A 144,179-nucleotide genomic window follows, 5' to 3' on the forward strand; every position below is an offset into this window, starting at 1 on the left:
GTGTGCGCGTGCGTATCTGTGTTTGTGTGTCTGTGTGTGCATGTATGTGTGCGCGTGTGTGCGCATGTGAGTGTGCATATGTGTGTCTGTGTGTATGTGTGTGTGTCTGTGTGTGCATGTGAGTGCGTGTGTGTGTCTGTGTCTATGTGTGCGTGTGTGTGCGTGTGAGTGTGCGTGTGAGTTCATGTGCATGTGTGTGTGCGTGAGTGCGTTTCTGTGTATGTGTGTGTGTGTGTGAGTGCGTGTGTGTGTCTGTGTGTGTCTTTGTGTGTGTCTGTGTCTGTGTGTGTATGTGTGTCTATGTGTGTGTGTGTGCATGTGCGTATGTATGTGTGTGTTTCTGTGTGTGCGCGTGTGTGTGAGTGCGTGTGTGTGTCTGTTCATGTGCATGTGTGTGAGTGCGTGTGTTTCTGTGTCTGTGACTGTGTGTGTGTCTGTGTCTGTGTGTGTGCGTGTGAGAGCGCAAGTGTGTGTGTGTCTGTGCCTGTGTGTGTCTGTGTCTGTGTGTGTATGTGTGTATGTGTCTGTGTGTGTGCGTGTGAGTGTGCATGTGTGTGTGTGTGTGTGTGTGTGTGTGTGTGTGTGTGTGTGTCTGTGTCTGTGTCTGTGTGTGTGTGAGTGCGTGTGTGTGTGTGTGTGTTTTTATGTGTGTGTGTGTTCGGGTGCATGCATGAGTGCATGTGTGTGTCTGTGTCTGTGTGTGCATGTGTGTGTGTGCATGTAAGTGCGTGTGTATGTGTGTGTGTCTGTGTGTGTGTCTGTGTATGTTTTGTCTGTGTGTGGGTACGTGTGAGTGTGTGTGTGATTGTGTGTGTGTGTGTTTGTGTGTGTGTATGTTTTGAGTCTATTTAGAGGGTTAAACATTTATGCTACTACATTACTGGCTATAGTAATTATTGCATCTTCATTGAATAATTCTTGTTTTGACAACAAATCAATAATTGTGTTTATTAAGAAAGCTATTTAATATATTTTTGAAGTTTAAAAGTTGATATAGATAAGGTAATAATTTGCTGTTTTGATAACCATCATTGTTCAGGCCTTTGAGTTTCGGAGTTGGGATGTCATATTAAGGCCTCTTCTGGAATACTGTGTCCCGTTCTGGTCTCCCTGTTGTAGGAAGGATATGATTAAGCTGGAGAGGGTTCAGAAGAGATTTACCAGGATGGTGCCAGGAAGGGAGAGTCTGAGATATAAAAATAGACTGGAAAGGCTGGGACCTTTTTTCACTGGAGCATAGGAGGTTGAGGGGTGACCTTATTGAGACTTATAGACTTATGAGCAGCACGGTGGCACAGTGGTTAGCATTGCTGCCTCACAGTGCCAGAGACCTGGGTTCAATTCCTGCCTCAGGTGACTGTCTGTATGGAGTTTGCACATTCTCCCTGTGTCTGTGTGCTTTGGTTTCCTCCCACAGTCACAAAGGTTATGGTGGATTGGCCATGCTAAATTGCCTGTAGGGGAATGGGTCTGGGTGGGTTGCTCTTCGGAGGGTCAGTGTGGAATTGTTGGGCTGAAGGGCCTGTTTCCATACTGTAAAAAATCTACTTCATAGATAAGGTGAATGGCAAGGATCATTTTCCAAGGGTGGGTTATTTTAAGACGGGGGGGGGGGGGGGGGGGGCATATATTTAAGGTGAGAGGAGAAGGTTTTAAAAAAAGAGAAGGGGGAAATGTTTTTACCCAGAGAGTGGTTCTTGTGTGGAATGAACATCCAGAGGATGTGGTGGATGCAGGTACAATTACAATGTTTAAAAGACATTTGGATACAAACATGACTCGGAAAGGTTTGGAGGGATAGGGGCCAGGAGCAGGCAGGTGGGACTAGTTCAGTTTGGGATTATGTTCAGCATGGATTGGTTGGACCAAAGGGTCTGTTTCTAAGATGGCTGACTCCATAACTAGGAAAGATTTTGTTTTCTGTTGTAGTACAAACCATTCCCTGGGTGAGATTCCCAACTTGCTATAGTTCCAGACAGGATACATCACACCATTAGATACCAGGTGAGAAAAGATGAATTGCTTCTCCTTACTTTTTCACCTGCCTCATGGATGGTCACAGCAAGTTTAAGTTTAGAAGGATTCCCTTCCCACTGTTGGGCAACACGGTGGCTCAGTGGTTAGCACTGCTGCCTCACAGTGCCAAGGACCCAGGTTCGATTCCACCCTTGGGTAACTGTCTGTGTGGAGTTTACACGTCCTCCCTGTGTCTATGTGGGTTTCCTCCCACAGTCCAAACCTGTGCAGGTTAGGGTGGATCGGTCATGAGAAATGTGGAGTTACAGGGATGGGTGGGATGCTCTTCAAAGGGTTAGTATGGGCTGAATGGCCTGTTTCCTCTCTCCCAGCCCTAAGTGAGTTTCTGTTCTTCCTTTTTGGTAAAGCCACTTGGCTGAGGTTTTCTTGAATTAACAAAAAGACTGAGTTTATTTTATTACTAAAACCAAAAAGAAATAGTCACTCAGCACAAAGCTTACAAACAGTAGGTGAGTCCAAAAAGAATGAAAGATATATGGTCAATCTCTGAATTGTTTGCAAAGAGCAGTTAGTCAAACAATATGGCCATTGTAGTGGATGTTACCGAAAGGATTGATGGTGGTAAATAATGTAAATTTTGCAATTCTTACCTTTGTAGGTTGATTGAAACTCTTTCCTCCCCATTCCTTTTGGCAGTCACAGCACTTAGAGCAAGCAAGCTATCCCATTGGATTGACCTGTAGTGCATGGCTGTTTAAATGGCTTATCACAGAGATATAATGTTATAGCACCTTGGTCCAGGGTGTTCGGCACTAAAGGACATTGACCAGGGTTAAACCCCTGTCCTGGTGTACTCTTGAAATGGGGGATATAGACATGTTTATCACTCAGTCTTCTATAATTTTTTACCATCATGTTCACAGTTTAAATACTCCCAAAAAATTACTAATTCAGCTTGTCCCCTTTGTAGCTTCTTTGGCACTTTATCAGGTGTGATATTCCAGGACCTCTTTCTTCAGGCAGACACTGAAGTTAGATATGCATCAACTTTTAGATGTATGACCTTTTACTAAACTAAACACATTACAGATGAACACAAAACAGAAATTGCTGGAAAAGCTCAGCAGGTCTATGGAGAGAAATCAGAGTTAATGTCACTCAACCCAAAACTTTAACTGTGGGTTTTCTTCACAGATGCTGCCAGACCTGCTGAGTTTTTCCAGCAATTTCTGTTTTTGCTTCTGATTTACAGCATCCACAGTTCTTTCAGTTTTTACATTGTAGATGAAGTTTGATATGTGCATTGGGGAGCTGGTGTTAGGATCAGGGATCAGGATAGTTGTGACCCGTGGAGCAGTGGGAGGAAAGTGACAGCATTGGTTGTATCAGTGTGTAACATTTACGTTTTTGTGAACACTTCCCACTGACCTGACATAGCCACGTGGAAACATGCAGTTCATCCCTTCATCTCTTGATTTTGACTCGACTGACTTGGCTGTTCTCGCACATCCTGAACACAGTAAAGCTGAGGTCATCCAAAACTCTATCGCCTGTGCCGTAATTCACAGCAAGTCCTGTTCACACATTACTGTGTTCGCTGAAACCTACACTGGCTCCCGGTCAAGAAACATCCAGATTTTTTAAATTCTCATGCTTGTTTTCAAACCTCCCCACATCCTCACTCAGTCCTGCCTATCTCTGTCATCTCCTCTAGGCAACTAACACTTTCAGATATTGGAACTATTTTCAATTAGACCTCTTGTGTTTCCTCCAGTTGTAATCTCTCTCCCATTGGTGGCTGAGTCTTAGGTTCAAGCTCTGAGCCACCTTCCCGAAGAAAATCTCTTCTTCTGTATCTCCTGTTTCTCCTTTAAAACAATTCTTAAAATCTCCTTTTGGACCAACTCTTCGTTTTCTAACAAATTACCTCCTATCGTACCTCAGCATCATATTAATGCTCCTGTAGAACCTGAGAATGTATTATTATATTACAAATGAAATATATATGCATATATACTATTTGGAACAGATCTGTCCAGTTTGCTGTTCTCTCTCTTTAGAATTATAATTAGAATTAGGGTTGATTGTCACATCCAGATTCTGGATTAGTGTGGTGCTGGAAAAGCACAGCAGTTCAGGCAGCATCCGAGGAGCAGGAAAAATCAACGTTTCAGGCAAATACCCTTCATTCCTGATTTTCCTGCTCCTCGGATGCTGCTTGAACTGCTGTGCTTTTCCAGCACCACTCTAATCCCTTTATCGTCACGTGTACTCAAGTACAAAAGTACAGGTGTAAAGTTCGCGATGTCACCACTCATGCACCATCTTAGATACAAACGGACCTAATTACAAATCCTCGTTACTAAAATAGACTAGGTACAAAACTAGAGAAATGATGAAAAGAGCTAAAGTTCTACCCTTTCCTAAAACTAGGATCTAGGTTTTGCATTCTTTTCTTTCCACATTAAACTACATTAATCTTCCAAACCCACAACCGCTTCCATCTAGAAGGACAAGGGCAGCAGATACAAGGGAACACCACAAGTTCCCCTCCAAGCCCCTCACCATCCTGACTTGGAAATATATCGCTGTTCCTTCATTGTCGCTAGGTCAAAATCTGGGAATTCCCTCCCCCAGGGCATTGAGGGTCAACCCACAGCAGGTGGACTGCAGCGGTTCAAGAAGGCAGTTCACCCCCCACCTTCTCAAGGGGCAACTAGGGACGGGCAATAAATGATGGGCCCAGCCCACATCCCACAATATGAATTTGAAAAAAACTCAATAATTGCTCAGGTCTTCTGTTAGGGAGACAGTCCTTGCAGTTACATGTACTGGAGAGGCACATCTTACTTGATAAACGTACCTCCCATTAAGCTGATCACTATATTAGTCTCATTGCTCAGGGGGATAGTGGACACAGATGGTGTGAAAAGTGTATGGAAGGACCAGAACAAAATTTGGAAAGGTGTTCCGTTTTAGGACTTGTTAGCTTGGTTGCACGTTCTTTATTGCATTCTGTACTTTCCTTTGTTTCCAACTTATTTGCAATTAACTTTTATTTGCCAAGGTCTTGCCAAGGTGCAGTAACTGGTCCATTCCAGATCGAGCAATTCAGCTCCAGGCTGAAAACAAAGCTGTCCTGTAAGCAGGACGGAGCTAACAACTGGTTTAAATCATGTTTTAACGGAGATTATTTGTTCATGCTCCCTCATTAAAACACTGCTGTAAGCTAGTCAAATTGCCATTGATACAGCCCTGGGACAGGAGCCAGGTAGAACAACTTACTGAAGTGGAAAACAGGCAGCTTCGATTTAATGACAACCTGCTTTTTTTTTGGTCTATTTCGGAAACCCAGTCCCGGAATAGAAATGCAGGCTGGGTGAGAGAGATCATCACAGCAACAAGAGTAACTAATTAAATCGCCTCCTCAGAAGAAAATAACCATTTAATTCCACGTTTCCCACTCTCTCCCTGCCAAAGAAGTCTGACCACAATGACAGAAAACTGTGTGGCTGGATACGGTAAATAATTGGCTTTAATTCATTATTTATGGCACAGTGCAGGTATGTTCTTTGCAAGAGTTTCCTTCCTGTTGTGCAGACCTTTCAGAGATAGAGAGGGATGAGGACATGCAGATATGTGAAGGGGCAGATGAGAATTTTAAACTCAAAGTGTTTCTGAACTGGGCACTAGTGTAGATGCACCAGCACTAACACTCAGTCCCTCCCTTTCATCCAGCCCAGAATGAAATGGCTCGGGCTCAGGACCAATATGGGTGGTGGGCTTTCCAATGTTCAGCTTCTCACTCCCTTCAAAGAGAGGATCCTGACTCTGACCACCCCGAGCAGCTGTACCTAAACCCCTGGAGGTTACCCTCCACTGACTGAAGTGGGTCTGCCATTAGACTCGGAGACATGGCCATTTGGTGAAAGTACACTCAGTGAGTTAGCTGGTATGTGGTGTAGGTGTACCATTGACATAACATCACTGCTATACAACAACACGCCCACCCCTTTGACTGGTCACTGCTGACAGCTGTGTCGGGATCCCTGAGCTTTGAGCTCACACTAAAAGTCAAGTGAAGGTACAAGGACTGAGCTCCTGTTAGCTGTGGTTGAGTTTGTAAAGTCCTAAATGTTTAGGGCAGTGATGGTGTAGAGATCCCAGTGGTTGGTGACTGAGCGCCCTGAGATGGAACTTGGTCCATTCCATCAGCTGGTCTCCTGACCTTAGGCTCATAGTTGTCTTGCGTCAGCATTGTGACCCCGAGAGGGGGCTGGGGAGCTCCGAGTTACAACATTGATGTACAGACGTGTACCATACAGACATCAGTGATGTGCCATGATGGCAGCATACAGGCTGGCATGTGCTGGACACCATCAGCTGTGGACACGTGCCATTGCCCTGAACACCCCCTGAGATGTTGGTGCCCAAGATGGAGGTCTGGACGGGCTGGAGTTACCAGGAAACCACGCTCCGACTTCCACGTTGAGGATTCCCAGGACCTAGTTTCTATCCTGTGTGTGGAAGAGCAGGAGCTGGGAAATGAATGTGTTGAGCTTATGGAGTATCAAGGATGCTAACGAGTGGCAGTCCTCATTAGGAATTAATGATCAACGTCTAGTTAAGCAGCAGGGAGGGGGAATGGTTCAAGTTTGTACATCAAACACAACACAATGTGACTTCAAACCAGCTCTGATCATGGTCACACCTGACATTCGATGTAACTGTGATCATTTGTATACTACATCACTCCATCCTTCACAACTGCTGCCTCAGGCACGGTTTTTGATTTGATTTATTGTAGTCACATGCACCTAAGTACAGTGAAAAGTTTTGTGCTGCGAGCAGTACAGAGAGATCATAGCAAACAAGGACAAGCAGATTTTTGGGGTCTCAGATAGAGTGAGGCACACAGGGTTACACTGCACAGGAGGGGTGCAAAGCAAGATCAAGATTATTTGAAGTTAGCAATTTTTGAGAAGATTTGTAGCTCAGGTTGATGATAAGTCTGTAAGTTAGCTCACTGAGCTGGAAAGTTTGTTTTCAAACGTTTCGTCAGCATACTGGGTAACATCATCAGTGAGAGTCTCCGGTGAAGTGTTGGTGGTATGTCCTGCCTCTCTGTTTATAGGGCTTGGTGTCTTAAGGTGGATGATGTAATTTCCTGTTCTTTTTTCATAAGGGATGGTAGAGAGGATCTAAATCGATGTCTATATTGATGGAGTTCTGGTTAGAATGCCATGCCTCTAGGAATTCCTGTGTGTGTCTTTGTTTCGCCTGTACTAGGATGTGGGTGTTGTCCCAGTCAAAGTGATGTCGTTCTTTGCCTGTATATATAGAAACTAGTGAGAGTGGGCCGTGTCTTTTGATGGCCAGTGTATTCTGGTGGCAAGTTTCTTGCTAGTTTGTCCGATGTAGTGTTTGTTTTTAACAGTTCTTGGATGATATTTTGTACATGATGTTAGTTTTGCTGGTAGTATCAAATGGATTCTTTAGGTTTATTAGTCGCTGTTTTAGTGTGTTGGTGGGTTTGTGGGCTACCATGATGCCAAGGGGTCTGAGTAGTCTGGAAGTCATTTCTGATATTTCTTTGATGTAAGGTAATGTGGTTGCGTTGTGTCTGCTTGTTTGGGTTTGTTTCTGAGGAATCGGCGGATTATGTTCATTTTGATTAGATTAGATTAGATTCCCTACAGTGTGGAAACAGACCCTTTGGCCCAGCAAGTCCACACCGACGCTCCGAAGAGTAACCCATCCAGACCCACTTTCCCTCTGATTAATGCACCTAATACTACGGACAATTTAGCATGACCAATTCACCCTGACCTGCACATCTTTGGACTGTGGGAGGAAACCGGAGCATCCAGAGGAAACCCACACAGACACGGGGAGAATGTACAAACTCCACACAGACAGTCAACCGAGGCTGGAATCGAATCCAGGTCCCTAGTGCTGTGAGGCAGCAGTGGTAACCACTAAGCCCTAATGTGTTTATTGGTACCCATTTTTCTTGTAAACGTTGTGTAGATATTTTTCTTCTGCTTTTTGTTGTTCTTGGGTGCAGCAGTGAAGTTAGAGAGGTCCGTTCAGCAGTCTAATAACAGCGGGGAAGAAGCCGTTCCTGAACCTTTTGGTGTGTGTTCAGGCTCCTGTATCTTCTGCCTGGCCGAGGAGGTTGGAGGAGAACATTACTGAGTTGGGAGGGGAGTGGGATGATGTTGGCAGCTTTGAGAAGTGTAATAGGAGTCTATGGAAGGGAGGTTGGATTCCGTGATGGCCTGAGCTCTGACTGCACTATCCTCCCTCGACACTGCCACTCCATTTCCCAGCTGGGTGGGACTAAACTGGAGGACTGGGACAGTACTGAGTGATATTACAGAGGTAGAGGTAGTCAGTTTTGATAATGGAGAGGATGTGGGGTTGTAACCTAAATGGGGAGTCATGTAGGGCATTGACATTGTTTCATACGCAAACGAAATAGTTGGAAATCTTCGTAATAAAAATTGAACTTCACTTAATCAAACTGATGAGCCAGGTTACCCATTTACGGCCAGCTCAGCATTTTAATTATTGGTTTGTCATAATTAGTGAGGTTTCTTTTTGTGCTGAATCAGCTCCTTTGAAGCAATTGGACAGCTTTTCTGAGATTTGGACATTGACGTGTTTGGACAGTGCTCATTCCTGGCAGAGTGCAGTCTGTATGAGACCCAGTGTGACCTCTTTAATAAGTCGGTGGTGGTGCTAAACTTGATCCCAACACCTTTCGAAGATTGGATCCAGGGGGATCACTTTGAACTGAAAGAGCGATAAACCTCAAACTGAGAGCATGGGGGGAAAAGAAAATAAACCTCAGATTGCAGATGAGAAAATAAAAACCTTTTATTTTTAAAACGCTGCTTTCAATAATTTTTTTCTCTGAGATCATTTTGTACTGAAGTAAATTTTATTACTTCTCTTTGCAGTTAGCATGTTGGCTCATTCACAAGGTGACCTATCTACCTCCAGGAGACAATTTCTTTTGTTGTAAATCATTTGATTTTAGTGGAGTTTAAAAATAAGTGGTAACATATTGATTTCAATATGGAAAAAGAATGAGGACTCTCTTTGTTCAAGGTACCTAGTTCCTTGTTGTATAACTACATTCACTTTGGAATTTTAAAGCAATCCTTTAGTTTCCTGACTTGGAAAACAGAAACCCATCTGCTGGAGACTTTTACCTGGCAACAGACAGAAAAATGGGGAAAGGTGTTTCCCTTTTTGAATTTTTGCTATGTGTTCAGGGGCCGTGGATGTCACTGGAAAGGTCAGCATTTATTGCCCGTCCCTAATTGCCCTTGAGAAGGTGGTGGTGAACCGCAGCACTCCATGAGTTATTGGAGCAGCCACCATGCTACTCAAACAGGGAATTCCAGGATTCTGACCCAGCGACAGTGAAGGACATTTCCAAGTCAGGATGGTGTGTGACTTGGTTTGGGACCTTGCAGGTGATTCCATCATTTACTGCCCTGCTCTATCTGAGTGCTAGTGGTCACAGTGTCAGAGGATCTTTGGTGAATTTCAGCAGTGTGTTTTGTCGATGCCATACACTGTTGCTACTGAGGGTCGTTGTTGGAGGGAGTGAATATTGAAGGCAATTGAAGGCAATTCAAGTGGTCTGCTTTGTCCTGGACAGTGTCGAGCCTCTTGAGTGTTGCTGGAGTTGCCCCCATCCAGGGCAAGTGGGGAGTATTCCACCACACTCCTGACTTGTGTCTTGTAGGTGGTGCTGGATTAGTGGTGCTGGAAGAGCACAGCAGTTCAGGCAGCATCCAATGAGCAGCGAAATCGATGTTTCGGGCAAAAGCCCTTCATCAGGATTGATTCCTGATGAAGGGCTTTTGCCCGAAACGTTGATTTCACTGCTCGTTGGATGCTGCCTGAACTGCTGTGCTCTTCCAGCACCACTAATCCAGTATTTGGTTTCCAGCATCTGCAGTTATTGTTTTTACCTCGTTTTTATCTTGTAGGTGGTGGACAGGCTTTGGGGAGTCAGGAGGGGAGTTCCTTGCTACAGGATTCCTAGCTTTTGACTTGCCCTTGCAGCCATTGTATTTAATTAGCAAATCCATTTCAGTTTCTGGTCGACAGTAACACCAAAAAAACTGATAGTGAAGGATTCATTCATGATTCTGCCACTGAATATCAAAGACCAATGGTTAGATTCTCTCTTGTTGGAGGCAGTTATCGCATTTGTGTGATGGGAATGTGACTTGCCACTTAGACTCCTTACAGCACAGATGGAGTTTGCACTGATCCTCCAAAGAGCATCAAACCCTGTCCCCATAAACCCACATTTACCATGGTTAATCCATCTAGCCTGCACACTACGGGCAATTTCCCATGGACAATCCACCTTAATCTGGACATCTTTGGACTGTGGGATGAAATCCAAGCAGACAGGGGGCTGGGGGAGAGGTAGCTGAGAGTGCAATAGGTGGATGAAAGTGGGGGTAATGGTGATAGGTCGGAGAAGAGGGTGGAATGGGGATAGGTGGGAAGGGAGATTGGCCGGTAGGACAGGTCATGAAGGGGGTACTGAGCTGGAAGGTTGGAACTGGGGTGAGGTGGGGGAAAGGGAAATGAGGAAATTGGTGAAGTCCACATTGATGCCCTGGGGTTGAAGTGTTCTGAGGCGGAAGATGAGGCGTTCTTCCTCCAGGTGTCGGGTGGTGAGGGAGCGGCGGTGAAGGAGGCCCAGGACCTCCATGTGCTCGGCAGAGTGGGAGGGGGAGTTGAAATGTTGGGCCACGGGACGGTGTGGTTGATTGGTGCGGGTGTCCCGGAGATGTTCCCTAAAGCGGTCTGCTAGGAGGCGCCCAGTCTCCCCAATGTAGAGGAGACTGCATCGGGAGCAACGGATACAATAAATGACATTGGTGGATGTGCAAGTAAAACCTTGATGGATGTGGAAGGCTTCTTTGGGGCCTTGGATGGAGGTGAGGGAGGAGGTGTGGGCTCAGGTTTTACAGTTCCTGGGTGGCAGGGGAGGGTGCCAGGAAGGGAGGGTGGGTTGGTGGCGGTCGTGGACCTGACGAGGGAGTCGTGGAGGGAATGGTCTTAGCGGAAAGTGGATGGGGTGGGGAGGGAAATCTATCCCTGGTGGTGGGGTCTGTTTGTAGGTGGTGGAAATGTCAGCGGATGATGCAATGTATACAGAGGTTGGTGGGGTGGAAGGTGAGGACGGGGGGGGGGGGGGTTTCTATCCTTGCTGCAATTGGAAGGGTGGGGTTCGAGGGCAGAGGTGCGGGAAGTGGATGAAAGGGCATTGCTGACCACGTAGGAGGAGAAATCGTGGTCTTTGAAGAAGGAGGCCATCTGGTGTGTTCTGTGGTGGAACTCGTCCTCCTGGGAGCAGATGTGGCGGAGGCGGAGGAATTAAGAATAAGAGAGTGCGTTTTCCCCTGATTTACATTGACTTCAGTTTTGCCAGGGCTCTTTGATGCCTGACGTTGGTCAATTGTGGCTGGACGTCAAGGGCAGTCACTCTCACCTCACCTCTGGAATTCAGTTATTTTCTGCATGTTAGGGCCAAGACTGGGTGGAATAAGGTCAGGAGCTCAGTGACCCTGACAGAATCCAAACTGAGCATCAGTGAGCAGGTTACTCCTTTGCAAGTACTGCTTGACAGCACCATTGATTACCCCTTCCATCACCATTTACCAATCAGGAAGTAATTAACTGGGTTGGTTTCAACCTGCGCTTTATGTACAGGACAAGGCAGGGCAATTCTCTATATTGATGGTTAAATACCAGAGCTGTACTGGAAAAGTTTGGCCAGGGGTCCATACTAACATCGTCAATATCATCACCGGCATATTGTTGGAGCCAATAGGACATGATATGTTTGCAGACTTTAAATATGATCTGTTGGTTATGGAACTGCTTAGTCTACCCATTCCAAGCTCTGTCCACTGTTTGGCATGAAGTCACCTTGTGTTGTAACTTCATCAGGTCAACTCTGTGTTTTGAGATATTCCTGGTGCTGACCGTCTTTGATATCACCGCTGATATTAAGGAAGTGGATGTGCAGGAAATTCTGGGATGCATCAAGATTGGTAAGTCCCCAGGGCCAGACCAGATATATCTCATGTTACTACGGAAAGCGAGGACTGAGATTGCTGCGCCTCTGGTGATGACCTTTGCATCCTCACTGTCCACGGGAGCAGTACCGGATGATTGGAGGGAGGGTGACTGTTGTTACTCTGCTCAGAAAGGGAATTGAGAAATCCCTGGGAATTACAGACCAGTCAGTATTATGTCTGTGGTAAGCAAGGTACTGGAAAGGATTCTGAGAAGCAGGCTTTATGACTATTTGGAAAAACATAGTTTGATTAAAGATAGTCAGCATGGCCTTGTGAGGGGCAGGTCATACCTCACAAGCCTTACTGAGTTCTTTGAGGATGTGATGAGACAAGTTGATGAAGGTTGAGCAGTGGACGCGGTGTATATGGATTTCAGTAAGGCATTTGATAAGATTCCCGACAGTAGGCTCTTTCAGAAAGTGAGGAGGTGTGGGATACAGGGAAAGTTGGCTGTCTGGATACAGAATTGGCTGGCCGAAAGACAACAGCGAGTGGTAGTGGATGGAAAGTATTCCGCCTGGAGATTGGTGACCAGTGGTGTCCCGCAGGGATCTGTTCTTGGGTCTCTGGTCTTCGTAGATTTTATAAATGACTTGGATTAAGAAGTGGAAGGGTGGGTTAGTAGGTTTGTCGATGACACAAAGGTCAGTGGGGTTGGAGATGGTATTGAGGGTTGTTACAGATGACAACATGTCATTGACAGGATGTAGAGCTGAGCTGAGAAGTGGCAGATGAAATTCAACCTGGTTAAATGCAAAGTGATTCATCTTGGAAGGTCGAATTTGAATGCTGCAGACAGGGTTAAAGGCAGGATTCTTGGCACTGTGAAGGAACAGAGGGATCTTGGGGTCCACGGACATAGATCCCTCAAAGTTGCCACCCAAGTTGATAGGGTTGTTAAGAAGACATTTGGCGTTTTAACTTTCATTAACGGGTGAATTGAGTTTAAGAGCCGTGAGGTTATGCTGCAGCTCTATAAAACCCTGGTTAGACCACACTTGGAATATTGTGTCCAGTTCTGGTCGCCTCATTACAGGAGGATGTAGATGCTTTAGAGAAGGTGCAGGGGAGATTTACCAGGATGCTGCCTGGATTGGAGGGCTTGTCTTATGAAGGGACGTTGAGGGAGCTCTGGCTTTTCACACTGGAGAGAAGAAGGTAGAGAGGTGACTTGATAGAGATGTACAAGGTAATGAGAGGCAGAGTTAGAGTAGATAACCAGAGACTTTTCCCCAGGGCAGAAATGGCTGTCACGAGGGGTTATAATTTTAAGATGATTGGAGGAAGGTTTAGGGGAGATGTCAGGGGTAGGAGAGTGGTGAGTGTGTGGAATGCACTGCCAGTGGTGGTAGTAGAGGCAGAGACATTAGGGACATTTGAGCAACTGCTGGACAAGCACGTGGACAGCAGTAAATTGAGAGGTGTGTAGGTTGGGTTGATCTTAGATTACGATAAATGCTCGGCACAACATCGTGGGCCGAAGAGCCTGTACTGTGCTGTACTGTTCTATGTTCTAATAGCAGTGACGGAGTTAAGGTTTGGATGCAGATAATAAAAGTCCCTCTACCTTGGTGTGAGCTTTTCCTGACTTTGCAAATCGGTAACTCACTAAATATGAACCTTCAAGCACTTCAATATGTCATCAGCAGAGAGTAAAACAATTTGGCTCCCTGAATGTGACGGAAACTTTCTGATGGTCTTTGCAGTTTCAAAAGTGTTTGTGTCACATAGGTGGGTATTAGGCTGTTATCCAAAAGCAACCGTAACAAGGACATAATCCCCCTTCACCTTCCACCCTACCAACCTCCACATAAACCGCATCATCCGCCAACATTTCCACCACCTCCAAACAGACCCCACCACCAGGGATATATTTCCCTTCCCACCCCATCCACTTTCCGCAAAGACCATTCCCTCCATGACTCCCTCGTCAGGTCCACGCCCCCCCCCACCAACTCACCCTCCTCTCCCAGAACCCTCCCCTGCCACCACAGGAATTGCAAAACCTGTGCCCACACCTCCTCCCTCACCTCCATTCAAGGCCCCAAAGGAGCCTTCCACATCCATCAAAGTTTTACCTGCACATCCATCAATGTCATTTATTGTATCCGTTGCTCCCAATGTGGTCTCCTCTACATTGGGGAGACTGGATGCCTCCTAGCAGAGCGCTTTAGGGAACATCTCTGGGACACCCGCACCAATCAACCACACCGCCCTGTGGCCCAACATTTCAACTCCCCCTCCCACTCTGTCGAGGACATGGAGGTCCTGGGCCTCCTTCACCACCGCTCCCTCACCACCAGATGCCTGGAGGAAGAACGCCTCATCTTCCGCCTCGGAACACTTCAACCCCAGGGCATCAATGTGGACTTCAACAGTTTCCTCATTTCCCTTCCCCCACCTCACCCCAGTTCCAAACTTACAGCTCAGCACTGTCCCCATGACCTGTCCTACCTGCCTATCTTCCTTCCCACCTATCCACTCCACCCTCCTCTCTGACCTATCACCTTCATCCCCACCTCCATTGCACTCTCAGATACCTTCCCCCCCAGCCCCACCTCCCTCCCATTTATCTCTCCACCCCGGAGGCTCCCTTCCTTCATTCCTGATGAAGGGCTTTCGCCCGAAATATCGATTTTCCTGCTCCTCGGATGCTGCCTGACCTGCTGTGCTTTTCCAGCACCACTCTAATCTTGACTCTGATCTGCAGTCCTCACGTTCGCCCTGTTATTCAAAAGGAGTTTGCCACTTCGTACACACTGTGGTGGAAGGTATTCAACAAGTCTAGTCATAACTGTGTCCCAGTGTATGTTTTTAATCACATTTACATCTCTCTATTTGGTGCATACACCAAGGTATCACTTCATGGGCTGACACTGTCGTGTTGAGTGAGCACCTGCCAGTAAGCTGGTACTGACAAGATGGGTTTAATTCCTTCACATTTTATTATTTTGGTGAACACAACCTCTCTTTATAGTGAAAGATGCGGTGGCTTTAAGAGGTTTATTTTGTCCTGGTTTCTTTTAAGAGAGAGACTGAATGAGAGGCACCGAGCCGGCTCCTAAACAGTTTGGGAAGCGTTGGGTTTTGTTTAACAGCCTGAATGGGTGAGGCCAGCTCTCACAGATCAGGATCTCTGGGTTTTGGTTTCTCTGTAACATCAGAAGCTATTGGGGTCTCGATAGAGTTAGAAGCTTCAGTGAATGTCTCCTGGCTGCTACTATCTCTGAATTTTCTCTTGATATTTTTTCCTCCCAGATTGGAGAACTGCATGTGAGAATTTGTGTCTGAATGTGCCTTTTTGCCAAAGGGTGTGTCCATGGGATATTACTATATTGGAACAGTTAATTAGTAATAGGCACTATATCTGTTATTCGGTTAAGTTTTCCAATAGAGTTGTTATTCTAAATTCATCTTTCTTTGTTTCTATTTTAACTACAGTTTTGAAATAAATTATGTTCTGCTTAATGTCAAGTAGTTAAGCCCTATTGCATCAGGAACACAGATTTCATATCTACCTTTAAAATAAGGAAAAGTTAGGGTCTAGACCACCTTCTTAAAATATTTTGAGGGGGTCCTGTCTGGACCATTAGTCCATTGCCCACTATCATGTTCTGACAGAGATAATGAAATTGCGCAACTCTTGCCATGAATAAAACAAGCCAGCACTACAAAAAACCCCACCAACTATTCAAATGTTCCTGAATCCAACAGAGAAGACAGGCAGGAGGCTGGAAGACCACAGCAATCCAGGCAGCACCAGGAGGGGGAGAAGTCAACATTTCTTCAGGACATGGGGATGGGGGTAAAGGGGGCTGCACATAAAGAGGATGGGGAGTCAGGGGATGGGAAGTCAAAGCAATAGGGGTAATTCTCCCTCACACAGTTGCTAAATGCTTCATTTTTGTCACAAATATATCAATTTGGGTTCCTCAAATATAGGATATCCGAGAGCCTCACATCATGGAAACAGACCCTTCGGTCCAACCCGTCCATACCGACAGATATCCAAACCTAATCTAGCCCCATTTGCCAGCATTTGGCCCATATGCCTCTAAACCCTTCCTATTCATATACCCATCCCGATGCCCTTTAAATGTTGCAATTGTACCAGCCTCCACCACTTCCTCTGGCAGCTCATTCCATACACGTACCACCCTCTGCATGAAAATGTTACCCCTTAGGTCCTTTTTATATTTTCCCATCTCACCTTAAACCTATGACCCTCTAGTTCTGGACTCCCTGACGCCAGGGAAAAGACTTTTTCTATTTATCCTATCCATGCCCTTAAAATAATTTTGTAAACCTCTATAAGGTCACTCCTCAGCCTCCGATGCTCCAGGGAAAACAGCCCCAGCCTGTTCAGCCTCTCCCTATAGCTCAAACCCTCTAACCCTGGCAACATCCTTGTAAATCTTTTCTGAACCCTTTCAAGTTTCACAACATCTTTCCGATAGGAAGGAGACCAGAATTAAACACAGTATTCCAAAAGTGGCCTAACCAAAGTCCTGTACAGCTGCAACATGACCTCCCAACTCCTGTACTTAATACTCTGACCAATAAAGGCAATATGGTGGCATGGTGGCTCAGTGGCTAGCACTGCTGCCTCACAGCACTAGGGACCCGGATTCAATTCCAGTCTTGGGCTGTTGCCTGTGTGGAGTTTGCATGTTCTCCCTGTGTCTGTGTGGGTTTCCTCACACAATCCAAAGATGCGCAGGTTAGCGTGGATTGGCCATGAGAAATTGCCTGTAGTGTTAGGTGCATTAGTCAGGGGGAAATGGGTCAGGGTGGGCTACTCTTCAGAGGGTCAGTGTGGACTTGTTGGGCCAAATGGCCTGTTTCCACACTGTATGGAATCAAATCTAATCAAAAAGATTCATTAAAAATTACAGAATTAGTATTGTTGGACATGGATTCCAGTAAATGATCCAAATTGTCTTTGAAAGGAGCAATAATTGTTATAATAAAGTTTTAGCATGAGCAGCTGAGAATAGCAATAGCCTTTTTCACAAATTCTTTTGCATGAAGCTTAATATTACGGACCTGTCTATTGCCAAAAGTAGTGTTAACGAGAGTTTCTGTTTACAGCAACAGATTGAGGTTCTAAAACAACCAGCATATGGTCATGATTTGGCAATTCAGTGAAGGCCGCCCTGGATCTTTACAATAACTTTTAAAAAGGCAACTTTGAAACAGCGAATAGAGGAACTTGCTATCTTGGGCACGTGGACTATGCACACACATTCACTCAACCCAACCCAATTCTGTGGGCACCTAACCTCACCCCTCAGATCAACAGTGGAATTACCTAAGCGAGTTTGGGTCATGCACTTTGCAAAAACATTCAGCAATGAATGATTTTATTTTAAGTCGTACAGATTCGATGTAGATTTGGATATTTTGGAAGAACACAAGATTGCATGTCTAAAACACACAGGTTAAAGGCTAAAACCAGAGAAGCCAACCATCAGAGGGCACTTGCCGAGTGGTAAGTGAAGGTACCATGAGTCCTTTAAGAAGCCATTTCATATAGGTGTGGTGGAACATTGCCAAGCTGTGTGGGTCAACTAAGGTCACGTGGTGATGTGGCACAAATCTCTGGCAGCTTGTTTGATTGCCTTATGGAGTGAGAGAGGACGTTTCTCGAGTTCCCCTTAAGTTCCCCTGGGTCAGTTACTGTGTTGCTAGCTTTTCAGCATCTATTAACATTTTGAGCGTTCGCACCATCAAGTGGGACCCGAGACTTTATTGAGCTTGCTTTTTTTTACATTGGTGTACAAATTCATGCTCAAGTTTTCAGACTGGAAAAAAGGAAGTTGATGGGATGGAGAAAGGGCTCCTTTACAATAGGACAGTACAATGCCTCAGCGGTTAGCACCGCTACCTCACAGTGCTAGGGGCCCGGGTTCAATTCCACCCTCAGGTGACAGTCTATGTGGAGTTTTCATGTTCTCCCTGTATCTGTGTGGGTTTCCTCCCACAGTCCAAAGATGTACAGGATTAGCCAAGGGAAATGCAGAGTTACAGGGATAGGGTAGGGGAGTGGGTCTGGGTGGGATGCTCTTCGGAGGGCCGGTGTAGACTCAATGGGCCAAATGGTCTGCTTCCACAGTGTAGGGATTCTATGATGTTAGCTGGTAAACAGATGTTAGGGAGTCAGGAAGTAAGGGAGATGGTTGTTACAGGACACATGCACATCATGTTTGGCAGTCAAAGCTTAAATGTTGCTCAGTTCTTGCTACACATGGGTATGGAGTGCTTCAGCATCTGAGAATGGGGCAGAAGAGTGCATTCAGCAACAGATGGCCCCACTCATATTGGAGGAAAGGCCATTGATGTCACAGCTCTAGTTATTTGGGCTGGGATCACCCTAAGATACTTGGTGGTGTCCACACCTCTGAGCCAGAAGGCCCGTGTTTAAGTGCCGTCCCCCTTGCCCAGAGCTGTGTAATAGCCTCTCTCAGTAGGTTGATTAAAAATTACAGAGAGTACTTGTGGTGATGCCCCCTACTGAAGAGGGGCATAACTACTGAATGCCTCCATGATGTCCTGGGGCTGAGATGATTAACCTCTAATAGTCATAGAGATGTACAGCATGGAAACAGACCCTTCAGTCCAACCTGTCCATGCCGACCAGGTATCCCAACCCAATCTAGTCCCACCTGACAGCACCCGGCCCATATCCCTCCAAACCCTTCCTATTCATATACCCATCCAAATGCCTCTTAAATGTTGCAATTGTATCAGCCTCCACCACTTCCTCTGGCAGCCCATTCCATACACGTACCACCCTCTGTGTGAAAAAGTTGCCCCTTAGGTCTCTTTTATATCTTTCCCCTCTCACCCTAAACCTATGCCCTCTAGTTCTGGACTCCCCGACCCCAGGGAAAAGACCTTGTCTACTTATCCTATCCAATGCCCCTCATGATTTTGTAAACCTCTATAAGGTCACCCCTCAGCTGCAGACACTCCAGGGAAAACAGCCCCAGCCTGGTCAGCCTCTCCCTGTAGCTCAAACCCTCCAACCCTGGCAACATCCTCGTAAATCTTTTCTGAACCCTTTCAAGTTTCACAACATCTTTCTGATAGGATCAGCTGGCTTCTTTGTGCGATGGATGACTCCGAACAGTGACGAGGTTTCCTGATTCACGCTGGCTTTGTTTTTGCCGGGATATTTTGACACCACAGTCACTCGTGTTGAAATCAGAGGCAGGGGACTCCCATCTCACCTTCGGAATGTAGCTCTTGCAGCCACATTTAGACACAGAATTTATGAGGCCCAGGGTCACGTGATTCTTTTCCTTTGTTAATGATCAACAGCAGACTGACGGGAAGCTGATTGCCACCAAATGGATTTGTCCTGTTTTTGTGGATAAAGTGTGGAGCTTGAAAGAGCACAGAAGGTCAAGCAGCATTGGAGGAGCTGGGGAATGGAGGTTTCAGGTCAGAACCTTTCATTAGTCCTGCTGTGTGTTTTTCCAGCTCCACTCTGCCTCTGCAGTCCTCACTGTCTTCCCTTTTTTTTTGTGGATACAACCTTCCGATTAATTTTTCATGGTTAGCCCATTTAAAAAAAAAATTCACTGCGAGGACTTGAGCTTCCGTAGCTGGACCAGCATTTAACACCCGTCCCCCAGTTGCCCTTCAGATGGTGATGAGCTACCTTTTGAAACATGTTCTGTAGATACACCCACAATGCTGCCGAGGAGGGAGTTACAGGATTTTGACCCACTGACACTGAAGGAGTTTCCAAGTCAGGATTGTGATGGTCTTGAATGGTGGCTCAGTGGTTAGCATTGCTGCCTCACAGCGCCAGGGACCCGGGTTCGATTCCAGCCTGGACGACTGTCCGTATGGAGTTTGCACATTCTCCCTGTGTCTGTGGCTCCAGTTTCCTCCCACAGTCTGAAGATGGGCAGGACAGGTGAATTGACTATGCTAAATTGCCGACAGCATTTGTAGGTTAGGTGCATTAGTCAGGGGTAAATGTAGGGGGGTGGGTTACTCTTCAGAGGGCCGGTGTGGACTTGTTGGGCTGAATGGCCTGTTTCCACACTGTAGGGAATCTATGACATTACTTGTGACAGCAGTGTTCCCATGTATCACTTGCCCCTCAGTGGGTTCAGAAAGTGCTAAGCTTTGATGAGTTTTTACAGTACATCTTATAGATGCCACCTCAGTGCTGCTATTGACTGTCAGAGATTGAGGAAGCGGGTGTGGTGCCAAGCTTTGGGAGTATTGTTGGAGGTGCACTCAACCTGGCAAACGGACAACGTTCCTTCCCCACTTTCAACTTGTCTCCAGAAGGCAAGTTAATCACAAGAAGATCAAAAAACCGAAGCTCAGCAGGTCCGGCACCATCTGTGGAGAGAAATCAGAGTTAACGTGTCGGGTCCAGTGACCCTTCCTCAGAACGCAAGACTGCGCAGATGCAATCCTCAGACTTGCACCTGAAACATTAACTTGGATTTTTCTCCACACCTAATGCTGAGTTTTCCCACCAAATTTCTGCTTTTATTTACAGCCTCTTTCAGGTTTTTTGTCCCCAGTCACCGCAGCATTCCTGATCTCCGACCTGTTTTTGAAACTGCAGTATCGGTGTCCAGCCCAGTTAAGTTTCTAATCAAGGGAGTTTTACTGGAACAGTTTGGCTAGGGACCCCATTTAGCTCAGGACCCAAGACTGTAGAGGAGACACCCTCACGGGTATTACCTTTGCCGCGCTTTCTGCTGTTTGACAGTGCCACGTGGAGTGAATCAAACCAACTGAAACATGGCATAATGCTGCTGAGGCTGTGGTTTGATCAAGGGACACGCCTCATCCAGACCACAACGAAGATTACCACGAGCTTCACACAATGAAACAGACAGTAACCGCTTGGAAGGTTGGCTCCAGGTTTGTCTTTTTGCTGTTGGTTTTATTAAAATATTTCATACCAATGATTACAGCCACAAACATGATTGTTTCTAACAAAAAAGGAAACTGATCAAGGAGCAGAGGGATGTGAGTGAAAAGAGAAAGCATAAAACCATCTTCAGCCATCAGATACTGGCACTCAGTACTGATGGCCGTAACAACGCAAGAGAGGGATTCGGGAGATTGAATTCCTAATCTGGGATCTACTTCACATTACAACTGACATTATAAACGCTCATTCTAAAACAGAAGAAAAAGAAATAACCTTGGTTTTATGTTTCTTAATCCTTTAATGTTAAAAAGGTGTTCCGTGAAAATCCACGCTGTGAAGATAGTACGGTCATTTCAAGCCCCTTCAGGTACACCCTGATGCAAAGTTCCATTGCTACTTTAGGATTGCTTCCACACAGATTCAGAATACAGCATTTCAACAAACTGTTCTTTTTCCTAAACTGAGGGATAAAGCAGACAAAAATAAAATCCAACCTCTCATTTCCAATCCCCTAATCCCCACACAGTGCTCCATGCAATAGGCCAAACAGAAGCTCACGTGATGGTTATTAAATGAAACCCATTTCTCATCCAGAGTCATTGCGTTTTTTTGGGGGGGGGGAGGCAGGGAGTGGGGGAGAGGGAGAGAGATGGGGAGGAATGGCAAGGTGTAAGTAAATTGGCAGAATTGATTTAATGGGGGTGGGGGTGGAATCAGACTGCGCAGCTGTCCTCATCTTCATCACAGCAAGCACAGGGAGATGCCGACCTTGTCCAAGTGAGTCGAGTTGAACTATGAACATACCGAGAAGCATTATACACAGCTGGGGGTTTGCTCTCTTGGGGGGGGGGGGGGGGTGGTTGGACAATGGAGGGGGCAGTGGGAGGGAGAAAGGTTGGAAAGAAGACCAGGGTCTGTCGATGCACTGCAGTTTTCACGGAGTTTTGTAACTGGGAGAACTCTCGTTAGCCCAGTGGGTCTCCCTCAACCGCTAACAGCCGTTGTGAACACAGACACTGAAGGGACTTGGCAAATCACCAAGAGAACTAAGACAATAAAATCATGACGTTATTAGTTTTCGCCTGAGAATCTTGTGCACTGACAAAGCATCTCTGAATGCAAAAGTAGGAAGTCCTGTATATTTTCACTTTTTTTTTAAAAAGTATATTCACAGCTAAACAAATTTGTGGTTTCTACAAAACTGTACACGGACAGAGTACATTCATGGCTGACTTGAGGTACTACAAGGTTTCGTTTTTTTCCTTTTCATACAAAGTCACAGAATTACATATGTCAATTGGAAATGTGGTAAAGCCTCCACACTTTCTGTTTAACTGCACAAACTACACTTTGCAGTCCCAGTTTTTTTTTTGCTGTGAACTTCAGGGCAACTTCCTGGCGGAAGGTTAAAGGTCAAAAGGTGAGGAATGCCATTTCTTTTCTTCTTGAGAGCTGCTATTGGTCAGCTGGGATATCTCTGTCAGGTTCTGATTTGGATGTCTGGCTGGGGGATGGTGTGTGTGAAGGGTGGGCTACTGAAGGTATCCCGTGCTGCATTGGGATGGCGCCTGTGACGAGTCCTTCGACGGCAGCAGCCGAGATGCCTGTTGCTGTTACCCCGACCACTCCACTCGGAAATCTGTAACCAGACAAAGAGCTGTCAGCAATCCGTCCCAAGCACAGGGGAGCTAAGCTCAGCAACAAAACCATGGTACTCAAATGCAAAGTTCCTTGACACCGGAGACGCAGGTAGACAGGGAGGTGAACACACAGGGTTTGGCATCCTTGTCATCATCGGTCAGAGTGCAGGAGTTAGGATGCCACGTTGTATAGCACATTGGTGAGGCCATTTTGGAAATACTGCATTCGATTCTGGTCACACTGCTCTAAGTAGGATGCGATTAAACTGGAAAGAGGGCAGCAAAGATTTACAAGGATGCCACTGAGACTGGAGGGCTTGAGTTATAAGGAGAGGCAGGATAGGCTGGGACTTCTGACCCTGGAACACAGGAGACTGAGGGGTGACCTTATAGAGGTTTATAAAATCATGAGCAGTTTGGATAGGGTGAATAGACAAGGTCTTTTCCCTCAGGGTAGGGGAGTCCAAAATTACAGCGCATATGTTTAAGGTGAGAGGGGAAAGATTTAGAAGGGACTTTAGGGGCAACTTTTTCACATAGAGGGTGGTACATGTATGGAACGAAGTTAGTGAGAAGATTTGTAGCTCGGGTGCCCCTTGTTGTGGTTGTGTTCGCCGAGCTGGGAATTTGTGATGCAGACTTTTCGCCCCCTGTCTCGGTGTCCAGGCTCCCAAACACTGAGGATGTCACCGAGACAAGGGGACGAAACGTCTGCAACACACATTCCCAGCTCGGCGAACAGAAATGGAATGAACTGTCAGAGGAAGTGGTGGAGGCTGGTACAATTATGACATGAGGACAGATGCATGAACAGAAAGGGTTTAGAGGGATATGCGCCAAACGCAGGCCAACGGGACAAGGTGTGTTTGCCTAGCTTTTTCTTAAACTGCATCTCAAATCTCAGTCTTGAGTTAAATTTAATAATTGACACAGTGTGAGAGATTGTCATAATCAAAGCAGCCATCTTGTCACATATTAGAAGCCTGGAATCTATTTTAATTTTCATATTAGTTAGTGTCTGCTTGTACATTCCCAGGCTCAGTGAGGAGGCTGACTTTATAGCTGTATGAGCATCTGATAGTGAACTCTTCCCCAGAATGGGAATGTTCTTCTTTTACAAGAATCTGTTGTTATACTGACAATTACTTATCAACTAGTAACCAGCACTGGCCCAGATGCCACATGACTAGGGCTAATGACTGAGCGGAGTGCCCACTTGCTCATTATACTCCAATTAACAGTTTGCTAATTGTTAAATGATTGTAACGTATGTAACCAGACAACTCGGTGTCCCGTCGGAGTGACTTGTGATCATTAGGTCGACTTGTCTCTCCCTGTGAGCTCACGAGTAAAAAGTCAATAACTTGAGGTTTTGTGGGGGGTCATTTTCCTCAATTTGGGTCGATACAAGTGAGTCTTCAATTACACCTTTCTTTCCTATCCCCAAACACAGTGTTCACTGCAAGAGCACCCATTACAATCCTCCCCACAGAATACCTCCTGAACATACGCAGCCTCAAGTTAGAGGCACCACAATTGTTTGCAAGTAATTAATTACCTCAGTGATTTAAAGTTTCCCAGCCCTTAGCTGAGTTCCTTTACTGATAAATTTGAAATAGTTTTCTGCAGCAGGACTGGCGAGTGTGGAAACCAGGGGGATGTCGGGTAGGTAAATTCTCCATTTAAAAATGGAACAGAGTGCAGAGGCTTCTGGGACATCTTTTCCCTCGACAAGTTGGACCTAAAGAAAGAACTAAGAAGAGCCAGGAGGGGACATGAGAAGTCCTTGGCAGGTAGGGTCAAGGAAAACCCTAAAGCTTTCTATAGGTTTGTCAGGAATAAAAGAATGGCTGGGATAAGATTAGTCAAGGACAGTAGTGGGAAGTTGTGCATGGAGTCTGAGGAGATAGGCGAGGTGCTAAATGAATATTTTTCGTCAGTATTCATACAGGAAAAAGACAATGTTGTCAAGGAGAATACAGAGATACAGACAATTAGATGGGATTGAGGTTCATAAGGAGGAGGTAGTGAGTTTTGAGAAGATTTGTAGCTCAGGTTGAGGTTCTGGATGTAGATTTGCTCGCTGAGTTGGAAGCTGTAGCTGTTAGCAATTCTGGGAAGTGTGAAAATAGATAAGTCCCCTGGGCTGGATGGGATTTACCCTAGGATTCTCTGGGAAACCAGGGAGGAGATTGCAGAGCCTTTGGCTTTGATCTTTATGCCATCATTGTCTACAGGAACAGTGCCAGAAGACTGGAGGATAGCAAATGTTGTCCCTTTGTTCAAGGAGAGTAGAGACAACCCTGGAAATTACACAGCAGTGAGCCTTACTTTAGTTGTGAGCAAAGTTTTAGAAAGGATTATAAGAGATAGGATTTATAATCATCTAGAAAGAAATAATCTGATTAGGGTTAGTCAACATGGTTTTGTGAAGGGTAGGTCGTGCCTCACAAACCTTATTGAGTTCTTTGAGGTGGTGACCAAACAGATGGATGAGGGTAAAGTGGATGATGTAGTGTATATGGATTTCAATAAGGTGTTTGATAAGGTTCCCCATGGTAGGCTATTACAGAAAATAAGGAGGCATGGGATTGAGGGTGATTTAGCGGTTTGGGTCAGAAATTGGCTAGTTGAAAGAAGACAGAGGGTGGTGGTTAATGGGAAATATCCATCCTGGAGTTCAGTTACTAGCGGGGTCCCGCAAGGATCTGTTTTGGGTCCACTGTTGTTTGTCATTTTTATAAATGACCTGGATGAGGGCGTAGAAGGATGGGTTAGTAAATTTACAGATGACACTAAGGTCGGTGCAGTTGTGGACAGTGCAGAAGGATGTTGCAGGTTACAGAGGGACATAGATCAGCTGCAGGGCTGGGCTGAGAGGTGGCAAATGGAGTTTAATGCGGAAAAGTGTGAGACGAATCACTTTGGAAGGAGTAACAGGAATGCAGAGTACTGGGCTAATGGTAAGATTCTTGTTAGTGTGGATGAATAGAGATCTTGGAGTCTATGTACATAGATCCCTGAAAGTTGCCACCCAGGTTGACAGTGTTGTTAAGAAGGCATACGGTACGTTAGCTTTTATTGGTCGAGGGATTGAGTTTTGGAGCTACGAGGTCATGTTGCAACTGTACAAAACTCTGGTGTGGCCACATGTGGAATACTGTGTACAGTTCTGGTCACTGCATTGTAGGAAGGATGTGGAAGCTTTGGAAAGGGTTCAGAGGAGATTTACCAGGATGTTGCCTGGTATGGAGGGAAGGTCTTGTGAGGAAAGGCTGAGGGACTTGAGGCTGTTTTCATTAGAGAGAAGGTTGAGAGGTGACTTAATAGAGGCGCACAAGATAATCGAGGAGAAAGTGAGGACTGCAGATGCTGGAGATCAGAGCTGAAAATGTGTTGCTGGAAAAGCGCAGCAGGTCAGGCAGCATCCAAGGAACAGGAGAATCGACGTTTCGGGCATGAGCCCTTCTTCAGGAATGAGGAAGGTGTGTCCAGCAGGCTAAGATAAAAGGTAGGGAGGAGGGACTTGGGGGAGGGGTGTTGGGAATGCGATAGGTGGAGGGAGGTCAAGGTGAGGGTGATAGGCCGAAGTGGGGGTGGGGGGGCGGAGAGGTCAGGAAGAAGATTGCAGGTTAGGAAGGTGGTGCTGAGTTCGATCACTCAGCACCACCTTCCTAACCTGCAATCTTCTTCCTGACCTCTCAGCCCCCCCACCCCCACTCCGGCCTATCACCCTCACCTTGACCTACCTATCGCATTCCCAACACCCCTCCCCCAAGTCCCTCCTCCCTACCTTTTATCTTAGCCTGCTTGGCACACCCTCCTCATTCCTGAAGATGGGCTCATGCCCGAAACGTCGATTCTCCTGCTCCTTGGATGCTGCCTGACCTGCTGCGCTTTTCCAGCAAAACATTTTCAGCACACAAGATAATCAGAGGGTTAGGTAGGGTGGACAGTTAGAGCCTTTTCCCTCAGATGATGATGGCTAGCATGAGGGGACATAGCTTTAAATTGAGGGGTGATAGATATCGGACAGATGTCAGAGGTAGTTTCTTTACTCAGAGTAGTAGGGGTGTGGAATGCCCTGCTGTGACAGCAGTGGACTCACCAACATTAAGAGCATTTAAATGGTCATTGGATAAACATATAAATGAGAATGGAATAGTGTAGGACAGATGGGCTTCAGATTGGTTTCACAGGTCGGTGTAACATTGAGGGCTGAAGGGCCTGTACTGTGCTGGAATGTTCTATGTTCTAGTTCTCTGTGGCCTCTTACTCTCCCCTCCTCCTGTGCAGTCCGTCTTGAGCACCAACCTATGCCTCCTCACTTCCATGGACACTCACCTTCAAACTCTCCTCTCACTCCCAGCCTCCCCCTCCCACTGGTCATTCCAATGGGTACCTCCCTTCCCCATCCTTGCAGCTTCCCTCTGCACACAGCATCTCCCAAGGCAGAGAAAAAAAGCAGCTCTCCATTTCCCATCACTCAGACTTGGCTGTTAGTGCAGAGACAATGCACCCCCTCCCCCTCCCCCCCACCCCCCACACCAATCCTCCACCTCCAGACCCTCGGCTGAAGGACTGGACCTTGACACCCCCAGCTCCTGCACTCGGACTCTCTCACAGAACGTACATCTTGGAGATGGCACACTGTAAATTGACCAGAATGATCGCTGGATTCTAAGGGTTAAATGACAAGGGGAGATTGTACAGATTCTAGTTGAACTCAGAAGGGGTTAAGTCGCGACCTAGTCAAAGTTTGAGACATAACAGAGAACAGACATGGTAAATAGAGATAACTGATTCAGGAGTCCAGGATGGAGGGTACAGTAGCCAGGCATTTCAGTAGCAAAAGCAGAAAACACTTCTACACACCAGGGGTTAGACAGAAACTCAGCAGCATGGTTCCACATCAACTGTTCATTCAGAGATCAACTAATTCCAGTTACGCAAAAGATATTCTGGGATATGGGCCAAAGGCAGATGAATAGATCGACCACCAACTCACCAAATGGTGGATCAGAAGCGAGGATTATTCCTTCTCCTGTGTAACTCAGCGTTGGGGTCAACAGACTGATCCAGAAATAAATCTTTAACACTGTCAGTATAACAATATTGCAAGGAAACGCTAAACTGAGGTTCATATGTCACTGCTTTTATTTCTCAGTTTTCATGACATTTAGCACAAATGTCCTGGGATAAACACAGCCCCTTTCCTAATACCCAAGGTGAAGGGCTGCACCACTGTACAATGTGCAAAATGGGAGAGTAGAGCAGGACTTGCTCCCTAAATCCTCGTTTAATAAATCATTCAGCCAACTCTTTGCCATTGATAGAGGGACATGGATAGGGTAAACGGACAAGGTCTTTTCCCTGGGGTGGGGGAGTCCAGAGCTAGAGGGCACAAGCTTAGGGTGAGGGGGGGGAAAGATACAAAACAGATACAAGGGACAGCTTTTTCACACAGAGGGTGGTGTGTGTGTGGAATGAGCTGCCAGAGGAAGTGGTGGAGGCTGATACAATTGCAACATTTAAAAGGCATCTGGATGGGTTTATGAATAGGAAGGGTTTGGAGGGATATGGACTGGGTGCTGACAAATGGGACTAGATTGGGTTGGGATATCTGGTCGGCATGGACGGGTTGGACCGAAGGGTCTGTGTCCGTGCTGTACATCTCTATGATTAATTGCATGGATGACCGATGTGGATTACTCAGGCTGCATGCTGTGGTCATTGTGGACTCAGATGAAGACACAGCAGATCAGGTCTGCACTTCAGAGCAGTGAGCACATGTGACTCACGGTCTCATCACGAATCCACGGCGAGTTTCTATTCTACCTGTAAGCAGCCCCATTCAGCTCGGGATGTACAGCCACCGGGTCGATGCTAGTCCACTGAGCAGCTGCTGCCAAATACTCTTTGTTCACACAGTTTTTTAAGGTGTCCGGAATGCGGCCTGTAGAAGCAAAGGGACATAGTGAAGGTCACAGGAGCAGCTAAGCTGAGCATCACACTTCAGCCCATCAACAGTCCAAGGCACTGTCAGTCCCCTCCACCCCTAACCCCTTGCTTGATCCACCCGAACCTGCACATCTTTGGACTGCGGGAGGAAACCGGAGCATCCGAAGGGAACCCACACAGACACGGGGAGAATGTGCAAACTCCACACAGACAGTTGCCTGAGGCTGGAATCGAACCCAGGTCCCTGGTGCTGTGAGGCAGCGGTGCTAACCACTGAGCCACCGTGCCACCCCAAACCTCCAAATTTACACGGCTAACTGATCTGTACTTTGACACGTTTCAAAGGGCCAGAGGAATTTCATTTCGAATTGTTAACTACTAAATGCAGCAGGTTTTGATTTAAAGACGGCTAACGAAACAGATCGCTTCAAAACAGCAAACTAGCAGGAAAGGGAAGATCATCACTGTCCTCCAATGCTGCCTGGAAGAGTGGACTTCCAGCAAAACTAGAGCTGCATCTCTATTTCGATCTCAGGATGGCTTTAATTACAATTTCCAAACAGATAAGAAAAGCGCAACACTCCCCTCTTGTGGCAGGAGAAGCACATTGTTGGAAAACAGCAGAGGAACAGCTCAACATAATTCTCTACACCGAGAGTAATTAATCGTACCGCGTTCTCAACAGTGCTCAAAGATTGATCATTTAAATAGTCTTGTAGTTCATATTGAGGCTGTACAGGAGATTGGTTCGGCCACTTTTGGAATACTGCTTTCAGTTCTGGTCTCCCTGCTATAGGAAAGATGTTGTTAAACTTGAAAGGGTTCAGAAAGCTGTTGCTGGAGTCAGAGGGTTGGAGCTACAGGGAGAGGCTGAACAGGCTGGGGCTGTTCTCCCTGGAGTGTCGGAGGCTGAGGGGTGACCTTATAGAGATTCATATAATCATGAGGTGCATAAGGTAAATAGACAAGGTCTTTTCCCCGGGGTGGGGGAGTCCAGAACTAGAGGGCATTGGTTTAGGGTGAGAGGGGAAGATACACAAGGGACCAAAGGGACAACTTTTTCACGCAGAGGGTGGTGCGTGTGTGGAATGAGCTGCCAGAGGATGTGGTGGAGGCTGGTACAATTGCAACATTTAAGAGGCATTTGGATGGGTATATGAATAGGAAGGGTTTGGAGGGATATGGGCCGGGTGCTGGCAGGTGGGACTAGATGAATTTGGGATATCTGGTCGGCATGGACGGGTTGGACCATGTTTCCATGTTGTACAGCTCTACTACCAGTTCACAGTCCTACCTCTCCTCCCGTGTCCCATTCAACCCTCCTTTATGCTTTCTGATGGCATTAGTAGATTCGTTCATTCGACATTCTGAGGCTTTGAAGTCGGGTACCTGTGATAGCTCTGCGGATCTCTCGAGCTGCCTCCTCCCGCACTTCAATGGAAGCCTGTTCACTGTACCAGGCTGTGTGTGGGGTGCAGATAAGGTTTGGTGCATCCTTCAGGGGTCCCTGACTAAAACTAAAAGCAAGAACACAACATTTAAAAACACGGGAAAAACTAACTCCGAAAAGGGACGGAGAAATTAAAAAGGCGGTGTTTTTCAGGTACAGACAGCAACACCGTTCTTCTCCCCCCCAGCAATGCATAGACTTGCTTTTGATTTCCAAAACTTCCCCCTTCAATTCAACCATGCCACAATTTCACACCGCAGACATGTACACAGCTTTAGCGCAGAAGAACATGGTTAACACAGGCTTGTGATCTGCTCTCTCAGTGATGGCTGTGGTTAATACATTGTTAATTTCAAAGATACATTTCTGGTCTTAACAAGTATCTAAACCCGGACAAAATTTCCTTCCCTCCCTTTCGGGATTGCAGCACTGGAGGAAGCTAGCCAATCGTTAGCATCTGTGCCAATCCTCTCTGAGGGTAATTCTCTGAGTCCCATTCCACTAGCTTTTCCCAGAAGCCGTACTCATTTTCTCTTTCTCGATAATTCTTCAACCCCCACTCGGATCTGCCTCACGGGCACTGTACTGCAGACTCTAATCACTTGCTGCATTAAAAAAACTTTATCCAATATTGCCATTGGTTCTTCACCCTCATTCAGGAAGCTCTGGTTCACTCTCTAGTTTCTAAGACTTTGAACAGTTCTATGGAATCTCCTCACTTTCGTACTGCCGCTCCTATTTAGAAAGCACTGGAGCTCCTAGGGCATTTAACCATTTTCACAACCTGCCCTATCATCTCCCACAAATCATGCACAAATACCCCCATGTCCCTCTGCACCTGCACTCTTTATGGATCTGTATCTTTATTTTCCTATTGCCTTTCCTTTACTTTCCAAGGTGCATCACTTCACAGTTCCTTGGATGGAGTCTCACCTCTCACACACCCACCTATTTCAACAAAGTTTCTTTGGACGACCATCAATATTCTCCCGTCAGTTGACAGTACTTCCAAGGTTAGCACCCTCTGTATATTTAGACACTGTCTCCTGCACAACCAAGTCTGTCATGAAAACAGATCAAGCAATGGTGGGCTCCTAGCGCCAAACCGGACTGTGTACTTGTTCCAGACTGATAAGACAACCCATTCTCCACAACTTGTTCCTGACCCTCAACCAATCTTGTAATCATGGTGCCACTTTCCATTCCATTCACAGGCTTTGAGTTTCCTAATTAACCCTTCCACGTTCAGCACGTCAACGACATTACCCCCATCAGCCCTCCTACCCCCAGCAAAAAGACTCCACCCAGTTAATTAAGCCTTGAACAAGTCTTTACTGGCTTTCCTCAATTCACACATTTATCCGAGTAACTATTTAATTGCTTTTCAGATTAGTGCTCATAAATGTTTTCCTACCAGTAACTGGCTTACAGATGGTTTGAACAAGGATGCAGAGTTTGCAATTCTCCAGTCCTTACTCGAGAAAGACTGAAAGATTATTTTTAGAGCTTTCTCAACATTGCTCAGTATTGTCAAACACACCCCATTCCAGCAGCTGGGTCCAAACCTCCCTCATTAATAGCCTCCTCTTTTACTATAATTCAGGTAGCAGCTTCTTCCTTGACAGAGAGAGATGCATAAATTCTCTTCAGGTCCCTAATTAGCTCCCTTCCTCCTTTCACTATTTACACACCTACAGGAGACTTCTGAATTCCTTTGCAGGAAGTCTACCATTTTTTCCTTTCCTCCCCAGATCCTATAAATGTTGTCCGTTCAGCCTGGTTCGAGTGTGTACTGTCAACCTGACATTGCTCACAGAAACGAGAAAGTGGGGACTGGAGATCAGAGTCCAGAGTGTGGCACTGAGAAAGCACAGCAGGTCAGACAGGATCCGAGGAGCAGGAGAGTATAATGAGGCTTGTGATACCCGATTCCTCATTCCTGATGAAGGGCTGTTGCCCAAAGCGTCGACTCTCCTGCTCCTCGGATGTTGCCTGACCAGCTGTGCTTTTCCAGCACCAAACTCTCGACAATGCTCACAGTAACCTTCTCTCTGCTTCATTTTCCTCTCCAGCACTTTTTGGTCATCCAGGAATCCTGGGCTTTGACTATCCTACCTTCCCCCAACATCATGGGAATGTACCTCAACTCCACCTGAATTTATCTTCTCTTTAAAGGCAGCTTATTGTTCCATCATGTCTTGTGGACAAACGTTTGGTCAAATCGCTTCAGACCTGGCCTTCCCCTAATTAACTATTTGTACCCTGGACTCCTCTTTGTCCTGTTCCACAGTAAACCTGAATCTCATTCTCTCATTGTCCAGAAACACTCCTGTACTACTCTGACGCTATCTGTATCTCACCTTCTTTTATGCAGTATTTCCCCTTGCTGATGTTTGGTCTCTCCTGAAGGTGCAGACAAATGCTTATTAGCCATGTGTACGCTCAGGGCATTCAGAGAACTGGAATTTATTATTAAGCAGAATTCGCATGTGGAATCCCAGCAGGGATTACTGACCACAACACACGCCCAGAGTGTTTCTCATGGTCTCCAAACCACTGCGGCTCCAAGGCTATCGACAAAGATGCAACACTGATGAGGAACCAAGTCCTGGCATCTTCACTGATTCAACCATTCACCCATTCATTGGCGAGGGGAGGGGCCGAGGTGCAGTACAGGAAGATATCGTGAGAAAGAAAATAGATCTTGCTCCTCTCTGAACCACCAATCCCCACCACACACAAAATAAAAATTCCCACCCACAAACAAAACTTGACGTGAAGGAAACCAAGCTGCCTTGACCGACCCATGCCCAAAACCATCCCCGTGTGTGGTGACCCCCCGCCCACCTGAAAGGTTCAGATTCATGGACATCCAGAGCTGCCCCTCGTATCCGTCCGTCCTTCAGTGCCTGGCCCAGTGCTTTCTCATCCACCAGCCCCCCTCGTGCTGTGTTCACCAGGAACGCCCCCTGACGCATCTGTGAATTGGATTCACAATCATTACAACAGGACAACACAGGCAGACAGCAGTGAAATAGTCCCATCAACCAAGTTAACACAAAACAGAGCAACTCATTGCACAGTGAATGGGGGCACGCTGGAAAACGTACTGCACTATAAAAAGGCAGCAAGATTCTCTGACGTACAGGTTACTGCTAAGTAAATCAAATAACATGATAAACGTCTGCAATGACACAGAACAGTTACCACCTGAGATGGCAGAAGGAGCCACCCAAACAGTATTGATTTCACTCAAGAATGAGATAGCAGTTAATTCGTTTACACACACAAACAGCAGAGTGTGATGTTCGTGTCATCTAGAACAATTAGGCAATTTTATAAACTATCCCGCTTTTAATTGGGGATTTGGCAAATAATTAAGTATTCAACTAGCTCATTTCAACAATCTACAGAGTCGCAATAAAATATAACAATTCACAGTCTTAATAGATAAATACGATGGAGATGAACTGAACTGAACTGAACAGAATTAGCTTTGTTGTCACATGTATTCACCATGAGTAGAGTGGAATGTTAACAAGTCACCAGTACAGTGCCATCTTAGGTAACTAGGTACAGATACTTCAGCACGAATGCTTAAGAAAAAAAAATTAGAAAAATAAAGATATAAAAGGGCCAGCATTGCAGATGGTAAGAATAAGTTAGAAAAGAGAGAGATAAAAAGTTCAGAACAACAGCCCTTCCAACCCAGTCCACACAGACACCTAGCCTCCAGTCTGCAGCACACCTTGACTCCTGCAAAGGGCTTCACTTTGAGGCAGAGAGACTGCTCCAAAATCACCTCAAGGCCCGAGGTCACCGCTGAGGCCAGGCCGGGCCAAAGGATTGCCACGCGGGCTGGGAATCCAAGTCCGGCGCTGAGGCTGGGAGTTCAGGATGTCACCGAGAAGAAAGAGGAGAGAAAACAAAACCAAAAAAACACAAAGGAGAAATAAAAAGACAGTGGATGAGCTCCGGCTGACGCAGCCTACTCCGCCACCATCTTGGAAAAGTAAGATGGCGCTGACAGTCTATGATGCATATGGACGGCAAGAGGAAGAGCTGGGAGCAAGATAATCATGGCCATCTGACATCACCCAGGTGAAGTAACTCAGTGCTGATATGGGATAGAACCTGGAATCTTCTGCCTGCGGTGACTGAGCCACAGGAAAGCAGCAGATTTTTTTTTGGTTTTCGATTAAATGATACTTTGTCACATGCTCATTGAAGAGCTGCACTGGATGGAAATAGGAGTACAATGGTTATATATTGCTAGAATAATTCTCAACATAGTTGAACTGCCGTGATGGGATTTGAACTATGTTGAATACAAGAAATGGAAATCAGCACCAGAACGTGATTACAGAGCTGTTGGATTGTTGTAAAAAACCATTTGGCTCAGTGATGCCCATGAGGGAAGGAAAACTGCCTTCCATACCGGGCTTGACTCTAGTCACGCACCAACACAGTCAACCCTTAATGGGAAGTATGGCGGCGAGAGCTTCCAAGGTGTTGCACACATTTGAATGGAGTGTTTTTGTGGGTGACGTGCCAACACAGTAATACGCTGGACCCTGTCCCCTCTCTACCTGTTTAATGGTGAAGTCATTGATGAGGTGGTGATTGTGCTCATTCAGGCTGCAGTGCAGGGTCACACAGTCACTGTGAACCAGCAGGTCCTGTAAGGTGCTTATTCTCTGGAGCCCAAGCGACTTCTCCACACCATCCGGCAGGTACGGGTCGTAGAAAATCACATTAAATCCAAACGTTTTTGCCCGCAAAGCCACTGCCTGACCAACACGGCCTGCAACAGGAAAGGGTCACACTTAATGCTTTTTCCATCTCTCATACGTGAGAAATAAATTAGCAACTGGAGAGTAATGGGTGTGGGGGATGGGATTGTGGGGTGTGTGAGGGATGAGGTAGGGGGGGATGGGATGGCAGTGTGGGGGATGGGGGGGGTAAAGTGCAGCGTGGGGAAACGGCTTTGTGGGGGAAGGGAGTATGTGGGGTATGTGGGAATGGTAGGTGTGGGACGGGTGGGATATTTGTACAAAACCAGTGGCGCCAGCTTTGAGTTAAGCTGTGCAGCGTTTGCTGAGCTCAGACTAGGCTTTAATGTTTTGTGTGGACACTATTCCTACTACTGACTACCATCCAGTAGGAAGTAGCTATGAGTAGGACAGGTCCAAATCCAGGTGCAGGGTTGGCAATACAGTCTGATTCCTCCTAGCTACCTATTTCTTCAAGGTCAGAAGTCACGTGACACCAGGATATCGAAGCACTGCCCCTCACTTCACCCAACGTTCCCAAAGCTTGTGATTTCAAATAAACCTGTTGGACGATATCCTGGTGTGTCATGTGACTTTGTCAACCCAGTCCAACACCTGCACCTCCCCAACATGGCTGCTACTTCCAAAAGGCTTTGGCAACATGTTCTGCTTAGCAAACTATTCACATTTGCTCTTTCCTCAATCCTTTAAATTATTGAAAATTACGCATTTTACACATCTTTCATGTATGCCTTAGTATTTTTCTTTCTAATCTGACACAAACCTTTAAATTATTTCCTTCCCTTTTGCAAGCTTGACTCATTCAGGACAGAGGGAAGGGAGGGATGGGCAAAGTGGTCTTCTCAATTTCAATGCTGCTTGTGATAACTTTCAGTTCTGACAGAAAATAATTTCTCAAAGCAACAGCTTTTCCATCCCCTCAACAGATGCTGCCCTGTCCTGCAGAATGCCTCTGTGTTTTCTAGTTTGGAGAACTGATTGCCTTTGCAAAAAGAGAAGGAAAAGCAACTGCTGAGGTAAAGGGGTGGATACTCATGCAACACCACAGTGTCCGTCCATCGTACCCAGGCCAATGATGCCCAGAGTCTCCCCGCGGATCCGAGCCGCTCCTGCAGCAACCTCTCTGATCTGCTCGACGCTCGACACCCTCGTCCCCTCTCGCAAAGTCTGGTGCAGCCATGTCGACCGTCTGTAAAGGTTTAAAATGTGACACAGTGTGGAGTCTGCTGTCTCTTCCACCGATGACGAGGGAATGTTGCACACGGCAATCCCTGTAACACAAAGGGTCACAACATTTAGCATTATCACCACACGCCTGTCAAATGACCACACTTACTGGCAAACCCGATGAAGGGCTCCTGCCCGAAACGCCGACTTTCCTGCTCCTCGGACGCTGCCTGACCTGCTGTGCTTTATCTGCAGTCCTCATTTTCACCTTACTATCAAACCTATCAATCAACTTTGCCAGCAGTATTAACTGAGCTGCAAACAATAAAACAATACTAAACTAAGTTTAAAGAAAGAGATGTTGACAACATCCCGCACAGCTACGCTGCAAGGTCAGGCTTGAAGGGCTGAAGGGCCTGCTCCTGTGCTGCACAGTCAGTCCTTGTGCAACCCTGCAGCCAGAGAGCGGTGAATTGACGCAATTCACTGCCACAGAACGCTGTGGAGGCCAGGTCATTGAGTATATTTAAGACAGAGACAGATCGGTACTTGAGTGTCAAGGGGGGGTCAACGGTTATGGACAGAGAGAAGGAGAATGGGGCTGAGAAACTTACCAGCCATGATTGAAGGGCGGGGCGGACTGGATGGGCTGAATGGCCTAATTTCTGCTCCTAAGTCTAATGGAGTAGTGAGACAGTGAACAGTGCGGGCAGTAACAGGTTTAGCAAACTGATATTTCCAGTCAGTCCATCAAAAGCTTCCACAAAGCAACAGGGTTGGTAGCGGACTTCCCTCAAAGTGCCATAAAGAATAGTTTACACGTACATTCAAAACTTTATCTTCCCTCAATGCCCATTCAGCCACTCTTTGAAAAGTGGGACAAGATCTGGAACTCACCAATCTGTTCAGGATGGGCAGCTAAAATATTTGAACAAGTGACAGAAAGCTCCCATGTACTCCCTACAGTGTGGAAGCAGGCCATTCGGCCCATTGAGTCCACAGTGACTGCCCAAAGAGCATCCCATCCAGACCCAAACCCATACCCCATCCCTGTGACTCTACATTTCCTGTGGCTCCCCACCTAGCCTGCATATCCCTGGAAACTATGGGGCAATTTAGCATGGCCAATCCACCCTAACCTGCGTATCTTTGGACTATGGGAGGAAACCGGAGCACCCGGAGGAAACCCACCCAGAGACGGGGAGAATGTGCAAACTCCACACAGACAGTCACCTGAGGCTGGAATCGAACCAGGGTCCCTGGCTCTGTGAGTCAGCAGTGCTAACCACTAAGCCGTTGTGCTGCCTCGAAAGGGACAGTGTTTTAGGGGAAAGCAATACAGGGGACAAAAGGGAACTAAGCTTGATGGCCTGAATTATTCAATGCTTCTCAGCCAAATCAATAAACAGCTAATACAAACAACAGGTTGGGACAACCTGCAATTTTCAAGCATCTAAAAGAGCACAAATCAGTCTGCACTGTGTGCTAACAAAGTCTCCATCAGCCACTGGACAAGTGCAATGTAGCCAGTAGGACAGCACAGCTCAGTTATTGATTGGCAATCAGCTCGATCCCGCCCCGTCACTCAGCTCGAGCCCGCCCCGTCACTCAGCTCGAGCCCGCCCCGTCACTCAGCTCGAGCCCGCCCCGTCACTCAGCTCGAGCCCGCCCCGTCACTCAGCTCGAGCCCGCCCCGTCACTCAGCTCGAGCCCGCCCCGTCACTCAGCTCGAGCCCGCCCCGTCACTCAGCTCGATCCCGCCCCGTCACTCAGCTCGAGCCCGCCCCGTCACTCAGCTCGAGCCCGCCCCGTCACTCAGCTCGAGCCCGCCCCGTCACTCAGCTCGAGCCCGCCCCGTCACTCAGCTTCTCTGAGTAGGCCACCTTACCTAAGTCTGCAGCTGATTTGATGTCGACATTGTCATAGCCACTGCCAATCCTGACGATAATTCGAAGTGCTTTGAATTTCTCTAGGTCCTCTCGTGTTAATGTAATGGTGTGGTACATCAGGGCACCCACTGCTTCATTTAGTACCTGCAGACAGAGAGAAAAGAAACAAATCCAATCAATTTGGCTTGTTTACCATGCACAGTCAGGTGGACACAGTGTGGGGGCAGTCACACGTCTCCCTCTACCTCGACGTTTGTACAGCTCACCTTTCTGAAAAGTATCTTAATTATCCAATAGCACAAATAAGAAAGAGGCAGGTTTTCCATTGTACAGTGCGAACAAGAAATCTGTCAAAGCAAAGTTAGAAATGCCAAGTTGAAGAACACAAAATACTCTGCATTCTGCAAGGTCTGTTGTGTTGGGGAATAACAGAAGGCTATAGTAAAACGGTTTACCACACTTTCCATTAAATACTCAGCTTACAAAATGGATAATTTAATAACAAAGTTCTCCAAAAGCTCCCCACCGGTCCATCCGGATCAGGTTCCACTCCGTTCCCAATAGTTGGAGTGACTAGAAAACCGCGGATTCGTACCCGGTGCAGCTCAACAAGGTCAGGGTACTCTTCAGTAATGAGACCGAACAGGTACACGCACGCACACAATCCAGAAACTGCAACACCACATTCTGAACTCATCCTTTCTGCCATCCAGCTCCAGTAAAAACTTGCATAAATCTCCATCACCTCCAACGGACGCTCTCCGAACGAATGACAGCGGAAAAAGCAAGAGTGCAGAAATTGGAGGCTTCAGATATATGGTGGCACGGTGGCTCAATGGTTAGCACACCTCACAGCGCCAGAGACCCGGGTTCGATTCCAGCCTCGGGTGACTGTCTGTGTGGAGTTTGCACATTCTCCCCGTGTCTGCGTGGGTTTCCTCCGGCTGCTCCGGTTTCCTCCCACAGTCCAAAAATGTACAGGTTAGGGTGGATTGGCCATGCTAAACTGTCCCCAAAGCGTCCATGGGAAACATGGATAGGGCAGGGGGATGGGAAGCTCTTCAGAGGGTCAGTGTGGACTCGAGGGGCCGAATGGCCTGCTTCCATGCTGTAGGGATTCTATGATTCATATGCACATACGCACAGTGTAGGAGTATTCAGGGAGTTGGCAGCATAAACTGGCTGGGACTGGATGGGCAGAATGGCCTCCTCCCACACTGTGGCAATTCTATGAATATCTTCCATCAGCAGAACATGAATTTAGTGGTAATTGGCAACAGTTAACAATGGTGACATGGAGGGAATGCTTCTTTACACTGAGAGCAGTCAAAATGTAGTGGTGTTAAGATACAGACCCTCCAGAAGGCAGCAGGATAATCAGCTGAGAGAGAGAGAGAGAGAGAGAGAGAGAGAGAGAGAGAGAGAGAGAGAGAGAGAAAGAAAGAAAGAAAGAGAGAGAAAGAGAGAGAATTAGCGGTTGACAGGGCCAATGAGACTCGAGGAGTTGCTCCTCCAGGGACCTGTCACAGGTTACACAGGATCCCCTTGTGCTACAATCATTCCAGGAAAATATCCAAACCCAGGAGTGTTCAACCTGATAGCAAAGTGACCCAGATCATGCCCACAAAGCACATGTATCGTGGTAGCTTATCCAGCTGCTGAAAGTTCCATGCATTACACTTCAATGAAATCCTAATGATAACGCAGAACATACGTTTAAAAATACTGGACACTGGTGAGGCCTCTTCTGGAGTACTGTGTTCAGTTCTGGTCACCCTGTTGTAGGAAAGACATAATCCAAGTGGAGAGGGATCAGAAGAGATTTACCGGGATGTTGCCAGGTAAGGAAGGTTTGAGTTATAAAGAGAGGCTGGATAGGCTGGGACTTTTTCCACTGGAGGGGAGGGGGGGTGATCTTATAGAAGTTTATAGAATCATAGATGGTTACAGACAGGATTAATGGTAGGTGTCTTTTACCTAGAATAGGGATTTCAACACTTCGGGGCACATTTTTAAGGTGAGAGGTTTAAAAAAAAGACCTGAGGAGCTAATTTTCTTTCCACAGAGGGTGGATTGCATGTGGAATGTACTTCCTGAGGAAGTGGTGGGTTGGGTAAAATTACAACATTTAAATGACATTTGGATAAGTACACGAACAGGAAAGGTTTGGAGGGATATGGGCCAGGAGCAGGCAGGTGGGACTAGATTAGTTTGGAATTATGGACTGCTCGAACAGAAGGTCTGATTCCGTGCTGTAATGACTCTGTATTTGCTCTGAATCACCTTGCTTTCTTACAGGCCGTAAGACTGCCAACACTGACCTCACTGAAGGATGGACAAAGAAAATGCCACTGTCCATTTTCTCTCTCAGGGCCAGAGGCTGGTAACATAAGCACAAGACGCAGCCACATTCAGCAATGCTGTTCTGGCATGGCACTCCAATTGAAGGAAACTATCTCAGTGTGGCTGAAGCAAATACAAAACGATGCCAACTTTGCAAGGTGCTCAAGCACGTGGCAAATAATGCTCTTAACCACAGGCTGGTGGCATCAAATAGGAAACAGTCTGACTAGAAAACGTTTCGCAAAGTGTGCAAGTTTTAAAACCACAAAGTCAAGGCACAGAAAAGGTCACTCTACCTCCTGTCAAAGAGACAGCACACAATACTGGTCATACAGTCATCCAGCACAGAACCAGACCCTTCGGCCCAATCAGTCCATGCTGACCATAATCTCAAACCAAACTAGTCCCACTTTTCCTACTCACTTACCTATCCAAATGCCTTTTAAACGTTGTAATTGTACCTGCATGCACCACTTCCTCTGGATGTTCATTCCACACACAAACCACTCTAAAACCTTTGCCTCTCATGTCTGTTTTACATCTTTCTCCTCTCACCTTAAAAATATGCCCCATAGGTTTGAAATTCCCAACCCTAGGGAAAAGATCCTTGCCGTTCACCTTATATACACCCCACATGATTTTATAAACCTCTATAAGGTCACCTCTAACCTCCTACACTCCAGTGAAAATTATCCCAGCCTTTCCAGATTCTCCTTATAACTTAAACTCTCCATTCCCGGCAAGATCCTGGTTAATTTTTTTCTGAACCCTCTCCAGTTTAATAATATCCTTTCTATAACTAGGCGACCAGAACTGGGTGCAGTATTCCAGAACGGGCCTCACCAATGTCCTGTACAACCTCAATGTGACTTCCCAACTCCTATGCTCAGAGGTCTGAGCAATGAAGGCAAGTGTGCTATTCGCTTTCTTAACCACCTGTAATTTCAAAGAATTATATACCTGGACCCCAGGCCTCCCTGTCCTTACACCTCTCTGTAAATTCCTCACAAAGTTATTGTTCCACACTTTTTCACACAGAGAGTGGCTCGCGTGTGGAAATGAAATACCAGAGGAAATGGCATATGCAGGTACAGTTACAACATTTAAAAGATGTTTGGACAGGTACACAAATCGATGGGATTTGGAGGGATATGAGCCAGGAGCAGGTAGGTGGGGACTAGTTTAATTTGGGAAACATGGTTTCTGGTCGACATGAACAAGTTGGATGGAAGGGTCTGTTTCCATGATGGATAGCTCCATGACACTAACTGGTGGCCTGTCCAGAGTGATGTAAGTGCACCTTTTGTGTAATAGATCCTGTTTGTGACTACCCTGGAGCATCCTTCCTCTAGCAGCGCAGAGCTCTTTGTAATCAAGACCACGACCCTCTGCCCTTTGTTTCTTGAAGACCTTGTGCTCAGGCACACAATACACAGTCCTGCTCTTTTTTGAGTCAGATCTCTGTCACTGCTACAACATCATACTCGTGTCTGCAACTCAATCTTATTGACCACTTTCTGCAGATTGATGTACAGGCATCACAGCCCTATTTTAAACATTATTCCTTGCCCTCCCAGTGCTGAACTTACCAAATACTTCACATTCTAGTGTTACGTGTCTCTCCCAATGTCTGCCACACCTTGCTATCCCTGTTTATTACCAGCTCTCAGTTCCCACTCTCCTGCCAAAGTACTTTAAACCATTCCGAATGGCACCAGCGAGTGAGAATGTTCTTACCTTCTCATGTATCTCCTGAGTAGACTGTGCATCACAGAATGCCACTGTTGCAACGTCTTTCAGGACTGGCATCTCCACAGTGCAATCCCGGCCATCCAACAGCGCCACCAAAGGACGCGGGTGCATTGGGCCATTTAAGATCGGAGGACGAATACCTGGGAAGCGAAAAGCACAAGGATAAATGACTGCATCCCCCCGGAAGAAAAGTCAGTTCCTTTCTCGGTGATTCCACAGACGGCCCTGAATCTCTTGCTCTACCACTTTCACCATCCGCTTTCCTGACTGACTCAATTTTAACATTCACGCATCCAAGTGAAAAGCCCCACGGCTGGGAGATGTTGTACACAATCGAGGCTTATACTCCAGTGCAGAAGCAAAGGAGTGCTGCACTGTCAGCGGGCACTTTTGACGAAGCCATTAAATCCATGTTGTATCTTCCCTCCTCGGTGTATTTTAAAATAAACACTCTCCTAACAGCAGGTCACCAGAAAACTCAAAAACAGAAATTTTCCCAAAATAGTGAAAGAAAACGCAACATCTTTACAGTTGGAATAAACTACACTTATTCTGTAATCTGGTGACTTGCAGTTATTATACCACGTTAAAATTTGTATTGTTCTGGTGAGAGACTTTCATTTTCCCTCAAACTGATTCACCACCAACATCACCAGTGACTGACCAGTAACCACCAGAACATTGTTCTCATGTTAAGAGAATATAGGAGGCTGGTTCCTGACATTAGCAAAGTTTGGAAGGACAGAGCATGTACAGCTTGGAAATTGGATTTTGGAAATCAAGTGGAAACTTCAAAAACTTTATTTGCCCTGTGTAACGTTTGAAAAGACTCAGTGACAGTGCTGACCTCTCTGTTGCTCCCGAAGACACTGAGTCTGGAGGAACGAATTCAGGTTGTCTGCTATTTTTATGTCCAGGTGGTAAGTAGGCCTGCACTGCAAGAAGCAATGGTTTGGTCTCAGACCATCCGCCCTATTTTATAGTGGAAACACTTCGGAAATGCTATTAGAGTCATATTACAGCATGGAAACAGACCCTTTGGTCCATGCCGACCAGATATCCCAACCCAATCTAGTCCCAATCTGGCTTTACCCTGATAGTTTCCACTAAATATGGAAGGCACGGGGGCTCAGTGGTTAGCATTGCTGCCTCACAGAACCAGGGACCTGGGTTCAATTCCAGCCTCAGGTGACTGTCTGTGTGGAGTTTGCACAATCTCCTAGTGTCTGAGTGGGTTTGCTCCAGGTGCTCCAGTTTTCTTCCATATTCCAAAGATGTGCGGGTTAGGGTGGATTGGCCATGGGAAATTTCCCCACAGTGTCCAGGGATGTGGAGGCTAGGTGGGGTAGCCATGGGAAATACAGAAATGGGGGGGGGGGGGGGGGGGATGTTCTTTGGAGGGTCAGTGCAGACTTGAAGGGCTGAATGGCCTCTATCTGCACCAAAGGGATTCTCTGAAATTTTATATTTATTCTGACAAAACTGGTAAAATTAGCTGTTAGAATATAAAGCACTGCTCCAACCATGGATACTGCCAGGGTGTCCCTTTCACTCCATCACCCAGGCAGGGCACTCTAACATTATTTCAGAGATGACACCAGCGCCAAAAGCATAACAGCTTCACCGATACACTCTTAAAATCACGTATGTGAGCACTAAACAAGCAACAGCAAGTCGAATACTAAAAGACCAAAGAACATAAGAACATGAGAAATAGGAGCAGGAGTAGGCCATTTGGCCCATCAAGGAGACAGTGAGGACTGCAAATATTAGAGATCAGAGTACTGAAAAAGCACAGCAGGTCAGACAGCATCTGAGAAGCAGGAGAATCGACGTTTTGGGCCAGAGACCTTCATCAGGAATGAGCTGGCCCCTGAAGCCTGGTCCCCCATTCAATACGGTCGTGGCCGATCTTCTCGTGGACTCAGCTCCACGTCCCTGCCCTCTCACAGTAATCCTTAATTTCTTTACTGTTCAAAAATCTAAAATTTGCCTCAAAAACATTCAACGAGGAAGCCTCAACTGTTTCACTGGGCGGAGAATTCACAGATTCACAACCCTTTGGGTGAAGAAGTTCCTCCTCAAGTCCGTCCGAAATCTGCTCCCCGTTATTTGAAGGCCTTGCCCCCTAGTTCCAGTTTCACCCACCAGTCTCTCTCCCTTAGGTCTCCAAGCAGATTGGGTATCTACTACTTTCACTATGAAGAGTGTAGGTCATTGCGAATCACAACTGAATCTGAAGTTGGTAGTTTAGTCACATTTAAGCACTGATGGTTCCTGCAGTCCAAAAACAGACGCTCATCACTCCAGCAGCAGGCAATAAGGTTCAATACACTGCCTATGGCAACGATTCAAATCACAGAGAAACAGAGGCTGGGTAATGAACCAGTTAGAGGGCTACACCACATTTACCCAAGCTGGTCAAACAATCAATGTACTGAACTACTCAAACACTGGAGTCTTCCAAAACTGAAAATGTGGCATCGTTGTAGCAAGAATAAATTGCACTTATTCTTTAGTGAAACAGACCGAGGTACTACACGGTAACTTTCAACAAAATTGACCATCAGGCCAGAAAAAGAAGAAAAACACAGCAAAGGGATTGGGTTTTTAAAACCATCAGCCCTCAGGATAGAGATGGTCATTCACCCATTCAGTCTGCTCAGCCAGTCAATGAGATCACCGTTAATCCGACATCTCCAGCTCCACTTTCCTGCCTTTTCCCAATAATCCATGGTTCCCTTTCCGATTTAAAATCTATCTCAGCCTCGAAATGCTTAAAGACCTAGTATCCACAGCCTCGAGGGTAAATTAGAGCGGAAATTCTCCTTATCTGTTTTAAATGTGCAATCCCTTATTCTGAGGTAATGCCCCCTGGCCCTCGACTCTCCCACAAGGGGTAGCAACATTGCTGCCCCTACTCTGTCAAGTTCTCTCACAACCATGAATGCTTCATTAGATTGGGTCTCCTTCCCTGAAATTCCAACGAGTACACGCCCAACCTACTCAACCCCTCCTCCCAAAATGATCCCTTGATACCAGAATTGAATAGAATTAGCTTCACTGTCACATGTCTTCACCATGAGTACAGGGAAAAGGTTAGGAGTCATCACCTACTGCACCATCTTAAGCCCAAAGGTACCTAGGCACAGCTTCTTCACTAAATATCAGACGACAGAGGAATAAGGAATCCAGCATTTGAGATCGTAGGAAGAAATTCGAAAATAGAGAAAGCTCAGAATAAATATTCTTTCAACCCAGCCCACGCCTGCACCCAAGCTCCAGTCCACGACTCCAGATCGCGACGGGCTTCACCTCTCAGTTCTCGAGCAGGGAGACCGCTCGGGAATCACCTTGAGGCTGGACACCCATGGTGAAGCCACACCGGGCCAAGAGCCCACCATGCCAGGTCAGGAGGACACACCGGGATTAGCCGACATGATTCCAACACAAGTAAACGTTTCTTTTGATAGCAGGCCCAGAATTGTTCACACAATCTGAATAGTGAGTGTTTGTATAGTGTTAGTAAAACAGCCCTACTTCTGTACTCTTCTCCCTTTGAAATAAAGACCATTTTGTTTGCCTTCCCTATTATCTGCAGAACGTGGACGCTAGCTTCGAGAGATTCATGGACAACGAAGCCCAAATCCATCCGTTCTGTAGCTTTCAGCAGTCCTTTTCCAGTCAAATAATACTCAGCTCCTCTATTCTTGCTGTCAAAGTGCATGACCTCATATTTATCCATTTGCAAAGGTCTTGCCCACTCGCTTAACCTGTCGATGTCCCTCAGCAGACTATCTGTGTCATCCTCACCACTTAGCTTCCCACCATACCGATAGGACCAAAGGGCATAGGTCTCATGTTCTATTACTGTGTTATCTGCAAATGTGACTGTGGTACATCCACTTCCCTCACCTGGGTCATTAACGTGTAATGTAAATCATTATAGCGCCAGCACTGCTCCCTGTAACAATCTACTTGCTGAAAATGCCCCCTCTTAACACTATTGTATCAGTCAGCCAATCTATGCCTGCTGATATACAATTTCCAAGACTATGACCATGGTAATTTATCAAATGCCTTCTGAAAATCCAACTATGTTACATCCACTGCTTTCCCATTATCTACCCTGCTTGTTGTCCGCACTCGATAAGTTTGACTAACTTTATCAGACATGAGTTCCCTTCGTGACTCCATGTCGACTCAGAGAGATCATATTATGTATTTCTAAATGCTCGGGCTATTATATCCTTTACAATAGAGTTTAATATTTTAAGGTTTAATGTGAGGTGGACAGGCTAGTTGAGACTATGGGGTGCATGTTGACATTTCACACTTGGATGTAGTGCTGAACACCAATACAGTCACCAACAAAAGTCTCTGACAAGAGCCTTGAGTCCTTAAAATGAAGCTAAGGACTGTTACCCTAGTATCATTCTGCTCAATTGCTTCCACACCCTCTTCACATATTGCTCCTGATGTGTAGTTCCAGAGTTGGACAGTATTGAGGTTTTAGTAGTGATTTAAAAGTTCAACATAATTGCTGCAGTATGACATGTCTCTTCTCGTTAACCTGTATGTTCTTTTTAACCACAACATCAACGGCTTTTACCACCTTCAAAGATGTGAAGCCGCACCAACCTCTGCTTTGGAACCATACCAAGACCTGCACGTCAATGTCACAAACAGAGAGCTGCAGGCTACAGAGACACAAGCAACGCCAAGGGCAGGGCAGATGGTTGGTGGATGGGAAGGAAGACAGGGAAAGTCAAATCAAAGCAGCACAGAATCATAGAATCCTTGCAGTGTGGAAACAGGCCCTTCAGCCCAACAAGTCCACACCGACCTTCTGAAAGGTATCCCACCCAGACCCATTCGCCTATTACTCTACATTTCCCCCTGATTAATGCAGCTAACCTACACATCCCTGAACACTATGTGCAAACCCCACACAGACAGTCGCCTGAGGCTGGTATTGAACCTGGGCTGCGAGGCAGCAGTGCTAACCACTGAGCCACAGTGCCGTGCTGGAAGAGAAAACTGTTTTAATGGGCAAAGTTGAGCTGTAAGAACAGGACAGTGTGCACAGCAGGTACAGGAAAGTCCTGGGCAAATGAAAGAAATAGTTGCTGCCAAGTTTTGTACCAACAGTTCCTATCATATGGCAACAGCTGTGGTCTGAGGGAGACAGTAACAGTGAGGAACGCAATTGCCAAACTGAAGCATTGCTCTACTTGCAAGGAGGGAGGTTTGATTGAGGTTTACAAGATTATGACAGCTTTAGATAAAGTCAGCAAACAAAGCTTTTGCCAGTTTCTGAAGGTTCACAAACTAAGTACATGAGTAGGAAGTGTTTGGAGGGATATGGGCCAGGTGCAGGCAGGCCGGACTAGTTCAGTTTGGGATTACGGTTGCACCAAAGGGTCTGTTTCCATGCTGAATGACTCTACAACTAAGGACGAGTCAAGAAACGTGGCCTGAAAAAAGCACAGCAGGTGAGGCAGCATCCGAGGAGCAGCAGCATCAATGCTTTAGGCATAAGCCCTTCATGAGGAACATTCCTGATGATTTTCCTGATGAAGGGCTTATGCCTGAAACGTCAACTCTCCTGCTCCTCGGATGCTGCCTGACCTGCTGTGCCTTTCCAGCAACACACTTTTCAACTCTGACTCTGCAGCATCTGCAGTGCTCACTTTCTCCTCTATAACTAAGGGACACAGACTTCACACTTCAGGCAAGAGGTTGGGGGTTGGAGGTGTGAGGGGAGGCGCGAGGGGACACGTTTTTTGACATACGTGGAAATGAACTGGTGGACGCAGAAACTAATCAAAGATTTCAAAAGGAAACTGGATGAGCACTTGAGGGAAGAAAACGTGCAGACCTGTGGGAGTTCAGTGGGACAATGGAGCAGACTGGAATGCCCGGAGAGATGGCAGAGACTATATTAACACATGCATTTATACTTCACAACAGTAGATGTTGTGAAGTTTCAAATCACAGCTCCCACATTAGAGGGATCATTGCTGAAATAAAATTGGGATTCAAAAAGCAAACTGAATGAATCTTTTGGTTTCTTTCTTCTATTTGGCTAGTTTTATTTTGAAAGCAAGTAAAGGCGATTGCCCAGATTACACCATCCTTTCCTCCAGCACCTATTAAAATACACATGTCCTCGAACTGAGAGCACAGGAATAGAATCATTAAAAAAAAACATTTCTCGAAACCGTTTGTGAAGCAACTTCTAACACAGGAGTAAATGAGGTCTCTTGCTTCCCACAACAGTGTGGTGCTAACGAAAGCCTCGTTAGCTGTCTGGCTGAGCCTCTGGAGTGCCATATTTCACCTGAAGCAAACAAATGAATCATTACCAGCTGTGGCACTTGCTCCTCGCAAAACAGAACGGAAAGGAATTTGATGCGATTCATGGAAACACGTGGAAACAATACCCAGTATAAAAATCTCAATTAGTCATCATTGCATAACAACACTGCTCGCTCTCCCTGAAACAGCTGTGCGCTTTAACCAGGAAAAAAACCTGCAAGGCCTCTTCCACCACTCAAGTGAAAGGAAATTTTCCTCAATCATTCCATCGTAGGAGGTTTTATTCCACCAGAACGGTTTCATTCCCTCCGAAAGGTACTGGAGTACAGCCAGCATGGAAGGGGCCATAATCATTTCAAGCCTTTAGCAGGGATTGTGGGAGCAGGAACATGTACATAATCCATTATGTGTAACCAATGGGCGGCACAGTGGTTAGCACTGCTGCCTCACAGCGCCAGAGACCCGGGTTCAATTCCCGCCTCAGGCGACTCTCTGTGTGGGTTTCCTCCGGGTGCTCCGGTTTCCTCCCACAGTCCAAAGATGTGCAGGCCAGGTGAACTGGCCATGCTAAATTGCCCGTAGTGTTAGGTAAGGGGTAGATGTAAATGTAGGGGTCTGGGTGGGTTACGCTTCGGCGGGGCGGTGTGGACTCGTTGGGCCGAAGGGCCTGTTTCCACACTGTAAGTAATCTAATCTAATCAAAGCAGGGTACAAGGTATGGCTGACTCCAGTCAGAGTTTCAGAGGTAGCAGGTCACATATAAAAGAGAGCTAAAGATGGGCAGAATGATCACTTTTGGCTCGACTTCAACACAGTGATCTCCGTCTGAGAGAGATGGTGACAGCAGCAGCACGTTGATAACTCTCCTGGTGGTAGTACGTGGTGGAAACTATGCTACTTGCAGTGACAGCATGAATTGCTCAAATATTCTAAAGAATAGAATATTCTTCGGCCGGCACGGTAGCTCAGTGGTCAGCACAACTGCCTCACAGCGCCAGGGACCCAGGTTCATTCCCACCCTCGGGCAACTGTCTGTGTGGAGTTTGCACATTCTCCCCGTGTCTGTGTAGATTCCCTCCGGGCGCTCCGGTTTCCTCCCACAATCCAAAGGTGTGCAGGTTAGGGTGGATTAGCCGCAGAAAACCAGGGTTACAGGGACAGGGCATAGGAGTGGGGTGTTCTTTGGACAGTCTGGGTGGACTCAATGGCCTGTTTCCACACTGTAGGCATTCTGTGACTCTCTACGAATGAACTGGACTAAGTTTCAGTAAAGTTACAGCACAGTGTGTATTTCCTGACAATCTAGACCAGGTTTGTCCAACAGGCAGCCAATCAGCATTGGTCACGTGACCTGCAGAAGATTCCTTTGACCACATTACAGAAGGAGCACGACAGACCGATTTTTTGAAAGACTTTGCAGAACTACTTGGCCAATCAGAGCCAGTTTCCTCCAGGCACTTGTGCTGAGAGTGTATCAGAAGCAAGTGTACTGAGTAGCAACCTCAGACTGGATGGGCAGAAATTACTGGAAAGATTACATAGAGTCACAGAGATGTACAGCATGGAAACAGACCCTTCGGTCCAACCCGTCTATACTGATCTGATATCCCAACCCAATCTAGTCCCACCTACCAGCACCCGGCCCATATCCCTCCAAACCCTTCCTATTCAAATACCCATCCAGATGCCTTTTAAATGTTGCAACTGTACCAGTCTCCACCACTTCCTCTGGCAGCTCATTCCATACACGCACCACCCTCTGTGTGAAAAAGTTGCCCCTTGCTCCCTTTTATATCTTTCCCCTCCTCACCTTAAACTTGTGCCCTCTAGTTCTGGACTCCCCCACCCCAGGGAAAAGACCTTGTCTATTTATCCTATCCATGCCCCTCATAATTTTGTAAACCTCTAAGGTCACCCCTCAGCCTCCGACCCCTCCAGGGAAAACAGCCCCAGCCTGTTCAGCCTCTACCTGTAGCTCAAATCCTCCAACCTTGGCAACGTCCTTGTAAATCTTTTCCGAACCCTTTCAAGTTTCACAACATCTTTCCGATAGGAAGGAAACCAGAATTGCACACAATATTCCAACAGTGGCCTAACCAATGTCCTGTACAGCCGCACCATGACCTCCCAACTCCTGTACTCAATACTCTGAACAATAAAGGAAAGCATACCAATCACCTTCTTTACTATCCTATCTACCTGCAACTCTACTTCCAAGGAGCTATGAACCTGCACTCCAAGGTCTCTTTGATCAGCAACACTCCCGAGGACCTTACCATTAAGTGTATAAGTCCTGCTAAGATTTGCTTTCCCAAAATGCAGCACCTTGCATTTAAACTTCATCTACCACTTCTCAGCCCATTGGCCCATCTGGTCCAGATCCTGTTGTAATCTGAGGTAACCCTCTTCGCTGTCCACTACACCTCCAATTTTGGTGTCATCTGCAAACGTACTAACTGTATCTCTTATGCTCACAACCAAATAATTTATATAAATGACAAAAGGTAGCGGGCCCAGCACCGATCCTTGTGGCACTCCACTGGTCACAGGCCTCCAGTCTGAAAAACAACCCTCCACCACCACCCTCTGTCTTCTACCTTTGAGTCAGTTCTGTATCCAAATGGCTAGTTCTCCCTGTATTCCGCGAGATCTAAACTTGCTAATCAGTCTCCCATGAGGAACCTCGTCGGAAACCTTATTGAAGTCCATACAGATCATGTCCACCACTCTGCCCTCATCAATCCTCTTTGTTACCTCTGCAAAAAGCTCAAGCAAGTTTGTGAGACATGATTTCCCATGCACAAAGCCATGTTGACTGTCCCTAATCAGTCCTTGCCTTTCCAAATACATGTACATCCTGTCCCTCAGGATTCCCTCCAACAACTTGCCCACCACCAAGGTCAGGCTCACCAGTCTATAGTTCCCTGGCTTGTCCTCACCGCCCTTCTTAAACAGTGGCACCACGTTAGCCAACCTCCAGTCTTCCGGCAACTCACCTGCGACTATTGATGATACAAATATCTCAGCAAGAGGCCCAGCAATCACTTCTCTAGTTTCCCACAGAGTTCTCGGGTACACCTGATCAGGTCCTGGGGAGTTATCCACTTTATGCGTTTCAAGACATCCAGCACTTCCTCCTCTGTCATCTGGACATTTTTCAAGATGTCACCATCTATTTCCCTACAGTCTATATCTTCCATATCCTTTTCCACAGTAAACACTGATGCAAAATATTCATTTAGTATCTCCCTCATCTCCTGTGGCTCCACACAAAGGCTGCCTTGCTGATCTTTGAGGGGCCCTATTCTCTCCCTAGTTACCCTTTTGTCCTTAACGTATTTGTAAAAACCCTTTGGATTCTCCTTAACTCTGTTTGCCAAAGTTATCTCATGTCCATTTTGCCCTCCTGATTTCCCTCTTAAGTATACTCCTACTGCCTTTGTACACTTCTAAGGATTCACTTGATCTCCGCTGTGTATACTTGACGTATGTTTCCTTTTTTTTCTTGACCAAAGCTTCAATTTCTTTAATCATCCAGCATTCCCTATACCTACCAGCCTTCCCTTTCACCCTGACAGGAATATACTCTCTCTGGACTCTTGCTATCTCATTCTTGAAGGCTTCCCATTTTCCAGCCGTCCCTTTATCTGCTAACATCTGCCCCCAATCAGCTTTTGAAAGTTCTTGCCTAATACTGTCAAAATTGGCCTTCCTCCAATTTAGAACTTTAACTTTTCGATCTGATAGGAATGACAATTTTGAATTTTCAGAGCACCAACGCTCACGGTGAAACAGGAACTTGGACTGGGGAGGATTTGTGACCATTTGTATGCATGTGTGCTTGTGAATGCGTTTATATGCACGTACGTACTTGTGTACATGTGTGTCAGCCAGTCACAAGGTCAGAAACGGGGATATTTGCTGATGACTGCAAAAGCTCAGCACTATATTGATGCAGTCTGTCTCTACGCTGCTAGATTTCTTTTGAAAGTTCATTCATTCGTGGGATGCCAACAGTGCTGCAGGCCCCAGCTTGTCAGCAGTGTCCATTTCGGAGACCGTTTTTAACTTGATTTGTAAGGAAGGCTGAGCACAATATAGGAGAAAGTGAGGACTGCAGATGCTGGAGATCCGAGCTGAAAAATGTGTTGCTGGAAAAGCGCAGCAAGTCAGGCAGCATCAAAGGAGCTGGAGAATCGACATTTCAGGCATAAGCCCTTCTTCAGGAACGAGGAGGGGGTGCCAAGCAGGCTAAGATAAAAGGTAGGGAGGAGGGACTTGGGGGAGAGGCATTCGGAATGCGATAGGTGGAAGGAGGTTAAGGTGAGGGTGAGAGGCCGGAGAGGGGTTGGGGGCGGAGAGGTCAGGAAGAAGATTGCAGGTCAAGAAGGCGGTGCTGAGTCTGAGGGTTGGGACTGAGATAAGGTGGGGGGAGGGGAAATGAAGGGATGAATGCAGATTTCTCACCTTCACCTCCTTCCACCTATCGCATTCCCAACGCCCCTCCCCCAAGTCCCTCCTCCCTACCTTTTATCTTAGCCTGCTTGGCACACCCTCCTCATTCCTGAAGAAGGGCTTATGCCCGAAACGTCGATTCTCCTGCTCCTTTGATGCTGCCAGACCTGCTGCGCTTTTCCAGCAACATATTTTTCAGCTCTGAGCACAATATATCGGACAATATAAAGTCTACAAGTATAGGAACAGTTCATAGATTGGAGATTGAAAATTACAGCTCTGTATGCGATTATAAGCATTCGTAAGTTTGACGTTCATCAATCAGGGAACCCCTACATTGCTTTAAGTGCCCTTGAATTGATCGGGTCTGGGTGGGATGCTCTTCAGAGGGTCAGCATAGACTTGATGGGCTGAATGGCCTGTGGAGCTTCTATGAACTGTATTGTAGGTATACACCCACCTCCTCAACCCAGGAACTGCAGTGTTTTGAGAAGGCAGCCCAACACCATCTTCTCAAGCACTGTCGGAAATGAGCAATTAATGCTGAGCCAAAATCTCATGAACAAATGCCTTTTTAAAAATCGAGAGCACTCAGCTAGGACACTGAATCTATGACAGATATCCTGGTCTTGAAAGACATATAGCTCAAAGTTACCAGGCCATTCAGAATGCTTACATGATGAAAACAGGGCCCATAAACTTGAATTGTATTCTCTTGAATTCTGAATGTCAGGGAGAGTATCCCCCAGGTGAGTTTAAGGGATTAAAGCAGGTGGACACAGTGAACTATTTCCGCTGGTGGCGACAATGCAGGAGGAGGTACAATCTGGAAATTCAAGCAAGGTCATTTAAGGGTAAAATCAGGAAGCATTCTTTTTCCCACCCCTACACACAAAGGACAGCAGAAATCTGAAACTCTCCCATTCAGAAGGTTGTGGACGCAATCAATTGAGAAGCTCAAAGTTTGTGACTGACAGACTTGCTCGGTAAATGCATCAAAGTGTGTGGGAGGTGGGGTGGGGGTGAAAGCAAGTAAACAGAATGCATTTCAGATCAAAGTTAAAAATCACACAACACCAGGTTATCGTCCGACAGGTTTAATTGGAAACACTAGCCTTCATCAGAAGGAGTGGCAGTCCGAAAGCTAGTGCTTCCAATTAAACCTGTCGGACTATAACCTGGTGTTGTGTGATTTTTAAACTTTGTACACCCCAGTCCAACACCGGCATCTCCAAATCATTTCAGATCAGACACAGTGGGATTGAATGTTGGAACAGATCTACAAAGATGTAGGCCTTTCTTAGGTTGACACGCTAATGCCTTCTGTATCTCTCATCCCCGCACAAGCTGTTCAATTGTAAATCCATTTCAAGGTAGCTCACTTTGAGGAACCATGCACGTATTCTCAAATATTATAGGCTACACCAGCCTTAATCTTGCTTCTACACTGCTGAGGCTCCTCTTCAACTCTGTCAAAGATTCAGCAGGACTTGTTGGGCCGAATGGTCTGCTTCCATAATGTGGTATTTCTATGATTCTGAAAGTACAGCCCGTGAGTTAAACCAGAGCTGCTTTGGCATAATACTCCCCCACTGTCCCATTGGTTCCAAATATTGAAGCAAGGACATGTACTGGCGCTGACACCTTGGCATTCCGGAAACCTCCATAGGGTTAAGCAGACTGGGAGAGTGGCCAGGGAAATGTGTCGCTCAGGCAGAGGCCTGCCCTTGTTTTGACTTGCACACTGGAGATTCCAGTGCCAAAAGGGTTAAGCCGATTTGAAATCTCACCGCAGACAGGAAACCAGAAATGTAATCAGGAGCTCACACAATATTCAAACAGGCCTCTGCATTGTTAAGTAAACAGAACTCTTCCAGACTAGTCAGAGCTGCACAGTCTCCGACATTTCCACACCCTATCCCATCCCATCCCCCCCCTCACAATAGCCACCCCCCAACTACCCTTTCCCCTCCTTCAGCACAGACAGTATTGAAAAGCTGTGATAATGAACAAACTTCTCATTTACAAACTCTGACACTCCAACAGAGGAATGGGTTTTGGGGTTGGGGTGGGAGAGACAATTGTGTCATGTAATCAGATCAGCCAGGGTTCCTAAATTAATGGCTGCTGTTTTTACTGCTCTGATGTCTTTTGCTGTGACTTTTAAATATTTTAAGCCCCCTCCTCCAAAACGATTTAATCCCTTTCCCCCCCTACAAGCTTCAACTTTCCAGGGATTAGTTTCGTCAACTCACCAAGACTCTTTCAGATCAATTTCAAAACTTTGGGAGTTTGGTGTGATTTATAAAGAAAAAGGGAGCAGGATTCTTAAATCAAATACCTACAATTATAATACAAAGCATTTAAGTCCAGTTCAGGAGAAAAACTAAAATGGTCAAAGCTGCATTTTCAGGAGGCTGGAAAGAAAAGACTAATTTGAGGGGTTTTCAGTGTTGCTCACCACCATCTTAGACGAGTTGACACGTTATTTGACATGAAAGGCACAGGACACTTAATAAATGGTGTTGGTTCTTGTGGTTGAGTTTCCCAGGGTTTGGTTCTGAGGTAAACAAAGTTGGAGAGCTGAAAAATATGTTGCTGGTAAAGTGCAGCAGGTCAGGCAGCATCCAAGGAGCAGGAGATATCGACATTTTGGACATAAGCCCTTCTTCAGGAGTGAGGAGGGTGTGCCAAGCATCATTTACTGCATTCACCTGCACCTCCACACACATCATTTACTGCAACCGCTGCACCCGATGTGGCCTCCTCTACATTGGGGAGACAGGCCGCCTACTTGCGGAACATTTCAGAGAACCCCCCTGGGACACCCACACCAACCAACCCAACCGCCCCATGGCTGAACACTTTAACTCCCACTCCCACTCCGCCAAGGACATGCAGGTCCTTGGCCTCCTCCATCGCCAGACCACAGCAACACGACGCCTGGAGGAAGAGCGCCTCATCTTCCGCCTAGGAACCCTCCAACCACAAGGGATGAATGCAGATTTCTCCAGCTTTCTCATTTCCCCTCCCCCCACCTTATCTCAGTCCCAACCCTCGGACTCAGCACCGCCTTCTTGACCTGCAATCTTCTTCCTGACCTCTCCGCCCCCAACCCCTCACCGGCCTATCACCCTCACCTTAACCACCTTCCCTGTCGCATCCCTTCCCTAAAAACCTATCGTATTCCCAATGCCCCTCCCCCAAGTCCCTCCTCCCTACCTTTTATCTTAGCCTGCTTGGCACACCCTCCTCATTCCTGAAGACGGGCTCATGCCCGAAACATCGATTCTCCTGCTCCTTGGATGCTGCCTGACCTGCTGCGCTTTTCCAGCCACACATTTTTCAGCTCTGATCTCCAGCATCTGCAGTCCTCACTTTTCCCCCATATTGGTGAGAGCCTTCTCTATTCCAAGGTATTGCTATTTATTACCTTGGCTACTCAGATGACTGAGAACACAATAGTATAGCAGAGCACATGATGTTGTGCCAAACATGACTCCAAATTAAATTAATCCCTTCTGCCTGCCATATCTCTCCATTCCTTGCATATCCATGTGCTCATCTAAAAGTCTCTTAAACGCCCCTATCATACCTGCCTTCATCACCACCCCTGGCAGCTCATTCCAGACTCCGACCACTCTCTGCAAACCTTGCCCTTCACATCTTTGAACTCTTTTACTCTTCTCCCCCCTCCTCTTCACCTTTAAATGCATACCTCCAAGTATTAGGCATTTCAACTCTCTGGGAAAACAATTCTGACCATCAACACCATCTATGCATCTCATAATTTTATAGATTTCTATCAGGTCTCCTGTCAACCTCCACCATTCCAGGGAAAACAGCCCAGCTTGCAGTCGGACTGATGACTTTCTGAAGGCAGCTGACAAAACAGGAGTTTGGAACGGTGGTGAAGTCGTTGCAGTCCTAAGTGCAACAACTTTTAAGTGAATTGTTGTAAAAGCTTTGGTTCTGCAGGAGATGAGTTGGACCGAAGGGTCTGTTTCCGTGCTGTACATCTCTATGACTCTACAAACCTTCCATCAGAGAAGCAACATTACACCTTGCAAATCAAAACACTGTGTTCCTGAATTCATAAATGAAAATAACTCAAAGTTAAATCTGAAAATGGAACTGGTCATTTCTTTCAGCTCACTGATTTTTCGCCTTCCTAATTCATTGATCTCGATGCTCCCAGACAAGCCCCCCCCTTTCCCAAACATTTGACGGGAAAGCGAGTGGGATAGGTGAGGAGAAGATATATCAGAGACCACGCCAAAATGCCTTCGACTCAGGCAACAATAAGTCGGCTCTGACACAAGTGACATAGGGGCTTGTCTGCGGGGAGTTTGAACATTCTCCCCATATCTGCGTGGGTTTCCTCCGGGTGCTCCAGTTTCCTCTCACAGTCCAAACATGTGCAGGTCAGGTGAATTGGCCATGCTAAATTGCCCGTAGTGTTAAGTGAAGGGGTAAATGTAAGGGACTGGGTCTGGGTGGGTTATGCTTCGGCGGGTCGGTGTGGACTTGTTGGGCCGAAGGGCCTGTTTCCACACTAAGTGATAGAACATAGAACAATACAGCACAGAACAGGCCCTCCGGCCCACGATGTTGTGCCAAACATTTGTCCTACCTTAAGCACCTATCCATGTACCTATCCAATTGCCACTTAAAGGTCACCAATGATTCGGACTCTGCCATTCCCACAGGCAGCGCATTCCATGCCCCCACCACTCTCTGGGTAAAGAACCTACCCCTGACATCCCCCCTATACCTTCCACCCTTCACCTTAAATTTATGTTCCCTTGTAACACTCTATTGTACCCGGGGAAAAAGTCTCTGACTGTCTACTCTATCTATTCCCCGATCATCTTATAAACCTCTATCAAGTCACCCCTCATCCTTCTCCGTTCCAATGAGAAAAGGCCTAGCACACTCAACCTATCCTCGTATGACCTATTCTCCATTCCAGGCAACATCCTGGTAAATCTCCTCTGCACCCTCTCCAAAGCTTCCACATCTTTCCTAAAATGAGGCGACCAGAACTGCACACAGTACTCCAAATGTGGCCTTACCAAGGTCCTGCACAGCTGCAACATCACCTCACGACTCTTGAATTCAATCCCTCTGCTAATGAACGCTAATACACCATAGGCCTTCTTATAGGCTCTATCCACCTGAGTGGCAACTTTCAAAGATCTATGAACATAGACCCCAAGATCCCTCTGCTCCTCCACCTTACTAAGAATCCTACCGTTAACCCTGTATTCCGCATTCTTATTTGTCCTTCCGAAATGGACAACCTCACACTTGACAGGATTGAACTCCATCTGCCACTCCTCAGCCCAGCTCTGCATCATATCTAAGTCCCTTTGCAGCTGACAACAGCCCTCCTCACTATCCACAACTCCACCAATAATCTAATCAGGATGTTTCCCTGCAACAGACAGGGAAACATCCTGAGGCATATTTAAACCAGAGTGCTTTCACAATACTAAAGACAGGACACAGCCATGATCAAGGGTATCAGTTATAAGGAGGGGCTGGTGCTTCTTGCCCTGCAGCATAGGAGGCTGAGGGGTGACCTTACAGAGATTTGTAAAATCATCAGGAGCATCGATAAGGTGGAATAGCAGAAGTCTTTTTCTTAGGGTGAGAGAGCTCTATAGGAGAGGAAATTGATTTAAGGTGAAAAGGAGAAATATTTAAAAAGGGATTGGAGTGACAACTTTTTCACACAGATAGTGGTTCAGATGTGGACTGAGCTGCCACAGGAAGTGGCAGATGCAGGTACAGTTGCGACATTTAAAAGGCATTTGGATGGGCACATGCACTGGAAAGGTTTACAGGGATATGGGCCTAACACAGGTAAATGGGACCAGATCAGTTTAGGGTGACTAGATCGGCCTGAACTAGATTAGATTAGATTAGATCACTTAGTGTGAAAACAGGCCCGTCGGCCCAATAAGTCCACACCGACCCACCGAAGAGCAACCCACCCAGACCCATTCCCGTACACCTTCGACTACGGGCAATTTAGCATGGCCATTTCACCTAACCTGCACATCTTTGGAGTGTGGGAGGAAACTGGAGCACCCGGAGGAAACCCACACAGACACTGGGAGAATGTGCAAACTCCACACAGTCAGTCACCTGAGGCAGGAAGTGAACCAGAGTCTCTGGCGCTGTGAGGCAGCAGTGCTAACCACTGAGCCACCGTGCCATATCACAGTTGGACCGAAGGGTCTATTTCCAGGCTGTATGACTCCACGACTATGACATAACCATTAGTAAAATGCAGCCATAAAGGCCGTACTTAACCACTCGCTCTGTTTGTCTGATGTGAAGAGACAAGGGAGGAAAGTGCTGGCTGGAAAGTCCCTTCCCAAACACTACCCCTTACAGAAGGCTTGCTACCACCAGCATGATAAACCAGACAGAGTTCACTGCAAGTGTTACAGAACTAATCCTCCCAAACGTACTTGCTTTCCTCTCAACCCAATGGCCTTGCTTACATTTAGTTTGTTGAAGGTAGGGCTTTAAAGCAATGATGTGACATTCCACAGACTCAAAACCAGCACCAGGTGGCAGAGGCCAGAAACACGGCCTGTGTAGAATTCCCTGTTTGCTCGTCTGCACCGGTCTCAATAGAGAGCTTAAAATTCACTGGCCTCACAAACCCATCAGTGACTTTTCTCCACCTTCCTCCAGGACTGCAACCACCTATGATTTTTGCAAACTTCTGACTCTGGCATGTTGCCCACTTCCAACCTGATTCCGGTCTAAGATGGTGCATGTGGCTGTCTGGTCTGCAACCTCGAGAATGACGCCCCTTATCCTCCTGTATAAAACGCTGTCATCTGCCTGGACATTGCTTTTAGACTCAGATTTTGCACATTGATGCTCCAATATGTTGCCAGGGGACAGTTTCCTACTTTCAAAGCTGCCAGATAAGTGCAAGTCTGTTATCTGCCATCTTCTCATTTGTACAAAAAAGACTGGTAATTATTGCGGAATCTTCCATTTGAAATGGCCAAACGTTAGTCAACAGCTTGGGCCAAGGCTGAACTTCGGACTTGTACAGATGGCAGCATAATGAAACATATAGCAGGGATACAGACCCTTTGATCAATGTCATCCATGTGAAACAGGTACGAGAGAGAGAGGGAGAGAGAGATGGGGAATAGCGAGAGAGGAGAGAGAAAAGACCTGAATATTCAAGCACAAGAACCTTCACAGCTTATTAAGAGCCCTCTGTTTTCACGTCAAATAATGTCAACTCACTTAAGAAACTACAGCACTGCTCCAAAAGATAAACAGACAATCCATAGGAACTGCACTGCTTTATCTTCACTGAATCTGACTTGTGTGAGATTGCGTTTATTGGTTTTTAATATCTGAAGTAAGTGTCATAATATTGTCTCAAAAACTCAACAAAGGATGGGCTGCACAAAATTATTTAATGTGTAAAACTATGGTCAAGACACAAATACGCATTACACATAAAACACACTGATCACAAGATACAAGGAAACATGTACATTTTCACTTCATAATTTTCGTTGAAAGAATAACCATTTCTGAACCAGGTTCCACTTTTGTCCACAACACTGCTGGCAATGAGTGAAGGTTAGTGCAGAAGCACAGATCAATTGGGATATGGTAGGCGTAGGCTAAAACGGTACATTTCCAACATGGCTTCAGGCATTGAGAGTGACCCAACAAAGAAGCAACTGTGCAGAATCAAGACAGAGGGACAGTGACTCGCACACCACGTCAAGGACTAGACACAGAAGGTGAGAGATTGGGCTGTGAATTGGAAAAAAATAAATCCTAATGAAGGCCAAGATGCATTAAACGGAGTAATCTTAGCATCAGGTTGCGAGAGAGATAAGCACATGTTTATTAATATCTGTGAAATATTTAATTTGAGCATTAAAGCCCTTACCAGGTATTTATTATAAACACATATTGTATTAATACAACACATTCCCGTTGACCTCAGCAAGGTCATTGAAAGTGGTGATGTTAGAGATAAAATGCTTTGTACATTTGTCGCACACTCCTGCAGAGGACCAGCTCTCATTGCTGCTTCACTTGGAATCAAAACTTGACAGAATCTGGGAGTGAGTGACATGTCAAGGCGGACTGAGCTCTACCAGTCTGGTTTTGTTAATGACGACTTGGTAAATGATTTATTTTTCACCAGACACACCCCAGTTGGGGAAGCACAAAACAAGCCCAGGTTTAAAAATCCAACTCAAGAGTAGTAACAACATTTCCTGCCTACTTTGAACTTGGAAACCGAAACCGAAGTTGCTGGAAAAGCTCAGCCGGTCTAGCAGCATCTGTGGTGAGAAATCAGTTACATTTCTCAGGTCAAGTGAGCTTTCCTCAGAACTGTACATCAAACTTGGCTTGATCGGACTGGAGGAGAAAGTGAGGACTGCAGGTGCTGGAGTATCAGAGCTGAAAATGTGTTGCTGGAAAAGCGGAGCTTGATCGGACTTGGCCAAAAAAACCCATCACACCACCTCACAGAAAAGCGTTAGATATCTACCAGAAAGACCATGTCAAAAAGGAGATTCTTACATGAATTGTAGAATCTTACAGTGTGGAAACAGGCCATTTGGCCCATCAAGTCCACACCAACTCTCCAAAGAACACCCGACCCAGATGCACTCCCCTACCCTCTCTCTCTAATCCTGCATTCCCCATAGCCAACCCACCTAGCCTACACATCCCTGGACACTCCAGGATGACTTACCATGGTCAATCCACCCCAACCTGCACAACTGTGAGTGTATGAGAGCATACCAGACTCCCAGAGGAAACCCACGCAGACTCCACACAGTCACCCGAGGCTGGAACCGAATCTGGGTCCCTGGCGCTGTGAGGCAGCAGTGCTAACTACTGAGCTACCATGTCACTCCAACTAAAGCACAGAGCCATGAAGTAAAGACAGCACATTAGCCACGTCCTCCAACTCCCAGCGGCAGTAACCTAGGGCAAGAACTGGTTCCATGGGTACAGTTCCCACAACTAAAACCCTTAAACAAGTAACCGGGGGCGGGGGGGGGGGGGGGGGGGGGGGGGGGGGGGGTGCATAAGTAAACCACCCCAAGCCCATACTGCAGGTGAACCCAGCCCGAACCTCACCCTGCGGCAATTGCCACAAGGTCATCCAACAGGGGACTCAGAACAGTTGGCACAAACAGGAACCTGAGAGTAGATCCCGGGACTAACCTAGCTATGCATAAGCCAATTCTAGCACCTACTTCTCCATTGTGTACTGAACAGTATGAGCTTACATGTATTAACATACACAGAACACGTCTGGAACCTAGTCCAGCTGAACCAAACAAACAGGTACCTAGGGGTGGCACGGTGACTCAGTGGTTAGCACTGCTGCCTCACAGCACCAGGGTCCCAGGTTCAATTCCAGCCTCGGACGACCGTGTGTGGAGTTTGTACATTCTCCCCACGTCTGCATGGGTTTCCTCCGGGTGCTCCAGTTTCCTCCCACAGTCTGAAGATGTGCAGGTTAGGATCAACTGGCCATGCTAAATTGCTCATGGTGTTCAGGGATGTGCAGGCTGGGTGGGTTAGCCATAGGGAAATGCAGCATTACAGGGATAGGGGAAGGGGAGGTGGGTCTGATTGGGATGCTCTCTGGAGGGTCAACATGGACTCAATGGACCAAATGGCCTGCTTCCACAGTCAGAATTCAAGTGATTCTGAAAAATATAATCGGCAACCCAACACCTCAGCTCTGAAGAGGTCATTTGGGCAAATGGTCTCACTTAAACTGGAATGATTCAGCTCAAACAGGAACTGAACAGTTGGGAGAAAATATCCAGTGACAGAAATATTGATGAGGCATTTCAGATAGCAGATAATCAGCATCTACTCCAATGGTTGCACCTCAAAAGGTTCTTCATTAATAACCGTGTTAGGCTGGCCGAGACAGTGACAAGTGTTCTATAAAACAAAGATTTCTTTCATGCTTTTTACAGATCAGGGAGGGTGAACTGGATCATCCTCAAAGCCACAAGTCAACATTTTGATGAAATACACTTGCCCTGGATGACTGCAGCTCCAACAATACTCCTGGACATCCTCCAGGTCCATAATCAGATTCAACAACCACTCCCTCCATCACCAGTGCACAGTGCCACAGATGGTGACCATCTACAGGAGACACTGCAGTAACAGCAAGATTCCTCCAAACCAGGTCACAAAGTCTCCCACCTTGAAGGGGAAGCGGAGGCTACAGAACTCAGCAAAATAAATACTCATGTTCTGAAAACAGTTCACATTACAGAAGGGGAAGCGCTGGAGATCTTAGAAAACAAAGGTGGATACATTTCCAGGATCCTATCAAGTGTACCCCAGGTCGTTGTGGGAAGTTAGGGAAGAAATTGCACAGCCCCCGAGCAGAAATATTTGTATTGTCTATGACCAGGGGCGAGGTACCAGAGGACTTCAGGGTGGCTAATGTTGTGCTTTTAGCTAAGAAAGGCTGTAAGGAGAAATGTGGGAACGATAGACCTGCGGGTCTGACGTCAGTGGTGAATAAGTTGTTGGAGGTTATTATGAAAGATAGGATTGACATGTATTTGGAGGGGCAAGGACTGATTAGGGATAGTCAGCATGGCTTTGAGGGGGGAGAATTAAGCCTCACAAATTTGAGTCTTTTGAGAAAGTAACCAAAAAGACTGATGAGGGCAACGCAATAGTTGTTTACTTGAACTTCAGTAAAGCCTTCAACATGTTCCGCTTGGGGTAGATTAATCAGTAAAGTTAGATCACATGGGAATCAGGGTGAGTTTGCCAACTGGATGTAAAGTTGGCTTGGCAGCAAGAGGCAGAGGGTGGTGGTGGTGCAGAGCTGTTTTTCAGACTGAAGGCCTGTGACCAGCAATGTTCCAAAGGGATCGGTATTGGGCCCACTTTTGCTTGCCATTTAGATGAACGATTTGGACGAGAATATAGGAGGCTAGGTTAGTACGTTTGAGGATGACACCAAAATTGGTGGCCAGTGAAGAAGGTTATCTAAAGATTACGAGGAGATCTTGATCAATTGGGTCAATGGGCTGAGGGGTGGCAGATGGAGTTTAATTTGGATAAATGCGAGGTATTGCATTTGGTGACAAACAAGGGCAGGACTTTACACAATTAATGATAGGGCCCTGTTTTGTAGAACAGAAACAGTTGGGTAACAGGTACACAATTCTTTGAAATTTGTGTTACAGGTAAATAGGGTGGTTAAGGTGTTTAGTACACTCTCCTTCAATGCTCAGACAACTGAATACAGGAGTTGGGCTATCACCTTGAGCTTGCATAGGACATTGGTAAGGCCACTTCTGGGATGCAGTTCTGGTCACCCTGCTAAAGGGAGGATATTAAGTTGGAGAGGGTTCAGAAAAGATTTACCAGGACATTGCCAGGAATGGAGAGGTTGAGTTATAAAACTACGCTGGATAGGCTGGGACTTTTTACAGCAGAGCGAAAGGATGAGAGGTGACCTGACAAAGGTTTATAAAATCATGTGGGGTTTAGATAAAGTGAATGGCAGGTGTATTTTGCCCATGGTGGGAGATCTAGCTGGCATATTTTTAAAGGAGAGAGGAAAAAGATTCAAAAAGAGACATGACAGGCAACATTTTTACACAGTGATTAGTGTGTGGAATGAATCACCAGAGGAAATGGTGGATGCAGCTACTGTTACAGTTACAATATTTAAAATACATTTGGATAAGTTCATGAATGGGAAAAGTGTGGAGGGATATGAGCCAGGAGCAGGCAGGTGGGACTAGTTCTAGACTGGGAATACTACCACCTTCAAGTTCCCCTCCAAGTCACATTTCACTCCAACTTGGAACCACACCACCATTCCTTCTGAGTCAAAGAGTCAAATTCCTGGCACTCCCTCCCCAGCAACAGGGTTTCTACACCCCAAGGCCAGCAGCAGCTCACCAACCTCTACTCAAGGACAATTATAAATAGGTAATAAACGCAGGCCTAGCCAGTGACACGTGCATCCCACAAGTGAATATCAAAACAAAATCAATTTACACACAGTTTTATGCAGGAAGTCATTTTCTATTTGATTTCACCCACACCCTGTTTCAGGCAGTTCTCCAATACTGCAGTCAACAACACACACCCCCAGGTCCAATATTAATGCCACCTTCATTAATTTTTCACTTTCACGATCCATTACACCACCAGAAGCATTAGGAATTTTGAAAAGCTTAAATGCAATGTTAAAATTTTATGTATCCGAAGCAAAAAAATAAAAATGCACATTGTGGATTGTACGGATAATAAATTTGGCAATTGACCATACATCTCTGCTTGGTCAAAGTGAATTGTTATAGCTTGGTCAGCACATGACTCCTGCATCCATTAGCCTCTGTGGAATTCTTGGGGCCCGCAATGCCAATCATCTTCGGAGTTTTACACCACTCATGTTGCCCACTGCCCCCCCCCCCATAACTCTTACCTTCCTTTCCCAAGTGGACTTTTTAAAAGCATCTGGACGGGTATATGAATAGCAAGGGTTGAGGGGGATATGGGCCACATGCTGGCAAATGGGACAAGATTAATTTAGGATATCTGGTTGGCATGGACAAGTTAGACCGATGGTCTGTTTCTGTGCTGTACATCCCGAAGACTCTACGACTGAAACGCCAAGCCTGAATTATGTGGAGGTGCCAGTGTTGGACTGGGGTGGACAAGGTCAGAGGTCACATGACAACAGGTTATAGGCCAACAGGTTTATTTGGAATCACAAGCTTTCAGAGCGCTGGTCCTTCATCAGGTGAAGCTTGAATTGGTAGAGCAAGAACAGGTAAATTCCAGAGATATTTGAGAAGCAAACCTTTGTAGACCCTGGGTAGCATTAAAAATAGAGCAGCGTGACTCTTTCTCAAGCACAGAAAATACTGCCCCAATAACTCCCTACAAAATGTTGCATGCTTCCATAATATTGACCAAACATTAAGTGTGCACATAAATATGTAAATTCTCTTAATAAATAATAAACATTTTCATTCCATTACTCAAAAAGATCATAATAAGTATGCTGTGTATGTGCGCGATTTAACAACTGAAGAACTAAAATCGCTCAATTATTGACATTAGATTCAAACTATTATCTGCTGATCAGACGCAGTCAAAGACTCAATGGTTAATTTTACCAAGAGAGTCTCCTGCTGTTATTGCCTCACTCCAGGGATACTTGAAGGACTTGCAAGTTGATAACCCGTCTGTTGGGCCATGCTACGAAACCAACACGGGGTGGGACTGATGCAAGGTGGACTGTGGGAGCTGGTGAGGACTGCAAATATGGGAAAGTCAGAGTGGATCAAGTGTGGAGCTGGAAAACACACAGCAGGTCAAGCAGCAGAGGAGCAGGGGAGTCCCGTGCCAGGTCAGGACCCTTCACCTCAACTCTCCTGCTCCTCGAATGCTGCTTGACCTGCTATGTTTCCTCAAGCGGTGCTCATTGACTTGCTGAAAGGAAGCAGGTACTTGGCCACACAGTAGGACTGCTTCAGTACTGAGCAATCCTGGGATTCAACCCACTGAATAGTGGTCACTTCAGTTAGTGGGTAACTGAGGAAATCTTGTCAGTCTCTGCCAAGCAACATTAAAATCAACACTGCAACAGAGAACAACAGATCATTAGAGTTAGAGTTAAGATCAGATAGACTCAGAAGCCTTCACAAACATAGGAAATTATCTGCATGTAGTCTAGATAGGGAATATTTCAAAAGACATGAAATAACTTGGGAAAGGGTGTGAAGGTGAAAGATCGGCCATCAGGTGGCTCAGTGGTTAGTACTGCTGCCTCACAGCGCCAGGGACCTGGGTTCGATTCTAGCCTCAGGTGACTGTGGAAACTCCACACAAACATTCTCCTTGTGTCTGCGTGGGTTTCCTCCGGGTGCTCCAGTTTCCTCCCATAGTCCAAAGATACGCAGGTTAGGGTGGATTGGCCATGCTGAATTGCCCATAGTGCCCAGGGATGTGTAGGTTAGGCGAGTTAGCCATGGCTAATGCGGGGTTATGGAGATAGGGTGGGGGGGCTGTCGGATGGGATGCTCTTTGGAGTGTCTGTGTGGATTTGATGGCCTGCTTCCCCGCTGTTGGGATTCTATGATCTCGTGTGGGCCGTTCTCACATTCCTGTGTCTGTTTTGGTACAATAGCAGAGAGGAGAATGAGGCCGTTTCACTCTCATTCTCTCGCTGCCTGAGTGGATTGGGAATTCTGGTCAACACTCATAACAAATAGAATTGCAATCTCTCAATATGCATGCTTCCCAGGAATCAACGTGTCGTAGAGCACTGGCAAAGTATCCATGCAAATGGCTCAACATTTTCATCTTTTTGTGTGAGAAAATAAAAGAATTGGAAGCACGCGAATTCAGCATCACCACAGTATAAAGGGGCTCCTGTGACACAGTGGTCATGTCCCCAGCTGTGGACCAGGAGGCCCAGGCTCAAGTGTCATGTGTTCCAGATGGATGTTATGAAATATCTGCACAGGTTGATTAAAAATACCTAAAGGAGTGTTAACAGCAGATAAATCTTTACATTTTGTCAATGAAGGAACAGCCAACTTAAGTTATTCTGCAAATGGAAAGTTTTTTTAAAGATTGTTTACAGTGTGGAAACAGGCCCTTCAGCCCAACAAGTCCACACCAACCCTCCGAAGAGCAACCCAACCAGACCCAGTCCCCTACATTTACCCCTTCACCTAACACTACGGGCAATTTACCTGACCTGCACATCTTTGGACTGTGGGAGGAAACCGGAGGAAACCAACGCAGACATGGGGAGAATGTGCAAACTCCACAGTCAGTTGCCTGAGGCGGGAATTGAATCCGGGTCTCTGGCGCTGTGAGGCAGCAGTGCTAACCACTGTGCCACCGTGCCGCCCAAACGTTGCCAAATCAAGTCTCCAGTTTGTTCTAATTGCTCCCATTGGGGCTGTGGGTGTGTGGCTCACTTCCTTAGTCTCAGGTACAATATTACTGGAAAGATCTGAACGAATAAGGGCAATTATACAACACAATTAGGACAATGTTCTATACACTCCTGCATTCTCCCGACAAAGCATTTACCATGGCTCTAGAAAAAAAAGATACCTTGCCTTTTACCTAAAAGGTGCAGATTCTGATCAATCTTCATACTTGAGCCTGAATTTTGCCTCTTATTTGTTTGAGTATTTATTTTCTAAAGCTGATTTTGGACTAAAGTCTATTTAAAAGCTCAACAGTCCTCACTGCGTACAGACATGGAAGAGCTCAACTCGGATAGTTCTGGGTTAATGAAGCCGGCCTGCAGCCACCTTGGGTTAGAGCTAAGTCACAAACAGCAATTCCCCCCATCCGCCTCAAAACAGCATTTGTGACTAGCCTGTTAGAACAGGACAGGGCTCAGAGCTGTAATGCCCTCTGAAGGTGAACAACCCTCCTACGTTTTCAGGTGGAGGGGAGAGGATGGAGTAGACAGAGGAAGGGGAAAGGATCGGTGAGGCAAGGTGAGACAGAGAAAAGAAAGAGAGGACTGCAGATTCTGGAAACCAGAGTTTAGATCAGAGTGGTGCTGGAAAAGTGGTGCAGGTCAGGCAGCATCCGAGGAGCTGGAAAATTGACGTTTCGGACAAAAGCCCTTCATCAGGAATAGAGGTAGGAAGCCTCGAGGGTGGAAAGATAAATGGGGGGGGGGGGGGGGGGGGGGGGGGGAGGGAGGGAGGAGAAGAGAAGAGACAGCCAGACAGAGTGGGGGGGGGGGGGGGGAGGGGAAGAAACAGAGGGGGTGGGGGGGGGTGGGGAAGAGACAGAGAGGGGGGGGAAGAGACAGACAGACAGACAAATTACGTTCAAGTTGAATTCTTAAAAACAGCCAGATTAATTAGCCATGCAGTGATTCAGAGTTTAAATACAATTTATTTTTGGTCGCACTCTGGAGATTTCACATTTGAACTGCAATTACACTTTGACCCAAAATTCCATTTCACAAGGAAGTGGAAGTTTGACCATATCCCACACAAGACGATTTGGCTGAGTTGGATAGCACCTCTTTTACCTCTTTCCCCTTTTCGCTGAGTGCTTCACAGCAACTTTTCACAACTGAAGCAAACTCACCCTGCAATTTTAACAGCTGGAAATCAATAAAGGAGAAGAATTGCTCAGGTTCTTGAACTGTCGGCAACTTGCCAAAGGTTGCTTCACAGCCTGTCATCGCGACCATCTTGAAGGATAGGGTCAGCAGATACACAGTAACACCAAGCCTTCACGATCTGAACTTGGAAACGTATCACTGTTCCAGAGTCAGGTGGTTGGAACTGCTTCCCTAACAGCACTGTGGGTTGACCTATCCACTATGGACTGTAAAAGGTGCGTAGGAGTGGTGGGGGGCTGGTACATTTATAACAGGTAAAAGGCATCTGGATGGGCAAGTGAATAGGAAGGGATTAGAGGAATATGGGCCAAATACTGGCAAATAGGACGAGATTAGGTTGGGATATCTAGTCGGCATTGACGAGCTGGACCGAAGGATCTGTTTCCGTGCTGTGTACCTCTACGACTCCAAGGAATGGAGGGTTTGAGGAGCAGCTGGATAGACTAGGACCTTTCTCCCTGGATGTAGGAGGTTGAGGGATGACCTTAGAGGTTTATAAAGTCATGAGGGGCATAAACAGGGTTAATGGTGGGTGCCTTTGCCCTAGGGTTGAGGATTTCAAGCCGACGGGGTATTTTGTAAGGGCAGTTTCAAAAAGACATGAGAGCCAATTTTAAATATTCAGAGATTGGCTTGAATATGGAGTAAATGTCCAGAGGTAGTGACGAGTGAGAGCACAGTTACAACATTTAAAAGATATTTGGATAAGCACATGAATAGGAAAGGTTTGGAGGGATATGGGCCAGGAGCAGGCAGGTGGGACTAGTTTAGTTTGGGATTATGGTCAGCATGGACTGGTTGGACCGAAGGATCTGTCTCCCTGCTGGATGACTCAACAGCGCCTTCTCAAGCGCACTCAGACATGGGCAACAAATAATGGCCTCGACAATGACACTGCCATCACATGAAATAATAAGCAAAAAAGTTAGACTCACTTTCCTTGTGGGGAGGTGACAATAAGTGACTCCAAGTGCCAGCTGTCTGAGGGCAGGGCTGGCAGCAGGAATGGGTTAGAACGAGCTGGGTGTAGAACAGGGAAAGGTGAACTGTACACATATCGTGTAAATCCACCAAAACGCCAACAGCAACAGGACGGACCAAATGGCCTTCTTCTGAAGAGGAGACATGAACATTAGAATGTCCCGACTGGCGCATTTAAAGGGACAAATGTATTATCTTGGAGCTAAGCATCCTATCGACACTGCCCCATCAAGCAGCCCCAGACTCAGCACAGAATACTCTGCTATAACAACAGATCATAGAATCACTGTCGTGTGGCAGCAGGCCATTCCGCCCATCAAGTCCACACCGACTCTCCGAACAGCACCCCACCCACCCTATCCCTGTAAATCCACAGTCCCAATGGCTAACATCAAACCACCACCATCACCCCCCCAGAAAAAAGGGCTAAAAGGTCGGAACTGGGATAATGTGGGAGGAGGGGGAAGTGAGGAAACTGGTGAAGTCCACATTGATGCCATGGGGTTGAAGTTTTTCCTCCAGGTGTTGGGTGGTGCGGGAGCCGCGATGGAGCAAGCCCAGGACCTGCATGTCCTCGGCAGAGTGGGAGGGGGAGTTGAAATGTTCAGTCACTGGGCGGTAAGGTTGATTGGTGCGGGTGTCCCAGAGATTCTCTACAGTTGTGGAAACAGGCCCTTCAGCCCAACAAGTCCACACCACCCCTCCGAAGAGAAACTCACCCAAACCCATTCCCCTACCCTCTATTTACCCCGAACGCACATAACTCTGTTGGCACTGTGGTTGTCTGTTTAGCTAGGTATGTCCCCAGATGTTTCATGACATAAACTTTGCCTTGTGTCCCTGACATTGGTCAAGCTGAGTTAGATTAGAACAGGCCCTTCAGCACAAAAGGTCCACACCGACGCTCTGAAGAATAACACACCAGATGCATTCCCCTACCCTATATATTTACCCCTGACTAATGCACCTAACCCTATGGGCAATTTAGCACGGCCAATTCACCGGACCTGCACATCCAGAGGAAACCCAGGCAGACACAGGGAGAATGCGCACACTCCACACAGGCAGGCAGGAATCGAACCCAGGACCCTGGTGCTGTGAGGCAGCAGTGCTAACCACTGAGCCACCGTGCCATCCATGTTCAGAAGTGCTCTGCGAGTAGGTGTCCTGTCTCCCCAATGTAGAAGAGACAGCATCAGGAGCAACAGGCAGAGTAAATGACATGCGTGGAAGTGCAAGTACAACTCTAATGGATGTGGAAGGCTCCTTTGGGGCCTTGAATGGAGGTGAGGGAGGAGGTGTGGGCGCAGGTTTTGCAATTCCTGTGGTGGCAGGGGAAGGTGCTGGAAAGGGCGTGGACCTGACAAGGTAGTGGCAGAAGGAATGGTCTTTATGGAAAGGGATAGAGGTAGGGAGGGAAATATATCTCTGCTAGTGGAGTCCATTTGTATGTGAAGATGTTGTGATGTATACGGAGGTTGGTGGGGTGGAAGACGGGGGTTTCTGTCCATGGCCAATCCACCCTGACCTGCACAGGTTTGGACTGTGGAAGGAAACCACAGCACCTGAGTGAGACCCACACAGACACAGGGAGAATGTGCAAACTCCACAGAGGGATGTGTGTCAGTGTGACTTTAGAGCATTACCCATGGGTGTGCTGAAAGATGAAAGCTAACCTACACTGTATTTGCCACATAATTCTCACTCCGCTTAGAGTGGACAGACATGTCACTGCAGAATGACAACTGCTGAAAATGTAGATTCATCCCCTGCAGCATTCAGGCCCCCATGACTAAAGTATGAGGCAGATGGGCGGGCTTACTGGGAATTGTGTTTCTCACTCACTGTGTTCTCCTTGACTTACAGCTTTGTTTTCAAGGGTGCGGTATCCAAAGAAGGATATCAGAGAGCTTTTCGGAATGAGCCTAAGAGTTGTTTTCTACCTTTCCATCAATGTTGCTTGGTGACCTGGTTAACATGGGGTTGGAGGTAATTCTGCTCCCATGGAGGAGGAGGGTGGGATAGCCTGATGAATGAGCAGCTCTTTCCCCGTGCTCTCCTTTGATGCATTAATATGGCAGACAAAAAAGGGAGAAATGTGCGCTTCCATGTGTCCATTGGATTGGGATTTGGAGCTGGACACTCGCCGTGATAAATAGCCAATCAGGCGCAGCGTTGAAGGGTCTTGGAGCACTATGCTGCTACAGGTGTAATGGTTATCACGTGCTCCTCAAACGCAAGAGGTCCCTGGTTCAAAACTGGGCAGTCACATTATTAAAGCTGTGGTGAGGGGATGTGGAGCTGGCTGCAAGCACGACTTTGTACTGGAATTGGTTTCTTCAAGTAAAGAAAGGAGGAACCTCTTCAGCCAGAGAGTGGGGAATCTCTGGAATTCACTGCCACAGAAGGCTGTGGAGGCCAGGTCATTGGATATATTTAAGACTGAGGTAGATTAGATTAGATTAGATTACATTACATTACATTACAGTGTGGAAACAGGCCCTTCGGCCCAACAAGTCCACACCGCCCCGCCGAAGCGCAACCCACCCATACCCCTACATTTACCCCTTACCTAACACTATGGGCAATTTAGCATGGCCAATTCACCTGACCAGCACATCTTTGGACTGTGGGAGGAAACCGGAGCACCCGGAGGAAACCCACGCAGACACAGGGAGAATGTGCAAACTCCACACAGACAGTCGCCTGATAGGTTCTGGAGTATCAAGGGGATCAAGGGTTACAGGGAGAAAACGGGGGAAACGGGGATGAGAAACTTATCAGCCATGACTGAATGGCAGAGCAGACTTGATGGGCTGAATGGCCTAATTTCTGCTCCTATATCTTATGGACATTTGTGATTAGGGTTCTTGTGGAAGAATGGTACTGTCCCAAGCCGATTAAACTATAGACTGAGTTGGAGGACCAGGGAGCACCCAAGAAGCAGGAAAATCGATGTTTCAGGCAAAAGCCCTTCATCAGGATTTTCCCGAAACACTGATTTTCCTGGTCCTCTGATGCTGCCTGACCTGCTGTGCTTTTGCAGCACCATTCTAACCTGGACTCTGATCTCCAGCATCTACAGTCCTCACCTTCGCCTGGAGGACCAGGGTTGAAGGCCCATATGCTCCCAGGGTGATCAAACGACAGATGGCCTTGGGAATGCCATTCGAGATATACACACAGTGTTGTTAGGGAGGGAGTTCCAGACATCTGACATAGTAACAGTGGGTCAAGCATAATGCGACAATTGTGATAGGAAAGGAAAAAAAAATCAAAAGTAAACTCAAAACAGCTCAACTTCAATTAGACTGAGTCACAGTATGACATGGACACTGGGCTCCTGTCCTCCACCAACTTAACCTAAATCTCAAGTCAGCTCTCCTCTCAAAATCACTGAACACATGCCGCAGACATGTACTTCCTCAGGCAAGTTACTAGCACGTACATAGACACTTTCCCACAGGCAAACTGCCAGGCACCCCAACCCGGAGGCAAATCCACACACACACCCACTGACAGACAGCTGAACTTTCTCCCTTCAAGGTACTTAACCCTAATTGGGAAGCTGTAATACCTCAATTTGACTTTTCCAGCCAGTGGGTCTGATCTCTGCAAGTGCTCTGGCTGACTGTTCTGTCCCGATTTATTTCCGTCAGCTTTGGGTGGAGAGATTAAAGTGGGCTACACGCCGATTATTCCCATCCTTCCCTTACTTCCAACATCTTCCGCAGGACGTTTCCAAGGCCAGTAAACAAATGGAATTGTATCCAGTGGTAAACTTCCTTTAAAAGGTTAGCTATTGTGATTGTTCCACAATAAATGTGACTGGTCACAGAGAGACAGAGATATCACACAAAGCCCACGTACGACTCTAAACTGCCGCGGTGACTTGGCCTTCAGGCTTCAGTGTTGTACAGGAACGATCCCTTAGACCATCCAACTCAATTACTTTTCTTAGCCAGCAACACTGACTGTACCTCTGCTGGTTTCATCATACCATCATTCCTGACGAAGAGCTTTTGCCCAAAACGTTGATTTTCCTGCTCCTCGGATGCTGCCTGACCTGCTGTGCTTTTCCAGCACCACTCTAATCTGGACTCTGATCTCCGGCAGCTGCAGTCCTCACTTTCACCTTCATCATACCAGCCCGTTCAGTAATCTAATCCAGATAGCACCCTCCAATACCAACTCTACAGATTCCGATTCATCGTGATAGAGGGATGGAGTTTAAAAGCAGGGGAGGTTATGCTGCAGCTGTACAAGGTGCTGGTGAGGCCACACACCTGGGAGGACTGTGTGCAGTTTTGGTCTCCTTACTGGAGAAAGGTCATACAGGGCAAGCTCAGTTATCTGAATGTCAATGATCCAAATTCTGGATTATCCAAACATGATATCTCGGTCCTGTAAAAACGTTATCCGAACAAATTACTCCCTGCCAGTCTCGTTCAGATAATCGGGGTTATTCTGGGACAGGTACTGGAGGGAGCGCAGAGGAGATTCACCAGGTTGATTCCGAAATTGAGGGGGTGACCTTATGACACGAGTCAGATTATACTCATTGGAATTTAGCAGAATGAGGGGGCCTCTTATAGAAAGGTAGAAAACGATGAAGGGAATAAATAAGATAGAAACAGGAGGTTGTTTCCACTGGCGAGTGGAACCAGAACTAGGGGGCACAGCCTCAAAATAAACGGGGGGCAGGTTTAAGCCTGAGTTGAGGTGGAACTTCTTCACCCAAAGGGTTGAGTGTCTGTGGGATTCCCCGCCCAGTGAAGCAGTTGGGACTTCCTCACTGAATGTTTGAGGCAAAGATGGATTTTTGGACAGTAAAGGAGTTAAGGGTTATGGTGAGCAGGTCGGGAAGTGGAGCGGAGTCAATGAAAAGGTCAGCCATGATCTTATTGAACGGGAGAGCAGGCTCGATGGGCTGAATGGCCTACTCCTGCTCCTAGTTTTTAATGTTTTTATACCATCAAGTTCAGTGACACAGCGATATGTAAATAGGGATTCTGTGAATGTCTGAAATGGAACAGGGTTGAAGGATGCTAGATACTGGTTTTTAAATTTAGAAAAAAGCCCAGATGCGGTGATTTCTACTTTAAATTGCAGAGGGACACGGTGCAGTCATCAGATAGGAAAAGTTTAGAGGGATATGGAACAAAAGCAGGCAAATGGGACTAGTTCAGTTTGGGAAATCTGATGGACATGGACGAGTTGGACCGAAGGGTCTGTTTCTATCAATAAACACAACCTGTATGAGATTATGGCCCAAAGGTTTCTAAAGAAATGACAAATAGTTGAATGAATAGAAATGCTGCAGAATTAATTATTTCAGGGTAAATAAGCAAAATGCCCCTGGATAAATGTGTAACCATTTGTTGCTGAATCATGTGCATTTTGCAGCAGATCTAACATAAAAATGTGCAAATTAGGAGCACAAGGAGACCATTCAGCCCCTTGGAAGCCATCCCACCATTCGAGAACATCATGGCTGATCTGATTTCAGCCTCAACTGTACAATCCTGTCGATCATCTGTGGGCTTTATGGCTGCTTTCAAGAATCTAGCTAGAAATCCCACAACACCAGGTTATAGTCCAACAGGATTATTTGGAAGTACAAGTTTTTGGAACGCTGCTCCTTCATCAAGTAGATAGCTACCCGATAAAGGAGCAGTGCTCCGAAACCTAGTGTGCTTCCAAATAAACCTGCGGGACAAGAACCTGTTGTGATTTTTTAAACCTTTGTCCACCCCAGTCCAACACTGGCACCTCCAAATCAAGAATCTAAATACCTCTGCCTTAAAATTACTCAAATCCACAGACCAACCACCCCCAGAAATCACCTCCTTGCCTTGGTCTCAATCAGGAGACCTTTAATTTGTAACCCATATCCCCAACCTACAAGGGAGACAATCCTTCCAGCATTCACCCAGACAATCACCCCTTCACTACTCCAAACTCCACTGAATACTGGTGCAACCTCACCAACCTTTCCCCAGAAAATATCTCCTTTGACTCAGGTACATGTTAATTACCACAGTGAGGCCTGCTTTGTAAAAACCAATGCAAAACTTTAACACTGCAGCCGCAGAATGATTAATGGTGAGGGACCTTTGCCATCCTTACTATTTTCTCATTAACAGATGGGCGGCACGGTGGCTCAGTGGCTAACACTGCTGCCTCACAGTGACAGAGACCCGGGTTCGATTCCAGCCTCGGGCGATGGTCTGCGTGGAGTTTGCACATTCTCCCCGTGTCTGTGTGGGTTTCCTCCGGGTGCTCCAGTTTCCTCCCGCAGTCCAAGGATGTGCAGGTCAGGTGAATTGGCCACGCTAAATTGCTCAGTGTTAGGTGCATGAGTCACAGGGAAATTGGTCTGGGTGGGTTACTCTTCGGAGGGGTGGTGTAGACTGGTTGGGCCAAAGAGCCTGTTTCCACACTGCAGAGATTCTAATCTAAATCTAAAATGATGCCCCCTCGTCAGAACTCAATACTTGCCCTAGAAATGTCCGAGTGAATATAAAACTTCAGAGACATCGGTTGTAAACGGATCCTAAGGTCAGGCCATGAGATCTGACATGTTGCATGGTCTCCAGACAGCCCAAACACACCAATGTAAATTATACAAACCCTGTGCAGTGGGGAATGGGACTCTGCCACCCCCTTCCCACCTGATACACACAATATTCCGTCTCAGCACGTTACAGTGGGTGGAGGAAGTTCCCCTTGCCAGTTTGTACAGCAAAGCCCAACTTCCTCCAGATCAGAACGCCCTTCCTTTGGGAAGCAGATACTAAAAGCCTTGGAACAAAGCCAATTTCTAATTTCTTACACTGCCGTGCTCAATGGGCAATTGCAGCTGCTAAAAAAGACCCAAGACCTTGCTAAGCAAGCTACAGATAATGGCGTTAAAATGCAACCCCCCCCCCACCCACCGCAGACAGTGTGCTGATGGGGTATTGGGCAATTTAAGTAGGGCAGGATACAAATGGCTTGGCATCCTCTACTCTTGTAAGCAGAACAGTTCAGGAGTGTAGTGGAACAGAGGGTCCTTGGAGTTCAGATGCACGGTTCTCTGAAAGTGGAGTCCCAGGTAGACAGGGCAGGGAAGGCGGCTTTTGGCACACTAGCCTTCATCAGTCAGGGCATTGAGTAGAGAAGTTGGAAAGGTATATTGCAGTTGCACAGGATGTTGGTGAGGCCACACTTGGAGTATGGTGTGCCATTTAGGTCACCTTGCTATAGGAAGGATGGTATTAAACTGGAAAAGAGTACAGAAAAACATTCACAAGGATGTTGCCAGGAAGTTATGGGTATGAGTTATAGGAAGAGGTGGGACAACTGGGACTTTTTTTTTCTTTAGAGCAGAGGAGACTGAGGGGGGATCTTACAGAAGTGTTTAAAAGATCACGAGGGGCATGGATAGGATGAACGCACTTTTTTTCCCTCAGGGTTGGGGAATGGAGGACGAGAGGACATCAGTTTAAGATTAGAGGAGAAAAAAATAAAAGGGAACCCGAGGGAAATGTTTTTACAGAGGTGGTACACTTATGAAATGAGCTGCCAGGGGAAGTGGTTGAGGTGGGTACATTAACAACAGTTAAAAAAGGCATTTGGCCAAATACATGGACAGGCAAGGTTCAGAAGGATATGGGCCAAGTGCAGGGAAACGAGGTTAGCATGGATGGACGTTTTGGTCGGCATGGACCAGTTTGGGTCAAAGGGCCTGTCTCTGTGCTGTAGGGACTCTGACTAATTCAAGTGGCAAGTTAGAAATAAAACTCTTTTTATGAAAAAGGACTTAATTCAGCTCTCAGTATCAGTGCACTGCTTCTGGCTTCATTCAGCCTGTTTATTAACTCCAACCCGCACCCTGTAGAATATTAGCCCATGCCTTGACTCAGTGTCAGGTTCAGTCGCTTTTCCCAGTCTCAAGCTTAACATCAGATTCATTTATTAAATATTCAATTACACCTTAGAGTATAGGAGTTGGAATGCGATGTTGAGGTTGTACAGGAAATTGTATAGTCTCATCTGGAGTATAGTGTGCAGTTCTGGTCTGGAAGGATATTATAGGCAAAAGGGGTTCAGAAGAGATTTACCAGGATGTTGTCAGGAATGAAAGGTTTGAGCTATGGGGACAGATTAGACAGGCTGAAATATTTTTCACGAGAGGGTATGAGGTTGAGAGGTGTCCTTATAGAGGTTTATAAAATTGCAAGGGGTATAGATAAGGTAAATGGCAGGTATCTTTCCCCAGGGTGGGTGATTTCATGATTAGGAGGTATATTTTTTCAAGGTGAGAGGGAAAAGATTTAGAAAAGGCACAAGTGGCGTTTTGTGTGAGGAATGAATTTCCCGTGGAAGTGACAGATACAAGTATAGTTACAACGTTCAGTTGCACCCAACCTGGAATATTTTGCAAGGCATGGAAGTGCTTGAAGGGGACAGAGGAGCCTTACACTTAACAGTGTTAGCACTTGCTGGTCAATGTTGCTGCAAACAAACCCAGACTTAACCTCCTTGTACTTGATGGGGTAGCATATATAAACTAGGAACACTTAATCTGATCAACAATGGTGATAGGAGCAAGAACGCTTCACCTCACAAAATCCCAGAAGGAGAGCTAAATACAACTGTTAGGTTTATCTGTAAAATAAAGTGAAAGGATTGCATTTGACATCTCTACAATAAACTGTGTTGCTTAATCTCTCTTTATGTCACTGAATAAAGTGTGCGTGCACATTTACACGTGTATGCACACGTCTATAACTAGTTGTGGCTTCCTGCAGATGTACCGGAGATTCCATTACCTACTAGATTGCCCTTCAAGACTAATGTCAACCTGTTACATGGCTCGTTTGAATTTGGGAATTTTAGTTTGAAGTAATCAGCAGTATTTAGACATGACCTTGTTGTACAATAACCTTAGACTGCGCATATAAAATGAGCAACATCAACAGACCAGTCAAGTGGATAGAGCATCGGCAAATGGAATTCAATCCTGAAAAAAGCATGAAATATACAGGACCTAGGAAGGTAGTGAAGCTCAGGGGGACCTTAGTATGTATGTATCCACAGGGCCCTGAAGATAGCAGGGAGGCAGATCTGGTGACAGAGAAGGCATACTGGCCTTTACGAGCTGAGGCCCAAAATACAACAGTAGGATGACATGCTCGAACTGCATAAAATGCTGGTTCAGCCACAGCTGGAGAAGTGGATGCAGTCCTGGTCCTGCATTGTAGGAAAGAGCAGATTGCACAAAAGGTAGAAGAGAAGAGATTTGCTAAGATGCTGCCTGGGCTAGATGGTCAGAGCTATCAGGAAAGATTGCATCAGCTGGGCTTGGAACAGCTAAGATTGGGAAAGGCCCCGATAGAGATGTACAAGATGAAGGACACCATTGATAGGGTGGCTAAGAAGGCACTTTATCCATTAGTAGATAAGTCAAAACAAAAGAGGTATAGATTTAAAGGAAAAAGGGCTGGACATCTGACTTTAAAAGGAGGGTCGAGGATAATGCTTTATTACACACCCAGTGGTGGGAGCCTGGAACTCAGTCCTGAAGGGATGGTCAAGTCAGAAACTCTAACATTTAAGCAGTAGTTAGATACGCCCTTGCATCGCCATAGCCTCCAGGGCTATGGGAGCACAAGCTGGATCATTGTTGACTGACATGGAAAGGATGGGTTGATGAAAGCACATAAGGGAATCAAACTTCCATGAGATTTCAGGTTAACTCTGCCTTCCATCACTTCCTGTCAAGTGTTGACAGTGCAATTACAGTTGGTGGGTGCGCGTGTGGAAACACAGGTGTAGCGGTGCATGTTCACTTTGTAGAGAAACCAGATCCCAAGCAGAACAAGCTCTTAAATGGAGAGCGTGAGGAGTTAATAAACTACTTCAAACTATGAATAGTTAATATTCTAGAACAGAAGTGCACCCTGTTGGAATATAAAGCCTGCAGTATCATTCAGGGTATCACAGATGATTTTGCTTTCAAAAACAATGCATCAATTGCACCTTATTGATCTTCAAAACCTTGAGTAATCTTTGCTTTCTGGATTGGACTGGATATAACTATTATGATGAAAGTACCTCATACGCGGACCATCAAACCTCTGACATGTCTGCAAAATGGCAACGCAGTCCTTCGGGAAACGTATAGGACTTTAAAAATTCATTTTTTAGCTGTGGAAATTGCCAGCAAGTGCAGCATTTCATGCCTACCCCTAGTGGCCTAGCAAAGGTGGTCAGGGGTGGGGGGGGGAGGTTTCTTCCTGATCAGCTTCAGTCCATATAGTGATAGTACAATGCTATTAGACAGACAACCCCAGAAGTTCAGTCAGAAGGAAGTGAACAGTCGTATGTTCAAGTTGAGACAGTGAGAGATTTAAATGAGAATTGGGAGGTGATGCACCCAGATCCTGTTGCCCATAACTTACAGATCTCCTTCAAGAAACGATGCAGGTATACAAACAAATATTTAATTTTTCACTGAAAAATTACTCATTAAACACAATAAGCCTTCGACAGAATGGATGTTTCTCGAGTTGGTAAGCATATCTCTGGCAGAGCAATGCAGTGTACGATTTGTTTGAGTGTAAAATTGCACTCAACGAACTCTAGATCAATGCATAGTTATGCTGTGAGTTTTACGTCAGATCAGCACTATTATTTCATAGCAGGGCACAATTACCCAAAACACTGATAAATCAGATATCAGATGGTGATATTACTCACTTAGCAAGCCATCTGCACAGTTATTTTAAACATACCTTGAACAATGTTTATTTTTTAAAAATACTGAACAACCATTCACAAATTTACACCATCAGAAAGTGTTACGGAAGGCTCCTCCTCTCTCTCGAGCACACTCTACAACCAATTATTGAAATCAACATTTCCAAGGATTAAACATGCATTTGGAACATCTTTGTACATTTGGGAATACAGTCGGTTCTGATGTAAGGCGTTAGTTCAGTTCTCATGTGATCTCACTTTATAAGAAAATCGCACAATAGCTGAGCCAGTTAAACTAACAGGGCCGGAACCGCATTGTAGCCACAGGCAAGGAAAGCTCACCTTCTACAAATAACAGCCTAAATTCTTCAACTGCATTAAAGCGAACTGGTGTTGAAAAACACGCATTATAGCAGAACTGACTTGTGCTAAAGTAAATCCATCAGATGCACTAAGGCCTGTAGTCAGAAAGATCTGTATGTTATTTTCAAAAGAAAGGTGATAGACCATAAGACACAGGAGCAGAAATTAGGCCATTCAACCCATCGAGTCTGCTCCACCATTCAGTCATGGCTGATACGTTTCTCAAACCCCATTCTCCCACTTTCTCCCCATAACCCTTGATCCCCGTCACAATCAAAAACGAGTCTTTTCCCATCTTGGGTAGAGTCAATGAGCTAGCCTCCACACCCTCCCGTGGCAGTGAATTCTATCGATTTTAACAAAGCATTCTTTTATGAATAGGACAAGTGCATTTTGGTGTTGCTGCAAGTTGCACAAAACCCGCAGCAAGGAACTGACAAGGAAATAAAAATGTGGCTACAAAAAAAAAGCAAGAGCAGGTGAAACTTAATATTTAGTCATAGTCATAGAGATGTACAGCACAGAAACAGACCCTTCGGTCCAACCCGTCCATGCCGACCAGATATCCCAACCCAATCTAGGGTTTTTCTCACTGGAGAAAAGGAGGACGAGAGGTAACTTGATAGAGGTGTACAAGATGATGAGGCACAGATAGCCAGAGACTTTTTCCCCAGGGCCAAAATGTCAATCACGAGGGGACATAATTTTAAGGTGATTGGAGGAAGGTTTAGGAGAGATGCCAGAGGCAGGTTCTTTACACAGGGAGTAGGGGGTTAGTGGAATGCCCTGCCAGCAGTGGTAATAGAGTCAGATACATAAGGGACATTGAAGAGACTCTTGGACAGGCACATGGATGATTGGACAATGAAGGGGATGTAGGTTAGTCTGACCTTCGAGTTGGATGAAAGGCCAGCACAACATTGAGGACTGAAGGGCCTGTACTGTTTCATGCCCTACGAATCAAACCAGGCAAATGCAGTCTCACTGAGTCAGGCAGTGATGGGGAGGGCATTAGAAACGGATGGCACAGTCGACCATGTGAAAGGTTGCACATAGGAAGAAACAACTCTCAACACAATTAACTAGGATTTTCTCTGTGACCTTGGTAAGAACGGTTTCAGTACTGCCATGGCCAGACAGAAACCAGACTGAAGGAACTTCAATACGGAGCTCCAGAAACTTGGGCTTTGATCTGGGCACACTTAAGCACTTGAGAGGTGGAGGACATCAGTCGTTCACAAGGACAGACGCAAGATCACTGGCTGCTTCTAATTTGAGAAGGGGAACAGAGGGTGGGAATGATAGGCAGAGAAAAATCAATCACTATATCCATTAACAAGGAAACCATTAGATAAACTGAGTGGTCAGTAGAATGGAGTGAGGGTGTGGGAATAAAAGGTCAAAAAGGAGAAGAGGTGGGCATTGGAAGGGGAGGATATACCACAAAGCACATTATTGGAGAGTCAACTTATTCCAATAGGCAGTAAGATATCAATTATTGGATTATCACAGAATATCAGAATACATTCCCTGTCAGTGTGGCATTAAAACACACATTTAACAGCACTGAAAGGAAGATCCCTTACTTGGCAATTTGTTTTGAGGAGAATGTGGGGTGAGGGTGTGGGAATAAAGGTCAAAAAAGGAGCAAGAGGTGGGGAATGAGGGGGGGGGGTCAAATTTGCCCAAATACCACAATGCAAACCAGCAGATAAGGTGATAACATGGGAGTGAACTTATCTAACATTTAACAGTACTGACATACAGATCCCTTAAGGTACGTCTTTTAAGAAGAAAAACGTTTTTTTAAAAAAAACGTTATCTAACGTACTCCCAGCGCCCCCCACCCATTCTATTTCAGGAAAGGTTGCTTGAAACGGGATTCATGAGTGGAAGCAGTCAGTCAGTCAGCCAGTCAGTCAGTCAGTCAGCCAGTCAGCCAGCCAGCCAGTCAGTCAGCCAGCCAGCCAATTACCCTCTAGCAACAAACTGCACGAGCCAAACCGTCTGAACCACAGAACTGCCAGATCCTTACATTTAGACACTTTAACCCAATCAGTTAGTATAGAACCCAGCCAGAAAGCAAACATCACCACTATGTACTGAATGCCACTGAAGCTTCAACTCCATTCGTTTCTCTCCCATGTAATCACCTTACCTGCTACTTGCTGACTGTAATATTGCTGACTCCCCAGCGATCAGACAATCCTATCAATTATTGTTGTATTCTCTGCTCTCCCCTCGGATCTGTATCCGAGTGTCACACTGCAGTTTGTATCCCCCTACACAACACTTAAATCACTCCACACTCGATTGACAGAGAGCACTTAGCTCATTTAACTGCTTGTAGAAGTTTTTTTTAAAAAGATCCCTGTGCAAATATTTGACACATGTCCTCAACATTCTATCTTGTGGAGCAGAGTAAAGAAAAACAGAGGGCTTTTATTTTCTAAAAAAAAACACAGGATGTTAAAACCGTATTTACTATCTGACATCTTGGCCTGTAACGGCCGATTGCTTCCCCCCCTCAAAAATAAAAATAAATCATAAGTTTTGAATGATCAGTTTCCCATCATGGCAGCAACATGGTGCCCGACATTTCTGCAACAATAAAGTAAAGTAGAGAGGTCCCTGCCAATAAGCTCCAAGGAGTACACAGAAACCTCTGTTCAAGTCTGTTTTCAAACAGTAGCAAGCCAGCTGCTACAACCCCACCCTGACCTTACCAAGGGAAGGGAAAATGAAATCAATTCCCTTCCCCCCCACCCCCGGCCAACTTACACCCATTGCAACATCAGTACGGTGTATAGGAACACAGCAAACATTTAAAGGGTTGCATCAAAAAGCACAGGAAAGAGCAGCAGCAGAGAAAAAGAGAGAGAGAGAGAGAGCGCGCAAGCAAGAGACACAGAGTGTGACAGCAAGGGAAGGGAGGAACTAACCTTGCATTCCTGTCTTTACGGTTCTCTCCACAGGCTGCTAGGCCAGTTCGGGAAAGCAATGGAGAATGTGCAGTGTGTGTTCCCCACACACACAATACTTCAAGACAAACCAATCAGACACAGACATTATTCAGTGGCAGCCAACCATGACAAAGCTCATTAGCTATACATCTTGCTCTTTTCGTTAAAGAGCCCTGGACTACTAACAGTGAATTTTATTCAGTGGGGTTCTTTTTAAAAAAAAAGAAAGACAAAAAGCCACTAATTCCCATCAGGATAAAGCGCGGGCTAGCCTCCCTCGGGAGAGGTTAAGGAAAAGATGTCGGGAACAGAGCCGTGTATTTGAGGTAATTCACTCAGCCAATCCCAGTGCCTGCTGCCCTGCAAATGAAATAACTACCTTGACCGTCCAGCCCACACAACCTACAGGAATAATTACTGCAATGTGCTGGTATTTACTCAACAGGGAATTTGTAGGTCATTTCTCAAGAGCACCAATCAGTTAAACGAAAACTGCAGAGAGTTCCACAAATTCCCAACTTTAAAATCAAAGAGATCCGAAGGCAAGGCAAAATTAGACCTTAAGTCTCTCATTCAGCAAACCTTGTTAGTGTGTCCCTAAAAACCTGCACATCCTTTTATATCATTCCATTTTTCTCAAAACTCATACAGGAGTGAGAATGACTGAAGGACCATGCAGTAAGTTGGAGGCAGAACTTCACTAGTTTTACAACTCTACTCCAAATTAGATACAGCACAATTTCATTTTCGGGTAAATACAACGCACTACTTTGAAACCAGGCATCAGTTTTATTAGTTGGTTACTTCAGCACACTTCGCCTAAGGGCCCCCACAGACCATGACTGCACTTCTGTATTTACCGATACAGAACAACCTCAGTTATTCAAACGTCAATTATCCAGGTTTTGGATTATCCAAACAAGATCTTAGGTCCCGTAAAAATGTCATCAGTTATCCAAACAAAATACTCCCTGGCCACCTCGCTCAGAGAATCAAGGGTGTTCTGTACAAAGTGATTTCACAAGTGAGAATTGCACTGTTTAGCGGTTGGCGGAGGGAAATATCATCCAATGAATCAGATTTTAAAGGGGAAGGGAAAGGAGCACGGAGTAACTCCCAGAGGAATAGACAGCACTGCTGCCTCACAGCGCCAGAGACTCAGATTCGATCCCAGCCTCGGGTGACTGTCTGTGTGGAGTTTGCACATCCTCCCCGTGTCTGCGTGGGTTTCCTCCCACAATTCAAAGACATGCAGGTTCGGGCGGTTGGCCATGCTCAATTGTTCCACAGTCTCCAGGGATGTACAGGCTAGTTCGGGAAATGCGGGGTTACAGGGATAGGCTGGCGGTGGGGGTGGGAGAGGTCAGTGTGGACCTGATGGGTGAAGTGGCCTGCTACACTGTCGGGATTCTAATGAATTCCCCAAGCCCCTCAGCATCAAGGACAGCATTCTCACCAGTGGGCTGCTATGTGCCACTGGGAAATTAGGCCGAGAGAGTGTTATTTTCAAGGTTGGCAAATAACCTCTGGTGGGAGGGGGGGTAATTTGATGCCACAAAAATGTGCCAGTGGGCAATGTAATGGACTATCACTGAACTTGGTGCATTGGCAAAAGTGAAATTCAACTACTCATCGACCTCTGCAGAGTCTAACCGAACCTCTGTAATTGAGAAGCTGGAACACCAAAACCCAACTGTATGCCCCTTTCTTGTTTAACGCTCCTAATACACGCCCCCCCCCAAAAAAAAAGCACGTGCTCAATGGAGAATCGTTTTTCCAGGAGGAGGGTGGGGCACATGCCTGACCTTCAATTTTTAGATTAGAATCCTCCAACACGAGCTCAACATTGATCCCCTCGTTCATCTGTCTTCATCAAAACAATACACAACGGGTTCTGGTAGAAATATTTTGAAGTCATTTAAAACGCTGCTTTAACAGAACAGTTAACAGGAGCGAAGGAGCTCTGGCTGTGGGCAACCTGGAGTAAAGGAAATTATAGCACGGATTTAGGCCATTCGGCCCTGTGTCTGTGCCAACCCAAAAGAGCGAGCCTTGAAGGTCACAAGACTTCAGGTGTAGGTACTGCGAAAGGGAATCTTATAAAAATACCACTAAGTAGGATACTTTACAAACCCAGGTGTAACAAGGCATGAAGACAATGGGGAGGTTTCTGTGCTAGCGTATCTACCTCTGGGCCAGGCCTCAGTTCAAGTCCATCATCAAGGTTTCTGCCTCTACCACCAAACCAGGCAATGAATCCCAGGCATTTGCCACACTCTGGGCGAAGAGTTTTCCCTCACTTCTCCTGCTAATCAGTCACCTTGATCACTGATCTCTCCAAAAGGCTAACCCGTCTTGCCTGTCCCCTCCACATTATGTGCATCTCCATTAAATCAGCTCCTGCCTGCCCCCTCTGTTCTAAGGTTTATTCAATGTCACTCTGTATCAGCAACGTTCAGGCAGTGTGCCTCCAAATTGTTTTGCGCTCTCTCCAGAGCAATTATGCCCTTCCTGGAATGTGGCGACCAGGACTGCACATGAAATTCCAGCTGTGGCAGAAACCGAGTTTTACCAGTTTTCCTAATTAACCGGTTATACACAGTCAGAGATATACAGCACGGAAACAGACCCTTCCGTCCAACCCGTCCATGCCGACCTGATATCCTAACCTAATCTAGTCCCATTTGCCAGCACCTGGTCCATATCCTTCTAAACCCTTCCTATTCATATACCCATCCAGATGCCTTTTAAATGTTGTAATTGTACCAGCCTCCACCACATCCTCTGGTAGCTCATTCCATACACGTACCACCCTCTGCGTGAAAAAGTTGCCCCTTAGGTCTCTTTTATAGCTTTCCCCTCTCACCCTAAACCTATGCCCTCTAGTTCTGGACTCCAACCCCGGGAAAATAAATTTGTCTATTCACCCCATCTGTGCACTTTATAATTTTATAAACCTCCATAAGGTCACCCCTCAGCCCCTGACATTCCTGGGAAAACAGCCCCAGCCTGTTTAGCCTGTCCCTATAGCTCAAACCCTTCAATCCTTGTAAATCTTTTATGAACCCTTTCAAATTTCACAACATCCTTCCAGTAGCAGGGAGACCAGAATTAAACACACTGTCCCAAAAGTGGCCTCGTCAATAACCTGCAGAGCCGCAACATGACCTCCCAACTCTTATACAGTGGAACCTCGACTATCCAAACATGATGGGAGGGCAATATTTCATCCAGATAATTGATTAAATGCCTTTCCTCTGGGGCTCAGAGGTTTAAAGTCTAGTCCCTATTCAGGAGACTGCAGCAGCAGAGTGCGCGAGAGCCCGCTCCCACCAGCACAAAGCGCACACGGCCCCCGTCCCCTACCCGGGTCATCCAGACTGCACACCAACAATAAGACTGCTGCTGTCTTTGTGAGGTAAGTCTCCAAATAGCACACATACACACGCAGCCCCAGCGCCACACAACTTTACAGTACAAATTCTTGACAGGTCCCATGTTTGCCCTGCACAGGACAATGTTGGAGAGACTATTCCTGGGAAGCGGGGGATGGGGTTCGTGTACACCCCTCTGTAGAACACCAGGGAAAACATGGGAAGAGCACGAGAGCAAGAGCGTGAAGACGGTGCCTGTTTCATCACTCTAAACAAAAGACGCGATCACTGCCGGAAACACGTCTATTGGGACCTTGAGATCTCCTTCGGATAATTGGTATTCGGATACTCGAGTTTCCTCTGTACTCAATGCACTGACCAATAAAGCCAAGTATACCAAAGGCCTTCTTTAATATCCTGTCGAACTGGGACGCCACTTTCAGTGCAGGTTTCTTTGTTCAGAGATGTTACTGCACACCTTTGAAACAGGTGGGTCTTGAACCCAGGTCTCCCAGCGGCAGAGGGGGTTACCACAGTATACAACAGGACCCCTCCCTTTGTACAGCTTCAGCATTATATCCCTGCTTTTGTATTCGGTACCTTGTCCGAAAAAAAAGGAAGCTATTCTCTATGCTTGTAGACCATCGACCGCGTCATTTTCAAGGAGTTGTAGATGTACACTCTGAAGTATCTCTTCCATCCAGCCCTCTCAATATCCTTCCATTTACTGTGCATTCCCTTCCTTGCTTACCCTCCAACAGCTCTCAATTCGGAATTGAATTCTATGCAGCACTTCTTGCCCAGTCAATATACTGCCATTCAAATGATGCTATGTTCTTCACAAAGCAAATACACAGCCATTCCCCATGTCATCTGCAGGTCCCCCAATCACATCTCTCACACTAAGTCCAAATCATTAGCCCCAGGGAACAGCAAAGGTAACCAACACCGATCCCTAATGCATCCCTGGAAACCACCTTCTGTTTGCAGGAACACCAACCATTCCCGCTATTAAGTCAACCTTGGCTCCAGCTTGCCATATCCACTGTACCCTACTGTTACTCTGACTAGTGTACCACCTTGTTAAATGTCTCACTAAAATCCACGTAGATGACATCCACAGCACTACTACGAACAATCCTCACTACCTTCCCGTAATAAAATCCAAATCAAATTAACAATCCCTTCCCCTGCCAAGACCACACGGACGCTCTCTAATCCAGGCCTTTCTAACAGCCTGTCTCTCAGAATCTATTCTAATTACTTGTTCTTTGGCAGAGGCTGACTTTCCTTTTTCTGTTTGGTCTTGTTCACACCCTTTTTAAACAATAGCACACGTCATTGGCTGGTGTCCAATCCTCTGTTACCTCGCCTGTATTTGGAGAGAACTGGGAATTGCTCCTTCAAACATCGGTATTTGCTCCCTCGTTTCCTTGGATGCAATCCCTTTCGGCCCGATGATTAATCCACCCTGGTGAATGCCCATCCCTCGAGTACAACCTCTCACATTACCCCAATTGTTAGTAACAGTTCACATTCTTTCTGTGAGGAGAATGTTAAACAGCCCTCTCTTTTGTGACGAGAGGCAAAATACTCATCAAGAGCTCACTCCACAACTTCCACATCCCACGCACAAGTTATCTTATGGCCCAACCCCCTCATACTATTGTTCACAGACTGAGATTTTACTGGCCAATCTTTGCTCTCAAATTTAAACTTTCCTGGAGTCCTCTAGCTTCTGTGCTCCTCGACATTATTTGGATCTTGCAACTGCCTTCAGCTTTCTTTTCCAGCTTCATAACATGCCGTGTACTTGGAGATAACCAGGTAACTCTACACGTGGCAGTACCACACTTCATCTTGAATGGAAAGGACTGCACTGTGCCCGCAAAATCTCATCCAAAGTCCAAGAAAGTGACCACTCAGCAATCCAGCATGGCACTCTGTGGTAGCTAGACCTGCTGTCAGAAAGGGGGTCAATCAGATCACAGTGCAGAGGTGGTGGGGATGGGCTGGAGGCCTAACATGTCAAACTGAGGGGCTTTACACACACAGAAACCATGCAATGGATACAAACACACAAACTTGGAACACAAATAGGGCTTTGCCCCCATGAACCTGTTTCACTGTTCAATCAGATCAAGACTGGATCTGGTTACTCCATGTTCCCAATAACCTTTCAGTCACTTGCTTATCTACTTCTGCCTTAAGATTGGTCAAAGACGTTGCTTTCCATCAGCTTCTGAAGAGATTTCTGAGGAATTGCAACCCTCGGTGACAGAAACGGTCAACTTGGTCTTAAGTTAGTGATCCCTTGTTGAGAAACAGTGACACTGAACTCTAGATATTCCCAGAAAAGGAACTACCATTTTCTTATCTCGCCTCTTAAAGTCCCCAGGATTTTATACATTTCCATCAAAGGTGCCTCTTACTCAGATTTTTCTTTATTACAGGCCTTTGAAGCAGATTGGACTTGAACCAAGGCCTCTTGGCCCAGAGATAGGGACATTACTACTATGCCACAAGAAACACCTTTTTATTTCAAGTTACAACTGGGGTTTGTACAATACCCTGTTCATTGGAATAAGTTTCCAATGTTAATGAGACGGGGTGGAGGGGTCAGTGCAGACTCGATGGGCTGAATGGCCCACTTCCACACTGTAGCGATTCTCTGACTCTGTGCACTGATGTCACGTGATGTGGATATCTCCCGGTTGAACTGTGCGCTCCTTGAGTGGGAGCCAATTCACAGGAGGGCTCAGAGACCTCCCTTCTACTTGGATATTTTCTACTCAGTCAGCATGGAAACAGACCCTTCTCACCAAAGAGGTTATTACACATCTGGAGCAGGTGGGACTTGTACCCTGGATCAGCAGCAGGAACACTTAACACTACATCGCAAGAACCCCCTCTTATTCTTCTAAAGCAGGTGTAAGCCTCACCTGTCCAACCTTCAGTCATTAGACAACCTACCCATTCTAGGATATTGGTCCTGCACTATTCAGGCAGGTTCCTTACACTGGTCTACCTCCCCTACAACCAGAACAGGTACAAAACCTGCCAGTACACCATGCTCCTCCCCTCCATCCAGGGCCCCAAACAGTCCTTTCAGGTAAGGCAGAGGTTCACCTGCCTCTCTTCCAACCTAGTTTACTGCATCAGGTGCTCCCGACTTGGCCTTCTCTACATCAAGGGGACCAAACGCCAACTCAGGGAACGGTTCATCAAGTATCTCAGCCAGGTCCACAGGGGCCGACCGGATCTCCCAGTCACCGTCCATTTCAATTCCCCTTCCCACTCCCTTTCCGACTTGACTATCCTCCGCCTCCTCCATTACCACAATGAATCACACCGCAAATTGGAGGAATACCACCTCAGCTTCCACCTGGGCAGCCCACAGCCCAGACGACTCAACATTGGAGTTCTCCAATTTCAAATAACCTCCCTTCCCATCCCCCAAGTCCCTCCCACCAACTAGATGCATTCCTCCCATTCACCAACCAGGTCACACCCTCTCCCTGTCTTCACTTATCCCCACTTTACCACTCTGTTCCACCCCCAGCCCCTTTACCTGCAGCTCCCTTTACATCACCCCCCCAGTCCTGAGGAAGGGTTACGCCCGGCACATTGACATCTCCACCTCCTGATGAATTCCCGCCTTGCTGTGTTTAGTTTTTTCTGAAGGAGCTTGCTGCTTACATTTGGGTTGCATTTCAACCCCACGCTCCTGATCAATGGGCACCGCCATGAAGGGAGGGGTGGACAAGTCGACGGGCCTTCTCACGGTCTTGGCCCAGGGCATGGCCTAACTCACCACAAACAGACCCAGAGCACGGGCTGAGGAAGAAGTCCCCCATACTGACTGTTTGCCCCTCTTTTGGGGTTACATCCATGCACGGGTGTTCCTGGACAGGGAGCAGATTCTGCTCACCGGCATGGTCAAGGTCTTTAGAGACCAGGGCCTGGAGTGCACCATCATCCCTGACAATGCTATCTTTATTTAATTCTCTACATTTCCATCCAACTTATTAATTTGCCCTTGACTACAATGTGCTGTCCCAGCGAGGGCTGTTTCTTTATTATTTTCTCCTGTTTGCACAAAAAAGAGCTTTGCATCATGGGGAGCCCCACGCTGTTCCTGTCCTGGGAGTGTTGGATAGTGACAGTGTTGAAGGAAGTTCACTTCCAATTTATTTTTAGTCCAGCTACCGGGAGGGACATTGGGAAGAGTTTCCACTCACTGCCAAACAGCACTGCAGGAACTCAACAACAATTCAAGTTCAGAAACACCAAAGTAATGCACGCGCTGCTTTCTGACAAACTAGGATAAATGGACAGGATACTGACAACTTGTTAATTTAAAGCATCTCAAGGCATTTAACAAGCACACGCTAAAACTTCAACACTGAGTCCAATAAAGGGATCAAAAGCTTGATCAGAGATAGACCTTTTTTTTGAAGGAGTAGAGGGCTCCCAGGAGCTAGAGTATATAAGCTGAAAGAAACAGTGACCACAGAGCGAGCAAATGACCAAAAACGAGGAGGAGGTCTGGCAGCATCTGTGGGGAAAAAAAAAGTTAATATTTCAGGTCTGATGACCCTTCCTCTGCAGTCATCAGTTCTGAGGGAGGGTGACTGCACGTTAACTCTTGACTTCTCTCCACACATGCTGCCAGACCTGCTGAGCTTTTCCAGCAACTTTGGTTTTCTTTTCCGATTCACGGTTGTTTCAGTTTCCCAATCGGGGGAGTCAGTCAGTCAGTCAGTCATTGATCAATGCAAAGGTCTATAAATAGCCTTCAGGCTTTTCAAATAATAAGGGGGCTTTAAAAATGCAAAACTTTCCCTCTTCAACCTGTAGCCGGTGTAGCTGATCAGTTTGACAAGTAGTCCAAGTGGTTCTTCTATAATGCAGCAGTTGTGTGTTCTTGTGCAACCCCACATTATAGAAAAATTGCACTTCGGAGAGAGCACTTAATGTAATCGCATTACAGCCAACACACATTTCAAAAATTCACACTGTAGAAACAGTGTCCCCAATTCAGTAACCGCACAAGAGTAAATTCTAGTTAACGAAAGGTGAGCTGTTGCAGAACGGCCTGTAATAGACTTTTTAAAAAGGTAGGATATTCCATGAACCCCCTTGAAAGCTGATAAATACCTTCGCAGAACATATCGCCAGATTCAATCCGCTAATTCACACCGCTTGTTTGAGAGCAGGAAGATATAAGGCTTGGAAACACAATATTCCCAACAACTGTCTGATAAATCCCAATGCTTCTCCACAGCCAGTACTATCATTTCTACATTCCCAGCAATACAGTCAAAGTGGTAGTGCCGGATTGGGTCAAATTACAGGCCAATCAATGCATGTTGTGATCAAGTCTACCCCACACTCATTACATGGACGTACAAGCAACAAGGCAAATTAAGGCCAATGTCACCCAACGCAGCCGTCTTTAAACATTAGAGGAACCTTGTACACCAGCCTCCCCAATCACTAACAATGCTAATGCCTGGTGATGCATACAAAAACCTCCCAATAATTGCAGGAAGGAACTTTGGAAAATTCCACTCCAATTCCCTAAAGCAATCAAGCAAGTTCCAGGAGATCACGGCTGCCCATCTGATATACTAACGTGCTCATTTGAAACGTTTCAAAGCTCCCAGGGACTTTATCCATTAAATTAGTTCCAGACTTCATACTCAGCCTAATCTCCCACTGGATTAGTGGTGCTGGAAGAGCACAGCAGTTCAGGCAGCATCCAACGAGCAGCGAAATCAACGTTTCGGGCAAAAGCCCTTCATCAGGAATAAAGGCAGTGAGCCTGAAGCATGGAGAGATAAGCTAGAGGAGGGTGGGGGTGGGGAGAGAGTAGCATACAGTACAATGGGTGAGTGGGGGAGGAGATGAAGGCGATAGGTCAAGGAGGAGAGGGTGGAGTGAATAGGTGGAAAAGATAGGCAGGTCGGACAAGTCAAGGAGACAGTAACTGAGCTGCAAGTTTGAAACTAGGATGAGGTGGGGGAAGGGGAAATGAGGAAGCTGTTGAAGTCCACATTGATGCCCTGGGGTTGAATTGTTCCGAGGCGGAAGATGAGGCGTTCTTCCTCCAGGCGTCGGGTGGTGAGGGAGCGGCGGTGAAGGAGGCCCACGACCTCCATGTCCTCGGCAGAGTGGGAGGGGGAGTTGAAATGTTGGGCCACGGGGCTGTTTGGTTGATTGGTGCGGGTGTCTCGGAGATGTTCCCTAAAGCGCTCTGCTAGGAGGCGCCCAGTCTCCCCAATGTAGAGGAGACCACATCGGGAGCAACGGATACAATAAATGATATTGGTGGATGTGCAGGTGAAACTTTGATGCATGTGGAAGGCTCCTTTAGGGCCTTGGATAGAGGTGAGGGAGGAGGTGTGGGCACAGGTTTTACAGTTCCTGCGGTAGCAGGGGAAAGTGCCAGAATGGGAGGGTGGGTCGTAGGGGGGTGTGGACCTGACCAGGTAGTCACGGAGGGAACAGTCTTTGCGGAAGGCGGAAAGGGGTGGGGAGGGAAATATATCCCTGGTGGTGGGGTCTTTTTGGAGGTGGCGGAAATGTCGGCGGACGATTTGGTTGATGCGAAGGTTTGTAGGGTGGAAGGTGAGCACCAGGGGCGTTCTGTCCTTGTTACGGTTGGAGGGGTGGGGTCTGAGGACGGAGGTGCGGGATGTGGACGAGATGCGTTGGAGGGCATCTTTAACCACGTGGGAAGGGAAATTGCGGTGCCATCTGGTGTGTCCTATGGTGGAACTTGTCGCCATCTGGTGTGTCAGCATGGCCCAGTTAATTACATAACTTTTACTTGATCTTATTCTACTCATTCCTCATTTGTAGAGTCAGTAATCAAATAGATCCCACTTCATCTCGAGACCTGCTCAAAGCCAGCAGAAGGGAAGTTCACAACCAGCCACCCTCGGCTGAACTGAAACGCTGGTGAGAAGATAAAACTCAATATGCCAGCATCAGACCTTACTGAGGTTTATGAAACCATGAGGGGCAGAGAGATAACGCGAATGACAAGGGTCTTTACCAAAGGTTAGGGGGGTTCAAAACCAGGGGCGTTCAAAACCAGGGGCATATCCTTAAGGTGAGAGGAGAAAGTTTTAAAAGGACATGAGGCAGAGTGGTTCGAGGGTGGACTGAACTGCCTGAGGAAGTTGCGGATGTGGGTACAATTACAACATTTAAAAGACATTTGGATAAGTACATGGATAGGAAAGGTTTGGAGGGATATGGGCCAAGCACAAACAGGTGGTTCTAGTTTAGTTTGGGATTATGGTTGGCATGGACTGGTTGGGCCGAAGGGACTGCTTCTGTGCTGTATGACTCTTTTCAAATGAAGTCGAACATTGCCCCCTCACCCCTCAAGGATCATCAGACCCTGAAACGTTAACTGATATCTCTTTGCAAATGCTGCCGGACCTGCTGAGCTTTTCCATCAATTGCTGTTTGTTGTTTTGAATATTTTTACTTCACAAACATCAAACAACGTTGGTTTGTCTTAATTTTTATTTGTGCACAGTTTTTGTGGAATGTTTGTATCAATGACTGCGTCCCTCATTGTCCTTGAGGTGGTGGCAAGGTCTTGAACCACTGCAGTCTCTTTCGTTTAGGTAACTCCACGTTGCTGTTAAAGAGGGAGATCATGCGATCTGGAGCCAACTTTCATTGCATCGTCAAACTTTTAACAATCGGTTGAACAACCCTCGAGGATTCTCCTGGAGTCTGCATCAATGAAAGGAGGATCCCGAGAACACGGGTGCAAACAACCAGATGGAAGAAAGAAATACTCAGGAATTAGAAACGTGCTTTTCACTTTTTTGGACACCTGCGTTTATATGTTTTACAGTGACTAGGGGCCAAGACGTTGCAACTGAGTAATGAAGTCCATTTCTTTTCCAACTGGCACAGCATAAGGTGGCACGGTGGCTCAGGGGTTAGCATTGCTGCCTCTCAGCGCCAGAGACCTGGGTTCGATTCCTGCCCTGGGCGACTGTGTGTGGAGTTTGCACATTCTCCCTGTGTCTGTGTGGGTTTCCTCGGAGTGCTCCAGTTTCCTCCCACAGTCCAAAGATGTGCGGGTTAAGGGGATTTGGCCATGCTAAATTGCCCGTAGTGTTAGGGGAATGCATCTGGTGGGTTATTCTTCAGAGCGTTGGTGTGGACCTTTTGGGCTGAAGGGCCTGTTCTAATCTAACTCAGCTTGACCAATGTCAGGGACACCAGGCAAAGTTTATGTCATGAAACGTTTCGGGACATACCCAGCTAAACAGACAACCATACTGCACCGAATGTCTTACTCAGAATACTATATTGACATAAAGCACAACGCTACACTCAAGTCTTTGAATTAGACACAGCAGTGCACTCACCAAAAGATCAGTTTATATGGCGAAAATGTTCCAGTCCACTGAGTCTATTTCCAAAACACCAATCCGATCAGCTCCCGGTTACAACAGTACAGCGCTCCATTTACAGCTCTTTAGCTTTGCTTTCGACATCAAAGTAACATACAGAGGATGGCACCAAAACCACCTCACAAAACTGAAGGCAATGAAAAGCCTGTTAATGGTTGAAATGATATTAGCCTCCAGGTGATTAGGGAGAGGCTGAACAGGCTGGGGCTGTTTTCCCTGGAGCGTTGGAGGCTGAGGGGGGACCTTATAGAGGTTTACAAAATCATGAGGGGGCATGGATAGGGTGAATAGGCAAAGTCTTTTCCCTGGGGTCAGGGGAGTCCAGAACTAGAGGGCGTAGGTTCAGGGTGAGAGGGGAAAGATATAAAAGAGACCTAAGGGGCAACGTTTTCACACAGAGGGTGGTGTGTGTATGGAATGAGCTGCCAGAGAAAGTGGTGATACCTTTTAAATGTTGCAATTGTATCTGGATGGGTATATGAATAAGAAGGGTTTGGAGGGATATGGGCCGGGTGCTGGCAGGTGGAACTAGATTGGGTTGGGATATCTGGTCGGCATGGACGAGTTGGACCGAAGGGTCTGTTTCCATGCTGTACATCTCTATGACTCTATAAACCCTTCCTATTCATATAACCATCCAAATGCCTTTTCAATGTTGGCATTGTACCAGGCTCCATCACTCCCTCTGGCAGCTCATTCCATACACGTACCACCCTCTGTGGGAAAAAGTTGCCCTTTAGGTCTCTTTTATATCTTTCCCCTCTCACCCTAAACCTACACCCTCTAGTTCTGGACTCCCCGACCCCAGGGAAAAGACTTTGTCTATTTATCCTATCCATGCCCCTCTTAATTTTGTAAACCTCTATAAACTCGCCCCTCAGCCTCCGATGCTCCAGGGAAAACAGCCCCGGCCTATTTAGCCTCTCCCTATAAAAAGTTCAGATTCTCCAACCCTGGCAACATCCTTGTAAATCTTTTCTAAACCCTTTCAAGATTCACAACATCTTTCCGATAGGAAGGAGACCAGAATTGCACACAATATTCCAACAGTGGCCTAACCAATGTCCTGTACAGCCGCAACACAACCTCCCAACTCCTGTACTCAGTACTCTGACCAATATAAAGGAAAGCATACCAAATGCCGCCTTCACTATCCTATCTACCTGCGACTGTAGCTTGCTCTCTCTCTTCACGGATGCTATCTGACCTCCTGTGATCTCCAGATTTCTTGATTTCAGCACAGGTTCCAAAATCTGCAGTAACTTGCTCCTAAATAATTTGCCTTCATGCCATTGGCTGAGCGATAAGTACTGAGCAGGACAACTTCCCTGTTCCTTTTTTTGGGTTGGGCCATATCTTCTATCCTTCAGTGCAGACGGAATCCATTTTTTAAAAAAAATGGGACATTTTGATTGATGCATCTTCTCACAAACCCCCCCCCCCTTAGCTCAGGGTCACTGACAGAGCTAAAACCTTCGAGCTGGGGAGGTGAGGGTGCCTCACAAAACTGAGACTGACTTTGTAGGTGAGGTGAACGTGGTTAGTGCAAGCCTGATTATTTAGATTCCATTGTAAGCAGTCTGCACCCACTTGCTTGTTGGTGAAGTTATCAATAGAGCTGGAGACAGCAAGGACTGCAGAGGCTGAAAACCAGAGCCAATAGGTGTGAGGACGGAAAAGCACAGATCAGGCAGCATCCAAGGAGCAGGAAAACCAATGTCTCTGGCCGAATCCTGACTAAAGGTTTTGGCCCGAAACATTGATTTTCCTGCTCCTTGGCTGCTCTCTGACCTGCTGTGCTTTTCCAGCACCACATCTATTGATTTATGAACAGAGTTGATCACCACAGAGTTTACAATCAGGTAGTCCATTCATAAGCTTATGACTGAAGGACAATAAAGCAACTGGGAGTGGTTGGGTCCAGGTGGTGACACAGAGGGACCTGTGCAGGGCAGACCAATGTCATAACATATGCCTTTTGGGGATACATTCAATCATAGAGTCATAGAGATGTACAGCACAAAAACAGACCCTTCGGGCCAACCTGCCCATGTCTTCTTCAATTCAGCATCCGTCTGACGCGGCAGCCCCCTCAGTGATGCAGAGAGAGACGCTGTCAGAGCCTCTCACCCAGAATCCTGCCAGGCAGAAGACTGGCAGTTCGGGGGGGGGGGGGGGGGGGGGGGGGGAAGAGAGAAGATGGCCAGGTTACGTACCACGAAACAACAACCTGAGCAGCTCAGCAGAGAATGAGGGGCAGAGTGGTCACACATTGTCAACGGCTCAACCCAGTCCTCAAGTGGTGAGACATTTCAGCCTCCTGGCATCACCTCGGCCTGAAGAAGTCAAATGAAGTTCAAGTGTCCAAGTCCAGCAACCTTTTTGTAAATCTCTCCTGAACCCTTTCAATAGCAGGGTGACCATAACTGAATACGGTATTCTAAAAGTGGCCTGATTAGTTTTCTAAAAAAGGTTATAAATAGTGAGCTCTGATGACATGTGTGACGTAGCTAGGATCCATTAGCAATCTAAGAAAAAACGAGTATCAACACTGACACTGAAGCCCCAATCAAATTTCTTCCTCAGGCAAAAGCATGAAACATCTCTTCCAAACTTCACCAAGCAAGGGGGAAAAAAAAAGCACTCTAAACTTCAACTGGCACACATCACTCCTGTTGGTGTGTGGGTGCCATCTGGAGCATCACTCAACAGGAACCAGTTCATGTTTAGAAAGCGATGCACGTAGAAAAGGGAACTAACACAGCCCTTCGCTCCCTTACCCTGCAAACAACAGGAACGACTGGCAGTGATAGCTGGGCTCAGAATAGGTGGAGGTCATGTTTACACACAAACCCTGCTTGCCTGGTCCCACAAGAGTCAGCCCTCATGGACACAGACACTTCTCAAAAAGTTACATGAGCAAAAGGCATTAGCAATATGACTGAAGTAAAGGCCTGTACCCTCAAGTTTAGAAGGTGATGTCATTGAATCCTGGAAGATCCTGGTGGAACTTGACCTGGCGGACGTGGAGAGGAGATTTCCTCCTGTGGAAGGTCAGTGAACTAGGGTCAGCAATTAAAAACAAGAGGGTGTCCCTTTAAGGAAGGGATGAGAGAGGAAGATTTTCTGAGTGGACACAGTCTTTGGATGTTCCATCCTCAAAAAAGGCAATGCACGCAGTATCTTTAAAAGGTAGCGGTAGATTCTTGATCTCCAGCATCTGCGGTCCTCACTTTGTCTTGATGACAAAAGCAGATGAAAGATCAACCAGAGATATGCAGGAGTTGAGATTAAAACCAAAACAGCCATGGTCGCATCAAACGGTAGAGCAGGTTTGAAGGGCTGAGTGGCCTATTTTTTTTGTCCATAGAATTCCACCACTTGGAGCAATCACCGACATTCCGAGGGATCGGATGAAGCGAGAGTTGGTCATGTCTTCTTCAATTCAGCATCCGTCTAACACAGCAGCCCCCTCAGTGATGCAGAGAGACGCTGTCGGAGCCTCTCAACCAGAATCCTGCCAGGCAGAAGACTGGCAGTTCGGGGGGGGGGGGGGGGGGGGGGGCAGGGAAGATGGCCAGGTTGTGTACCACGAAACGACAACTTGAGGAGCTCAGTAGAGAACAAGGGGCAGAGTGGTCACACATCCTCAACGGCTCAACCCAGTCCTCAAGGGGTGGGACACTTCAGCCACCTGGCATCACCTAGGCCTGAAGGAAGTCAAATGAAGTTCAATTGTCGCCTTTTACTTCGAGGATTCTGGAATGTGGTTTGTACAGAAGTGTGATGACCATTATGTCAGGATTATCCCTCTGGTTCTGCCAATCACCAAGGCAGGGCCAGCAGCAGCTCAACCCAACCTTCCATCCACTGACTCCATCTACACTTCCCACTGCCTCAGGAAGGCAGCCAACAACACCTACCCCTCTCACCATCTCCTCCAACCTCTTCCATCAGACAGAAGATCCAAAAGCTTAAAACACATGCACCAACAGGTTCAGGGACAGCTTCGTCCCCGCTGTTATTTGACTCAGTGGATCCCTACAATTTCAAACCTAATGTCGATCTCACTCTCTGCGCACCTTCTCTGCACCAGTGACATTGCATCCCCCGCACTGTTCGATCACTCATGTACTTTGTATGGTGTGATCTGCCTGTACTGCACACAAAACAAAGAACAACTTTCCACTGTACTTGAGGTACAATAATAAACCAAATTGAGGAGGACCAATGGCAGCCCAGTCTAGACTGACACAGGACTGAGCAATGGCTCTCCTGGATCTGCTCTTGGCTTCGTTACTTCAAAGATTTGCCAGAGATTCCTCCCTCTTTCAGTGTGCCGGTTCTCGCTCTCCACGTCCAGCAGTCAATGGAAAACCAGTCAGCCAGAATAAATGCGCCGCGACCTCCAGTTACAGGCTGCCCCCTCCAACACCATCTTCCTTACCCATTACAGTTTCTGCCCCTTCAATCAGGAAGGGGTGAACCTGTGATTGAAGGAGAACCTCCTCAGATTCAGTCCCTGCACAGTGCTCTGCCAATCACAATTCCATAGATCGGTCTCTGACTGACAACCCAGTTGGAATTTCCCCTTTAGGCTCCTTACCGCCATTAACTCCAAAGGTTGGAGTGCATCTATTGAAAGAAAAAAGTAGGTTTCTAAGATGCCAATGCCCAGGATATCGTTGAAGGAATTCATCAGTATCACTGATCCAATATCTTCAATTGTTTCAAAGATGCTCCTACCCACATCAATCAGAAAAGGAATGCTTGACAATTGCAGTGCTCTGCAATTCTTTGGGCAATGAAGCAGTTTCTGACCAATATGCACAGCTTGGACTGCATCCAGGCTTGGGCTGATAAGAGTCAAGTGGTATTTGTGCCAGGCAATCATCACAAACAAGATCAAATCTAACCACTTCTCAATGACATTAGATGACATCACCATCGCGGGATTCCGCACCAACATCACAGCATATCCATAGATCATAAACTAACCTGGACCAGCCGTACAGATTCACGGCCATAAGAGTAGATTAGGCGATGGGAAACCTTCAGCAAGCAAGTCACCGCCTGACTCCCTCATTTCCACCATCTACACGGCACACGTCTGGAACGTGCGACGGAACACTCTCCATCTTGTGAATGGGGGCCAGCTCAAGAACACTCTGGGATTCTCAGTAACATTCACCATCTTAAAATTTTCACTCTTCTCCCATCACCACAGCAGCAGCTTCCGCAAGGTGCATTCCAGCATCACAGCTCGGCACCTTCAACATTATCTTCCGAGGCCGAAGTGGGTACTGCAGATGCTGGAGATTAGAGTAGTGCTGGAAATGCTCAGCAAATCAGGCAGCATCCCAGGAGCAGGAAAATTGACATTTTGGGGCAGGAGCTCTTCAACAGTATCTTCCAAGCAGATGCCCTTGCATGGGTTCGAGGTTAAGGGCTGCAGGTGCATGGAATCATCACGACAACCTTCCCTCCAAAGCCACGTACAATCTGATTTGAAAACTATATCAGTGTTCCCTCACTGTCGCTGGGTTAGGATTGTGGCACACATGTTCCATACACCAAATGGACTGCAATGTTTTAAAGATACAGCTCACGGTCACTTGCTCAAGGCAAATTAAAGATGGGCATTAATTACTGGCCCTAACCAACAACATCCTTAAGGATCCTGATCGTTAAAGTCATTGGCAAACATGGTTTCTTTTTGTACAGATCAAACAAAAGGAAAACAACAATGAGGCGACATGCTGCCGAAGAGGGAAAAAAAATTCTGAACGAGCAAAGAACCGTTTGTTTTATTTTGTTCATGAATGTCAGTGTTGCGGACCAGGTCTTAGTGTGGACATCTTTGCTTCTGTGCAAAGTCGAGTCAGTGTCTGACTGAAGCAGTTATACAGGTGGAATGCACTGCATATGACTGAATTGACAGTCAGTTCATCTTTTTGTCACATAAAACATGGCAATGTTATTGGGAGAATAACTTCACATAGTTGATCATCAGAAAGACCTTGTAATTAGGGCCTATATTACATTAAATGTTACTCTGTCATCTCAATGTTGCGAGCAAAACGAGCAAAGTCTGCAAAGAGTTGAGGACAAGAAGTTCACAGGTTTGGGAAAAGGTGAAAGATAAAATGAAAGTGTATGAGCTTCTGCAATGCAGAACCATCTCATGCGTGATAAGTTAGGCAACTCATGCTAAGATAAGTTAGGCAAGCAGACGAGGAAAATTACTTACACAAACTAAACAAAAAAGATTTCAGTCATTTACTACAATGGCACGTGATCTCTCCATAACTAAAATATTGGTAGCACAACTTCAACAACTTAATACACAACCATCTCCAGACAGGTAATATTGTTTTTTTTACATTCTCTTGGCACAGAGGGTTCAATTTCAAAATTTGTGGATGTTTCTAAACTTGGAAGCGATATGAACAAGGAGAAGAGTAGAATTTCAAAAGGACATTAGCAAGTCAGTAGATTGGGCAGACAAGTGGTTGAATTTCAGTATGGGGAAATATGAGGTAATTAGTTTTGAAAGGAAGAACATGGGAGTAACAACATCGAGTCAGGGAGTTCAAGAGCACAGAGACCTGAGTATTTAAATGCATAAATGGTGACAGGATAGGCCAATCAAACATATAATATTTTAAGTTTTACTAGTAGCGGCATAAAGTATAAAATTTAGTAGTTAAGGTTTTTGAGAAGATTTGTATTTATATTAGTTATTATTGAAATTAAGTAAGGCACTAGCTTAGCCTCAGCTGGGATATTACTTCCAGTTTGAATGTCACTTTAGGAAGAGGAAGTGGTGGAGGATGGTACAATTACAACATTTAAAAGGCATCTGGATGGGTATAGGAATAGGAAGGGTTTGGAGGGCTATGGGCCGGGTGCTGGCAAATGGAACTAGATTAGGTTGGGATATCTGATCGACATGGACGATTTGGACCAAAAAGAGTCTGTTTCCAGGCTGTACATGTCCATGATTCTATGATCCACATCACACAAGTAAACATGAAAATGCCAGGTCTCCAAAAATCCTTGGATTGTTGAAAACACCTGCAGTCATTTCACCTTGGGGCCTGAACTCCGGAACGGTTCAGCAGCAGGACTGAATTAAATATGAACCCAGGGCTGCTACCATTTCCATCACGAAGATTCCTCACACATCACTTATACAAAGTTTCCTCTCGAAGTATTTCCAGTTAGAAAATTTGACACCAAGTAAACTGGTACTATTCGTGTGGGGAGGAGTGGGTTCCAAATTTATTCACAAAGGGAAACTTTATAGCTGAATACAACCCAAGTCAACTGAGTATTTGGCAGACTGAAACGGTTTTGATTTGCTGGTGGTGGTCCTTTAGAACAATGGAATGAACATATCTGATGGAAGGTCAGACCTTTATCAAGATGCATCACAGCTGTCCCTTTAACACATTCCACCACAGGCCTGAATATAAAATCACCAACTCCCCACACAACACGGTTCAGAACTTAAGCAAGCTAGCTGGGTGGCGCCAACAAATGTGAGGGCATCCTGAAGTGCCAGCCCTCCATGTTAAACCAAAACAAAATTCAGCTGAGATAAGAATTAATTAATGGCATACAAGAACGAGCAAACTTAATTTCAAATAGGACTTCACAGGATATCCTTTTCAACCTCCTACCTTCGCAAATTCGATCAAGGCGCGCACGTTTTACTTTGTGTTTGTCCATTACGGGCACAGACATTCCAGCCAGAGATCAGGGATCAGCACAGTGATGACTGAGGGTGGATTACTTTGTTCACCACTCCAAGAGCTGGAGGCATCAGAGAAGGGTCACAGGTTTCAGTATTTCCAAAAGCTCTCGTTTGCCTGTTTATGAAAATAAAAAAAGATACATTTAAACAGTTAGTACAGGTAGAATTTTCCTTTCCCCCTGTTTAATGATCACCTGGCTCAAACCTGCAAGTGAGACATTAGCATGTAAAGATGACAATCCTCCAACATCAATGTGACACCATTCACTTACCATCCCGAACGGATTTGAATCTCAAACATGCAATAGCAAGTGACACACAGAAATTAATTCAATGGCCTTTTTCTACTTACAGTATAGTTTCCTAAGTAAACACACAGCTTCTGGGTCACTAACTGCAAACACAGACCAATCAGAGACAATTGCAGAATGTATGACTAATCTACACTGTCAATTCTGAAATTATTCAGATAATCTTCTTGCTACCCTTTCACCTTCTGTAAACCCAGGATTATCTGAAACTTTGCTGCTTCTATTCTAGCTCACATTTGCCCACCGTGAACTCATTATTAAACCGGACAGGGTTCAGAAAGGATTTCCCAGGGTTTGAGATATAAAAATAGACTGTAAAGGCTGGGACGTTTTTCAATGGAGTGTAGGAGGTTGAGGGGTGACCTTATTGACGTTTATAAAATAATGAGGGGCCTAGGTAAGGTGAATGGCAAGGTTAGTTTCTCTTGTGTTGGGAATTTCACAACTATGGGGCATATTTTTAAGGTGGGAGGAGATAGATTTAATAGAGACATGAAGGGCAACTTTTATTTTAATACAGAGAGTGATTAGTGTGCAAATGAACTTCCTGAGGAAGTGGTGGATGTGGGTACAGTTATAACATTTAAAAGACATTTGGATACAATCATGAATAGGAAAGATTTGGAAGGAAATGGGCCAAATGCAGGCAGGTGGGACTAGTTCAGCTTGGGATCATGTTCCGCATGGACTGGTTGGACTGAAGAGTCTGTTTCTGTGCTGTATGACTATGAACCTAAAATGCCTCGATTTTAAAATTTCCATCCTCATGCTCAAATCAATGACCTTACTGCTACCATCTCTCCATACACTTCTTGCTCTAGAATCTTGAGGCCTGGGTATCAAGAACTCTAGAATTCCCTTTGTAAAGCTGTCTGCCTACTTCAAGATGCTTCTTAATACCCCCTTGATCAGCTTTCCTAATATTTCCTTACTTAGCTTTGTCAACCTCTGTCTGGTCACGCTCCCTGGAACATCCTGGGATTTTTTAAAACTATCTATTGGAAATAAAAATGTTGATCAGTGTTGCATAAAACACAAAGTCAAGCTGCTTACCTCTAGATAATCGCCTCCTAGTGCCCATCTAGAGCTGAAACACTCATCCACACCTTTGTCAATTCCAGACTTGACTGTTCCAACATTCTCATTTTTCATAGTGACCTTCAGCTTAACCAAACCTTAGATACCCTTATCCAATCACACACCAACTTCACCCATTTTCTTGCTGACATATTAAACCTCAGTTTAATCCCTTGAATTTATAATATGCATCTTCATGTTTACATCTTCTTAGCCTCTCTCAATCTCTAACTTGCTCTTTAGTCTGGTCTCTGATGCATCCCTGTGTGTCCTGGGGGTAGCAGCTACACTGTAGATTGGAGACTCCTGTGCTCTGAAACTCACCCCATATGGACTCAAATCTTACCCTCCAAGAGGGTGTTGAAATCCATCTCTATCCTTCCCTCCCTCCTTCTTTGCGGTTGGTTTTCTGTCTAATTACCTCTCACGTCTACCTGCCTTGTGATGCTTACAAATATTTTAGACATCATAAGGGGGGTCAATGTTGGAAATTAAGGGCCAAGCAAAAGAGGCGGCAATGGCCTAGTGGTATGACCACTGGGCTGTTAATCCAGAGACCCAGGAAATGTTCTGGGGACCTGTGATCGAATCCCGCAGCAGATGTGTGGAATTTACATTCAATAAGTTAAGAGTCTAAAGACGACCATGAGTCCATTATCGATGGTCAGGAAAAGCCCATCTGGTTCACTAATATCCTTTAGGGAAGGAAACTGCCATCGTTACCTGGTATGGCCTATACGTGACTCCTGACCTACAGCAATACGGTTGTTTTCTAACTGCCCCCACCCCAGGCAATTAGGGATGGGCAATAAATGCTGGACTAGCCAGACACTCCCTCATCGCGGGAATGAATTAAAAAGGAGAGATAGATTTCAAACTAAACTCCACCCACCCTTGACCACTGGACCAAGTGATGTCAGCTAACTCAGCTCACACCAGAGATGGAATCTAGCCTGATTTATCTAAAGAGATTATGTGATTGGAGAGATTAGATTAGATTCCCTAAAGTATAGAACCAAGCCATTCGGCCCAATAAGTCCACACCGAACCTCCAAAGAGCAACCCACCCTGACACATTCCCTTATCCTATATTTACCCCTGACTAATGCACCGAACATTATGTACAATTTAGCATGGTAAAAACAATGACTGCAGATGCTGAAAATCAAATACTGGATTAGTGGTGCTGGAAGAGCACAGCAGTTCAGGCAGCATCCCTGATGAAGGGCTTTTGCCCGAAACGTTGATTTCGCTGCTCGTTGGATGCTGCCTGAACTGCTGTGCTCTTCCAGCACCACTAATCCAGTATACAATTTAGCGTGGCCAACTCACCTGACCTGCACATCTTTGGACTGTGGGAGGAAACCGGAGTACCCGGAGGAAACCCGCGCAGATGCGGGGAGAATGTGCAAACTCCACACAGACAGTCGCCTGAGGCAGGAATCGAACCCGGGTCCCTGGTGCTGGGAGGCGGTAGTGCTAGCTACCGTGCTGCCCGAGCAGGTGGGAACACATCCCATCACCAGGTACACCACATAGAAACAGGGAATCTTGACCTTGCCAGAGCTTCATGAACACATTCAGCTTCCTGCGACAGCCATGACCAGTTTGACTAAAATCAGCCAGTTTAGCAGAAAACAAGGTACACAGCAGCTCTTTTAAACTAATTCAAACTTTTACAACCGCTACAGCAGCCTCAGTGGTTTCCATGTGTCCAAAAATACTTGCAATTCCATTCGACAATTAACCCTTCATAGCACCACAAAATAAAATTATCTGCAGATGACTAGAAATGGCCACACCACATACAACTAGAGGGGAAGCAAAAGGGGAAATGATTAGGCAGGAACCCTGTATTAAAGCAAATGAGTATTCTGGAGAAATGAGCATGACAGAGACAGAGACAGAGACATTCGGCCGAGTGTGGCTCAGTTGAATACAGACCCATATACAAGAGGAACCTGTTAAAAATAAAGGCCACATGATGTCTGTGTCTCAAAGAACAGGTCACTAATGACCAGAAAGAGAGAAACTTGGGATCGAGGAAATACTTGTTAAAAGACAGATGGAATAAACACAAAATGTAGTTATTAAGCCACACAGAAGAATTTTAACAGATGGGCAAAACATGTAATGTGTACAAGGAGTTCATGCTCTCATTCTCAAAAGTGAAGCAAATGTTCATACCTCAAACTATATCAACCCTGTAACACATTCACTATTTACTGGCTCCTGACCCCAAAATATTGTCATGAGTATGAAACAATCAGGGATAGTGATTCAATACAGCCGAATGCCCTGAAACGTCAGAGGCCTTTTCTGGGGTACTGTGTGCAGTTCTGGTCAACCGCGAGAGAAAGAATGTTATTAAACTGGAGAGGATTCAGAAAAGATTTGCCAGGAAGTTACCGGGAATGGAGGCATTGAGTTGGATAGACTGGGACTGGGAAGCAAGTGGAGGAGCAACCTTATAGGTGGTTTATAAAATCATGAGGGGCATAGATAGGGGGAAAATTGACAAGGTATTTTCCCTGGGGTGGGGGAGATCAAAACTTTTTTTAAAGTTAGAAGAGAAACTTTAAAATGGACGTGAGCAGCAACTTTATTTACACGCAGGGTAAGTGGTGGGGGCATGTACAATTACAACATTTAAAAAGATGAAAATAAGTACATGGATAGGAAATAGAAAAACTCTGAAGGGATATGGGTCAGGATTAGGCAGGCAGGACTAGTTTAGTTTGGGATTACGTTCAGCATGGACTGGTTGGACCAAACGATCTGCTTCCGTGCTGTATGATTCTATGGCATCCTCAACTTCTGACTGACATCAGCTCAGCATTATAATTCCCCTCCACCTGGGGTAGTATAAGTGTGCATTCCTAAACAGACATCAATAATAAACCACTCAATTTACAAGAAAGCTGGGTAGATTTGGTACCAGATATTAAAACTCAGACATTCAATCTTTCCAAGGAGTGGCCTCAATTAGTGAGGGAACAGTCATTTCAACATGTCATGCAGATTCATAATCAAAACCAGGCATTTACAATGAGTGGAACTGATCTACTCTATTAGCTGTATATGCTTCAAGGGATCTTGGTCAGTGATTCCTAACATTTCCCATGGAAACAAACAAACCAACTTTTATTACGATTGCACACTAACTCAATCCAATGTGCACCTTTTGTAGACAGTTACTAAGGTCAGTTCCACCAATTTTGCTTAAAATGAGAGGATTCTTGGAAGAAAATTGTTGGCAATATTATTTAATGCATTATTCAATCCCTAGCTACCCTGGAGGTGATGACATTGAGCCACCTTTTTGTCGTACATGATTCAGATGATCCCACAGCGCTATTTGGTAGGTCACTCTGATGACAAGTTGCTGGACTCAAAATGTTACCTGTTTTCTTCCCACAGCTGCTCCCAGACCATCACTTTCTGTTAGGAGAAAGTGAGGACTGCAGATGCTGGAGATCAGAGCTGAAAATGTGTTGCTGGAGAAGCGCAGCAGGTCAGGCAGCATCCAAGGAGCAGGAGAATCGACGTTTCGGGCATGAGCCCTTCTTCACATCACTTTCTGTTCCAGATCCACATCATGTTAAATAAACCACCAGGTCAGGATGGTGCACAACTTGGAGGGGAATCTAGAGGTTATAGCACTTCTGTACAGTATGTCCTCCTGAACCCAAATACATAAATTAACTGCAGGAATTGCTCCTTCAATGCTCTGAGAGATGTCAGGTGCACATGACACAAGTCGGGATGTCTCTTGCACCTCTTTGAGAGTGAAGATTAGCCAGAAGTCAGCATTTAGACTACAACTTTTACATAACCGGTGCAAAGGGCTAAAACCGCGGCATCGCATCATAAAAGGTGAAGAACAACATCAAACAAAATTCTGCAAGTTAACTCGTCCTCAAAGCACAAGGGAAAACCTAGTCAGTCTTTGCGATCCTGCAGTTGAACTAGTTACAAATGGATGAGGGAGTACTTTCAATTCAATTCGCATGCCTGAGAACTGGTTGGCTTCGTGTACCTGAAGGAACACGCGATTAACTCGAGACCGAGTAAACCAGCCTGCACCACCCAAAGAAGCTGGAACAATTTTCAGATCCTACCCGAGCTGGGCCTTGGAAAGTTTAGATCAGCAGCAACACTGCCTCACTACAAACAGGCACCGATTACAGCGGATGTGCGCTTCAGTCCTCTTCCCTAAACAAAGAGGGGGAACACCCCCCCGTCACTGCTGCATTTAATCATTACCTTAAATGCTTCCCTTTCACAAAAAGTGCTCCAGCTTCTTAAACCATGCTGCTTCCTGTTGGTTCCCACAGCGAGGCTGATCCTACCGGAAATACAAAAGAGAGGAGGTTAAAAAAAAAGGAGGCAGATGAGAAATAGCTAAAGAAATGAAAAAGGCGTGTTAGCTGCTAGTCAAAGTGCAGCGAGACAGACACACACACAGAGCACGCTGCCAGGCGCCGGTTGCTACATTCCCCCTGGATACACCGCGTTCTAGAACACTCACTCTCGCTACAATGTTGCCGCTCCGCACATCCGAGAGGCTCGATGCGTGACCACCACGCACCAACGGCGCGCCGACGTCACCGCGCAGCCAAGCCCCGCCTCCCACCGCGCCATCACGTCATCGCCCATCGCGTTTGCGTCGCGCAGCCAAGCCCCGCCACCGTCCGTGCCTCTACGTCGCCACGCACCCAGGCCCCGCCTCACACCGCGATTCCCCCGTCACCGCGCAACCCAAGCTCCGCCTGCCTCCGCGTCTCTCGGTCGCCGCGCACCTCTCAGAGACCGCCGCCTTCAGCAGCGCTTGCATGACCGCGCAGCACCGACCCCACCTCCCAACGCGTCGTCTTGGCCCCGCCTCCAACCGCGACCTCCGGTCACCGCGCACCTACGACCCCGCCTCCTTATACCGTCACCGCGTAGCCCCCCTGGCCTGCGTCCCAACGCGATCACTCATCATCGCGCAGTTCCGACCCCGCCTCCCAACGGGACCCGACGTCACCGCGAGGCCCTGACCCTGGCCCCGCCTCCCACCGCGATCACCTGTGACCGCGCACCTCTTACCCCACCCTTCCAACGGGATAACGTCACCGCGCACCTCAAACCCCGCCTCCCGCCGCATCCGCGTCACTGCGCTCACCAAACCACGCCTCCCGCCGCCACCTCAACCGAAAGATTGTCACCGCGATGCGGTCGGGCAGTAAATAAAACTAAAATCATTATATATTTTGCCAGGTTTGTCATGTCCCCGCCCGCCCACATTTGTTTTCCATATTGATTGAATGGGAAGAGTCACTGATAACTGGAAACTTCCCCAATATTTCCCTCTGACATTGGAGATTTCTGAAGTGCTGCCCTTTTATAAACCTCCTTCCCAACAGGGACTAATGTTAAACTGCCCTGTAATCTCTCCAGCCACGTTTACCAACTCCCAATCTGTTGGAACTTTCCAGAATCTGGGGAAACTCAGGAAATTTAAACCAATGCACCTCCTGCCTCCAGCCCTTGAAGACCCTTTTGATGGAATCCATCGGCCCCTGGAGATCTTTGCATCTACGCTAACACGTTTCTCAGGGAACAGTCCCTGGTCACTCATCCTTCCCTTGCGCCTCTTAAATTATATTTATTTCTGGGATCTTATTCACGTTTTCCGCAATTCCTCTTCTCTGCATTTCTTTTGATTAAAAGCCCTTCCAATTCAGATCTTTCAAAAAACAATGGGAGCGGGGAAATGGAGAAGTGGGAGGTTGGGATTGTTCCACGAGCGCCTCCAAATGTTTCCAGAAATGTAAAATTGTGGAACAGGTCCAGCAGAGTCATAGAGCTGTACAGTAATAAAGCAGATCCTTCAATCCAATCTGTCCATGCCAACTTGATATCCTAACCTAATCTAGTCTCATCTGCCAGAACTTGGCCCATATCCCTCCAAACCCTTCCTATTCATATACCCATCCAGATGCCTCTTAAATGTTGCAATTGTACCAGCCTCCACCACATCCTCAGGCAGCTCATTCTATACATTCACCACCCTCCACATGAAAAATGTTGCCCCATAGGTCTCTATTAAATCTTTCCCCCTCACCCTAAACCTATTCCCTCTAGTTCTGGATTCCCCCATCCCAGGGAAAAAGTCTTGTCTACTTACCCCATCCATGACCCTCATGATTTTATAAACCTCTGTAAGGTCACCCCTCAGCCTTCGACACTCCAGGAAAAACTGTCCCTTTCAGCCTCTCCCTGTAGCTCAAACCCTCCAACCCTGGCAACCCTTGTAAATTGTTTCTGAACCCTTTCAAGTTTCACAACATCCTTCACATAAGAGGGAGAATGAGGCCATTCATGCTGCTGTTTCTGTCCTGGCCATCAGCAGGAGCAATTGACCTTGTCTCCCTCCCTGTCTTTCCCCACGTTGCACAGACACCCACCCTCAAGGTGAAGCCCAGTGCAGACTGGAAGGATTGTACAATTATAGAATCCCTATACTATGAAAGCAGGCCATTCAGCTCATCGAGTCCACACTGATCCTTCAAAGAGCATCCCACTCAGACTCACCCCATCCCTATAACCCTGCATTTCCCATGGCTAACCCACCCAGCTTGCACATCCCTGCACACTATGGGCAATTTCAGTATTGTTAAGCCACCTAACCTGCACATGTCTGGAAACCGGATCACCCAGAGGAAACACACACACACACACACACACACACAGGGAACGTGCAAACTCCACGCAGACAGTGGCCCAAGGGAGGAAACGAACCCGGGTCTCTGGCGCTGTGAGGCAGCTGTGTCGCCAACAGTGAACTATTGAAATCTGAATTTTTAAATTTTTTTTGTAATTTATTCCTAAGAACCTGCAGCTAGGTACCTTTGTACCTAAGATGGTGCAGTAAGTGGCCACTTTCCAAACTTTTCATTGTACTCGTGTGAGTATGTGACAATACACCTAATTCTAATTCTCATCCTGCAAATACTCCCATTTGAAGACCTCAACTTAACCTGTCCCCAGTTGGGGAGTGCCTTCCAGCTCCTAACTATTCTCTAAGGTTAAACAGTTTTGTACTCCACGCCACTATTTATAAAGAGTCGAAAAGTGTGGCACTGTAAAAGCACAGCAGGTCAGGCAGCATCTGAGAAGCAGGAGAATCGACCTGATGAAGGGCTTATGCCCAAAACGTCCATTCTCCACAATGTTCGACTCTGATCTCCAGCATTTGCAGTCCTCACCTTCCCCCACTATTTATAAAGCCCAAGGTGCCATATGCATTATTAACTGCCTTCTTAATCTATCCTGTAATGTCCTGGTTTATGTACAAATACACACAGGTCCCCCTCTCACTATGTTCTCTTTAGATTTAGATCCTTTATTTGTCTTGCTCTGCACTTCCTTCAAAATGTATCACTTCCCAATTTCCTGCATTAACATTCATCTGCCACTTATCTACCCATCTATGTCTCATTGAAGATCTCCATTATATCATGACTCATAATGCTTCCAAGTTTTGCATTTTGAAATTATGCCTGTGCACCAAGATCTGGGTTAGCAATGCGTATTGGGAATCAAGAGTGTCCTAATATTGATCCCTGGTGATCACCAGAATATACCGTTCTCCAGTCAGTCACTTCATCCAACAGCACTACCCTCAACAATGGTCTCTGATATCCCATCAAGAAGCTCAAGGAAGTTTGTTAACCATGATTTGGCCCTTAACAAATCTATGCTGGCTTTTCATAATTAAACCTAAGTACAAACTTTGTCCACGTTATTGTTTCTAACTTGTTCCCCATCATCAAGATTAAACTGACTGTGTTGCAGTTGCTGGACTTACCTTTACAATCACGTTTGGACAAAGGTGGAACATAGTACCATCCCTGTGTGTCAAAGATCAGACCATTATAGCCAATGCAGACACAATTTCCACTTGTTCTTTCAGTATCCTTGCATGTTTCTCAAGTGGTCCTGTCTGATCAATTTGAGGAGCAGACAGCCCAATCCAAGTGCCAAAAGGTTGGATCACCCAAACCATAGAAAATGAATCTGACACACCGATTTCAGCCATCACTTTTTTTGGTGTTTTTCCCATTCTTGGATATGGGTGTCGCTGACTGGACCAGCATTCATGGCCCATTCATAATTGCCCAGAGGGCAGTTAAGAGTCAACCACATTGCTGTGGGTCTGGAGTTACACGTAGGCAGATCAGGTAAGGATGGCAAATTTCCTTCCCCATTAGTGAACCAGATGTGTTTTCCCCCTTTGACAATCAGCAACCGATTCATGGTCATCATTAAGACACTTATTTCCAAGTTATTATTGAATTCAAATTCCACTACCCGCCACAGGCTTTGTACCCAGGTCCTTACAATATTACCTGGGTCTCTGGATTAATTGTCTTGCACGAATACCACCACACCATAGCCTATCCTGAAGGGTATTGGTCATTGAATATGGGTCACACTTTTACTGTTTGATAGGTGGCCTAGTCTGACATGTTACTGCATTATAAATCTTTCCTTTGCAGAATTACACTTGAAATAAAATTCTGCTCGTGGTCAATTTAAGAAACAACTACATCTACCAAGTTGGAAAAATGTGACTTTATCCCATGGTCATCTCAAAAAACATAATGTAATTGAAAATAATCTTGAATGAAGTCATACCTCCAAGGCCATGGCTTCAACAAGATCAGTGATATTCCAATTCTCGCTTGAATATTGCTGACAAGAGAGATTATTGTACTGGAATTTTGTATCTTGCGCTCATCAGAATCAACACATATGCCAAATTTGCTACAGCTGGCAGTAGTTATATTGGAACAACTTGGTTGTGGGTGCAGCTAATTATGGAGCGCACATCTTCAAGACCACATCTGGGATGTTGACTCTTGCTATATCCAAAGTCTTCAATAATTCCTTCCTAACACAAAGAGTGAATCAAATTGTCTGAAAACTGATACCTTGGCCGCACCCTCTACCTATGTTCACCTATCACTACCTCACCATTCCGCCCCTCTCCCCAACCAAAACCGTCCCCCAACCACCCCCCCCAACTTTATCTTCAGCCTGCCTTAAACCCAACCCCAGTCGTGAAGAAGGGTTAAACCTGAAACATGACTTCTCTACCTCCTGATGCTGCCTACCTTGCTGTGTTCTTCCAGCCTCCTGCCTGTCTACTTGTAATGCTGGGCACCTTTGGAGGAGGACAAGCTGAATCATCTACTCAACACTTCTGGCTGAAGATGGATGCAAGTTCTTTAGCCTCGTCTTTTGCAGTGATAAGCTGTGCTCTCCCATCATTGAGGATGGGGATATTTGCGGAGCCTCCCTTATTTGTGTAATTATCGACTCCGTTCATGATTAAAGGGCTGCAGAGCTTTCATCTGATTCGCTGGTGCAGGATTACTTCATACATTACCTGCCGCCTTCCACTGCTTAACATACAAGTAGTTTGGTGTTTAGTTTCACTTGCTGAAATCTCATTTTTGACTGTATCAAGAACCATGTCTTCCAAATAAACTTTGTACACCCCAGTCCAATACCGGCATCTCCAAATCATTTTTATTTTTCAGTCTCTAAAGCTATGCACTGCAAGGAGAAAGAATTGTTTTGTTTTAAATTGTGCAGGAAGGCTGTTTAATTTCACAGGAAGGAACTAGGCATCGATTGTGAATTCTGTTTTTATCGTGGTTATGGGTTCCTGTAATGTGCAGACAATCAGGAGCTGAGGAGGTGTTTAAGCTTGAAGCTGATTGGTTCTCAACTAACTGGTCAGGTTGGAACTGGAAATAAGTTACAGAGACACAGACATGGAGAGAGAGAGAGAGAGAGAGAGATTCAGAAGTGTGTACAATTGTTCTCCCCAGCAGAAGCTGCCTGTTCTCTGCAGTAAACTTGGAAAAAATTGGTTACCTTCCCTGCAGCAGTTGCTGTGAGCTATGACTTTTGAAATGACAAATCAGGGACATTATCCAAGTGAAACAGTCCCTCTGCACTTCCTATAAACCAGTAGGAAACATCCAGAGAAAGAGAACTCAACACCAAGATTCTGGCTAACCAAAGAAATATCAGAATAGTGAAGCAAATGAAGTGAACTGATGTTCCAGTTTTTCTTTCCCTCCACCAAGAATCTATTTTTGGACTGTTGACAAAGGATTTAGAGTTTTAGTTAGTAATGTTAGATGCCAATAGTTTGAATTGGTTTCCCTGTAACTATAGTATAATAGATAATAATTTTTGCTTCTACTGAAACCTGCTCTGTGCTTTCTGTCAAGCTTGAATGTGGGCACTGTACATACCTTAAAAAATCTTTCAATAATAGATTAGGATTAACAGGGCTCGATTTATGGTGTGGTATCCCAGTGGGTCTTGGCAATATGCCTTGTGCTGCTTCTTTGTCTTTATTGGTCAGTGACATTGAGTATAGGAGTGTGAGGTCATGTTACAGCTGTACAGGCCATTTTGGAAAACTGCATTCGGTTCTGGTCTCCCTGCTGTAGGAAGGATGTTGTGGAATTTGAAAGGGTTCAGAAAATATTAACAAAGCTATTGCCAGGATTAGAGGGTTTGAGTTACAGAGAGAGGCTGAATAGAATGGGGCTATTTTCTGTGGAGTGTTGGAGGCTGAGGGGTGACCTTATAGAGGTTTATAAAATCATGAGGGGCATGGATAGGGTGAAAGTCTAAGGTTTTTTTCCTCAGGGTGGGGCAATTCAAAACTAGAGGGTATAGGTTTAAGGTGAGAAGGGAAAAAGTGAGGACTGCAGGTGCTGGAGATCAGAGTCTAAATGTGTGGCACTGGGAAAGCACAGCAGGTCAGGCTGCATCCCAGGAGAAACATCGATTCTCCTGCTCCTCGAATACTGCCTGACCTGCTGTGCTTTTCCAGTGCGATACCTTTCGACAAAGATTTGAAAGGGACATACAGGGCAACCTTTTCACACAGAGGGTGGTACGTGTATGGAATGAGCTGCCAGAGGAAGTGGTGGAGGCTGGTACAATTACAACATTTAAAAGGCACCTGAATGGGTATGTGAATAGAAAGGGTTTCGAGGGATATGGGCCAAGTCTGTCAAATGAGACTAGATTGGGTTGGGATATCTGGTTGGCATGGACGAGTTGGACCGAAGGGTCTGTTTCTGTGCTGTTCATTTCGATGACTCTGTGACTCTATGGTCTGCAGTCTCGCATTCCTCTTTGAACCACATTTGATTCTTTAGATGATGATAATGATGAAGTGAGGGATGTGTCGGGCTATGAGATTACAGAATATATTTGTTGAATACATTTCTACTGCTGTTGATGGACACAGTGCTCCTGATTATCCAGTTTTGTGCAGTGAGATCTATTCTGAACCTCGTCATCACTTCAGTGCGGTGGAGTACCTCATAACACCAAGAAAGGTTTCATACTTAGATGTGACTTTGTCTCCACTGTGCCAACAAACACTGGGATGAACAGCTCCATCTGCAACAAGTATCATGGTAAAGAGAAGATCAAGTAGAGTTTTCTTGTTGGTTCTCTCTCAACCTGGCACAGTCTGACATACATTTTTCAATGCCTTCAGTTCAACCAATCTCCCAATTAAAAGAGATGATGGCTGAGTGGTATTATCACTAGAATGTTAATGCAGGGACCCAGGTAATGCTCTAGGGACATGGGTTTGAATCCTACCACAGCAGATGGTGTAATTTGAATTCAATAATAATCTGAAATTAAAAGTCTAATGATAACCATAATCCATTGTTGACTGTTAGGAAAACCCCCACTGGTTCACTAATGTTCTATAGGAAAGGAAACTGCCATCCTTACCTGGTCTGCCCTACATGTGACTCCAGCCCCACTACAATTTTGCTGATTCTTAACTGCCCTCTGGGCAATTAGGGATGGGTGATAAATGCTGGCCCAGGCAGTGACACTTCTATGGATGAATAAAAAATAATTCTGGCACATTTCTCCAAATGTTACTGTGGAATACCTTGAAAGAACAATTGAAAGTGGTTGCCTTTGACCATTTTTGGTGCTTAGTTCAATGCTGGTGGTTTCACCCGAGTTTTATTCTTTCTCAACTTTGTAGCCATTTGAAACAACTGCATGATTTGCTAAGCTGCGCAAAGTTGGATGAATTTGAATTGAACAATCTTCTTTAGTTTCCTTTTGTGAGGAGAAAGGTATCATACACATTCTCACTTTCGAAATTCACCACGATCATTATGAAAGCTCATTCCCTGTGTATTTGTAGAGTAAAGCTCCCTCTACTGTTTCACCAAACTATGCCAGGCCAGAATAAAACAAAGTACAGTACTGAGGATGCTCAAGATCTGAACAAGAACAGAAATTGCTGGTGAAACTCAGCAGGTCTGGCAGCATCTGTGGGGAGAAAGCACAGTTAGTGTTTCAAATCCGTTGGCTCCTTATCAAAAAAGGTCCAGGTCAAATTAAAGCTTGCAGGCATCTGGATGGGTACATGAATAGGTATATGGACCAAATGCTGGCAAATGGGATTAGATTAGTTTAGGCTATCTGGTCGGCATGGACCAAAGGGTCTGTTTCCATGCTGTACATTTTCATGATTCTGTGACAAAAGCTCTATCTCCATTGTCCCCTTGGACAATTCCAGGTCACCTATAGGAAGGCTTAGATGGAGAGTAAAGCTTGCTGCACATTACCTCCTTAACCGTTTGTGAGTTAGGTGTGGCATGAGTTAGATTCCAGGTAAGGAGTCTTGGGAAAATTGTTACACAGGGGATTGATGGACCACCCACCTCACCAGAAACCAAATGGCCTGCCAACAGATTGAAAAGATCACCCCAGAACCTCATAACATGTTGCAGGTGGGCTAAGTTGGTCAAGAATAGGACTTCCCTCACAGTCATGGGAGGAAGGTCTGTCACTGGAACTGCATTGGCAGTGCCAGGAGTCCAATAGTGTGAGCACTGCAACCCATCAATTTCCAGACTGAGGGAGATGAGTTCAAGATGTCAGATGGGAAGTGTTTGGTCAGCTGGGGGTAGAGGGTGAGGATGGGGGTGAATTTCCGACAGCAGACAGACAGGAAGAAGGACACCCCTGGAAGATAGCACAACTCCCTCTCCCCATTGTCATTTAAAAAAATCTATAAAAAGCACAGGCTGCCCACTCCAATGAAGCAGCGCATTATTGGAGTGAAATGGCTTGTTCGCAAACTGAATAATTCTTAGTTATTTATATTCACACATTCCCCACACTGTGGTAGCAGGCCATTCAGCCCATCACGTCCATGCCGACCCTCAGAAGAGCATCCCACCCAGACCTCCCCCCTCACCCTATAACCCTGCATTTCCCATGGCTAACCCACCTAAGCTGCACCTCCCTGGACACTGTGGTCAATTTAGCAAGACCAATCCACCCTAACCTGCATATCTTTGGACTGTGGGAGGAAATTGGAGCACCCGGAGGAAGACACAGGGAGAACATGCAAACTCCACACAAACAGTCAACCGAGAGTGAAAATGAACCTGGGTCCCTGGTGCTGTGAGGTAGCAGCGTTAACCACTGAGCCACCATGCTACCCAATTAGTTCTTATATGGTGCCCTATTAATATGGTGCTGCTAATTTTTGCATGCGTACACCAAACAAGTTATGGAGATGAGTTTGAGGCTGGATTTAGGTCATCCATCCTATTTTGTGTGAGATTCCCTCCACCCCATCCAGACTGAAACAAAAAATCCAGTGCCTTTGAGAAGCTATAACTCACCAATTGCAAAATAATCCCTATGAATAAACCTGCCTGTTTATGTAGCACAAGGCTACATTTGTTCAAAGGACTAGCCAAGCTTAGTTAAAACTAACTTCATTCAGGAGACTGACAGTCTTTGAATTAACAGACTTTGTTCTCTCCAATCTATCGCAGATTTGAAACTATTTCACATTGCTTTCTGTTAAAAGACTTTCTGGTTTTACTTCCCTGGTCTTTATTGATAAATGTCTTTTGAAATGGAATGTTTTCAGAGTCAGTGCAGGAAACACTTCAAACCCCTTATAACAAACTGACTGAGTGCAGCCAGCAGTCCCCTGAATATGATCACATTGAACGTGTGTGAAATGTATTCATCAGCTGGGAGCACACTTTGTCAAGTTGCTGTTTTGATTTTTCCAGGCAGTGTCAATTTTGGAAAATACCGGGTACTTTTTCCACATGTCCTGCAGCTAGAACACAAACCACAAATCTATCCTGGAACACTTTCATAAAAACTAACTGAGTGCCATTTACTGAGAAACGGGATACCACCCTGCTGCTGGTAAAATACACTTCGCTTGAACTCTATCAAACCCAGTAGATTTTTGACCTTATGCAGGCTGACCAAGTTTGTACAGTTAGCGTTCTGCAGACAGAAGGCCCATTGATGGCTCAGTCAGATCCAGTGATGACACAGTCACTCGGTCCAACCACTGCGCTGAGACAGTTAAACCCACAGGCAATTCTTCAAGATCTTGGCATAAAAACACCCAAGCCTCTCCGCAACTATCGCCCACCTCAATTCCCTCTCCCACCACCTCCATCTATCAGACAAATGCATGGAAAAATAAACTGGCAGGGTGTATGCACAACTGTCAGCGTTCATTTTGAGCTGCCTTTCAAAAGCATTCCTAAGTGCTGGAATATTTTGACCCAACAGTTAGCTGTGCATTATCAAGAGCTTTAATGAGAGCTTTCAGCTGAGTCTCCTTAATCCCATACATTAATATACTCTTATACACACAAACACAAATCCCATCAGTTCAGAGAAAGTAATTTACGGAACAGGTATTATTTGTAAATCCCAAGTGAAAGGGGGATGTGGAGCTAGTAGGAAGCAACAACAAAAGGTAGTCAAGGACGACTGTGCAAATATATCAGCTGTATGGGTATAGGATAATACTGGTAATGTTAGATTAGGGCTTTCCCTGAATCAGAATATTGATTGCTCAAGCCATGTCTTAAGACTGAGCACCCACTCGAAGCAAAATTGAGGTACTGCCTTTTAGTTGGGTCGTTAAGTTTAAGCCGTACTGTACAACACAGATAGATCACATGGAACTAGGTGAAAGAAGACAGAAAGAGTTCTCCTAAGGACTGGAGAGTTTCAGCTATTAGACAGAGGCTTTTAAAAAATTTGTTCATTTGTCAGACGTGGGCTTCGCTGGCTGGGCCAGAATTTATTGCCCGTCCCTAGTTGCCCCTTGAGAAGGTGGGGGGTGAGCTGCCTTCTTGAACCGCTGCAGTCCACCTGCTGTGGGTTGGCCCACAATGCCTTGAGGGACGGAATTCCAGGATTTTGACCCAGCGACAGTCAAGGAACGGCGATATATTTCCAAGTCAGGATGGGGAGTGGCTTGGAGGGAAACTTGCAGGGGGTGGTGTTCCCATGTATGTGCTGCCCCTGTCCTTCTAGATGGAAGTGGTCGTGGGTTTGGAAGGTACTCCATTAGGATCTTTGGTGAATTTCTACAGTGCATCTTGTAGATGGTACACACTGCTGCTACTGAGCGTCGGTGGTGGAGGGAGTGGATGCTTGTGGATGGTGCCAATCAAGCGGCTACTTTGTCCTGGATGGTTTCAAGCTTCTTGAGTGTTGTTGGAGCTGCACTCACCCAGGCAAGTGAGGAGTATTCCATCACACTCCTGACGAGGCTGAGTAGGCTGGGGCTTTTTTCCCTGGAGCACTGGAGACTGAGGGTGAGCTTGTAGAGTTCTGTTCTGTAAGACTCAATGACTCTGTGGCCAACATGGCTTCACCTAACAAAAGGGCAGCGCTCTGAAAGCTTGTGTTTTCAAATAAACCTGTTAGACTATAACCTGGTGTCGTGTGACTTCTCACTCTACGGCCAATATTTAATTCTTTAGCAAAAGCACCAAAATGTATGATTCAATTATTGATCCCATTGCTGTCGGTGGGACCTTGCCATGTATTGCAGACATTACAATTATACTTTCTGTTCAAGACTCATTTATTAGCTATGATCCACTTTCAAATGGCATGAAAGCTGATACATAAATTCAAATTAATTCACTGTGATACAGGCTGTCTCTTCAGACTGGGGGAAATTATGCTCCAGCCAAAGGCCATTACAGATTTATTTTGTATTCAACCAATGTAGCAGATAGATAACATTCAGTTACAGTGTCTCAGTGATTAACACAGCTTGCCTCACAGCGCCAGGGACCCAGGTTCAATTCCACCCTCGGGCAACTGTCTGTGTGGAGTTTGCGCATTCTCGCCGTGTCTGTGTGGGTTTCCTCCACAATCCAAAGATGTGCAGGTCAGGTAAATTTGGCCATGCTCAATTACCCAGAGTGTTCAGGGATATGTACTCAGGGGTAAGTAAGACCATAAGACATAGGAGTGGAAGTAAGGCCATTCGGCCCATTGAGTCCACTCCACCATTTAATCATGGCTGATGGGCATTTCAACTCCACTTACCCACATTCTCCCCGTAGCCCTTAATTCCTTGTGACATCAAGAATCTATCAATCTCTGCTTTGAAGACATTTAGCGTCCCGGCCTCCACTGCACTCCGCGGCAATTAATTCCACAGGCCCACCACTCTCTGGCTGAAGAAATGACTTCGCATTTCTGTTCTGAATTGACCCCCTCTAATCCTAAGGCTGTGCCCACGGGTCCTAGTCTCCTTGCCTAACGGAAACAAAACTGGACACAGTACTCCAAATGGGGCCTAACCAGAGCTTTATAAAGGCTCAGTAGCACATCGCTGCTTTTATATTCCAACCCTCTTGAGATAAATGACAACATTGCATTCGCTTTCTTAATCACGGACTCAGCCTGCATGTTTACCTTTAGAGAATCCTTGACTAGCACTCCCAGATCCCTTTGTACTTTGGCTTTATGAATTTTCTCACCATTTAGAAAGTAGTCCATGCTTGTATTCTTTTTTCCAAAGTGCAAGACCTCACATTTGCTCAAATTGAATTCCATCAGCCATTTTCTGGACCACTCTCCCAAACTGTCTAGATCCTTCTGTAGCCTCCCCACTTCCTCAGTACTACCTGCCTGTCCACCTAACTTTGTAGCATCAGCAAACTTCGCTAGAATGCCCCCAGTCCCTTCATCCAGATCATTAATATATATCGTGAACAGCTGCGACCCCAACACTGAACTCTGTGGGACACCACTTGTCACCGGCTGCCATTTCAAAAAAGAACCTTTTATCCCAACTCTCTGCCTTCTGTCAGACAGCCAATCCTCAATCCATGCCAGTAGCTCACCTCGAACACCTTACTCAGCAGCCTCCCATGTGGCACCTTATCAAAGGCCTTTTGGAAGTCTAGATAGACCACATCCACTGGGTTGCCCTGGTCTAACCTACTTGTCCCCTCTTCAAAGAATTCTAACAGGTTTGTCAGGCTTGACCTCCCCTTACTAAATCCATGTTGACTTGTTCTAATCCGACCCTGCTCTTCCAAGAATTTAGAAACCTCATCCTTAACAATAGATTCTAGAATTTTACCAACAACTGAGGTCAGGCTAATTGGCCTATGATTTTCCATCTTATGTCTTGATCCTTTCTTGAACAAGGGGGTTACAACAGCGGTCTTCCAATTATCCGGGACTTTCCCTGACTCCAGTGACTTTTGAAAGATCTCAACCACCGCCTCTGCTATTTCCTCAGCCACCTCCCTCAGAACTCTAGGATGTAGCCCATTGGGGCCAGGAGATTTATCAATTTTAAGACCTTTTAGCTTTTCTAGCACTATCTCTTTTGTAATGGCAACCATACTCAACTCAGCCCCCTGACTCCCTTTAATTGTTGGGATATTACTCCTGTCTTCCACTGTGAAAACTGACGCAAAGTACTTATTAAGTTCTCCAGCCATTTCCTTATCTCCCATCACTAGGCTTCCAGCATCAGTTTGAAGTGGCCCAATGTCTACTTTTGTCTGTCGTTTGTTTCTTATGTATTGAAAGAAACTTTTACTATCATTTCTAATATTACTGGCTAGCCTACCTTCATATTTGATCCTCTCCTTCCTTATTTCTCTCTTTGTTATCCTCTGTTTGTTTTTGTAGCCTTCCCAATCTTCTGATTTCCCAGTGCTCTTGGCCACTTTATAGGATCTCTCTTTTTCTTTGATACATGTAAATGTAGGATTATAGGGGAGGGGAATGGGTCTGGGCAGGTTGCTCTTCTGAGGGGTTGTGTGAACTTGTTGGGCCAAAGAGCCTGTTTCCACACTGTAAGAATTAAAAGAAACCATTCAGGAGTGAACAGAGGTGCTAGTGGGTTGGTGGGTGAGCAGGTGAGATAAGACCTCATATCATTTATAATACAGAATTGATATTCATGCATGTCTTATGAGGAAAAATAATCTGGTGTTTCAACCCTTATTGTTTGATACTTTGAAAGTGCAGTGGAGAAAGAAAATAGCTGAATACCAAGTGAAGCCTTAAACATTGTACAATTACACTTTTGACAGAATCTTTATATAATTGTGTTCATCCCAAACGCTACACAACCCAATTCCATTGCTTGCCATTCTAGGCACAGTAACATGTTCCTGGCTCAAAAATATAGTTTAAATAATTCACTTAATCTCAGGATCCTCACCTCCCCTCACTCTGTGGTCACTCACTCCTCTCAAGAATGGATAACTAGAAGCCAGAAGCTTTGTGGTCGCTTGACCTTGACCCGAAATAAAAGGTTTTAAAAAGTTGCAAAGGATTTTTTTTCTGTGTTGAAACTGCAAGGCTTAAGTTGCACCATAGCTAAGTGGGCTAGGATCAGTTGGTCAGCTGCCTTTTTCCTGTCCAAAGTCGACTTTAGGTGAGACTTTAATTGTGTGAATTGGCTGCCTAGCTCCATAAGATAGTCAAGCAGCCCAACTCACAGACTGCACCTGATAAAGTTTCCTGAGCAGGTCAGAACGCTTCAAGGAGCTGTCCTTATTCTGTTTTCTCAAACCAAAACCTCATGGAGACGGAAAAATCCAGTCCATTGAGCCTGAAGGATTTGTTCCCCAACACTCCCAATCCAATCCACGTTATCCGTCGGGAGCAACACAATGAATTCCAAGGCTGTCAACTTTATAAGCTAAAATTTATTATCCACCAACAAAATGCAAAGATATACGGTTGTGTAAAGGCCTGAGCAAAAATGCTGACAAATCAAGCTGCACAAGGTGCTAATTCAAAATAAAGATAATAAATATGTAATCAAGTCATCCAGCAGGGAAACAGACCCTTCGGTCCAATCACTCCATGTTGACCATAATTCCAAACTAAACTAGTCCCACCTGCCTGCTCCTGACCCCTATCCCTCCAAACCTTTCCTAGTCATGTACTTATCCAAATGTCTTTTAAATGTGGCAACTGTACCCACATCCACCACTTCCTCTGGAAATTCATTCTACACTCGGAACACTCTCTTTGTGAAAATGTTGCCCCTCATGTCCGTTTTTAAATCTTTCTTCTCTCACCTTAAAAAAATGCCTCCTGGTTTTGAGCTCCCCTACCCTAGAGAAAAGACCTTTGCTGTTCACCTTATCTTTACCTAGCAAGATTTTGTAAACCACTCCAACCCTCCTACACTCCAGTGAACAATGTCCCAACTTATCCAGTCTCTCCTTATAATTCAAACTTTCCATTCCTGGCAACATCCTGGTCAATCTTTTCTGAATCCCCCAGCCCCCCTCCCCCCCAAGTTTAATAATATCCTTCTTTTGTCATACTACCAAAAAGAAATCAACAATTTAAAAACAGCAACCCAGCCATGGCTCAAGCAGGTGAGGCCCATTGATTTGTCATGCTGCTATTTATGAGTGAAATGTGTAGAAGAAGCATTCGCAAAACTGAAGAAATTCAGTGTAGTTAATTACTAAAATGACCATTCCTATTAAGATTAGCATTGCGTTAAAACCATTGCAACCTTTGGTCCAGAAATTGCACTTGAATAAACCTGATTCATTTAATGCTAAATTTTTCATAAATCTGGTGAGCAGCAAAGAGCACCAGGACCAACAAAGCTTTGTAAAATCAAGAGCTTATTCTCGGGCTAAACTCTGAATTGTTAGAGTCATAGTCATAGAAATATACAGCACCAAAACAGAGCCTTCAGCCCAACTCATCATGCCGACCAGATGTTCTAAATTAATCTAGTCCCACTTGCCAGCATTTGGTTCGTGTGTTACTTAAAGAACCATAAAGAAACAAATAGTGCCAGCAAAATTAAATCTTGGAAGTCTGCATTTTGGGTGTAATTTAATGCCCTTCCCTGAGGTTTATTTGGAGACAGTGGGGAAGCTTTTAGATGGACTGGAAGGTGCTTCAGATTATTTGGCAGATTCTTGGGTGGGGGTAGTTAGGAAATACTCCCCCCAGGATGCCTAATACTGCATAGGTTTGCTGCTGAACACCCCAGGGGTATTTACCAGAAGGAGGGGACACAGAGCTCCCAGACAGCAGACAAAGCATCCCCCCCCCCCACCCCCCCACCCCATCAGATACGGCAATATGGTCTGTTGTTGCAACATTCCTTAGTTTGAGCTCTCAGGCAACCACACACATTTTATATTCGTGAAATTGTATCTTGCTGGACAGAGCTGGTGGGACACTTGGTTTAAGTGAACAATTGCCTAACAGTGCATCGGTTTAAAACCATTGTGCAACAGATTTCAAAGACAAATTTTTGTTTCTCTGAATGGTTGGTACCAAGTTCATTCCAGTCATTAACGTCAATGCTGCCATGCTTCAAAAATACCTCATTGAGTGAAGTAGCAGGCTTGAAGGGCCAAATGGCCTCCTCCTTCTTTCAAATCGCATGTTCTTGACGCCCATTTATTCTCACTTTCAGTGAAGGTTAACCTCACTAACTCAAGAATATCAAGGTCAATTCTAGTATCCATTGGAACACATAAGTATTGGGGATACTGTATGTATTGGGGATTGGGAGGTGGGTCCTGTCCTGAAGGAGAGACAGCTGAGGTTGAACAGTGGCATATTACTGTTCTTCAGTAACTGTGGCTTTGCAGTTCACAACAAAATAAATTCTTCAAGCTCTTAAGACATTGGACGTTATCCAAACACTTGATAGATTTAACAATACAGGGTGTGAGTCATTCTTTTCACATTCATCGGCAATGTTTTACTTAATACCTGGCTAGCTTCCAACTAATCTCTCCCTGTTGGTCTTGTCACTCTGAGTAACAAAGAAACAACATGGCCTTTGCTATCACAAATATTGTCATTGAAGTATTACCTGTTTTTTGCCAGTATGGATTCATGGCCTTCATGAAAGGAACAAACGGTCACATTGTATGCAAGAAAGAGTTACAACTGCATTCAATTCAAACCAAGCCCCCAGTTGGGTATACTTTTCCAATATGATATTGATGGATCTGTGAATAGTTTTGTGGACATTAGCAACCCATGATATAAGTCTCAGATACTGAGATGGTCCCAGCGCATTTCCCAGCCTCTGCCGAGTTAGCTTCCCTCAACTTTGTGATGCAAACAAGACTGTTGTTCTGTGAGCTCTTAACAGAGTTGGGCTGAGATTAGACATTGAAGAGCTGTATAGAAGTATCATTACTAAAAAAGGAACACAAATGTTTGGAGCTGCTAACATTGGATTTTAGGAAAGGAACAAAGAAGCAAGACACAGCTGAAAGCACTGGATAAGACACAATGGCTATCAACGTTCCTCTTCCAGCTCAGGTCAAAATTAAATGTGGAATAAAACTGAACTCATTCATAGAATGGCAAAACTATCAGTTTGCAACAGATTTAATTAACAAGCCAAAGCACCTATGTAGCTATGCCTTTATTACTATTGGAGAGAGTCTGTTTCAAAGTGTTATCTACTTTAAATCCACTTGAAGAATAGAAAAGAACAAAATCTTTTAAAAGCCTTGAAGGTTAGCTTTGAATGTCAAGTGAATATAACTTATCAACAGTACATGTTCAATATTAGAGTCCAGTATGTCGCTGCATTAAAACAGCTTTCAAAATCCTCTGACTGTACAACTCGAAAAGATGAATTAATTAAACAGAAGATTATATTAGGCATGAGAGATCCTGCACTGAGAGCACATCTACTGTGGGAGGAGAAACTCACTCTCAGGAAAGTGATCAACTTGTGCAGAAGGACTGAAGTTGTGACTCCTTAAGTGGTTCACATTCACAGAAGAACACGCCAGGCCTTATTTGATGCTGATACACATTCCAGACCCAAAGGGCAAACAGATCATGGCAAAGGGCCAAGATGCAGAGCATCAGAAGAGCATCAGAAAGAAATGTAAGAAGTTACGTCCAGCATGGAGGAGGCTGAGTTTTCACTGCGAGAAGCCAAGTCATTTTGCATGGAAGTGTTTGACCACAATGAGCCTCACAAACAAGTGCAGATGGCCATGAAAGAAATATCAGCCAAAGATTCTGACAAACAGTAGGCTGGTTCAGTTAGGTCAAAAGATAATGAATGGCTTGTGACTGTTGGAATGGGTTCCAACAGCGCCTCGCAGTGCCTGGGACCTGGGTTCAATTCCCGCCTCAGGCAACTGTCTGTGTGGAGTTAGCACATTTTCCCAGTGTCTGCGTGAGTTTCCTCCGGGTGCTCCGGTTTCCTCCTACAGTCCAAAGATGTACAGGTCAGGTGAACTGGCCATGCTAAATTACCTGTAGTATGAGGTGCAGGGGTACATGTAGGGGAATGGGTCTGGGTGGGTTGCCCTTCAGAGGGTCAGTGTGGACTTGTTGGGCCGAAGGACCTGTTTCCACACTGTAATCTAATCTAATCACAATGGACTTTCTCATAGATCACAACCATTCACTTCTTGGATGGCATGGTCGCGAGGTGGTTAGCACTGCTGCCTCATGGCACCAGGGACCCGGGTTCAATTCTAACCTCCAGCCACTGTCTGTGTGGAGTCTGTACATTCTCCCTGTGTCTGCGCTGGCTTCCTCCCACAATCCAAAGATGTGCAGGTGAGGGTGAATTGGCCATAGGAAATTGCCCATAGTGTTCAGGGGTGTGTAGGTTAGGTGCAGTAGTCAGACGTAAATATAAGGTAGGAGAATGGGTCTGGGTGGGTTACTCTTTGGAGGGTCGGTGTGGACTTGTTGGGCTGAAGGGCCTCTTTCCATACTCTAGTGATTCTATGATTCTAATTCCCCAACACTTATCTGCTTTAAATGACCAGGTTTGTGACTTCCTCAGTTTTGTGCTCCTAGATTATATGGGTTTCTTGCTTGGATTTGTTAGTTTTATCTATTTCTTGTTGTTGTATTTGCAGACTGCAGCAAGCACTCCCAGTACCATGAATATCTGTGCTGTTTAAAATTTCCACTTGTACCTGGGATTTTTCATTTTTACTCAAGCAACCTCTGGTATCTGTTCATTCACCACTGAACCTGGACTCAGTTTTGAGCCCCATATCTCAGGAAAGATGTACTGGCCCTGGAGCCTGTTCACAAGAATGGTCCCAGGCATGAACAGCTTAACATATGAGGGATGTTTGAGGACTCTGGGTTTATACTCGATGGAGTTTAGAAGGATGAGGGAGGGATCTAATTGAAGCTTACAGAATACTGAATGGCCTGGACAGAGTGGATGTTGGGAAGATATTTCCATTGGTAGGAGAGACTAGGAGCGAGGCAACAGCCTTAGAGTAAAGGGGAGACCTTTTAGAATGGAGGTAAACAGAAATTTCTTCAGCCAAAGTGTGGAATTCACTGCCACAGAAGGCTGTGGAGACCAGGTCATCGAGTATATTTAAGACCAAGATAAGTAGGTTCTTGAGTATCAAGGGGATCAAGGGTTATGGGGAGAAAGCAGGGGAATGGGGTTAAGAAACTTATCAGTCATGATTGAATGCTGGAGCAGACTCGATGGGCTGAATGGCCTAATTTCTGCTCCTGTGTATTACAATCTCATGGATCTCCTCCACAGACCACCTCTATATGTAGCCTTTATCTCTATCTCTGCTTGGAACTATAGATTCCATCTGTTCTAGCACTATGATCGGGACTGAAACTCCTCCAGTGTCATTCTTTGAATTACTCTTCAACGTTGAGAGATGCTGTGAGGTGTCTTTGGAGATTGCTGCCCTGGGCAGGCAGCAGTATCTGACTTCCTTCAGGACCTTCTGGCTTACCAGTGTTTTTGGTACTAAATTAAACCTTTAGATCCCAGGTCAATCACTATGTTGCATGTGCTGCCTTCCATATCTCCTAAGTGTGGGGGTTCTTCAGAGATCTCTAGTGTATATAATCATAACCACTTCCTGGCGCAAGATAGGAACCGTGTAGAGTAAACAGGATGTAGTCTTATATCTCCCCGCAACTATTTACAGGTTATAAGAATAGGTTCTGCGTTTCTGCAAAGACTCTTGGGAGTTCCTTGCTTTAGGCCTGTCTTCCATGAGATCCTCTCCTCATCCATGTTCCCAACAACTTTTCCCATTCACTGTGTCGACCTCCAGGGATCATGCGCAGCAGAAGTTTCTGGAATTGGAAGGTGATATGTCTGCACATTAATTGGTGTGTATGGATCCTCTCAGCAGCTTAGAGGGGTCATTGGCTCTCATGACACATCTCAGTGGTCACGTTTGAGTAGTAAGCCTTGCATTCAAGGCCCCGACATGCATCTCAAAGCAAATAAGAAGTATCTGGGAGTTCTGTCCCACAGAGACTCCTCTGCCATTAAAGCAGTGGAAAGAATTCAGGGACCTCTCCCACTTTATACATTTTTAAAATTAATTTGTGGAATGTGGGAGTCATTGGCTGGGTCAGATTTATTGCCTGTCCCCTGTTGCCATTGAGAAGCTGATGCTGAGCAGCCTTGTTGACTGCTGCAGTCCACCCACGATACCATGAGGGTGGGAATTCCAGCATATTGACCCAGTGATGGAACGGCGATATATTTCCAAGTCAGGATGGGGAGTGGAGGAGAACTTGCAGTGGATGGTGTTCCCATGTATCTGCCACCCCTGTCCTTTTAGTTGGAAGTTGTCGTGGATTTGGAAGGTGCTGTCTGAGGATCTTTGGTGAAAATCGTTTGTTCGATCCTATTTCCACTAGCCTGGCTATTTCCTCATTGTCGTGATTTGGCCACCTTACATGTGATTTCGATATCGAGGTCATCAACGTGTATAAAGCCTGAATCCTGCTGAATTCCATTCAATCCCCCAATCCACCTGCCCTTTCCTGAGCTAAAAGCATTACCCTCACGAGTGCCCTCTTAGTAAGGAGTTACAATCATAGAATTCCTGCGGTGTGGAAGCAGGTTATTCAGCCCATTGAGTCAGCACCGCCTCTTTGAAGAGCACCCCACCTACCCTGTCCCTATAACCCTGCATTTCCTCCGGCTACTCCATCCCAGCCTGCTCATCCTGGACACTATGGGTTATTTAGTCTGGCCAATGCACCCTAACCTGAGTACGTTTGGGAGGAAACCGGAGCACCCGGAGGAAACCCACGCAGACACTGGGAGAAGGTGCAAACTCCACACAGACAATCACCCAAGGCTGGAATTGAACCCAGGTCCCTGGCGCTGTGAGGTAGCAGTGCTGACCATTGTGACAGCACGCCACCCCGATACAGGGGTAAATAAGGGGTGATCTGATGACGGGATACCAGCCTCTGTGGAGTTATTTCAGAAGCAGCCTAAGCCGCTGGTTGGAGTAGCAGTGGGAAGGTGAGTGATCTGAGCTGCCAAGACAAGTATACAGGACGGGGAAGGTATGGTCAGAGAGCACAGCAGGGGGGATGGGGGAGAGTTAGAATGGAAAGTGAGGCCTGAGGTTTAGTGAGGCTATAGAAAGGAGAGTGTCACTGTAAAGTATGGTCGAGGAATTTCACATGGAGTGAAGCCAGCTGCAAAGATGCTGTGGGAGAGGAAATGCAAAGGTAGGAAGAGGGTCTTCAAAGGGCACAGTGAGGCTGTGCAATGAGGGGGAGTACTGCGGATGCTGCTGGCATGAGCTCCTCGTCGGTTTTGGTATTTAATTCTGAGCAGTTTATTTCTCCTTACATTGGTGTTGGCAGAACCCAAAGCCTCTCACCCTATGTGAGTTACTTGAGGTGCAAGGAATGTGCTAAAGAGGCAAAGTTGCAATCTGTGAACTAGTTAGCCTATGAACAGTGGGTTGATGGTGCTACCTTCCTCCTGTTGTTGTTGTGTGACAATTTATATGCTGAGTTGTCTAGGAAATTAATACTCTCCTTGTATACTGTGGCTTTAGATTTAATGGGATAGTGATAACAATTGAGGGGATTGTTGCTCAGACAGTTCAAAATATACCCTCACGGATAAACAATTTATCTGACTGTCCTTTTGCACAGTTTACCACTGCCTGACAATATTCTCAGTTATTGACAGTCAATATTACCAATTACCGGCTGATACCACAAACATTTATTTTAACTACACTTAAGCATTAAAGAACAAAAACATAAAATAGCACAGGGAGACATTCATAAGAACAGAGAGGCCCTTTGATCTGGCCTATAATTGCGGCAGAACAAAAAGGTTAGAATGGTTCATTCCTTCAATCCCACTGCAGTGAACTAATTGTTACAAGCACATTGATTTGTTGACCAAGGTTTTAAACCAGGAAACGTTCCGTGTCCCAGAGATGAGTGGGATAGCAATACCTGAAGGATGGTAACAGTGCAGTGTGACATGTGTTAATAATTTACTTAGACTTTCAAAAAGCTTTTGTTGACCTTTATATCTGAAGGCTGAGAAAAGGCCTTGAACACCACAAAATCCCATGTGTGTCTCCTTCCATTCCCACAGGGCACCAATTCCAGGGAAAGGCAAAAAAAAAAGCAACTCACAAGTTTGTTATTAAAAGTTCTTTTCTGAACCCTCCTCAACTGAGCTTGGAAACCATGAATTCTTGTCCAAGATGTCTCCCCTTCCATTTGCTGTAATCACCTCTTAGTGTCATAGAGTCATAGAGATGGACAGCATGGAAACAGGCCCTTCAGTCCAACTCGTCCATGCTGACCAGTTATCCTAACCTAATCTAGTCCCATTTGCCAGCACTTGGCCCATATCCCCCCAAACTCTTCCTATTCATATACCCATCCAGACGCCTTTTAAATGTTGCAATTGTGCCAGCCTCCACCACTTCCTCTGGCAGCTCACTTCATACACGCACCACCCTCCTAAGGGAAAAAGTTGTCCCTTAGGTCCTTTCAAGTCTTTCCCCCTCATCTTAAACCTATGCCCTCTAGTTCTGGACTCCCCCACCCCAGGGAAAGGACCTTGTCTATTCACCCTGTCCATGGCCCTCATGAGTTTATAAACCTCTACAAGGTCACCCTTCAGCCTCAGACACTCCTCTTCTGGAATCCAGGCCCACAGTTCTGAGGAAGGGTCACCGGACCCGAAACGTTAACTCTGATTTCTCTCCACAGATGCTGCCAGACCTGCTGAGCTTTTCCAGCAATCTCTGTTTCGGTTTCTGATTTACAGCATCCGCAGTCGTTTCACTTTCCACAATTCTCAATCTCGGCAAAAGTAAAGCTTCTAGACCCGCGCCTCAGCTCCTTGTTGTTTGAAAAAAACATCAATTCGTGGCCAGTGGGTTGTCAGAAGGTCAGCATTTATTGGCCGTTCCTAATTGCCCTTCGAAAGGTGATATAGAACACCCACTAGAATCACTGCAATATGTCAGTTCAGCCCCAGTGATGTTAGGGAGGGAAATCCAAGCGTTGACCCAGCAACAATCAACAAATGGTGATATGATTCCGAGTTAGGATGGCGATGCTGGTGTTCCAATGTGACTGCTGCCCTTCTGCTTTTCAGAGGTAAGGGCTTTGAAGGTGCTGCTGAAGGTACATTGCTGGTTTTCCAGGCTGCATCTTGCAGGTGGTACACACTGTGATCATGGGGTATTGCCTGTGGAGAGATTGAGGTACCAGACGCAGAGCCAAGCAAGCGGGTTGTTTGATCCTGGATGCTATTAAGCTTCTGCAGTTGGAGGAGTCCCCCTCATCAGACACATGGAGGGTATTCCATCAGTCTCTTATCCATGCCTTGTAGGTGGTGGTCAGGCTCTGGGGAGTCAGGAGATGAGTCACCCACTGTGGAATACTCCGACCTGACTGCATCTCATAGTCACAATATTTATACATAGCAGTTTCCAGTCAATGGGGATCCTCAGGCACAGAATGGCAAAGCCGTTCAATAACCACAGAGATTGGTTTTAATCTTTCTTGTTGGAGATGGTCATTGGCTAGCATTTGTGCAAGATATTCCCCAACCTTTGCTACTTCATTGTTGGGGAGTTGCAAATGGAACTGAACACTATATCCCTTTCCACATCCATAAACATTACTGGCGGGGTCAGCATTTATTGCCCTTGGGAAGCTGACAATGAACTGTATTCTTGAACCACCCAAGTAGGCACGATTTCAGTACATATTCAGAGCAGTTAGGGAATAGGTTCAATGATATATAGTGAAGGAACAATGATATATTTCCAAGTCATGTCATGGACGAGACCAAACGCCCCCTCAAAATATATCAAGGAGATAGTCTCAACCCTGACTTGTTATTTTGTTTAAAGGCAAGTGTAAGGTGTTGTGTTCCAGATGTGAATTGATTGGTCCACTACTTGGCTCGAAGCAAACACACTTTATTCTCATAACACAGTTAAAATAAAAACAAAAAGAAAAGAATTGGTATAACTTTAATGAAATAGTTAGAAAAAGTATATTGTTTAACTACTGATCATCAACTGTTCCAATATAGCAGTATTTCATAAACACACACCCTTGGCAAAGACAAATGCAGCAAAGCAGATTTTCCTCTGTGCTATCTCCTCCCCAGGAGAAAGAAACACCAAAAACAAACAATCTAGCGGTTGAGAGAGAACACAAGCTTTTTGCTGCAGCAAAGAGAGAGAGCTGTATCTATCAACTTCAACAGCCAACTCCAAACCCCACAAACTAAAACCCTGGGTGTGTGTGAGCCTGACTCCACCCACTCATCCTTCTAAAATAAATACTCAGGGAACTCAACGCTGTTTAGCAATTGTTTATGAGAAAAGCCATTCTCGCACCACTGTGGCAACACCTCTCTTCAAGAGAAGCAGGAGAGAACATTACTTAAAGGCACAGTCCGCTCACAGTTAGCAGAGTGTAACTTGGAGGGGACCTCGAGGTGAGTGGTGTTTGAATACATTGCTGCCCTTATTCCAATAGACAATACAGTTTGTAGGCTTCGGAGGTGCAGCCATCCTGGTGAGTTCGTGCACTGCACTTTGTAGGGAATATCCACTGTTATCACTAAGCACTGGTGGCAGAGACAGCACAACTTTAACATGAAGTGCACCGTGAAATGCTTTGTCCTGGTCCTCAAGCTCATCAAGTGTTGCTGTAGCTGCACTCACCCAGAAAAAAGGGGATTGTTCCATCACCTTCCCAGTCTTGGCTTGTGCCTTAAAGATGGTGGACAGGAGGCTTTGAGAAGTCTTGAGCTCTCTGCAGGTTTCCCAGTCTCTGACGTGATCTTGAGCCACAGTTTTTATGTGTCTGATCCGATGACATTTCTGTCCAATGGAGGTGGTTAGATTTCCTCGTGCTGGAGGTGGTGGCCTAGCACTTGTGACAATACCATGACTGACCCTTATAATGGTCAGTGATATCACAGCTGAAGGGCTCCAACCATCACAACTGGCCTTCCATTGTTCCAGCCGGTGGAGATTTCTCCCCAAGTCCCATCGACTTCAATGTTATCAGGGCTCTTCAATCCTACACTTGGGTTGTTTTGTGAAATGCTGTATATAAACACAGGTCTTGCTTTCAGATCTGCGCTTTGTTTGGAGACTGAACTCTGGATGTCTGTCCCCCGGTTGACCCCTGTTTCTCCCTGGTGAGCAAATCCAAGTCATCAAATGTACCTTCATATCTCAGGGTAAATATCATTTGTGGTGCCCAGCTGTAATATCCTTCATAGAAAGCATTCTATCTGGAAGTATCACAGCATGGTTTGGCAAGATCACAAGAAACTGCAGAGAGTCTTGAACACAGCCCAGTTTACCACACAAACCAGGAGAAAGTGAGGACTGCAGCTGCTGGAGATCACAGTCAAGATTACAGTGGTGCTGGAAAAGCACAGCAGGTCAGGCAGCATCCGAGGAGCAGGAAAATCAACGTTTCGGGCAAAAGCCCTTCATCACAAACCAGCCTTCCATCCAATGATTCCAACTATACTTCCTGCTGCCTGGGGAAAACAACCAACATAATCAAAGACCTCTCTCAACCCACTAAAACTCTCTTCCACCCTCTTCTGGCAGGCAGAAGATATGAAAGTTTGAAAAAACATACAAACAAATTCAAGAACAGCTTCTTTCCCCCTGTTATCAGACTGTTGAATGGATCACTCATTGTTCATGCTCCTCGGATGCTGCCTGACCTGCTGTGCTTTTCCAGCACCACTCTAATCTTGACTCTCTCATTGTTAATGTTGATCTCTTTCTCTGCACCTTCTCTGCAGCTGTAAGCCTGTTTCCTGCACTCTGTTCTGCTACCCTAGTGCAGTTTGTATGGTACGATCTGTCTGTGTGACACACAAAACAACACTTGTCACTGTACCCCGGTACATGTGACAACAGTCAATCAATCAAACAATCGAAATGCAGACGACCAAAACTGAACATCATATCACCAAAAGAGGTGAAGTCAAACATTTAACTAGCACTTTCATTTCTGCCCTGTTTTTACAAAGCAGGGCAAGTCTCTATTTGTTGCTGTGTGTCCCCCTCACGCTGCATTCAAACTTTCAGGAGTAGTCGATGATCATTTCTCTAAACTTTTACCTCGTTGTTACCTCTATCACATAACCACTCATTTTATATCTCTCCATGACAACATCAAACTAAATTAAACTTATAAGAGAGTTGCTTAAAATGTAGGAAACATACCGTTTACTGCAATCCGAGAATCACTGAATCCCCAAAGTGAGGAAACAGGCTGTTTGGCCCATTGAGTCACACCAACCCTCTGAAGAACCCACACAGACCAAAACCTTACCCTATCCCTGTACCCCTGCATTTTCCATGGCTAATCCAGCTTGCCTGCACATCCCTGAATACTATAGGTAATTTAGCATGAGTAGAAAGTGTGGTGCTGGAAAAGCGCAGCAGGCCAGGCAGTATCCAAGGAGCAGGAGAGACAATGTTTTGGGCAAGACCCTTTCATCAGGATTCCTTGGATGCTGCCTGGCCTGCTGCGCTTTTCCAGCACCACACTCACGACTCTTATCTCCAGCACTTGCAATACTCACTTTCTCCTAGTAAATTAGCATGGCCAATCCACCCTAAGCTGCACATTTTAGGACTGTGGGAGGAGGGTATCCACGCAGACACGGGGAGAATGTGCAAACTCTACACAGTCACCTGATGGTAGAATCGAACCGGGGTCCCTGGTGCTGTAATATTAGACGGGGGAGTAATGTAGTTAAAGAAAGTACATGGAATGTTGCTTAGACTTCTATTTCTAACAAACATTAATAAGTTGAATGTGAAACTGAAGTTTAAGTTTGGAAAAACCCCTACTGGTATTCAAATAAACAGAGTAGTAGTGACAGGTGATGTTGGAAAGAAATGGATCTGTTACACAACTGTGGAGATAAAAGGCAAATGAAATTTGAGACAGTCTCAATGCAGAATAATGTAGATTGATCAAAACAAGTATACAATCCCAATTAACAGAGGCTGGCTTAGAATGGCATTCACACCATCTTTCAGCCTTTTAGGAATGAACCATTTTTGATTGATCATTGTCAATGTCTGGACAATGTGGTGATACAGTAGTAAAAATGAAACCATTGATTAATGGGTTATATCACCAGGGCTGTAGTCTACAGGAAATGTACAGGACATTTGCTGAAGCATTTTGTAATGCGATCAAAATAAAGTCTCTGTATTGGAGAGGTTACAGGCACCGTAAGGATATTGATGGCCTGGTGGTATTATTGCAAGACTATTAATCCCGAGACCCAGCTCTGGGAACACAGGTTCAAATCCTACCACGGGAGATGGTGGAATTTGAAATCAATAAAAATCTGGAATTAAGAATTAATGATGGCCATGAAACCATTGTCAATTGTTGGGAAAGCCCCATCTACTTCACTAATGTCCTTCAGGGAAGGAAACTGCCATCCTTACCTGGTCTGGGCCTACATGTGACTCCAGACCCACAGCAACAGGGTTGACTCTGAACAGCCCTCTTGGGTAATAAATGCTTGCCTAGCCAGTGACACTGACGTCTATGGATGAATTTTAAAAAACAAAGATCTGTAACAATCAGGGAAGATTAGAAGAATTAAATCTCTAGATCCAAATAGAAGATGGAGTGGAATGCCCCATACATGGAACATACCAAGACACACACGTGCTAAATGGGAAAGGAAAGGATCTACAAGGTATCCCAGATGGGATCATTTCTATGACCCACACCCACTAATGTATTGCAGCTCTGCAGTCTGCCTCACACATGTCCTGTTTACTGTAACCTGTCTACCTTACTCTGTCCACTGTGATCTGTACTCTGATCTGTCTGCCCTTGCTTGCCATGATCTGCCTGTACTGCTCACAAACAAAGCTTTTCACTGTACTCAGGTACATGTGACAATTAATCAAATCAACCGCCTGGCAGAGGCAAAAGAAAATTGTGGATATTGTCCTCTGACCCTTAGATACTAATATACAAGGTCCAGGGGACCAACATAACAGGGCATTGTGGCTGCTCTCCTCCTCCATGTACAGAGATGCATTATATTTGTGAACACATGTCAGCTCCCTTTATAAAGAAGACTGCAGCAAAACAATTCCTTTACAATGGCACTGTAGTCAAGAAGGTTCCCTCTAACTTCTGTTAGCTTTGCACACTCAGCTCTTACGCCCTATAACATTAACACACAGCTGCATTCAGCTTAAAGGGAACATTGTCCTGTGTCCTTATCCTTCATCCACAGCCTGTTCCTGAATGTGCACACCTACACCCACTACTGGTGTTAATCTTCTTTTTGTACCTGCTCACTAGCTTCCAGAAATTTCCTCCTAAACCTCGCAAATCATCCACAGTGTTTGCTTCTCATAGTTTACAAAGTACTCTGATCTATCTATCTTGAATTGATGGTGAATTACTTCATATTTTCCTATGCTGAACTTCATTTTCCACAGTTTGGCCCACACACTTAATCCCTTTGCAATGTTCTGTTTCCATCTCCTCTATTTCCTGTTCTGATATCAATTTAAGAGTGAATATGCTAATAAGGAAGTAACCGCAATGTAGAGCATGATATCAGTAGATGGTCTAGTTTTGCACCATGGAGTGTGGGAGATTTTTCAGCTCTGCTTCTCGTAACTATAGTCACTGAACCTTTATAGCGAATCAGTCTGCGAAGCAATTTGTTTCATTTGTCACAGGATGTGGGCATCCCTGGCTGGGCCAGCTTTTATTGCTCATATCTAGTTGAGAAGGTGAGGGTGAGCTGCCTTCTTGAACCGCTGCAGTCCGTGAGAGGTAGGGAGACCACAATGTCATATCGGAGGGAGTTCTAGGATTTTGACCCAGCGACTCTGAGGAATCAACAGTCTAGTTCCATATGAGGATGGTGTGTGGTTTGGAGGGGAAGTTTTGGTCATGGTGTATCCTGCTGTGTAGTTTCAAATAAACAGAGCCTGTGTTTAGTTTACCAGGGCCGCTGTGAGATTGATAAAGTAGTGTTAAGCAAACACAGACCCACAACAGTTACTACACTGTGGAGTGTGGTGTCATCAGAAAAGGCTTTCTACCTTCATGCAAGCCATTTATCATTACTGTGAGAAACTGTGCCCCAGCTCAGATCCCTGGGGAATCTGTGAGGCACATAGTACCACTCACAAAACATTTCCAATACTATCGCTCTCTCCTACCCCCTAGTCAATTCAATATCCATGCCTCCAATTCCGTGAAATGTGGAAGTATATTTTAGGTTGGAAATGAAGAAGCTCTGTTTTAATCATTTTCCTATACTCTCTTCTCTCCTCAAGATGTTCCCATGCAGGTGTGCGTGTATGCACACGCGTGTGCTTGTGTCTGTGTGTGTGTATGCATGCACGTGTGTGTGTGTGTATATAGAGACATCAACAGGTTATTCAACAACATGGGGCAGTGCAAGCAACCCTGATTTTATCCTCCCCTGGCGTCTATCTGTGCACATTTTCCAATGGGGCCAGGGGACAGCAATCAGGAGAAGGAACTAAACGAGTCGTTTTCCCTCTCCTTAGCCTGTGGATACTCGAGTGATCTCAGAGACCAGGAGAAAGTGAGGGACTGCAGACGCGGGACAGTCAGAGTCAAAAAGCGTGGCGCTGGAAAAGCACGGCAGGTCAGGCAGCATCCGAGGAGCAGGCGAGTCGACGTCATCCTAACGAAGGGCTTATGCCCAAAATGTTGACTCTCCTGCTGCTCCTTGGGTGCTGCCTGACCGGCTGTGATTTCAGAGCCCAATCATTCCAGTGGCCAAAGTCAGTTGAAACATGACAGACCGGAGACCCAACATGGAATCCATTGCCCCTGTAGGGCTTCACACCACTGTGATCACTGATCCAATGCTCCATTGACCACTGCTGCTCATCAGAATATATAAGACTCTATTGCGATGCCTGCTCAAGTTCAATAGCAACTGCCTCAGTTCATGTGTTTAGATGAAACATTAGCAGCAGGCAGTTGGTACATGTGCCCCCTAACATGAGAAAACAGGGAGAAAGAGAGAAAAAATTAACAAAAATAAATTAGAGAATATTTTTGCATTAAAACTATTAACACTGATTAGGTGCTTTTACCCCAAAGTACCTGTAGTAACCAGTAATGATGTGCAATTGAAGACATCTCTGCACAATATCCCAAAGTAGATTCGGTTCCCTACAGTGTGGAAACAGGCCATTCGGCCCAACAAGTGCACACCGACCCTCCGAAGAGTAACCCACCTAGACCCATTCCCCACTGACTAATGTACCTAACTCTATGGGGCAATTTCCCAAGGCCAATCCACCCTCACCTGCACACCTTTGGACTGTGGGAGGAAACCCACGCAGACACAGGGAGAATGTGCAAACTCCACACAGACAGTCACCTGAGGCTGGAATCGAACCTGGGTTCCTGGCGTTGTGAGGCAGCAGTGCTAACCACTGAGCCACTGTGCTGCCCTAAACTATTTAAACTTTTATGTCAAAACCGTCAGCAAGGGAGGAGGATGTGTACTTATTCCAGCAGTTATCCTCAATGTAATTTATAGTTTGATCACAAGAGGGCCTCCTGTTCTCAGCTGACAGACTCTCTGGGCAAAAACAATGACTACAGATGCTGGGAACCAGATTCTGGATTAGAGTGATGCTGGAAGAGCACAGCAGTTCAGGCAGCATCCAAGGAGCAGTAACTCTTTGGGCCACAGTCGCCATTCAATACAACTTGAAGAGTGACGGTTCTTACTTCAGCCTCTCACCCAGATCAGGAGAGGGAGGGGGCTGCTGGGCAATGGGGCTGCAGGTTTGAGAACTGTGTGCTATTTCCAATATTTGCTCTGCTTGAGGGAAGGGTTTAGCAGTCTAATAACTCACATCCCCTAACATACCAGACAGACAGGGAAATGAAGGGGCTTTTATTTCCTTTTTGAAAAAGAGCGTTTTTAGCCCTTGGGTTTTGAGAGACAGTATGATGGCTCAGTGGTTAGGACTGCTGCCTCACAGCACCAGCGACCCAGGTTCGATTCCAACCTTGGGTGATGGTCTGTGCGGAGTTTGCACATTCTCCCTGTGTCCGCGTGGGTTTGCTCTGGTTTCCTCCCACAGTCCAAAGATGTACAGATTAGGGTGGATTAGCCATGCTAAATTGCCCCATAGTGTGGGTTAGCCATGGTTAATGCAGGGATAGGGTAGCAAGATGCTCCTCAGAGGGATGGTGTGGGCTGAATAGTCTGCTTCCACACTGTAGGGATTCTCTGATACAGCATGTTTTAAAACTCCGGCCTAACACTAAGATTACAGGCGAATTTACTGAAGATCTCTGTCCCAACTCTGGAGTAATATTGTTATGGTGTCTTTCACTTCCCCTTTCCTCCCCTCCACAACCACACACCTCTCAAAGTTGTTTCCCTTTGCTAGGGTTTGGAGGGATATAGGTAAGGAGCAGGCGGGTGGGACTACTTTAGTTTGGGATTATGGTCAGCATGGACTGGTTGGTCTGAAGGGTCTGTTTCCATTCTGTTCTGACCCAATGGCTCTACATTAGTTACTTCCCAGTGTGGTGGCTATTCCCATTGAATGCTGACAGACCAAACATCCATAGATGCTTCACAAGCCAAGCATGACCCAGCACAGGTTAGTGCTCAGGAGTAGGAACTTGGTCTGACTTTTCTTTTACCCATTCCTGGCCAAGTGGTTGTGTATCAAAAGCTGGGATCATTACAGTGTGGAAGCAGGCCATTCAGCCCATTGAGTCCATACCAACCCTCTGAACCGCATCCCACCCGGCCATACCCCCCTATCATGCCCCTGTAACGCTGCATTTCCCATGGCCAACCCACCTAGCCTGCACTCTCTGGGCAATTTCTCATGGCCAAGCCGCCCTGCAAATCTTTGGACTGTGGGAGGAAGCCAGAGCACCCAAAGGAAACCCATGCAGACACGGGGAGAATATGCAAATCCCACACAGACAGTCGTCCGAGGCTGGAATCAAACCCGGATCCCTAGCGTTGTGAGGTAACAGTGCTAACCACTGAGCCACCGTGTCACCCCATTGATAACCACACCACAAACCAGAGACAATACTGGGACATTCCTGAGTTTTCATATTAAAACCCAAAGTGATGATAAAGGCTGCCATTTGCCAACAAGCCACATGGTTCGATCCAATCAGCATGCCTGGAGGGCACAGGTGAAAGGTCATTATCATTGACAACTGGAAAACCATCGGGCAACTGAATTCTGGGCAATAAGCTGGGCCAGTGTCAAAAAGATCAGATCATTGTCTAAAATAGAACAACTTATTATCCAGTTAGAATACTGGTGGGCAAAGGATGTTGAAGGAAGATGAAAAATAAAATGATGCCCAGAGTGAAGGTTCTCACGAGCAGATATCAGCAGAATTATACTGTATAGAGCATACCACTATAACCATGGTAACTGTGAAACTCTACCACAGCTACTTGGCATATAGAGTTGTGTCTGTGCTAAAATCCTAATACAGTGGCTCAGTGGTTAGCGCTGCTGTCTCCCAGCACCAGTGACCTGGGTTCGCGTTCCAGCCTTGGGTGACTGTCTGTGAAGGGTTTGCACATTTTCCCTGTGTCTGCGTGGGTTTCCTCCCACAGTCCAATGGTGTGCAGGTTAGGGTGGATTGGCCATGGGAAATTGCCCCATGGTGTCCAGGGATGTGTAGGTTAGATGTTTAAAACTCCCACAAAAACAAGTTATAGTCTAACAGGTTTATTTGAAAGCACGAGCTTTCGGAGCACTACCCTTCATTAGGGAGGAGCAGGACTCCAAAAGCTAGTGCTTCCAAATAAACCTGTTGGACGAGAACCTGGTGTTGTGGGATTTTTAACTTTCTCCACCCCAGTCCAACAGCGGGCCTCTTCACATCTCGGTTAGGTGTGTTAGCCGTGGGGAAATCCAGGGTTACAGGGGTTGGGGAATGAGGATGGGAGTGGGTGGGATGCTCTTCGGAGGGGCAGAGTGGATTAATTGGGCCGAGTGGCCTGTTTCCACACAGCAGGGATTCTGAGAATGGTTGGGAGATCGTTTTACAGTTGTGTCTTTGAGAGATTCACCATTAAAGCCTCGTGTTTCAGATGCCTTCCTCTGTTCTGCAGTAAAGTGGAGGACATTCTCATCCCCATTTGGCCTCCTTGAACCTTTTCCTAAAATGAGTGGTTTCGGGATTAGAGGATCTTTGGCCAGTTCTTTTGTATTTTGACTTTCAACTGGGCAGAAGGTATCAGAGTCGAAACCAATGTATATGTTGCAGGTTGCAAATTATAAATAAACCTTCTGGCTCTTTGGCAAGATCACTTGTCTTAAAATAAATATTAAATGTTAAAGAAATATTAAATAAATACATATTTCAGCCTGACCCTATTCTGTAGTCTGATTTGGCCAACTAAGGCCAACATGATAAAAACAAAATTCAGTCTCAAGGGTAAGACAGAATTACCGTAGCGAAGACATTTGGTCACTTTTACAAAGCCGAGTCCTTATATTTAAACAGACAACAAAACCTGGATATTTGACTGGTCCGTCAGGTCTGCCACATACTGATGGCGCCTGCATACAGTGTCTCCCAATCAATTCCATATAAATCCCCCAGGAGAGGTAGGAAAACAGAACAAAAATAGGATTAAGAAGGGGAAAATCCCTCTCCAGTGCCCGTAGGATGTCAAATTCCTTCCAGAGCCTCCCATTGATCATGTATTTGCTAAGCCATTCAGAAGTTGGATGTGTGGCTGATAACCCATTCTTGAACCAGTCCAGCTCCCTTTTGAAGTCTTGGTGTCATTATTAAGCCCAAGTGCCGTTGCAGCAGTAGTCTGTTACCTTTTTCATTTCTCTAGCCTGTAGAAATTTTCATCAGTGAATAACATAAACAGCATAAGCTTGGAGTCCACTGTGCTCGCTCCAATCAGTGGGATATCGGGTGATTAGTATTCAGGGATAGTCAAGGATCTTCCATGAAACTACATCAAACCCAAATCTGTTGAGAATGGGGGAGATTTGTATCATAGCCCCTGGGTGTCTTTATCAAGGAACTGACACAAATATCACAGCCTCCTCAGGTCAAACAATTTCCACATGGAATACAGGGAGAACTCACCATTTGGATACAGAACTGGCTCAAAGGTAGAAGACAGAGGGTGGTGGTGGAGGGTTGTTTTTCAGACTGGAGGCCTGTGACCAGTGGAGTGCCACAAGGATCGGTGCTGGGCCCTCTACTTTTTGTCATTTACATAAATGATTTGGATGTGAGCATAAGAGGTACAGTTAGTAAGTTTGCAGATGACACCAGAATTGGAGGTGCAGTGGACAATAAAGAATGTTACCTCAGATTACAACAGGATCTTGATCAGATGGGCCAATGGGCTGAGAAGTGGCAGATGGAGTTTAATTCAGATAAATGTGAGGTGCT

General features: G+C 45.8%; 1 protein-coding gene across 6 annotated transcripts; it reads right to left on the minus strand.

The window, feature by feature from the left end:
* Window positions 1-20,989: 20,989 nt before the first annotated feature.
* On the minus strand, window positions 20,990-109,961 carry LOC140492247 (C-terminal-binding protein 1-like). Of its 6 annotated transcripts, none has more exons than XM_072591168.1 (11): window positions 109,943-109,961; window positions 109,272-109,353; window positions 103,544-103,732; window positions 41,993-42,147; window positions 37,912-38,056; window positions 35,921-36,127; window positions 34,653-34,867; window positions 32,911-33,041; window positions 30,003-30,130; window positions 28,491-28,608; window positions 20,990-22,651 (listed from the first exon to the last, which is right to left on the minus strand). In XM_072591168.1, the coding sequence occupies exons 3-11, from the start codon at window positions 103,605-103,607 to the stop codon at window positions 22,468-22,470; spliced, it is 1,347 nt and encodes a 448-aa protein (XP_072447269.1). In that variant the 5' UTR covers window positions 103,608-103,732; window positions 109,272-109,353; window positions 109,943-109,961; the 3' UTR covers window positions 20,990-22,467. The 6 variants fall into 6 exon arrangements, with proteins under 6 accessions (XP_072447269.1, XP_072447268.1, XP_072447267.1 ...); XM_072591167.1 differs by lacking the exon at window positions 109,943-109,961 and adding an exon at window positions 109,921-109,939; XM_072591166.1 differs by lacking the exon at window positions 109,943-109,961 and adding an exon at window positions 109,808-109,907.
* Between the last annotated feature and the right edge of the window lie 34,218 nt (window positions 109,962-144,179).

Source organism: Chiloscyllium punctatum, chromosome 20, assembly GCF_047496795.1.
Source record: "Chiloscyllium punctatum isolate Juve2018m chromosome 20, sChiPun1.3, whole genome shotgun sequence".
NCBI classification, from domain to species: domain Eukaryota; kingdom Metazoa; phylum Chordata; class Chondrichthyes; order Orectolobiformes; family Hemiscylliidae; genus Chiloscyllium; species Chiloscyllium punctatum.

Bases quoted from the DNA above. Each gene is read 5' to 3' on its own strand.
- LOC140492247 (XM_072591168.1), bottom strand. From the start codon at position 103,607: ATGTCTGTGCCCGTAATGGACAAACACAAAGTAAAACGTGCGCGCCTT. The intron at 42,148-103,543 runs GTAGGAGGTTGA...TTCGCTTCCCAG, and splicing joins CCTTGATCGAATTTGCGAAG to GTATTCGTCCTCCGATCTTA. The intron at 38,057-41,992 runs GTAAGAACATTC...CTCTGTCTGCAG, and splicing joins CTCAGGAGATACATGAGAAG to GTACTAAATGAAGCAGTGGG.